The sequence below is a fragment of the Culex quinquefasciatus genome, chromosome 3, assembly GCF_015732765.1.
Source record: "Culex quinquefasciatus strain JHB chromosome 3, VPISU_Cqui_1.0_pri_paternal, whole genome shotgun sequence".
In the NCBI taxonomy this organism is placed as follows: Eukaryota; Metazoa; Arthropoda; class Insecta; order Diptera; family Culicidae; genus Culex; species Culex quinquefasciatus.
Window position 1 is genome coordinate 146,537,761 of NC_051863.1, and position 133,423 is coordinate 146,671,183.

At 35.3% G+C, this 133,423-nt stretch overlaps 1 long non-coding RNA gene across 1 annotated transcript; it reads right to left on the minus strand.

Annotated features, from left to right (window-relative positions):
* Positions 1 to 7,054: 7,054 nt before the first annotated feature.
* LOC119769705 lies at positions 7,055 to 101,733 on the minus strand. The gene is made up of 3 exons (XR_005278491.1): positions 99,849 to 101,733; positions 60,966 to 60,986; positions 7,055 to 7,762 (listed from the first exon to the last, which is right to left on the minus strand). It is a non-coding gene; the product is annotated as an uncharacterized LOC119769705 (long non-coding RNA).
* Between the last annotated feature and the right edge of the window lie 31,690 nt (positions 101,734 to 133,423).

The window sequence follows — 133,423 nt, forward strand, 5'->3', positions numbered from 1 at the left end:
TTAAAACCAATTCTACCAGAACATGACAGGTAGCACCATGAAAGCCATCCATTGCCGGCCGCTCCCATCTCCACCATTCACCGGGAGAGGAATAAGGATTAGGAGCACGGGAAGTGTTGATGCTGAACAGAAAAAGGTAGCAAAACCGCAGGCTCTTTTTCCCAACCTTATTGTGGAATACCTTTAGTTTCTGTAAAATTTCAGAAAAAAGTATTCTCCACTTGAAAAAAAAAAACTATTTTTCCTGAGAAACAAAACTTTCACCGATAGACAGTCTGTGGTTGACAGAGCAGCGAGTCAGACGTGCGTCCCTCACACACCATAAAAGTGCTAAAAAGTGGTCACTACGGCAAGAAAAAGAGGCGGTCCTCACCAGCAGGATCGGCAGATTTGAAGAAGCTAAAGAATGCCGAAGCGCTACCTGCACAGCCAGGCAGTTTGGGCAAGGACGCTCAAAATTCGTCTGGAAACCAGTTCGCTACCCTCCCTGTGGACGTGAGCGAGAAGGAAGAATTTGAACGACGGGAAAAGTTGCCACCCATTTTTGTGAAAACATCGTCATCGGACTCGGTGCGAAAGTGGCTGACCGGATTTATCAAATCTGGTGCTTTACGAGCTTCCATTCGCTTGTGTGCTGATGGACTCAAAATTCTGCTACCTACCAGAAAGGATTACAACTACGTTCGGGATTTCCTGAACAACACAAAGATTGAATACTACAGCCATGACGATCCAGGTAAACGCCCCATGAAACAGGTCCTCCGAGGTCTGTACGACATGGATGTGAGTGTGCTGAAAGAAGAGCTCAAAACTCTGAAGTTGAACGTGATCGAAGTCTTCAAGATGACGAGACACAACAAGGACATCAAGTATCGTGATCAACTGTACCTGGTTCATCTCGAGAAAGGATCGACAACGCCGTCTGAGCTGAAAGCAGTTCGGGCAATTTTCAACATCATCGTGACTTGGGAACGTTATCGTCCAGTGCACCGTGACGTGACACAATGTTCGAACTGTTTGCAGTTTGGACATGGTGGAAGGAACTGTTTCATCAAGAGTCGTTGTGCAACCTGCGGAGGTGAGCACAAAACTCAAGCTTGCAACACTATCAACGAGAACATCGAAGCGAAATGCTTCAATTGCGGCGGCGACCATTCGACCAAGAATCGAAGCTGCCCAAAACGTGCTGAGTTTGTAGAAATTCGGCAGCAAGCGACGACGAGGCACCAACCAAATCATCGCAAAACACCACCAACATTCACGGACGTGGATTTTCCTGCTTTGGCGTCACCTGGAGCGGGATCTGTTCGAGTGGTTCCAAATCTGCAGCCATTGCCGTTGAATCAGCGGCAAAAAGTTGCAGAGAATACAACACCTCCAGGCTTCAGTCAGCAACCGAGGGAAAACCAACCAACATCAACGGATGAAGGCAGTAGTGACCTGTTTTCACCACAAGAACTTCTGAATATTTTCATCGAGATGACAACAACACTGCGTGATTTCAAAACTCGTGCAGAACAAGTAAGAACGCTTGGAGGATTTATCTTGAAATACAGTTCATAGTTTACTCGTTATAATGATTTTTAATATTTCAATGAATTTACTTTTTTTTTAGTTTTAAGTTAGTTGTTAAAGATGTTTTTTTTTCTTTTTTACCCAAATGTATTCGATTCAATGCAAAAATGTAAAACAACTTGAAGTGAATAAATGAATGTGAACAGTTAATAATAAAACGAAAAATACAACAAAGATGAAGAGCATTAAGCCATACCACTTAGAATGTAAATGAAATGTAATTATTATAAGGGTAATTCTCTACCAACTCACACGAAATCGGGAAAAGTTGCCCCGACCCCTCTTCGATTTGCGTGAAACTTTGTCCTAAGGGGTAACTTTTGTCCCTGATCATGAATCCGAGGTCCGTTTTTTGATATCTCGTGACGGAGGCGGTACGACCCTTCCATTTTGAACATGCGAAAGAGGTGTTTTTCAATAATTTGCAGCCTGAAACGGTGATGAGATAGAAATTTGGCATCAGGGACTTTTGTAAAATTAGACGCCCGATTTGATGACGTACTCAGAATTCCGAAAAACGTATTTTCATCGAAAACACTATAAAATTTTTTCTCCCATTTTCCGTTACTGACTGTAAAATTTTGGAACATGTCATTTTATGGGAAATTTAATGTACTTTTCGAATCTACATTGTCCCAGAATTTTTTCATTTAGAACAAAATTTTTCATTTTAAAATTTCGTGTTTTTTCTAACTTTGCAGGGTTATTTTTTAGAGTGTAACAATGTTTTACAAAGTTGTAGAGCAGACAATTACAAAAAAATTGATATATAGACATTAGGGGTTTGCTTATAAACATCACAAGTTATCGCGATTTTACGAAAAAGTTTTGAAAAAGTTACTTTTGCGTTTCTCTTTGTTTCGTCGTCCGTGTCTGTCGCGGGTGACCATGAACGGCCATGATCGATGACGACCAACTTTTTTAAAACTTTTTTTCGTAAAATCGTGATAACTTGTGATGTTTATAAGCAAACCCCTTATGTATATATATCAAAATTTTTGTAATTGTCTGCTCAACAACTTTGTAGAACATTGTTACACTCTAAAAAATAACCCTGCAAAGTTAGAAAAAACACGAAATTTTAAAATGAAAAATTTTGTTCTAAATGAAAAATGACCTTCTGGGACAATGTAGATTCGAAAAGTACATTAAATTTCCCATAAAATGACATGTTCCAAAATTTTTTACAGTCGAGTAACGGAAAATGGGAGAATTTTTAAAACTTTTTTAGTGTTTTTTTCGATGAAAAATACGTTTTTTCGGAATTCTGATTACGCCATCAAATCGGGCGTCTAATTTTACATAAAAGTCCCTTTGACACCAAATTTCTATCTCATCACCGTTTCAGGCTGCAAATTATTGAAAAACACCTCTTTTTTCGCATGTGCAAAAATGGAAGGAGTCGTACCGCCCCTCCGTCACGAGATATCAAAAAACGGACCTCGGATTCGTGATCTGGGACAAAAGTTACCCCTTAGGACAAAGTTTCACGCAAATCGAAGAGGGGTCGGGGCAACTGCTGTGTGAGTTGGCGGAGAATTACCCATAAGAAAGTTCAATAAAGACATATTTAATTTAAAAAAAAAAAAACATTTTTCACCGATAGAATATTTTGAATAGTCCAGACTCGATTATCCGAAGGCCTCGGAAAAATTTCACTTCGGAAGATCGAATCTTCGGATAATCGAATCACTAAAAAAATATTTTTTCAGTTGTCTTATTTTTACTGTCCAGCTTCAGTATGACCCATAAACCACTCTACAATAATTTAGATCTTTCAAATCCAAGATGGCAGTGAATTTAGAACTTTCAAATCCAAGATGGCAGTGATGCCATTTAAAAAAAAAATGCATTTTGAGCAGTTCTCTACGGAATCGGTCTTTTTTCTTAAATTTTATTTTTTGTATTTTTTAATCCGGCTGAAACTTTTTTGGTGCCTTCGGTATGCCAAAGAAGCCATTTGTTCATATTGTATAATGTGAACAAAAATGATATGTGAAAATTGTATCTTTTGAAGGAATTTTTGGTATGCGGTATATTCTACACTGGAAAATGATACACGGTAAAAAAATTTGGTGATTTTTTATTTAACTTTTATCACTAAAACTTGATTTGCAAAAACACTATTTTTATTTTTTTTTTATATGTTTTAGAAGACAAAATGCCAACTTTTCAGAAATTTCAGAATGGGCAAAAATCCGAGTTATGATTTTGAATACAGATTTTTCAAAAATCGATATTGGTCGCATTTTTCAACTTCGATGTAAAATCAATTGCAATCGTATTTTAGTGAATTTTAAAGTACCGTTTTCAAATATTTTAGGTAACTTTTTTGAATAGTCGCAGTTTTTCATTTTTTAAAATTAGTGCCCATGTTTGCTCATTTTGAAAAATATTTTTGAAAAGCTGAAAAATTTATATTTTGCTTTTATTGAACTTTGTTGATACGACCATAGTTGCTGAGATATTGATGCAAAAAAACAGGAAAATTGATGTTTTCAAGTCTCACCCAAATAACCCACCATTTTCTAATGTCGATATCTCAGCAACTATAGGTCGATTTACAATGTTAAAACATGAAACATTCGTAAAATTTTCCGATCTTTTCGAAAAAATATTTTCAAGAATTTTAAATCAAGACTAACATTTCAAATGGGTGTAATATTGAATGTTTGGCCCGTTTGAAATGTTAGTCTTGATTTTAAATTTTTGAAAATATTTTTTCGAAAAGATCGGAAAATTTCGAATGTTTTATGTTTTACATTGTAAATCGGACCTATAGTTGCTGAGATATCGACATTAGAAAATGGTGGGTTGTTTGGGTGAGACTTAGAAAACATCAATTTTCCTGTTTTTTAACCTTTGCATGGCAATATCTCAGCAACTATGGGTCGTATCAACAAAGTTCAATAAAGCAAAATATAGAGAATTTTCTCAGCTTTTCAAAAATATTTTTTTCAAAGATGGGCAAACATGGGCACTAATTTTAAAAAATGAAAAACTGCGACTATTTTCAAAAAAGTTACCTAAAATTGGTTATAACTTGAAAACGGTGCACTTTATCAAAAATTCACTAGAGTACTTTTTGATTGCAAATTCGATTTTACATCGAAAAATGAAGTTGAAAAATTTTTGCGACCAATATTTCGATTTTTTGAAAAAATCTGTATTGATTCAAAAAATCATAACTCGGTCAAAGATTTTTTGCCCATTCTGGAAATTTCGGAAAAGTTGGCATTTTATGTCTTCTAAAACATATTAAAAAATAAAAAAAATTAAAAATAGTGTTTTTTTGCAAATCAAGTTTTAGTGACAAAAAGTTAAATTAAAAATCACCAAATTTTTTTTTACCGTGTATCATTTTTTTCCAGTGTAGTCCATATCCATACCTACAACTTTGCCGAAGACAAAATCGATCAAAAAATTCCTTCAAAAGATACAGAAATTTTCACATATCATTTTGTATGGACAGCTGCCAAATTTGTATGGAAAATTATATGGGCAAACTAGTGATGCAAAATGGCTTTTTGGGCATACCGAAGGCACAAAAAAGTTTCAGCCGGATTAAAAATACAGAAAAATCGAATGACCGAAATCTCAGAGAATTGCTCTTTATAGTTTAAAACGAAGTTGACTTTATAGCTGTCGGCCACCATTGCTAGTACCAACCACTAGTGTCTTCCTTTATCTACAAGGACTTCGCCGCCCTGGGCTCCTAAGTGTATGAAAGTATGGCACGGAGCGACGGCGCCGAATACCCATATTTACACAAAGAATTTTAGAGCGCCCGCCGCGGGATTCAAACCGGCGACCTCTGGATTGTGAGTCCAGTGCGCGGTCCGATTGATCCACACGGGCGGGACAAAAAATTGTTGCGATCAAAATTTCAATTTTTTGAAAAAAAGTATTGATTTAAAAATTCAAAACTCAGTCAAAAATGTTTGCACAACCTGGAATTTTCTCAAAAGTTGGCATTTGATGTCCTTTAAAACATATCAAAAAATAAAAAATAAATTAAAAATAGTGTTTTTTTGCAAATTAAGTTTTAGTAAAAAAAAAGTTCAATCAAAAATCACCATTTTTTACCGTGAATCATTTTTTTCAGTGTGGTCCTTATACATACCTACTTTGCCGAAGACACCAAATCGATCAAAAAATTCCTTAAAAAGATACAGATTTTTGAATTTTCATACATCGTTTTTATATGGCCAGCTGCCACATTTGTATGGAAAATTATATGGACAAACTGATGATGCAAAATGGCTTCTTTGGGCATACCGAAGGCACCAAAAAAGTTTCAGTGGGATAAAAAATACAAAAATTAAAACTCAAATAAAAAGACCGATTTTGTTCATGTGTTTTCATTTGATTTCACTGAATTTTATTCTCGTTGGGTTTCTAAAAATTACAAAAGTACAGTTAAAAAATGAATCTGTTGAGAACAAATGACAATCGTAAAATAAATAACTTCTTACATTTTCACCTCACCTATTTAACTCAAGCAAATTACCGAACAAACACACTTTTCCTTTTTTTTCAAAACGCCAAGTGCCACTGCTCAGCTCCGCAATGAATGTTTTATTACGCCCAGGGATTATCCTAATTAGCAAATCTCGGGCGCAACTTCAAAGTGCACAAAAGCTTAGCCAAAACCGTCACCGTGACTGTGAGCGCACAGCCAGCAAGTTAGTGCCTTTTCATGAACAAGTACTGGTGACGGCTGGCGCACTGTTGCTGGAGCAACGACAACAAAAAAAACTTGAAACGTCCAAGTCAGTCGACTAATCCACCTAATCACATTGACGGCTTACGAGAGCTTTTTTACCTTGTTTCGTTCTTTGAATGAAGCTCGCACATGTTGAAGGATATGCGATAAAACAGTGATTTTCACTCACTTTGGAGTGATTCTGAGCAGCTTATGGGATTTTCTGTGTGTGTGTTTTTTTTCTTTTCTGTGTTTTTGATGAGCAAAAACACTTTTTTACTGTTCCGAATTGCAGAGGAAAATCCCTCTTCAATGGAAATGCACGAGTTCTACAAAAAAAAAGTTCACTTCAATCAGCTACGATGCATGCATTTCACAGTGGAATCTTTTTCAACTGAAAGTTTTTTTTTTTTTTTGCTAAATTCAACGAGTTGGTTCGGCAGAGAAAAAGCTATCAAAAATTCAACAGAGCGCAATTTTGATCGATGGAACTTTTTTGAACTTTGAGCCTTTTTGTTTGCGCTTTTTTGACATGACAGCGGCTTGAGCGGATCAGAAATTTTAAAATTTCAGCGCATTTTAAACTCTTTTTTGGTTGAGTGCTGCAAAGTGGAAAGTGAGATTCAAATTCGCGAGTGGAAAAGTTTTCACAGTAAAAAATTGCCGGCTCATAGACTTTATGTGCAAATGAGCCCCAAAAAGTATCGCGTAATTACATTTCTCATGTTCCAATCCTTGTGGAGGTGGATGTTCGAAAAAAATAATCATTTCGAGAGAGCATGATTTATGCGTTTTGTTAGGCAAAGTTGCGAAAAGTGTTGTTTCATGCTTTGGTGAATGCAAAGGTGAGTAGCGATTAAAATTTCAGTTCCAGTTTAGCGAACGTTATTTATTTACTACACTTATAAGATTAAAATTTTCACGAACAAAAACTCAACAATCCACCGCAGAAAATTTCCACAAAAATCACAAAAAAACCAAGAAAGAGCCATTAAGGTGGCAATTACTTTACCCTCTGCAAGCAAAAAAAATAATCAGAGGCAGTGCTGCCAGCAGAGCGTTTGTTGCTTTTCCTCCGAAAAGGTGCACATTAAAATGAAAGGACCCTGACCAAGTAGAAGCACTCTATGGCTTTCTTTTCTTTTGCAAATTTATGCAAGATTAAATTGTTGCTGAGAAGTCGACAAAAAAAAAACCCGGGAAGAATTAATTTGAAAAGTTTCGTTTCACTGCGCTTTATGTTCGCTGTTAAGACGTTTGTTTTGCTGCTGGTGAATCACATCTTGCCGGGGAAAATTCCATCTGCAAAGTGTTGTGTTTGTGTGTTTACAGGAATTAACGCAGATGGTTTTAATGGGCTGGGTGGTTTTTTTTGTGGGTTAAACACGACTGTGAATTTAATTCAACGATTGTAGATGTCGTAATTTGTGTGACGATCGCTTTTTTGCCTTACCTTTATTGCTGTTGGCTCAGTTACAACATCTGGAAAAAATAAGAAAAAAGCAATTAAAATCCCATTTTTGTTGAAAGTTATCATGAAATTTCAATATTCCTAAGCTGTTTATTTGAACTGTAGTACAGACAGACTAAATTGGAGGTGGTCTACGTTCCTTTGGAGAATTGTTCTTATTTGGCGTCGACACTTTCTTCCGTGCACGTCCGTCATCGTCGTCGTCGTCGTCGGTAGTGTTTTTTGTTTTTTGTTGAAGTTTCAAAAGGTCGTACTACCTCTCCGCAATGATGTATTGAAAAATGAACTACAGAATTTTTTACTCAAATCGATGAGCAGTCTTTATTTTTTTAAACAATTTTTATTACTTTTAAATGAAACATTTCGGATCAAAGGGTCAACATATTTAGATTATTTAAAATTTTCAATTTTTCAATTCGGTTTTATTGGTGAATAATCAAGATACAATAAGTTCTTTTGAGGTACATAACAGAGTTTTGGAGTTCCTTACAGCTGTGTGTTACATCATAATCCATTTTGGAACAGTTATTGCTTGTAAATAAAGGTGTCACCAAGAGTAAGAAAAATATAAAAAAAAAACTTACTAAAATTGCAAGGGAAAGGGGATAGAAATAGAAAAAGCTTAAAACTAGATCACAGTATTTTATCCTTTATAGATGTGCTTGATCATCAGCTCCCCAAGGGCCAGGAATTGCTCCGCCTTGTTACGGCAGGTCCGAAACCGCGTCATCATCTCCTGCGAGAGCAAAAACTCTGGCAGGGTAAAGAGATCTTCTCCGGTAACTTCTTGCTGGGCCGTATTGCCACTGCCGGCAGCGACCACGCTGGCGAACGATCGCCCCATCCAGGAGGGAACGCTGAGTTGTCCGCTGGAACCGTACGATGACCAGCTGCCGGCACGGTTTCGCTCGTACTTCGCTGAAGAGGGTGGGACGCTGCTGCTTTCTTCTTCCTCTTTTCCTGCTCCTCGAGGTAGTTTTCCGTGCGCTGCATCCACGGTAGTTGCTGGTATGGTTACCTCCGCAGTTGGCGCACTTGATGCGCGCCTTCGTTTGCTCTGCCTTGTCCCCAAGTCCGCTTTGCACGGCAGTGCACACGCCTCAGAGAGGTGTGATTCACCGCACTTCACACAGCGGGGCGGGAGGTTGCAGTTCCGCGAGCCGTGGCCGAATTTCTGGCAACGGTGGCATTGTGCTGCGTCCGACGGGTTCTTTGAGTAGAACCGCCAGTTTACCCAAAACCCGTCCAACGCCTTAGTTCGCCGCAGGTCTTGAATTTTGACGGTGCCGCGGTCGAAGTACAACAGGTACAGTGTGTGTGTACCTGTGACTGTAGTCTTCCGCGAGAGCACTTTTATGTCACGCGGCGTTATTCCAGCACCCGAGAGGTCCTTCTTGAGGTCGGAGATCGGGCGGTCTTGGTACCCTGCAAAACGACCTTAACGGCAGTCTTCTGCACGGGGTCGAATGTGTAAAACTTGAAGTTTTGACGCTTCAATTTCTCCACAACCAGGTCGAAGTTCTTTTCGTCAAATGTGTAAACTTGCACTGACGACTTACCGATTTTCAGACAATATCCGAGGCCTTCCAGCAACTCGTCAATATCGTCCGCCAACGTGTCCAAAACAAAAATTGGAGGTGGTCTACGTTCCTTTGGAGAATTGTTCTTATTTGGCGTCGACACTTTCTTCCGTGCACGTCCGTCATCGTCGTCGTCGTCGTCGGTAGTGCTGCTACCATCGGTGTTGTTTTCTTCGTCGTCGCTCAGCATCTGGAACTCGTTCCTGATGGGGATGTTGGCGGATGTTGATGTGCCACTGGTCGTGGCACCGGAAGTACCGGAACGGGTTCGCACTGGTGATCTCGGAACGTATCCGGGATGTAGATACTTTTTGTCGATTCCATCTGCGCTCACGCTCCCCTGCGCGATGGCGGCCGACACGGCGTTGGTTTGTTTAACTTTTTGCACACGGCCGGTAGACGAACTTCGCGGGTTTTTCGAGGCCGCACTCGAACTGCCACGGCCACGGCTGGCCTTCGGCATGCTGGAGGAGCAAACTCGCGGGTAATCACAATCAACTTCGGCGAATAATTTCGAAAAACGGTAGAGCACAGAGCACTTGACTGCTACTTGCTCTCGTGCGTACACGGAGGTGATTATTTAAAATGCATTGTATTTTTTATGCTTAAAAGCAGATAGTCATTGCAATTTAAGAAAAAATACATTTGAAGCTAATATAACTTAACATCTACTGAAAATTAATAATTAACCTTAATTTACACATGGGTAATTCTCTACCAACTCACACGAAATCGGGAAAAGTTGCCCCGACCCCTCTTCGATTTGCGTGAAACTTTGTCCTAAGGGGTAACTTTTGTCCCTGATCACGAATCCGAGGTCCGTTTTTTTGATATTCGTGACGGAGGGGCGGTACGACCCCTTCCATTTTTGAACATGCGAAAAAGAGGTGTTTTTCAATAATTTGCAGCCTGAAACGGTGATGATAGAAATTTGCAAAGGGACTTTTATGTAAAATTAGACGGATGACGTACTCAGAATTCCGAAAAACGTATTTTCATCGAAAAACAAAAAAGTTTTAAAAATTCTCCCATTTTCCGTTACTCGACTGTAAAAATTTTGGAACATGTCATTTTATGGGAAATTTAATGTACTTTTCGAATCTACATTGTCCCAGAAGGGTCATTTTTCATTTAGAACAAAATTTTCATTTTAAATTTCGTGTTTTTCTAACTTTGCAGGGTTATTTTTAGTGTTCTACAAAGTTGTAGCAGACATTACAAAATTTTGATATATAGATAAGTTTGCTTATAAACATCACAGTTATCGCGATTTTACGAAAAAAGTTTTGAAAAAGTTACTTTTGCGTTTCTCTTTGTTTCGTCGTCCGTGTCTGTCGCGGGTGACCATGAACGGCCATGATCGATGACGACCAACTTTTTTAAAACTTTTTTTCGTAAAATCGTGATAACTTGTGATGTTTATAAGCAAACCCCTTATGTATATATATCAAAATTTTTGTAATTGTCTGCTCTACAACTTTGTAGAACATTGTTACACTCTAAAAATAACCCTGCAAAGTTAGAAAAACACGAAATTTTAAAATGAAAAATTTTGTTCTAAATGAAAAATGACCCTTCTGGGACAATGTAGATTCGAAAAGTACATTAAATTTCCCATAAAATGACATGTTCCAAAATTTTACAGTCGAGTAACGGAAAATGGGAGAATTTTTAAAACTTTTAGTGTTTTTTCGATGAAAATACGTTTTTTCGAATTTGATTACGCCATCAAATCGGGCGTCTAATTTTACATAAAAGTCCCTTTGACACCAAATTTCTATCTCATCACCGTTTCAGGCTGCAAAATATTGAAAAACACCTCTTTTTCGCATGTGCAAAAATGGAAGGGGTCGTACCGCCCCTCCGTCACGAGATATCAAAAAACGGACCTCGGATTCGTGATCAGGGACAAAAGTTACCCCTTAGGACAAAGTTTCACGCAAATCGAAGAGGGGTCGGGGCAACTGCTGTGTGAGTTGGCGGAGAATTACCCACATAGTATCGGCTTTTGTCACAAACTTGTAATCTTATTTCAACTTTTACTTTAAAGCTCGCCTCACTTACTACCACAAAGCTCCGATTACAACACGTACATAAAAATCTCTCCCGCCGTAATTACTATGTAAAACACGCCTTACCAACAACAAAACTCTATTATTTTCACCCCTCATTTCACCGCTAAATGAGATGAAGCAATGATGTTCAAAATTTCTACCCATTCCCCATTACTCCCTTTGCTCCATTGTTCCACGATTGACGTTAGGAGCATTCTCCCTTACTGCTCACCCCCCCAACTCCCTTCAACTGTGAAATCACATGAGCCACCGCGCGTTCGGTGCGGAATGACCTGAGAAAAAAGGGGTCCACTCCGCCCACAATTCCACTCCTATTCCCTTCTGTCAAACATCAGAAGCACGTCGCAGGGAGATGTCGAGTTGGGTGTGGCTGGCTGGTGACGACGATCCTTCAAAGCGTGTTTCAACTTTCACTTGAATGGGGGGTAGATTGAAGGGGGTGTACGACTTCTTGTGGTCGTTAGCGGGAGCAGTCCCAAAAGGGAGGTAGCTTTCTTTAAGGAATGTTGCGGGAAAATTTAAACGGGAGCAGTTTGTTTAGGACTACCCTAGGGAGAGCTGAGTTGGAAATTAAGCCGAGTAGGGGAACTAAACATTTATCGGCATTTCGAATAGAAATGTGTATTTTTTTTAAATAGCTTTGAGTTTTTAATTTATTGCTTATATTTGCAGTGTAGAAAGAGTTTGAATATCTATTTATTTTTCTCTTTTCGTCAATGGCTTGAAAAAAAAAAATATTTTTCTTGTACTTATACAGATGATACAGGATAGATAATTCCATACTGTACTCCAAGGCTACGCCCAAACAGTCTAAGGGAATTTGAGAAAGAATGTTTTTTGTTCTTTATCGGCAAATCGTCGCCATCGTGCTAACTTGTCGTACGTGCATTTTGGGCCAAATTGAGTTAAGAACGCCATTTTGTGCAGCTCACAATGCCTCATCTTTTGACCTTCACAGATCCCCAAAATTCGATTTCAATCCTGAGATATTCAACAAAAACCGAAAAAACTCCGTGCATTTTTGTCACTTTACATATGAAAGTAGTTTCAATCTTGTCGTGCTATCTTGTCACTCCATGAAAATTGATGTAAGTGCGACAAAAGGCCAAAGGGATTTCAGGCCAGGAAAGTCAGGATGCGTTTGTCGCACGTACAAGCTAGACTACCGTAAACATTTGTAATTATAACTCGGGACTCTAGCAACCAACTTCAACCAAACTTTGGGACAATGCACAGAATGGTGAGCCAAACAAAACGCGTTTGTTATTGTTTACATTGCGTGCTCCCGTTTTTGAATATTCAAGGTCAAACATTAAAACGCGTTTTTCTCGGAACGTCAAAATGGCGGGTGCGACAAGATAGCACGACGACGTCGAAATACAGCCCAGTGGCGCGGTGGTTAGCGACTTCGACTGCCGATCCCTAAGTTGCTATGGGGTGTGGGTTCGGTTCCCGCCTTATACTCCTGGCCTTCTATCGGATGGGGAAGTAAAACGTCGGTCCATTTGCGTAAAAGAGATTTTGGGTGACTCACCACACATAACCTTCGGACGCCTAGATATGAGCAGAAACTTGCAACAGAGACCACAAAAGACCCGGGGGTCGTTAAAGTGGATTGCTTTGCTTTGGGGTCGCAATACTCGAATTTGAAGTTAAAAATAAGAAAATTAAAAAACACGAAACAAAAGTTTTTTTGTTCGTGTTTTGATTATTCAAAGTTCCATACAAACACTTTTGACATAACAGGGTTGTAAAATCTTCAACATTTTGGACTCGTTGGAAAGAATAGAAATTTGGTTGTCAGGAATTCACTTTGGTAAACTCGTTGGGAAGGTCTTTTTAATATCTTTCTAAAAATATGTTGTCAGCACTTAAGGGGTTACATACATGTTAATCGACAAAAAAGTCAGAGGTTGGTGTGAGCACACACTATTTTTTTTATCTTAGCACTGCCTTGACCAAATCGGCTGTGCATGACAAAAGCCGATTTTCAAAAAAAATATTTAAAAAAAAGATAAAAATATTATTGTTTTTTTCATATAAAAAATCGTCAGTTTTTGATTTTTAATTTTTAAAAGCAAAATAAAAAAAATCGGGCTTTGTCATGCACATTGGATATATCTTGAGAGTTTTCGCCTGAAATTTCAGTCAATTTGGTCCATCCCATCTCGAGATACGTGGCACCCGTAAATCAACTCGGTGTTTCGAGAAAAACGCTCAGAAAGTTTGACAGTCCGCTTTGCACATGGCAAAATTTCAAAGTTAAAACGCCTCTAACTCAGTTGAATTATGAAACATTTAGGAGTGATTGAAAATCATTTGTTTAGTGGATTCAATAAATTTTCTGTAAAATTTTGTAAATTTTGTGATTTTCTACATGTATGTAACCCCTTAACAAAGAAGCTGATTTTGAATAGGAACTTATGGGACCCCAAGACGGATCGAATGACCCGAGGATGGGTAAAAACAAAGGAAATGCGTTATACAGTTCAGATTATCCGAAGGCCTAATCGAATGATGAAAAATAAATTTTCCTTGTCTATTTTTTGATTGTCGAGCTCAAGTATGGTACCTTAACTAGGCTAAAGTGTTTTTTTTTTTATCCAAGATGGTTATTTAAAAAGCTATCTACAATATAAATTTGACTAAAATGGGGTCGCTGAACTCGATTTTGATGTTTAATACAAGAAAAGGAAAAAAAGAATAAAAAGTTCGTGATTCGATTAGCAGAAGTCTCAAACAAACCTTCGGATAATAGAAACTTCGGATAATCGAGTCTAGACTATAATACCTTTCTTCAAATTTTGGTATCATCAAATCCCCGGGAAACGGGAAAAATATTTTTTAAGCCTCGGGATTTTTTTTTCTTAGTCGTGAAATCTATGTTTTATTATATTTCTTATGTTTTTCAAGCTTAAAATCAAAGAATTAGATAAATTCTGTTAATTGATGATAATCTACACTTCAATCTTAACAATGACATCAGTTTTCAGAAAGCTTAAAATTTATTAATAATTGATTTTTGCTGATTGATTTTGGAAAAGGGAAAAATTATTCTAAATTCTGGGAAATTTTTGAAATATCCGTAAAATCTATGTTTAATTATATAACATATGATTTTCAAGCTTGAAATCATAAAATAAGATAAATTCTGCTAATAGGTGATGATACAAATTTCAATCTAAACAACAACACCAGTTTTCTGAAAGCTTAAAATACATAAACAACAGATTTTTGCTGATCGATTTTGGAAACGGGAAAAATATTTTTTCAAATCCCGGGAGATTTTTGAAACAGCCGTTAAATCTTTGTTTAATTATATTAGTTATGTTTTTCAACCTTGAAATCATAAAATTAGATTAATTATGTTAATTGGTGAAAATCTACACTCCCATCCAGGGGTGCCAGGTTGCCAGAAAAATTAGGCATTGTCAGATTTTTTGAGTGTCAATTTGAAAAAAATAATTTTCTGTTTCTTCCGCACATTGTTTTATTTTATGTATTTTGTTTATTTTGTGAATCTATAATGTATAAAAAGTGAAAATACACTGTTTTTGAACACAAAATTGCTTATTACTTTGAGAAAAGTGGCTTGCCAGATTTTTTCCAGATTTTTTGCCAGATTTTTTCTGTTCAGGCCTGGTAACCCTGCTCCCATCTACAGTGATGGCAGCAGTTTTCATAAAGCTTAGAATACATTTAAACTTGATTTTTGCTGATCTTATTTGTGCTTTGGATCTAAAATGAATAATAATTTTTAAACCAATATGATTCAAATAAATAAGATTCTTTATATTTTGTTCTTATGTATCTGTTTATATGACATGGTTCCAAAAACAAAATTTCTTTGAATTGTCTAAAAAAAGAGAAGCGTAATCGAATAATATGATACCAGTCAAAATATCAAACATGTTATGAAAAAACATAAAACATATTTTGCAAATTAACTTTTAGTCACTTCTGTCAACTGGAGAAAATCGAGACTACAGTCTGAATAAAATCAGGAGATTTTAGAGCAAAACGTTTGAAATCGGTGTACTTATTGTTTTGTTATGTTCCTGTTTTAAACGAAACCAAAAAACAATCAAGACTATCTGCAAAAAAATAGCTTGTGAAGTTGTCTGAATTCATTACAATTGTCATCTGGAGCATATGCCGGGGTTTGATGAATATAAATTAATAAACGTAATTATTGCTGTATTTGAACAAAAAAATTAAAATTAAATAGAAAACATTTAAAGCACTATTTTCCCTAAAAAGTCAAATAAACACTTAAAAAATAATATCGATTACTGAGTGTGAGTATCCAACTCTGCATCTCTTTCCACAACCAAATCTGAATTTTCAGACCAAAATTTGATTTTTTTTTTCAATTTCGGAAATTCCCGGGACAAAATATAAAAAAATCCCAGGATCCTGCAATTCCCGTATTTCCAAAAATCCCCGGAAATTCGTCCTGGAAATTCCCGGCATAGACGCACTTATATCAATTTAAGGTATTGTTTTGATAATGCAAAATTGCAAAATTTGTCAATAATGGGATACCATAAAAATCTGATCGACAAAATGCTTTATATTTTTTTATAACTTTCCAAATAAAATAGGAAATCGAAAAAGTAGGTTAATTTAAATCTTTGAAGAAAGAATCATGCCCCTGAAGGCTTCCATCACGTTAACCAAGGCCATGAAATTACACCTAGCGATTATTTTTAACGATTTAAATTTATTCCTCGCAAGCAATTATTGCTCAACTTCAAATACCGGAATACACCAAACGACAAAAAGAAAGCATTAAAAATTTATATTTTGATTGAATACGTGCTCCCATACAGCACGCAACAGCAGCACCGGCAACAACAAGCAACACAAAAGAATAAAGGAAAGCCATAATGCATTTTCCTCTTTCATAAACATGAGCAAACACACACACACACACATGATTTCCGCATTATTTATCATACGGATCGTTTGCGTACCCGCGTGTGATTGTGTGTGTCAGTGTGCGATTGTCAGTAAATCAATACTCCGTGACTTTTTCCCTTTCACAAAATCCAGAGTTATTTCATTGGAGAATGACGACGACGACGACGATGATGATGGTGATGTGGATGATTCATTCGCACATCGTATTTATTCAATTCAAATCTAAACACATTCAGTGAGTGAGATAGCAGAGCAGGGGGGAAAGAGAGTGATCTAAATAAAGACGGAAAATCTGATATACGGCATCAGCCTGACAAGGCACGTTCCAGTGTTTGTGTACTTTCGCTGTGGCACCACACGTGAGTTAGTGTGTGTGTGCGCGATTTTCCTGAGAGCTTTCGCTGCCGGGAATTGATATTTAATGTCTTTATTACGACCTAATTACATTACGCACACATTTCGCTCGCACTTCCTCTCGGCAACCCCACTGACTAGGAGGAGCAGCAGCAGTAATGGGGCCGCAAAACGTGTTCCTTTCAAAAAGTGTTGAATTTTTAACGAGTTGGAAATTTCGAACCCCAAAGGATCGGCTGGAAAGAGCTTACGGGATATCGGTCGTAAGTCAACGTGAAATGTCCCCTCATTCAGTTCTATACTGTTGAAATAATATCCCAAGTAATTGCACACCAAACAGAATCAAAACCAGCATGCACTACCCAGTCTGACCAGAAGGGAATAGTTTCGCAAAACTTTTCATTGACTCCTAGCCTCTCTTCCAAGAAGAAAAACCTCAGAAGCCATAAAAGTGGTTCGAACTTTTCCAGTAAATTGCCAAAAAGAACGCACGCTGGCTTATTTGCCCGCCAGGCTATTAATTTTCTTCGTCAAACTAAACCAACCCAAAGTTTCTCCTATTACACTCTCCGGCTGTGGCACGACAGAAGGGCTTTGGATAAAGTTTCAAACTTTGTCTGAAAGGAAAGGGAAACTGGCAGTCCAGCCAATCTGAGTCTGAGTACTACGCGCAAAGCTGCACACACTAATTATAGTTCTACTGGTCGTCCGTTTTTTTAACCGAGTTGCTGTCAGTTCCAAAATTATTTCCCTACTTTGCACTTCTTTTGCGCAAGAAGTTCAACACGAACTTTGACTTTGGTTTTCAGATTTTCATTTCAGAAATTTGCACCATCTGCACTGGTTCTGAGTAATTTGTGATTCGTCTTTGGGAAACCAAAAATGATTTACTTTGAAGCTTTACTTGCATTGTGTGTTTGTGTTGTGTCCTTCTCTGAAAAATCACATGAAATCGGAAAAAGTTGCCCCATTTACTTTTCGATTTGTGGGAAACAAACTGAGGTCCATCTGTCGATTTGTTGTTACGGGGCGGCGGTACTACTCCTTTCATTTTTGAACATGAAATGATTGTGATTTGTAATGTTCATTTAAATCTGCATTTCATGTTCCAAAATTTGTCATCTAGAACAACATTTTTCATCTTGAAACTCTCAGGAAAGTTGTTATTAATCAAAAATTATTCTGATCCTGCTTCTGATTTAGAATGGCAACAATATTTTATAGAATAGCATCTTCAATGTTCAAAATGAGTGTGAGGATCATTTAATGGCACGACTACTTTTAAAAATCAAACAGCTTCATACAAATATACAAATTTGTTTAACTAACTAACTTCTCGTGATTTTTTACTTGAAACACTATTTCATAACCTCACAACTTGAAGTTTTCAAATATTTGAAGCATCGTTCATGTGATAAAAAGTTGATCTTTAATGTTTATTAGCTTTTTTTTTAAACAAAGTCTAAAAACATCAAAATTTTAATGTAAGCTAATCAGCTGAAATAAATATTGAATTACATTCAGGGATGGAATAATCGCAAAAAAAAATCAATTTCGCTTGTGAACTTTCTTCACCCGCGAAAGAGAGAGGAGGCAAATCACGCAAAAGAAAATCGCTCCCGAAATTCTCCAGGAAAATCAATCTGCTGATGATTTTTTGTGAATTTCCTTGTCAGCACCACTTAATAAAATTTATTTCACTTTGTTTACACACATTGCCCATCTACAAAATGTGACAGGTCATTTTTCGACGTAAGACGTTACACTTGCAAGTGTAGTAGTGAAAAAAATGTTCCGCCGAATAATCAAGATGATGATTTTTTTCGATTCTTTTTACCGATCTTTCGTGCGCGAGAGAATAGAGCCAAGCTCCCTACGGATTTTTTCTCTTGATGAACGTCTAGAGATTTTCTTTTGATGATGATTATGCCATCGCTGATTACATTCTTTTTAACCCTTAAAGTCCGAACGTCTGATGCGAAATACCGAAAAAACCTTAAACATGCTGTATATTTGTCCTCTTTTGACCAAATAAGATCGTTCACCTCTCAAAAGAATCGGAAAAATCTCTATTTTCAGAATCTACAAAGAAAATCGGTCACTTGGCCACGGAGATATTCCGGAACCTAGTGAGTCAGGTTATTGTCCGGGTATGCAACCCAACCTACAAATCATGGTTATGATCATAAATTCTTCAGAAAAACCATCCCAATTGGCTCCATAACCTGTTCTGGACGTATAAGTCATATTCCTTTGATCCCGAACCTACGGATATAAATTGGCCACCCTTCCGGAACCGACTACACAGACACGGATGTCAAATTCTACATCAAGCCTAATATGGCTTCCAACATGTCAAACGACACTGATTTTGGCTCAGGAGTTCAAATTTGAAATCCTCAGTACGATCTGGGACCATTTGGCCATCCTGCCTTCAACCCTGAATAACCGTAACATGGTTCCGATGGACCAATTTCGATAATTTCACAAGTACACTTTCCGACATCTCAAACAACAAAAATTTCTTGATTTTGGCCGGAGTTGTTTATAATTTATTTTCAAATTATATAACAACATTTTTTGCTAAAATAAAGTTACCAAGACTTTATTTTCATTCCAAAACTTAGTGATTTTTGTTGCCAAACAAATAATCAGGATTTAATTCATAAATAAATATTATCTGAAATAAACCACAGAAAAAAACTGATTTTGTCTTTGGAGACTTTGAATCTTGCTGTTACGGCGGTAGACTCCAAGATCTGTACTCCAGGACACTTTGGAGGACCCAGAATATCCCAAAAGTGATCCACATAGCTCATAGTGTTTCCAAAGGGTCCCAGGGACATCACTGAATATGAACCATAATCGGAAGCTTAGTAGAATCGTGCTGTTACGGCGGTAGACTCCAAGATCTGTACTCCAGGACACTTTGGAGGACCCAGAACATCCCAAAAGTGATCCACATAGCTCATAGTGTTTCCAATGGGTCCCAAGGACATCACTGAATATGAAACATAATCGTAAACTTGGTATAATCGTGTTGTTACGGCGGTAGACTCCAAGATCTGTATTCTAGGACACATTGGAGGACCCAGAACGTCCAATAACGAAATGTAACTTTTGTTGGCCTGTTTCTGTTTACTCAGGTTATAATTTAACGACTGATACCAAAATTGTTGATTAACCCTTTCAAGCCTGAATTTTCAAAAAAAAAATTTAGTTAATGATGGGAAAATGATTCTTACCACCATACGAAAATTATAGGCTAGTTTTGGAAATTTTCAATTTTGGATCATATATGACCCATCAGACCTGAAAGGGTAAACATAGCTCAGAAAAATTTAGGCTTGAAAGGGTTAACAAAATTCTTAAAATTATGCAAATGTCTCAAGCAATACCAAGAAATTATGCGGTTGATTACAAATCGTCGCCGTCGTGCTAACTTGTCGTACGTGCATTTTGGGGCCAAATTGAGTTAAGAACGCCATTTTGTGCAGGTCACAATGCCTCATCTTTTGACCTTTACAGATCCCCAAAATTCGATTTCAATCCTGAGCTATTCAATGAAAATCAAAAGAGCTCCGAAAATTTCTGTCACTTTTCATATGAAAGAAGTTTCAATCTTGTCGTGCTATCTTGACACAGCCTGAAAGTTGATGTAAGTGCGACAAAGGGCAAAGGGATTTCAGGTCAGAACGCGTTTGACGCACGTACAAGTTAGACTACCGTAAATATTTGTAATTATAACTCGGGACTCCAGCAACCAACTTTAACCAAACTTCGGGACAATGCACAGAATGGTAAGCAGCCAAACAAAACGTGTTTGTTATTGTTTACATTGTGTGCTTTCGTTTTTGTTTATTCAAGGTCAAACATTAAAACGCGTTTTTCTCGGAACGTCGAAATGGCGGGGGCGACAAGATAGATGTAATTTTGGAACAAGTTAAATAATCTATTAAAATCATTTGGAAAAAAAAACATGCTCAACGAAATAATAATAAAGAAGGAATATTTTAAATTCTTTTCCAATTGTTTACAGTTGTTAAGAGTTATTTCTTCTAATAATTTATGTTTATGTCACATAAATTTTCTGTATTATAAAATTTTGATATTTTTTAAAGTTATCATTCAAAGTTTTCATTTATCAAAATAAGTGAGATTTTTTTTTTAATAATTTATTATCTCATTTGTTTAAAGAGGCAGCGAGTACGGTACAAATTATGTAAATGAATATCAAAATATCGTTCAACAACTCAAAATTAAAGTTTGATTTAAATTGTTCTAAAACTAGATGAGTTATGTCAATTTTGGTTAATCCACTCAAACCGGTGGCTTGTGATAAGCTGCTTAAGAATTTTAATAATTGTAAAAGAAACTCCGCAATTGAATAAAATTATAATTCCGACATTGTCAGATACACAAAATACATCGTGCAAAATACCACTTGCTTACCATGACTACCTGAAAAGCTTTCAAATTAAACAGCATCGAATTCCACTTCACAGTTGCTTTCGAATGCTCGAAAAAATGCTTCTCCATTCAGAGGTCAAAGCAGTAAATTCTTCCACACAACGAGTCGGGCTCTAATTATAATCCGATTAACTAGGCGCACGGGGAACGAAGGAGAACAATAGCTCGCTCCAAATGTGCTCCAAGTAATGCCACTCGTCGGCTTTTCATCATTAAAAAGGATTCAATTGGCTGTTGAAAATAATGAACGAAGCAGCGTTTTCCACCTCGAGGGCACATTTCCAAATTACAACGGTGGTGGTGGAAGTGGTGCTGACTCAGTTGAGAAAAGTACCAAGTTCCAATAAATCCATTTGCGCGAACGATGATGATACTTTCTTCCACCCGTGCCAGCAGTCGCGTCTCCTGGGAAAAAAATCCCCACTCCTCTTCCCCCGCGCATTTTCCCACCAAAGCGAGTGGAAAACGGAAAATGCCAAATGGAACGAAGCTCTCCGTGCCTCTCGTGGCAATTCTTTGTGGAATGAGATGAAAAAGGAAGTGAGGAAAACCCCGTCTTACCCAATCGGAGCCAGCCAGGCCAGACTCAGACTCAATTTCCCCACTACGATCTTTGTGGCCGTGTGGGTCTCGTGGCGCAGGGGTAGCGGCTTCGGCTGCCGATCCCGATGATGCTATGAGACGCGGGTTCGATTCCCGCCTTATCCACTGAGCTTCTATCGGATGGTGAAGTAAAACGTCGGTCCCGGTTTCTCCTGTCTCGTCAGAGGCGCTGGAGCAGAAATCCCACGTTAGAGGAAGGCCATGCCCCGGGGGGCGTAGTGCCAATAGTTTCGTTTTTTCGATCTTTGTGGCCCCCGAGAAAGCGAGAGGAAGTCACGTCGCACACGCAACAATTTATTGATTTTCTTATTTCAATTAAAACGTGCCCACGTGGAGGACAGTGCACGGGCTCTGGACTTTGAGGGATGGTAGGAATGAAGATTTTTTGGCGGAAGGAAATCTTGTAATTGAAATTGATGAGAGAATTCTAAAATTAGGAATAGAAAAACTTGGAGCTGATGAAAAAAAGTTATTCTTTAAACAACATAAAGTCTAAAGTGGCACGACACGTCAAGCTCTTCAACCCTGTAAGGTTTCCCGCTGCTCTTGACATGTTCTACACAATCCTCAGCTCTGTCACTGTAAGCTCTGTGAAGTGTTGTTGCGCTGCTACATACCCCTTTGACAAGTTATTCGTGTTCTGCCACGTACAACTACAACCTCTTTTTTGTTGTTACTCTTTGTTGTTCTATTGAACTTGATTTTTTTGAGCTGAGCAATTCTCTACGAAATCGGTCTTTTTTTTAACCTGACTGAAACTGTTTTGGTGCCTTCGGTATGCCCAAAGAAGCCATTTTAAATCATTAGTTTGTCCATATAATTTTCCATACAAATTTGGCAGCTGTCCATACAAAAACGATGCATGAAAATTCAAAAATCTGTATCTTTTGAAGGATTTTTTTGATCGATTTGGTGTCTTCGGCAAAGTTGTAGGTATGGACACGGACTGCATTGAAAAAATGATACACGGTAAAACATTTTTGGTGACTTTTTATTGGACTTTTTGTCACTACAACCTGATTTGCAAAACAAAAACACTATTTTTTATATATATGATTTAGAAGACATCAATTGCCAACTTTTCAGAAATTTCCAGGTTGTGCAAAAAATCTTTGAGCGAGTTATAAATTTTTTAACCAATATTGATTTTTTTTTCCAAAAATCGAAATATTGGTCGCAAAAATTATCAACTCCATTTTTCGATGTAAAATCAAATTTGCAATCAAAAAGTACTCTAGTGAAATTTTGATAAAGTGCACCGTTTTCAAGTTAAAGCCATTTATAGGTAACTTTTTTGAAAATAGTTGAAGTTTTTCATTTTTCAAAATTGATGCACATGTAAAAATTTTTTTTTAAATGCTAAGAAAAAAGTTTTAGTCGGATATTAAAAAATACAAAAAATAAAATTCTAACAAAAAACCGATTTTGAAGAGAATTGCTCAATATTTTCACAAAGTTTCTTCTACAAGTTGTATAAAAAACTCCCTACACTAGGATGCCCAGAATTTGGGAACTTTTTTTTTTCAAAATTTAATCCACAAGCTTAAATTTGTTCCTTGAAAAATTTAAGGACTTTGGGCCAAATTAGAGAAAAATCGGTCAACATTAACTCATTGATACTACATTGATACATTTTTGCATGAAAAACATGTTTTCACCAATTTTAGGCTCGGGTATCTTTGGGTTGATCGCAACCAATTTCGCTCAAAATTTGTACAAATGCTTTAAATAACTCAAAAACTCCTCTTCACGCTTGTAGAGTAGGGGGTATTTTTTTCTGGGAAAATTCTTTCAGGGCCTTGAATGCTTGAAAGGTACACCCGTCATATGCTGATTCATTTTCGAGTAAAGGTGTGTAAAGTTGAACTTAATATAGAATATTTTGGATTAGAATTAACAATTATCTAGGAAAATTATTGACGGCTTCTCCTTAACCCTGTACAACCTAACTTCGCCTTTAGACAGGCTTCGATATAAAAAATCGTCAAAAAACATTTTTCAACCAATTTTATATCTTTAAAAACCATTGGAAAGAAGAACTCTTGAAATTTTAGAAAATTTTAGGTTGGGAGTTTTACTTGTTTTATGTGACTTTAATTTTTTTAAATGTCGTTTTTTAGGATTCAATTTTGGCTGTATTTTTTTTATATCATTTCCTATATTTTTAGTAAAAAGAAGAATGCAGCATTTTTTCTAGTATCCCAGACTATGCCTCTTTGCATTTTTTTTTTTTTTACAATTTTAATGATATTGGTGCCATTTTATAGCAGAAAATGTGAAAAACAAGCATAAAAATGAAAAAGTGACTTAAAAACATGAAAAAATAGATAGGCAAAATGTAAAGATAAGAGGTAGTTGAAAAGGCCAAATACTTCCAAAAACAAACATAAACTAAACAAGATCAATAAAAAATAAAATACTAAAAATGAAACAAGAAAAACATAAAACGATGAAGTTAAGTATTGTGTAGAGCAAAAGTAGCTCAAAATGACCTCCTAAACACAATTTTCGAAAAAAAAATTGGGCTGTGGAGGGTTAAGCGCCATAGGAAAATATGGCCGCAAGTTCTGATTACAGTCATGCCTCGGTTTTGCACGCTTCGGTTTTGCACGCCTCGGTTTTGCACTGCCCCGGTTTTGCACCGCTCAGCTGCCTCGGTTAAGCACGGCCCAGTGCTCAACTGAAGCACATAGTATATGGGTTTTTGGCTATATGGGAGACATTGGCTTTAATCGTATGAAAAATCATGCAAACATCAAAAAATTAAAGTGTTTTGGAATCGAGATGATGTCAGTTATCCATTAAAATTATTATTTCATGAAAATTTTCACAAAAAATACGTATTTTTCCTGTATTTTGAAAATGCATTTTTTTTCTAAAGAATCCAAAAATATATTGTTATTGGAATATTGATATCAAATGATCAGGTTTTTTCAAACATTTCGGATAAAATAACATTTTTTTTAGAAAATACTCCAAATTTTCACAAAACTACGTTTTTTCGAAAAAAAATACTCAAAATTTCTATTTTTGCAATATGGGTATTAAACGGTCGGGTTTTTTTTTCATACATTTCGAATGTAATAACAACATTTTTAAAAAATGCGGGATGTATGAAAAAATCCCGATCGTTTGATACCCACATTGTAAAAACGGAAATTTTTAGTTTTTTTTTTTTTGAAAATACGTAGTTTTTTTAAGTTTTGTGAAAATTTGGAGTATTTTCAAAAAATATTGTTATTATTCGAATTGTATGAAAAAATCCCGATCGTTCGATACCCACATTGTAAAAACGGAAATTTTGAGTATTTTATTAGAAAATACGTAGTTTTGTGAAAATTTTGAGTATTTTCTAAAAATGTTGTTATTACATTCGAAATGTATGAAAAAATCCCGATCGTTTGATACCCATATTGTAAAAACGGAAATTTTGAGTATTTTATTCGAAAATACGTAGTTTTGTGAAAATTTTGAGTATTTTCTAAAAATGTTGTTATTACATCCAAAATGTATGAAAAAACCTGATCATTTGATACCCATATTGCAATAACAATATATTTTTGGTTTCTTTAGAAAAAAAAATGCATTTTCGAAATACAGGAAAAATACGTGTTTTTGTTAAATTTTCATGAAATAATAATTTTAATGGATAGCTGACATCATCCCGATTTCAAAACACTATATTTTTTTGATTTTTGCATGATTTTTCGTACGATTAAAGCCAATGTCTCCCATATAGCCAAAATCCCATAAGCTCTGTGCCTCGGTTATGCACGCATCGGTTTTGCATCCCCCATATGCGGTGCTAAACCTAGGCATGACTGTATTTGAAACAATAAGTGTGAGTGTTGTTTTTTAAATAGAATTTCTTTTAAATGATGTTCATAACTATCCATTCCTGATTATATATTTTTTTTATTGGGCCGTTGCGAATATTTTTCAAAGTTTAGGGTCGAGGGACTTAAAAACTTCAAAACTTCAAAAAATATTTGCAACGACCTTAGGTAAAAAAACGAATGAATTATCCTCAAAGATTTTGAAGATTGGGCCTCTGGTCGCTGAAATACAGTGAATAAAATAAAAAGAAACACTTAAAAGGAAGTTTTTTAAGTCTCATCCAAAACTACCTTTTGTTTACTAGTACATTCTAAGATATTGCAGAAACTAAAGGTCCTATTTTCAATAATAAAAAATGAAACCTTTGTGTAATTTGCTGGTCTCTTCTAAAAAAATTTTTTAGAAAATTTTGGAGCTTACAATAATTGTCACTATTTAAAATAAAAACTAAAAACTGATTTTTTTTAAGCTATGATTAAACTTTAAGTGGCTTTATCTTGAAAACGGTGGACTTTATCAAAAAATCTGTAAAGTAATCATAAAGATTTTTTATTGAAAGTTTAGTAAAAAAAAGTTTTAGTAAAATTATCAAAAACTCGCAGTCTGTTCATTAAAAAAAATAAATATGTTTTTAACTTTTTTTTTAATTTAACTTCACTAAGATTTTTAGCCAATTTGTTCAAAGCAGTTTTCAGATATCGTAATACCCGTTTTTTTTTAAATTGCTTTCTTTGAATACTCGGATCTCAGCAATGATCAACCAAATGTCTTAAAATTTATATTATTGATGGTTGAAAATGTATGAAAACATATTTAAAAAAAAAATATGTGCTCAGTCACATGTATGCAACCCGTTAAAAATTTAATCCAAAAATTTTGAATGTTTTTAAAAACCCTGTCATGAATCCAATCGTATCAATCCCAACACTTGTGCACCAAAATATGCATCTAATTAACTACAGCCACAACTCTCAATAGAGGGAAGGGGGCAGGTGTGATCAGTCACAGCCTAGAACGTGTCTATTAATAGCACGAAGTGGTCTGATGTGGTGGCCGTAGCATGACTACCCCTCATGCGACACCACCTCTGGCGACTTTTTTTTTGAAGTACTGTCGAAGAAGGTTAATTTAGTAAACAAAAATTATCGATGTGTCATTCCGCACCATTTTCATACCTGTAAATTATTAATTTAACTCTCCAAATTTAATATCATGAAACTAGAATTAAAACATTGAACGAAATAGTAAAACTTTTATAATATTTTCTCTGGAGTTTGGCCAAAATTTTTATGAAAATATGCCTTATATGTGAAAATTAGGCAACAAGTTTTCAATAGCACCACATACACTGGAAACATTTTTTAATTGAAAAATGGACTACTCCAATCGATTATGCTTGGTTTTTGTTAAAATGAAATCGGTTTGACTTTATATGGTTTGTGGTTCCAAAGATATCGCAGTTTGTTATTGACGGTCTTCAAATCATTTTTTTTGCGAAAAAAAGAAACTTTGGGGTGGCGTCTGAAAACAGGTATGAGCTTCATCAGAAAATGTTGATTTAATAATTAATTTTGCTCTTCTCAATCTACATTTTTGACCAAATAAACCCAAAGGCACGGTTCATCCTCCAGCGACAACTTGGCAGCTCATTTTTATAACTTACATTATTATTCATGTTTGAGGAATATATATGACGCCCCGGCCAAGTTATTGACAGATCTTTATCGTGGGTAATTTGTTATACTGATGTCGCTTGGGGTCGAGTCGAGAACATTAGGCGCACACAACTTTCGGATGTCAACCTTCCGCCCACCAGTCCTCTCCCTCCCCAAGGGAATGTCCAGAGAGAAGGGAAAATCGCGCAAGTAGAAAATCAACCTCGGACGAGCATTTTTCCCACCCCTCTCTATTCCAAACGACGAAGGATTCAAAGCAAAATCAATCAATTTTATGCCTTCATCCATATTGAAATTTTTCAACTTTGATTGGGTTAATGGGAAAATAACTTCTTTCCTGGAATTTTTATATCTTTGATGTGGCGCACCCAGGGTAGACGAGGTGGGCCGGGGTTGATTGAAAGGAAAAGTGACTAGAGAAATTTTCCATCCTCCCCCCGGCTCGACCGTATGCTATGTTGTGTTGTAATGTGCGGGTCCTGCCGAGTGAGGGTTTGCGAAAGTTATTTCGTTCCGTTCCGTACCATTGCTCACATATTTCAGCCGCCTGGGCATTGGGCCACACAGTCTTTTGCGCCCCCAACCAGCTGAGCCCTCGAGAATCGGGTAGCGCTGGGAAATTTCGTGCGAGTACGTGAAAAATGCCAGCTTGATCAGTGGAGTTCAACTCACGTGTTTGGGGCTCCGTGATTGATCTGGGCGGTAAACTTTTTGATTGATGCTACAATATGAAATAAAAAGGGGTGGATATAAATACTCTTAAACTAGAATAAAATTCAAATTTCATGCATAACAGCCTATACTTTAAAAAAATCCTTCAAAAAGTTAATAAAAAAATGATAATGATCAGATAATTGCTATTACTTTTTAACTGAGTTCTTTTCAAGCAATAAAAAGTTAAAAATTATAGTAAATAAATACTTTCCTAATATTTCAACTATTAGCCAAATAGTAAATAAAAATAAGGCAAAAGCCAAACAACCTTTTTTAATAAAGCTCTTCAATTTAGAGTTATTCTCATCTTGATGGAAATAGGAACAAACAATTATTAAATTTAATATTACAAACTAGTGACTATTTTAATAAAATTGGAATATTCGGTCCATATACAACAAATTTCCAGTTCTTCTATGTTTCTTAAACAGCAGACGAGGAACCCCTGCCAGTCGTTTTTGGTTCCCCTGCACGGTCCAAAAATAGCCAAACTTTTCCAGGACTAGCAGCAACAATGCGTCGTAATTTTTTACCCATTTCGAAACAAATCATTCCAACAATCCAAATAAAACAACGGAGAAAGTCCAATTGTAATATGGTAATAAATTCGTATTTTTTCCCTTATCCTTCCACACTAGTACACGTGCCACAACCGGTGGCCACGTGGAAACTCCATAAGGGCTGTTGCTAGGTGCGCCCCCTGAGCTTTCCTAAAGCCCAAAACCTGTTAGCTTGACATTGTTTTCGTTTTACCATTTCCACTCCCCCCGAAAAATCCATCAACCTCTCCAGGTGGTAAGATTCAATTTCCGCAAAAGGACCCGAACTGAGGCTAGAATCGTTGACCGGCCATCACCAACCAATCAAGCTCAATTCCCATTACGGTAGCAGTGACTTTTTTGTGGACCAGAATTTTCTATGCAAAAAAGTTGAAATTTTCAAAACATATCTCAAAAGATACAATATATTTGACTTCCTATCATTACCCTAACTTTTACTGTTCCAAGAAAAAATCTTTTATTTCCTGATTTATTCATCTGAACATTCTCTTTCTCTCTCTCTCTCTCTCTTTCTCGATCCCAGTTCTATTTCTGACTTCTGAGACGCTCGTTAAAAAATCTGTTTCTGTTCCTTTTTGTGCCTAACGGCAAACATATTTCTTCGTAACTTTCACAATTTCTCCACCACAAAACAGCAACACTGCTTCTCTATTTCTATTGTTTTTTTTTTCTCCCTCTCCCTACTTCTTTGCTTCCTGTTTCGTGCTTTGATGCGACGCGCCACGCCGTCGGATGCGACGTTTGGTGGCGTCACAATACAGAGAGAGAGAGAGAGTGTGTGCGTGTTGGATCTGTGTGGTGTTCCACAACTCTCACTCTCACCCAGGCCTTCCGGTTTGACCTTGGTTGTTTGCCACTGTTGGCTAGTGTTGCTGTGATGGTTGTAAGGTGATTAAGGGTGTGATTTGGCTGTTTGATAACTGTTCTATAAATTAACTTTTAGAATTTTGTTTTTCATTTTCTGGCATGTTTCTTGGATGGGTTGTAAACATTGTAAATTGGTTATGATATTATTCAAATTTATTTAAAGTTCACATTTATGACACATTTAATTAAAACACTTATCCAATAAAAAAAAGTTTTGCAAAAACAGGATTGATCATAAACTAACAATATTAAAAGGCTAAGTGATTTTTCACGCTAAAACAACGCAATTTTCACGGGGTCCCTATCCGAAAACACCAAATTTAACGGAAGTTTCACGGAGCGTGAAAAAGCGAAAATAACTAATAAAATCTTAGGTTGAACAACCAATAAGGTATTTGAATACCTAATTATATATAAAGCATCCAATGTAAGTGATTTTTCAAGTTGAAAATTTCTAGTTTTGTCAGGGACCATCAAATATAATCTTCAAAACTCATGGGTATTTCACGGTACCACAAAAAAAATCCAGAAAAGGGATGATTTTTGAGACTTCCATTATGTTAAGCCCAAGTCATTCAATCTCCAATTTTCGTTTGGAATTGGGTCATAAAATGAAGCTTAAATTTGTGATATTATTGTTCACATCGATTACGCTTATTTTGCTGCACGGAGAAAAAAGAGTTCTTAAAATCGTGAACAAGCGTTCATGAAAATGGGAACCTCGAACAAAGTGTTCAAATTCCATGGTACGATTTTGAAAAACGTACCATGAAATTTGAACACTTTGTTCGTGGTTCTCATTTTCATGAACGCTTGTTCACGATTTTGGGAACTCTTTTTTCTCCGTGTGAGTACAATGACCCTTTGTTGGACTTAAAAGGTAATGAATTTTTAAATCAATTTAGAAAAAAAATAACTTCGTGGCACTTCTTGATAGAAAATGTCCTATTTGACATCTCTTTCCAAGAGACATTAGTTGATCCATCGAAAAATAGTTGTCTTGTCAATTTATTTTTTTGCATGAAAATGAAAAAAAGTGATCATAAATGGTTTTTAATCGTGTTTTTTACCGTACTTCATGAAAATTTCAAAGGGGCTGTAGAACCCTATTGTACTGTTGAAATGAAATGGTAGTCAAAAATGACGAGGAGAACTCTTTGCCGAACTGTACATTTAAATTTCACTTACATTCAAAATGATTTAAACAAACCCAATCGTTCTATGAGTGACAATAAGTTTGTTTTCAGGATCTTTTTTTTTCACCAGAGATTTCGAAGAATTTAGAAAAAAAAATCGTCCTTTCATTACATGCGTTTAAATGAGAGAAAAGACCAATGTCGAACCACCTCTTTCAAGTGTTGTTCTAGATATCAAAAATGAAGCATTATTTATTTTATTCTAAGCAAATAGTATCAATTGATGATATAAACATTTTAACAAATACATGCTTTGTGACAAAAATACAAAATATAAAAAAAACGAAGTTGACTTTATAGCTGTCGGCCACCATTGCTAGTACCAACCACTTGTGTCTTCTAAGTGTATGAAAGTATGGCACGGAGAGACGGCGCCAAATACCCATATTTACACAAAAAAATAAGAACGCCCGCCGCGGGATTCAAACCGGCGACCTCTGGATTGTGAGTCCAGTGCGCGGTCCGATTGATCCACACGGGCGGAACAAAATATCAATATAGCCTTAAAAAAATCCCGAAGTGCTCCTGCTGGTAATTCCAATCTGTGGTTCTGAAACTCAAAATTTGGAAAAAAGATTAAAAATACCAAATTCAATTGACATGATTACAGTTAGTTGTACTCATTTTTATTATATTTTTTTGTATACAATTAAAATTTGTTAGAATTATTTTTTCGTCAATTTGGTATTCAAAGAATTCATTTCAAAACAAGTGTTTCAACAACTTTTTTTTAAATAATTGAGTTCCCTTCAAATATTAGAGCTTAATTCAAGAAATAAAAATAATACTAAAGTTTCGAAACGTGATATTTGACATCACGTTTCAGTTAAAAACTTTCTGGCTAAAATATTTGATATTTATGTATTGATTTCCAAAAATCCTTGAATTTCACGGGATTTTGTGGATATTATAGAATTTCATGATTTTCATGCTGTCCGTGACATCGTGAAAATTCACTAACCCTAAATATTTGATCCGGGACCGTGGTGTAGGGGTAAGCGTGGTTGCCTCTCACCCAGTCGGCTGGGGTTCGATCCCAAACGGTCCCGGTGGCATTTTTCGAGACGAGATTTGTTTGATCACGCCTTCCGTCGGACGGGGAAGTAAATATTGGCCCAGGTCTAACCTAGAGAGTTAGGTCGTTAGCTCAATCCAGGTGTAGGAGTCGTCTCTCTGGGTCCTGCCTCGGATCATTAGATGCAGAGATATCGACATTAGAAAATAGTGGGTTGTTTGGGTGAGACTTAGAAAACATCAGTTTTCCTGTTTTTATACCTTTACATGTCAATATCTCAGCAACTAAGCGTCGTATCAACAAAGTACAAAAGAGCAAAATATATAGAATTTTCTCAGCTTTTCAAAAATATTTTTTCAAGAGTGGGCATACATGGGCAATGATTTTAAAAAATAAATAACTGCGACTATTTTCAAAAAAATACCAAAATATGGCTATAACATGAAAACGGTGCACTTTATTAAAATTCCACTAAAGAACTTTTTGATTGCAAATACGATTTTAACAAAACCGAAAATTAAGTTGAATAATTTTTGCGACCAATATTACGATTTTTTTTAAATTAGTAATGATTCAAAAATTTAAAACTCGGTCAAAGATTTTTTGTCCTTTCTAGAAATTTTCTGAATAGTTGGAGACATCAACCTAAAACATATCAGATAATTAAAATAATTTAAATAAAAATAGTGTTTTTTTTTTTTGCAAATTAAGTTTGAGTGTCAAAAATAGAAATTATAAATCACCAAAAAAAATTTAATCGGGTAACATTTTTTTCAGTGTGGTCCTTACCCATACCTACAACTTTGCCCAAGGCACCAAGTCGATCAAAAAATTCTCTCAAAAGATACAAATTTTTCAATTTTCATCTTTCATTTTTGTATGGACAGCTGCCAAATTTGTATGAAAAATTATATGGACAAACTAATGATGCAAAATGGCACCAAAAATGTTTCAGCTGGATTAAAAATACAAAATTCAAATAAAAAAAAAATACCGATTTCGTAGAGACATTCAAATAGCAATGTCTCCATTGAATTTCCAACGCATTATTTTAATTGGATCTCTTGCAATTCTTTTTCGAAAAGTAAATTTAAAAATCTGCCTTAACGTTCAAAACTCAACACTCTCCTATTGACCCTACCCACAATCCTTTGTAGTACGTCCCGTCGAAATGGCGTGCCACGCACAAACAAAGTTCCCTTCGGCAACAAAATAGCAAAAAAAAAAAAAAGAATTGCGCGTATTTTGTAACTTCATGGTGGCGCCTTATTTATTGGCTCGCACTTTTGTCACCAAACCACCAACCGCAAGCCGTATTTTGGAGGTCGGCTTGCCACCACTGTTTTTATTTTTTTGTTTTTGCCTAAAAGACTGCTGTTGGTGCGGAATGATGTTGACCAACTTTCCCTCAAAAAAGGGTTCCTAAATGAAACAATTAGCACCTAAAATTTATCGTTGATTGGCCACCCGACCTTGGTGACGGATTCAACAAAGTTTGTGTTTTTGCGGTTTTGGTGGTAGAAATTGATCATAATTTGGTGAACTGGTTTTTGTCGAGACCCCAGAAGTCTCGTCACCACCACACAAACACTAATACACGAGCCTTTGATTCTTTGTTCGTGAAAGAAAAATCCCCCCAAAAGCTTACAAAGCAAGAAAAAAAGCAACTCCCGAAACAGGAAGTTCCCACAACAATCAAAGTGCACCCAGGACCCGCACTGGACGGGTGGTGGTGAAAAGCGTGGGCGTCATTGTTTGTTGCTGCCACCACAAAATGGACACAATTGGGACACCAATATGACGTAATGGTGACGGCGGCCTGTTGTTGTTGTTGTGCGAGGGAGGTTGGTTGTAAGATTGTAAGAAAAACGGAATATGTCAATGCGGAACAAAGATTTATGGGTGGCCGTGTATGCTTAGGGCGTTGTACGGTCTGTTGTGTTGTGTTGTTTCATGACTTCCTGGGATACGGCTTCCGGGACTCGATGGGAGACAGGGAGTGTTTCCGTGCCTGGATTGTTAAGGTCGATTGTTGACACCTTGCGCGCGTGATGTGAATTTGAATTGAATCTAAGCTTTTTTGAAATTTGACGGTTCTTCTAGAATGATTAAAACTATGGGCGCCATATGACCATGAAAAAAAAACACAGATTTTGTCTAACTGAGCGGTGTTTTTTCCGTCCCTTTAAATTCTGAAAACTTTTCCCGGCTCTTGGATATTTTGATATCTACAAACGAGATCCCTAAACTTGAGATAAAGTTTATGTTTTATTAAACTTGTAAGTTCCAACAATAATAAAGTTTAATACGTGATGAATCAGGGGTGCCCAACTTGGCCCGCGACGACTCCTGAAAGTTGGTTAATGACTGGCACTTCAGATCAAACTTCAGACCCTTAGTAAAATTAAATATGTTTATTGTATGCAACTTAAGAGCAACAATGTTTTTGATTTCTGTGTTGTTTTTTTTTTCAATAAAAGTCATTCAAAATGTATTCGTGATCAAAAAAATAGAAATCAATACATTTCAAATTCCAAGCCAAATTTTCAAAATAAGTTTCACAAAATGCTTTGAACTTGTTAAGAAGTTAGATTCTAAAAGGAAATTATTTGATTTTTTTTTTGGTAAGGATAATCCTTTTTACTTCTTCGTTATTGATTGAAACAAATCCAAGTGTTTTTTTTGTCTCAAAAACATTTTTTTCGTTTCAAAATTATTGGTTTTATTTCGTTTATTTTAATTCAAAAATTTTATATAATAGATAAGGCTACCAACTGTACGGATTTTTTCCTTACCATACGGATTTTCGAACCTCTTCGCGGATTTTTAACAGGCTTGATTTTTTGTAGGGAATTTTACGCATAATACGGATTTGTACGGAATTTTAACAACTTTTTAATCATTGAATTGCTTTTTTGATTTGGTCGAAGCTTTTGTTAACTAGAAATTAGTGACAGTTCGTCACTTTTTAGTTTGACTTTGACCAACCAACGGGGTACAAACAAAAAAAGTGTCAAACGAAAAAGTGGCCAACCACCGGGGGTTGAGTGTACTTTTAAACGTGCAAGTCATAAGCACTCTGATAGCATTTTGTGAAATTTGTTAGCTGTAAAAACGACACAGTTTTATATTTGTGTAATTCTCCGCCAACTTACACAGCAGTTGCCCCGACCCCTCTTCGATTTGCGTGAAACTTTGTCCTAAGGGGTAACTTTTGTCCCTGATCACGAATCCGAAGTCCGTTTTTTGATATCTCGTGATGGAGGGGCGGTACGACCCCTTTCATTTTTTAACATGCGAAAAAAGAGGTGTTTTCAATAATTTGCAGCCTGAAACGGTGATGAGATAGAAATTTGGTGTCAAAGAGACTTTTATGTAAAATTAGACGCCCGGTTTGATGGCGTACTCAGAATTCCGAAAAACGTATTTTTCATCGAAAAAACAATAAAAAAGTTTTAAAAATTCTCCCATTTTCAGTTACTCGACTGTAAAAATTTAATGTACTTTTCGAATCTACATTGACCCAGAAGGGTCATTTTTTCATTTAGAACAATTTTTTTCATTTTAAAATTTCGTGTTTTTTTCTAACTTTGCAGGGTTATATTTTCGAGTGCAACAATGTTCTACAAAGTTGTAGAGCAGACAATTACAAAAATTTTGATATATAGACATAAGGGGTTTGCTCATAAACATCACGAGTTATCACGATTTTACGAAAAAAAACGTTTTGAAAAAGTTGGTCGTCATCGATCATGGCCGTTAATGGTCTCCCGCGACAGACACGGACGACGAAACAAAGAGAAACGCAAAAAGTAACTTTTTTGCAATTCCGTCGTGAAACTACTTACTTTTCCTGTCATTCTTGAACGACGAAAAAGCCTACTTTTCTGTACCAAAAATAATAGAATCGAATAGCAACACTTTTCAAAATAAATGCTGAAAAGTTCTACTTTTCAGCACTCAAATGGGTGCTGAAAAGTTGAACATAACTTGATTTTTTCAGCACTCTTCGTATTTATCCAACTCGGTGAACCTCGTTGGATAAATGTACGACTCGTGCTGAAAAAACCCTATTTTTGCAACTTGTTGCATAAACTACTATTTCAAAACTTTTTTTCGTAAAATCGCGATAACTCGTGATGTTTATAAGCAACCCCCTTATGTCTATATATCAAATTTTTTGTAATTGTCTGCTCTACAACTTTGTAGAACACTGTTGCACTTTAAAAAATAACCCTGCAAAGTTAGAAAAAAACACGAAATTTTAAAATGAAAAATTTTGTTCTAAATGAAAAAATGACCCTTCTGGGTCAAAGTAGATTCGAAAAGAACATTAAATTTCCCGTAAAATGACATGTTCCAAATTTTTTTTACAGTCGATTAAAGGAAAATGGGAGAATTTTTAAAACTTTTTTAGTGTTTTTTCGATGAAAAATACGTTTATTCGGAATTCTGAGTACACCATCAAATCGGGCGTCTAATTTTACATAATAGTCCCTTTAACACTAAATTTCTATCTCATCACCGTTTCAGGATGCAAATTATTGAAAAACACCTCTTTTTTCGCATGATCAAAAATGGAAGGGGTCGTACCGCCCCTCCGTCACGAGATATCGAAAAATGGACCTCAGATTCGTGATCAGGGACAAAAGTTACCCCTTAGAATAAAATTTCACGCAAATCGAAGAGGGGTCGGGCAACTTTTCCCGATTTCGTGTGAGTTGGTAGAGAATTACCCATTTTTAATTCTCAAATTTATTGAATTTAATTTATCTAAATAATTCATTGACAGTTTTTATTATACCATGGTGTCATATCGACAAAGTGTACGGATTTTTGCTCAGCAAGAGTTGGTAGCCTTTATAATAGCTTATGTTTGAAATATTTTTTTTTTATTTTGAGATTAGAAGCAAAGTTATTCAAATGAATTTAATATTACTACCCTAGTTGAACAAACTTCACAAAGTATGACTGTCTTTTCTTAACTTTAATTTTAACCTAAAAGGGTATTTTGAAATAAGTGATAAAAATCATTTTTTAAGACTAAAGTATGTAAAGCTGTAAAAATTATAGATCTTTTCATCATTTAAAATGTTTAAAGAGGTTTCGATTAACCTTCGACCTGCCACCGTTTCAGAAACAGCAAATTTTGCCCATAGGGCTAACAGGTTGGGATCCCCGGATTTATTCCTTTTTTTTTGTTTATGTCTAGTTCAAAACTTGATTTATTTTAGAAGAAGTTGACTAAGAACTGTCGTCTTGTTTCCCCTTAATAAAATATTTTTGTAAATTTTAAGAGAAACATATTTTCCTGCATTGTTCTTAAGAATTTTTTAGCGGTCACTTTTAAATTCTACTTTTTAACCTTAAAAATCAAAAATAACATAGGAGAAGCATGTATTTTTATGTTACTGTTTTTTTTTAATTGATTAAACTGAGTAAGAGACGATTTAAACTAATTTTTTTGCCATTGCCAAAGCGGACGGTCAAACTTTCTGAGCAATTTTCTCTAAACGCTGAGTTGATTCACTGGAGCCACGATATCTCGAGATGTGATGGATAAAATTGGCTACAATTTTTGATGAAGACTCTTAAGACATATACCGTGTGCATGACGAAGCCCGATTTTTAAATTTTGTTTTTTTTAAATCCAAAAAACTGACTTTTTATTTTTTTTTTCTAAAATAAAGTCACCAAAATTTTGAGCCAATTTGATCAAAGCAGTGTTGAGCTATCGTGGCACCCGTTTTTTTGAAACTGCTAACTTCAAATAGCTGCACCCAAAGTTAAAGACCCAGCAGAGAGTCCCTTCGAAAAGAAACGAGAGGAAAGTACTATTTAGCGAGTGTATAGACATCTCTCGCTTACAACAAAAACAAATCGTATTCATTTGTTCATTGAAACAGTTCATCCACGGACAAATGACCGCCACTTTGTCATCGAATAATTGTGGCCGATACGGCAAAAGCGCGGTTCAATAAAGGTATTGGGTTTGCGTCTCGGTATCGAAGGGTGAACTTTTTGGAAAATGAACCCATGAATAAAGTACCCTCGATGATTTTGGGATTTATCTTTTCCGTCCGTTCACAGTATCATTTTACTAACGAACCATGCTCTTTATCCTCTCTTAAATAACTTACGTCCTTCTCAAATGCCATTCACGAGCGCCATTGGCTCCATATACACAAAAATGTCTTAAATAATCATGTCAAAAATGTTTCATTAAAATCAGAGAAGGTCGAGTAAATAAGTACCTGAAAAATTCCTGATTTGGGATGGAACTGCTCTTAAAATTTCTAGCAACATTTTCGTTGAAAAAAAAATGACTTTTGAAGTCCAGCCAGTGTAAAACCTAGGATAACCCCTATTCAGTAAAAGTGGCATAGAGTCGGTTGTGCTTCTTCTAGAAAAGAAATGAATGTCAAAAATAAGTTACAAAAAAAAAACATAGCAAATTATTTTCCACGTGGGAGGGATGAAATATTCAGAAATTGAAATAATTACATTAGCTTCATAATTTTACGGGCTGCCGTTTGTTGTTGCGGTGGGTCTGGGAAAAAAGTGGTGTGGGAGGAGATGGTGGGGTCACGGACTTGTAATGAGTACCCCCAACACTGCTGGTGCTGCTGGAATTTCTGGCAACATCTTCTTCTACTGCACACAGTGCTGAGAAGAGATGTTGTCGAGGGATGCCACGCGGTCCCGCAGAATGAAACGAAGGTTCGACATTTTCCAAGAAGCCCTCCCTCCACCCTCAGAGCGGGGGGGGGGGGGGGCTGGAGGTTTCGCTTTGATGAAATGAGTCAGGATGGAAATAGCTGCGCTGGCCACACTGCCACTGCTGGCTGGGGAACGCACACGCTGGAGCATATTTTTCATATTTCATTAGCAACCCAGGAATTCGGCGCCACTTGGGAGGAACTTGTTTTCCCGACATTTGCCCATCCTCCTCCTCTCAACGGTTGCGTAAGGCCGATGGTCGCGAGAAATTTGTTCCATTTTGGCTGTACGCTTTTGATAAACACTGGCCACAAACTGCCGAGCAAATTATTCAAATGGGCCGAGCTATTTTAATGAAATTATTCACGACGACGACATTGTGGCCGGGCTGAAGGAGTGGGGCCAATTTTTCGTCAAGTTACAGGTTTTTGTTTTGTTTTTCATTTTGTTGTTGTTGGAAAAGGACCAAACTCTTGAAATATTCAATGTCACCACAATTAAAGTTGATTCGAACAAGAAAATTGCATTAAATTTTACACGATCTAATTTAATTGCTTGTAACTTTTCACACAGCTTTGGCTCAAGCAATAATGAAATATTTATCTTTAATCATTCGTGAACATCACGGCGTAAGGGTGCGTGACATGTTACAGTTTCTTGCTTGGGAGCTCCACACCGTACCGTAGAGAGCAACATTTTCCCAACAGGCAAATTATCTAAAATATACTCCTCGCGAAACAGCGCCAACTTCTCTGTATGGGTTCGCTAACATGGGCATACTGTGTGTCTGTGTGAGTGAGTGTGTTATTTTTAAACATGCTCACTCACAAACACACACACACACACATACACATACTAATTTAGTAAACTCAAAAGACCCCTTGCGAGAAGGGAAAACGCGGTGGAAAATGTAACGAGCCATTTCCCTGTAATTTTGCGCTCGCACAGAACACACACACACACATACATACTCAGAGTTGAACCTGTCTCTTCCGGAGCCTTCTGAAAGTGGTGGAAAATGTGTGTGTGCTTCTACTGCTGCTGCTGGTTGTTGCTTGGGTTGACTTGCGTGGCCACACGGTCGAGGAATACCTCCGGTGATGATGTTCCTCCGGATGGCAGCAGGGTTCTAGTTCTATGCGCGCTGACACTGAACGCTTGGTGATCCACAGTGGGTCTAAAGGCTCTTAATTTTACACCAAATTGGAAATTAATTCAAAAAAAAAACTCCTGGCAACCCAGCGTTTGTTATGTACTTTTGCGGACAAATATTTCAAAATCACGTGCATTTTCATATTTTCCACATTTTTTTACCCTCCTTTTTAAAAATGGTGCAATGATAGATTAAAGTATTTGAAACATTTGAGTACCAGCAACCAGCGATAGAACAATCTTCATCAAAAGGAAATCTTTTCAAGCTTATCAAGAGAATAAATTGGAAGGGAACACTCTTCACTCACGCACGAGAAATCGCCAAAAGGAAGCTGCAAAAATCATCACCGGCGGAACATCGATTTCACTACTACACTTGCAGGCGTAATGACACACGTTCAAAAATGACCTGTCACTGATTGTAAATGAACAATGATTGTAAACAAAACAAAATAAATCAATTTAAGTGGTGCTAACAATGAGAACCACAAAAAAATCTTCTGCTGATTGATTTTTTCGAAAAATTCGGGAGTGATTTTTTAGAAGTCATTGACGATCTTGAATGAACGTTATAACAACTATCAAAATTGGCTGATATTTCTAGCAAATTTGAATATGACCACAACAAAACCCTTTTGATAATTCTATTGATATGATTTGTTTCTGCGAATTTGTAAAAAATGCACCAACTTCAGTTTTATCATAACTGTTAAGCATTTTCTCTAGGAATGGTTTTTCACATACTTGTTCATCTATATGTTTTTGATAACTTATTGTGATTGTGATTATTATCATTTTTGTATTTTAATGTAAAATAAAAATTATTTTATATTTTTTTCTCAAATTAGAAAAAAGTAATACAAACGCGAACGATTAATTAAATTAAAAATCAAAACAGATATAAGCAATAATGTTGAAGTAGTCGAAAAAAATAAAGCTTTCAATTCCAAACAAATTTTAAACACAAAAGAATAACAAATAAGGCAGCGCTATGAAATCAATCAAACTTTTAATATATTTTAAATGCAGTTGTCTTTTTCTATTGTTTTCAAATAGAGGTCAGTTTAAATAAATCCATGTTTATTAGGGTGACCATAAAAAAATCGATTTCAGGGATACCCCCTGATTCGGTTCCTTAAGCAAAAATAAGTAACTGTGCAAATTTTTGAGCAATATCGGTTAAGGATCGTATTAAAGTAAGTATTTTTACCAAAAGAATCGAACCAGAAGGTATCTCTTAAGATTTTCCAAAGTTACAGGTTTTGCTATAAAATCACACGAAAAACGAACTTCTTAATTTGCCCTCCTAGACCCACCTTCATGTATACATATCGACTTAGAATCAAATTCTGAGCAAATGTCTGTGCGGGTTGTTGGATGTTGATCAAAATAATTGCACTTGATTATCTCGGGACTGGCTGAACCTCATTCCATCCATCTTGGGGTCCCCTAAGTCACTATCTATAAATGGTGATGTTTAGTTAAGTACTTCAAAAGTTATGCTTAATAATCGATTTTAACTAAGTCCGAAGGAGGAAGGCATCAATAACAAAGGTGGTTTAAAGTAACGTTTTTCTTGTACCTCTAATGTTTTTTTTTTTCAAATTATTTTTTTTTTCTAAGAGCATCAAACTAGGGAAAAATCATTCTAGCATGTTTTGTTCAAGTTTTTATAAACGCTTAAATAATCAGGTATTGTAACAATATTTTTGAATAAAAGGAAATGGCTAATTTTAATAAAAAAAACCTAAATAAATAAAGAAAAACAAACCACATTATTGCTAAAAAATTAAATGTGCATGAAAATCTTATTCAATTAATGAATCACATCGAATTACATTCATTTTTGTATTTTTAATGTTAAAAAAACATTTCATGCTTTCTACAAATTTTGAATTTTTGAACCATAAAAAATAGTTGCAATACTTTAAAAAAAATATATGTAAGCTTGAATTTATAAATATTTTAGAAATAAAAAAATTACAGTTGCATGACCATGACACATTATAAAGCATTTTGTGATACTTTTTGCTTCAAAAGTATGATAATCAGGCTTTTAATTTGAAATGTCCGCAAATATTTTCATTTATTTAACTTGTTAGATCTATATTCTAAATTCAATGTACGAGGCAAAGTGATCAAATGATTTTATAAAAGGAGCAGGTGGTTATTTTAAACATAACCACTAGGCAAAAAACCGGTAAGTTGAAATAGATCGGTAAACCATCTGTCAAAATGAACAAAATTTCACCGAGTTTCAGTTGTACGATGAACAATAATGAACTGCATTACCGAATTCCAATATGTTTTTAACGAATTCGGCTATTTTCAAATTTTGAGTTTCTATGAAAAATTATTATAAAAGCTCAAAATATGGCCAAAAATTAAGCAATTCTGAGAATCAGTGGGCAAAATGACATGGAATAGCATAGATTAGGACAATTTTCGAATTTTATTTAAGTGGTCCCATACACCTTTTCCTTGAAAATTAGACATTTTCAAATGAAGATTTTTCGAGTTTAAGGAAAAATACAACTGAAATTTCTTCAGCGTTTATAGTGCTGAATTGTTTCTATCGATTGCAACTTAGCACTTAAAATTTGGCCTCGGCTTTTTTGAGATATTTGAGTTGTAAATTTGCATCTTTTTTACCTTAAAATGGTTTAACTTTGACCCTTAAGTCCAAATTGGCTTGTAAAAAAAAAGTTTTTTTTTTCTCTAAAACTCAACCCTGAATTGCTACGTTCTTAAAACCTGTTTTCGAAAGTTTGCTAGGATGTCTTATCTAAATTTTGTCGTAGAAGGCGTAGATTGCGAGATTTTTTTGTGTATTCGACAAAGTTGCTTGGATTGGCAAGTTCAACTACTTTCTAGAAGACAAAAAAAAAATTTCAAAATAAGTCCTGAAAGGTTAGATTTTAGAAATTGCCTTAATCGTGAGTCACCCTAATTTTGGACCAAACCAATAGTTTACCTTTGCCATTTGCAACAACTCTTCTCAAGACACCAAAGCCCCAAAAGTCCACCATTTTTCGGAAAATCAATTTTCCACTTAATTTTGCGATCTGGATTACTTTGCACTTCTGTAGAAAAGTCACTGAAAATCCATGGATTTATGTACTTATCCAACATACTTCTTCTTAATATGCGGTGAGAGACTCTTAAATACATAGTCCACCATTGGATGTCGCGCTTTCTTTAAAATTATTACAAATCTCTTAACCGAAACTGATAATTCGTTCAGCTTTTTCTTGATGAAGGGAAATGAATAAACTCAATTCATCGCAACTTTTTAATGTAAATTTATCTGAAATATTTTTTAATAGTACCTTGTGTCAAAATATATAACCTTCCTTTGATTAAATTTAAACCTATTGCTGAAAAAAATAGCATGTAACATCCGATTTAAAAGTTCAGGAAAAAACATCACGTTACGACCACACCTGGCACAAGTCACTCGTGGCTCCCGTGTGGGCATGTCGCTCGGTTTGTCAGTTAAACCTCACCGTCAACAAACGGTCTAGTCCTCTGGGGCCCCACAACGAGAGGAACCATTTCCTGCGTAGTCGTCGTCGAAGGGCCTGGCCGTGACCTGTCACGCGGCGACGTCGTCGTCAACGATGGCGATGATCAGATAGAGTTGTTGTTCTGCCGGAATTCGCACTTTGCTGTGGTGCCCACAGCTCGTCGGCACGGTTTGTTCACCGTTTAGACGGTTGCTGCTATCTTGGCATCTTTGTGTACTACCACCGTTGGAGAATAGAGCAAGTAAACACACTCGGGTCCGTTTTGTTAGTTAAAATGGAAAACAGTTTTACAGGTGAGTACGGCGGCGATGATGACGGCGCGCGACCAGACCGGGCTTTTAGGTTATCCGGGGCCACCGTAATGAAGCTCCCATTTGTACGCACCCTTTTTCTGTCAGAGGAATTTAATCCACTTCACGCTATTTTTCTCCATTAGGAGCTTAAGCTTTCACTTTTGCCACACCACACCCACGAGCTTACCCTTGTTTTCCACATCATCCCTAGCAAAGGTGCCAGGTCTGCCCGCAGAAACCCTCGTCAATCGATTTTCCCCGAAATTCCACCTCTTCTTTTGATCCACCCTAAAAAACTCTTATGAAGGCAAAAATAGGTCATAAATCAATACACGATCCTTGTGGTGAAGGAGGGGTCCCTAGTCCAAACACACTCCACCTCAATTTTTGGGAGAGGGATTTCCTTCGAAAACCATCAAATAACACCCCTCATAATAAGCTGAGCTGGGGGAAGTGGGATGAATGAACCCTTCTTTTGTGGCCACACATAATAGAGTTTTCATAGTCAACGCGTCCACCCAAATATTAAACATAGATTTTTTTTATGGAGGTGTTTCCGTTAGGTTTATAGGGGAACAGTGTGTTTGCAGTGGATTAATTTTGCTGTGAGTAGCAGGTTTGGTAGCTGCGGTTGCGATGCGTGGGAAATCAAATACTAAATCGGCATTTGAGGCTTAAAATGGCAGGTCTGAGCTTTTTTGGAAATATGGAACTACGACGATATTTTAATTCGAATTCGAAAGTGAAGTTCTTGAAGCTTAACCGAACTACTATCTACTACTACCTCATTTATCTGTATGTGAACAATGTCCGGAACTATAATCCGCGCTATTGTTGGATAAATGATCGAGAGTCCCTCCAAACGAGCAAAAAAAATCGAAGATCTGACAACCATGTGTAAAGTTTTAGCCACTTAAGTAATATTTATGTATTTTTTGTAATCACTTATCTGTAAACATATAGAAGAGATAGAAGAAGCAAATGTCCTCTTATATCCTCCCTACGAACCAAAATATTGGTTACGTCCTTATTATCGTTGGATAGAAAAATTTTAATTTCGAAAATCTAGCAACCCAGTCTCAAGTTATGTCAATCAACGGAGTTTTTTCTCTAATCAATGATATCTCCAAAGGTTTGAGATTAATTTCTTATCAAATGTGTCCAATTTTCTTATAAATTTGTTTTCATCGAGTTTTTTTTTACTTTCTCTGACAGAAAATGAATTTATATCTCAAGTTTTATTGAAAATAACTTGCCGTTTGTATCCACTCACCATACCTCTAACAGCAGACCAATTCCAGCTCAAATCAGGAATTTTTCTGGAACATTTGTACCCGACCCTCTCCGATTTCAATGAAACTTTGTAGACATCTATATGCCATTTTTGTGAATATGGAACCAATTGTACTCGAAAATAACATTTGAGAAGGGCGAAAGTTATTTGAATATTTTCGTATTTTGCAATTCAAAAATTACTGTATCTCGAATCCGTTGCATCGTATTAAAAAGTGGTCAAAAACAAACTTGTAGAAAATCGGACGAGCTTTCTGAAAAAAATACTTGCCACTTCTATGAGATTTTTTGATTTTTAAGTTTAAAAGTGAAATTTAAAGGTCATTTCAAGATTTTTTTCGTGCAAAAATTTTGAGGAAATAGCCTAAGATGTTACAAAAAGACTGACAGAATGGTATGTCTCCCCTAAAAATATACAAAAATAATTTTTTTGCAAAGTGGTCTGAACGTCAAATTAAAAAAAAAACGATTGTGGGAATCAGACAATTTTAAATGAAAGTCTTATTATTAACCATTGTCTTATGTCCAATCGAAAAAATAAGTTTTTTGGTGGTTTTTGGCAATTTCTGTATGACAGACTTGATTTTTTAGTCTCGTAAATATTATTACCGGAAAGCTCGTCAAATTTCCCATCAGTTTGCCTTTGACAGCTTTTTGATTTGACACGTTTTAATATTTGCGTAAGCTTATTTATTATTCAGGTTTCTACCACGCTGAAAAAAATATTATATTTTCATTTATGAGCAATAGGGTGTTTCATCCAAACAAAAAAGTTCTCAGAATCTGGTGAACCTCGGCCCTAGTAGAGGATACCCATAGAGACTCTCATGCCAAATATCAGCCCATTTGGTTGAGAATTGGCCTGTCCCCAGCGGTTCAAAGTTTACATGTAAATTACTATGGGATTTTTGTGCTTTTCGTTCAATCGTTCCTACAGGTCTGGGGAGAACATAGATTCACTCGGATTAAGGACAGGTTATAGGGGATGGTTCAATGAACAAATTCCAGAAGGAATTAGTGTTGTCCATTCTGTCCCCAAGGTGCGCATTGGATCGACGTCCGGTGTCTCCAGAATCAACGATTCTCCCTTCAAATGTACGCATTGTCCTTAGTATGCGATGACGGCTAGCTAAAAATTACGACGCCCCATGTCAGACGGTGAACACGTGGAGAAGCATCGATTGCATTATTATTACAAAATCATCATGTTACGTTATTTGGGATAGTTCAAATTGTTACAGGAACATCCAAAATTATAATTTTATTACTATAAAGTATGTTTCTAAGCCAAAACTTGAGTGAATGCACTGCCACGTGTTTCACTCTCTGACATGGGGCATGGGGCAATTTTTAGCTAGCCGTCATAGCATACTATGGACAACGCGTACATTTGAAGGGTGAATCGTTGATTCTGGAGACACCGGACGTCGATTCAATGCGCACCTTGGGGACAGAATGGACAACCCTAATTCCTTCTGGAATTTGTTCATTGGACCACTATTTTTTGCTGAAGGTTATAATTATGATTATTATCAATTATTATCAATTAATTGACCTTATTTTGAGAAGAACTAATTTATTCCTGAAATACTTTAGAACATGGAATGTTTTTATTGATGTGTTTTTAAAGTAACTCATCTTTTATTTTTGCAAATTCAACAAAGAGTCATCAATAAGATAGTTTAATCAAAACTATTTATTTCAAATTAGTGGTTACACATTTCTCTTCTTAATAAAACTTATTCATTCAAAAAAGAATTTAAACTTTGTGTTTATTGTAAATTTATTTTTGGAATATTTTTTTGTTGGTAAGGTATGTCTCATATTTTAGAAAAAAAAAGAATGCAATTTTTAAGTTAATTAAGTTTTTAGCGAAATACACATAAAATACTGGCAAAATTGATAAAAAGTTAGAATTTTTCCTAAAATTCTTTATACCTGGTTTTGTTAGTGCTTACTAGTTTGAACTGATTGAAGCAAGTCAAAAGTTTTCAAATTTTTTTTATGAAAGTTGGTCTACCGAGCCTATACATTAGGGTGCCCAAAATATGGGATTTTTTTTCAAAATCTCGCTCCACAAGCCGATTATCGTTCCTTTGAGCACAATCGGTCAACATTTACCCATTGATGCTCGAAGGTGAAGTTTGTATGAGAAGTTATGAAAACCCCATATTTCTTACGGGTTTGTCTGCAGGGTACGCTAGTTTCATCCAAATAAGCTCTACGACTTTGTAGAACATACCAAAGTTGTAAAACTAGATCCTGAAAAGTTAATTGCGACAAAAACAAGTCATTTCTGCAAGAAAAAAAAATAATACTTTTACCAACTTCATGCTCGGGTATCAATGGGCTAATCTTAACAAATATCGCTCAATTGGCACAGATGCTTAAAATATCCCAAAAAACAGTTTTCCGCTTGTGGAGCAGGGGGTCATTTTTTCTGGGCACCTTACTATACATGGGTAATTCTCCGCCAACTCACACAGCAATTGCCCCGACCCCTCTTTGATTTGCGTGAAACTTTGTCCTAAAGGGGTAACTTTTGTCCCTGATCACGAATCCGAGGTCCGTTTTTTTGCCATTTTTGAACATGCAAAAAAGAGGTGTTTTTCAATAATTTGCAGCCTGAAACGGTGATGAGATAGAAATTTGGTGTCAAAGGGACTTTTATGTAAAATTAGACGCCCGATTTGATGGCGTACTCAGAATTCCGAAAAAAAACGTAACGACCATGAACGGCCATGATCGATGACGACCAATTTTTTCAAAACTTTTTTTTCGTAAAATCGCGATAACTCGTGATGTTTATAAGCGAACCCCTTATGTCTATATATCAAATTTTTTGTAATTGTCTGCTCTACAACTTTGTAGAACATTGTTACACTCTAAAAAATAACCCTGCAAAGTTAGAAAAAACACGAAATTTTAAAATGAAAAATTTTGTTCTAAATGAAAAAATGACCCTTCTGGGTCAATGTAGATTCGAAAAGTACATTCAATTTCCCATAAAATGACATGTTCCAAAATTTTTACAGTCGAAGAACGGAAAATGGGAGAATTTTTTAAATTTTTTTATTATTTTTTTTCGATGAAAATACGTTTTTTTCGGAATTCTGAGTACGCCATCAAATCGGGCGTCTAATTTTACATAAAAGTCCCTTTGACACCAAATTTCTATCTCATCACCGTTTCAGGCTGCAAATTATTGAAAAACACCTCTTTTTCGCATGTTCAAAAATGGAAGGGGTCGTACCGCCCCACCGTCACGAGATATCAAAAAACGAACCTCGGATTCGTGATCAGGGACAAAACTTACCCCTTAGAACAAAGTTTCACGCAAATCGAAGAGGGGTCGGGGCAACTTTTCCCGATTTCGTGAGAGTTGGTAGAGAATTACCCACATATGAAAATCGTTATAAATTCTAATAATTAGAAAATGATGTTATCTTCTTCAAGTGGAAAAGTATCAAAAAATCACTTTCAGAATTTTAAAATAATTCTTTTAATCAACATTTTTGTAATTAAAGTTATCAAACTTTTTGAGATTTTCAAAATTTTATGGAAAAATCTTCTTGAATTACATTCCAAATTTCCCTGCCACGGTCAGTATCATTCCATATCATTCCGTACGTTTTTAATTTGCAATTTTGATTTCTGGAAAAAATGTCAAACCTTCCAAAGTTACTCCGGTTTTCAGTATTTATTTGTGGTGAAATTCGTTCGGTAAGAATTAAAATTAAACTTCAGATCTCATTATGACTTTTCAGAAGCATGGACTCTACGTATAATTCGGATAGGTTGCGTTTATTCCGAAATTCATTCGTAGCACTTTTTCAGTTTGAACAAAAAAAAAGGTAGAATCTAATTTAAAACTTCCTCAACATCTTTAATTCCACCCAAATGTAAATCTTTAAAGAAAATTTCAATCAGCCCAACAAATGGTACGCCTCCACAATCGACCGATTTGAGTTCAAGTTGGCGTGAAATCATAAATCACAGTAATTATCTTTCCACAGCTGGTTTCTGTTCTCACCGGTTGGTCTCTGTTGGTCGGTCCGGTGGTGGTGGTGGTTCAGAACATTCATCTCTACAGTCTGGAACTGTCTGAAGGTTCTGCTCGTTAACCGGTGAAAACAAGCAGCACTTGGTTATAAATTAAATTAAACATTTTCTTGTGAATGAAATTATCTTCCAACAAAGACTCCCAATTTAGCAGGGGGTTTCCTTTCGGTCCGTTCATTTGTGTGATGCAATACAAATAGGAATTCGTTCTGCATTCAAATGACGTCATTTTCTGCCAGAGCTGCGCTATGCAGAATACAAATCAATCCTGGGAGGAGGTCCTTTGCAGGCCTTGAGGCTTTGAGCAAACAGGGACAGCTAAAGAGGGGTCGTTTAGTCGTTTTTACTCAAGAAGCAAAACATGGCTTTGCGACCGTAGGCAAAACACTAGAGGGCGTAACGAGAACGTTTGTCTCTTGTTCCTGTCTTTTTTTTTGCAGTCAAGTTGACAAACTTGCTAAATGTCCTTCTCTTTCTTTTTGAAATGTTTTAAATGAGCAAAGCAAATTCTTAGTTGCACCCAAAAAGCATCCAAGTTGAAAAAATTCTTGCACCACAGCAGCAGCAGCGGAGCTGAATCTCAATGCTTCTGACAAGGAATTATATCAAATTGCGCAGAGGAAGTGGGCCATCTGGCTCCGGACAGAAAAAAGGCTGCTTGATTGGAGGTGGCGTCAGAGGAAATTATAAAAAGCGACATTTATTTATCTATCACTGCCATTTTGAGCTGCGGGAGTGGGCTTTGCCTTCGCTACCCCATCTTTTCCGCTGTGGAGCTACGTGCCTTGATGGAAATATTGCTTCGCGTTGCTGCTGCTGCTGACAAAGCTCACCATTTTCATTTCCGCTGCTACGTTGACAAGGATGGCGTAGGGTAGGTTGAAAGAGCTACTGTGTGGTGTTATTTTTTTGATAAAATAAACAAGGTTTAAACTGTATTTATTAAATTTAGGCTACAGCAATTTAAAAGTTTTTATTAGGCCAATGTTGATTTTATAAGTTTTGGTACCCTATCCCTTGTTGAAAAAAAATGGTAAGAAGTAAAAGGTTATATTCTAAACCATGTTAGTTGCTGAGTTTATGAAAAACATTTTAAAAATCTAAATTTTCAGCTTTTATTAAATAAACCAAAAAGCATAGCCAAATGGTAACCGCATGATAAAAGTCATTTAATTGTTAAAGAATTTTTAAATGTCGTGGAGTCCATGACAGTCTTTGTATTTTTTTTTTTCAAACATTTTGCGCGAATTTTGTATTTTGCATTAACAAATAACTTTAATTCTAAGTAATACTAATTTTTCGGTATAACAGGATTTGTTCATGATACTAAAAAACATCACACTTTTTCAAAATAACTTAAAGAAAAACTCACGCAACAGAAAAAAAAAGTTTTTTTGAAAGTCGGTTAAGTTTCTGAAAGCGTTGTCAAAATTATCAAATTTTCACGAAATTCGGTTCAATTATGAAATTTTCTAACGAAATTAAGTACAATTTTACCAAAAATAGAAGTTTTCTGATAACTGATTGGTCAAAATCCAAAAAAAATCGGTAGAACTCAACCAAATTCTGTTTAATAGTCCAAATCTGAAAGGCAAAAATGGAAAATGGATTTCCCAAAAAATGGTGACGCTTTGGAGCTTTGCTATCTTCAGAAGAGTTGTTGCAAATGGAAAAGGGCAATTTTTGGTTTGGTTCAAAATTAAAAATCTAACTTTTAAGTAATATTTTTGTGTTTTTTTTTGTCCTCTAGAAAGTTGTCTGGCTTGCCAATCCAAGCAACTTTGTCGAAGCAATGCAAATTTTATCTCCTAATCTACGCCTTCTACGACCATATTTAGAGAAAGCATATGAACAAACCTTCAAGATCAGTTCAATTCAGGGTTGAGTTTAAGAGAAATGTTCGTTTAGAGCACTTTTAGAGCTCTGAAAAACGGTCATATTTTAGGTTTTCTAAGAAAAACTATCAAAAAACCCAAAATATGACCCCAAAAATTGTTTTTTTTTACACTTTGGCTAAATTTCTTTGGGCAAATTCAGATTTAGCGGGCAAAATTATATGAAAAATAGTATAGTTAGAAAATAGTTGGACAATTTTCAAATTTCGTTAGGGTGGTCCCATACACTTTTCCCTTGAAAATTAGACTTTTTCAAATGAAGATATCTCGGGATTTTTTCAGCTCTTCTTTCAAATGCATCCTGGCGCTTAAAATTTGACCTGCGTTTTTTCGAGATATTTGAGTTTTAAATTTGCATCTTTTTTACCTTAAAATAAATGTAACTTTTGACCCTTAAGTCCAAATTGACTTGTCAGAAAATAAAAATGTTTGTTTTTTAGAGCTCTAAAAGTGCTCGGAACAACACATTTCTCCAAAAACCAACCCTGAATTGCTATGTTTAAAAAACTGATTTTTGAAGTTGCTCAGATGTTTTCTCTAAATTTGGCCGTAAAAGGCGTAGATTACGAGATAAAATTTTGATGTCTCTAACAAAGTTGCTAGAATTGGCAAGCCAACTTTCTAGAAGACGAAAAAAAACCCAAGAATATTGCTGAAAAGTTAAAAAACTACCTTAATCGTGAACCACCCTTATTTTGAACCAACTCCTTGCCCTTTTCCATTTGCAACAACTCTTCTGAAGACACTAAAGCTCCAAAACGTCACGATTTTTCGGAAAATCAATTTTCCACTAAATGTTGCGTTCTGGACCACTGTGCAATGCATTTTTCTGTACTTCTAAAATTTCCGCAAAAAATGAAGGGGGGGGGGGGGGGAAATTACTTAAATTGAAATTTGTATCGAAATTACTTGTAAAATCGATCGAAAATTATTCAAAACTCAATGTTTAACAATATGGAAGCATCACGGTGTGAATCCTAGAACAAACTTAAGAAAAAAAAATCGGCAAGTCTGATATTTGGCACCATGAAAGAAAGGCTCATTCCCGACATTTTGCGGGGTCCGGCGAAATATTTCGTCGGTGGGTCTAAAGCAACTTTTTTTTGAAGATTTTTTTTCGATTTAATAGGATTTTTCTTCAAAAAAGTCGATGGAAATCGATAGGTTCATGCTCATATCCATCAAATTTCTTATGAATATACACAGAAAAAAATAATGTAAATTTGGAAGCTGTAATTTTGGAAGGTTGAATATTACCTCTTTTATGATGTAATTTTACCTCAATTAAGACTGAAAAAGTGACATTACACCAGAATAGTGGTAAAATTACACCTTTCCAGAGGTAAAATTACTCCTTTTTTCTGACATAAAAGATGTACCCCTTCCCAGATGTAATATTACCATGTTTTTTTTTGTGTACCACAAGAGACTCTGAATTACATATTTGACCTCAAATAAAATGTTTCCAACCCAAATCCAACTCAGTAGGCAGTGTTCATCGTTTGAATGGGAATTAAGTTCAGAAATTTTGAAGAAAGTCACTTTATTTTTTAAGAAATTAGGTAATTGATACTTTTTATGGAAATTGTTCAGAAAACTGTTCTTTACAATGTGATTGATTCGAAAATGTTTTGAAATATTTTAGTGTTGTACGTCAGACGTCAAAACAAAGATTTTTATTCGGTCGTTTTGAGATTTCCAGCTCCAGCTGGAGTTATTTCAAAGAAAGCTAGCAATCTGGTAAATTTGGGTTGGAAATTTTTTATTTGAGGTCAAAAATGTAATTTGGAGTCACTTGAGGCCTATTCATAAGAAATTTGATGAATATTAACATGAACCCATCGATTTCCATCGTCTTTTCTGAAGAAAAATCTTAAAAAATCGAAAAAAAAATCTAAATAAAAAGTTTCTCTGGATCCCTTGTCGAAATATTTCTTCAGACTCAGCAAAATGTCAGCACGGAAAAAAAAGAGTTCCCAAAATCGTGAACAAGCGTTCATGAAAATGGGAACCTCGAACAAAGTGTTCAAATCCCATGGTACGATTTTGAAAAAACGTACCATGAAATTTGAACACTTTGTTCGAGGTTCCCATTTTCATGAACGCTTGTTCACGATTTTGGGAACTCTTTTTTCTCCGTGAGGAAAGAGCCTTTCTTTCATGGTACCAAATATCAGACTTGCCGATTTTTTTATCTTAATGTTCTCGGAAAAATACACCGTGAAGCACTCATAAAAAAATCACATTTAAATCATTTTAGAGAAAAAATGGGATGGAATTATGGAAATATCGAATTTATAATGATCACGTTATTTTAGATTTAATTTAAAAAAAATCGATTCACCTGTTTAACTTTTCGTTTGATTCTTAGTCAATTGGTGCAACCTCGCTTTTGTATATTTAGAATTTCCATTCTTGCCCAAATTTTTTTTTTCGATCCTCATGTTACCGCAGACATTGCTAAATAATGAATTGTTTCATTTTATATAGCAACAATCAGTATGAAAACATAGCCAAGGGTAGTAATTGTAGTATGACCTTGAACATTGAAAAAATAGAATCATCAGCATAATTTTTAAAATGTATTCAACAGTTTTAACAAATTTTAAAATATGAGTTCTGCTTTTAGATGATTTTCATTAATTTTTTTTGTTGGTTTTTCAAAAAGTTGTAATATATCATTTATGTATTGTATCAGAATAGCAGTTTATGCAGCCAGTTAAAAATAATATTATTACAGCACAAGTCTCATTTATCCAATAAGATTTTCAATTAAGAACAGTATCAAACATCATAATTAGGCTGAGTGATTTTTCACGCTCAAAAATTGCAGATTTCACGGGGACCTTAATTTCAAAACACCAAATTTCACGGAAATTTCACGGAACGTGAAAAATTTTAAAATAACTTTCTCAGAAACTACTTTTCATGCTTGTTTTCAATAAACTTAAAAAATCATAACTTTACTTGAACGTGACACTTAAAAGCTTATAGTAAATTAAAAAAGTCCACGTATAGCCATTTATTGAGCTGCTTTTTTAATGTTCGACTAATACAGCTAAACAGTTTTCGCTGATTTGCTACTATTTTATCCGTTACATTTTATTGAATTTCATATCAAATCCTAATTCAACAAAACAATCTAACAATTAAAAAAACTGTTTTTGCGACATTTTGCCAAGTTGAAAATATTTTTTGAGTTTTCATCTTACTTTTCAAACACTAAATTTAAAATCATTAGGCAGAAATAATTTAATCTGTAACAAAATCTTCAAAATGTTATTAAAAATCCCAACAGAAAACAAACATTTTTTTTTTAATTTCAACGGGAGCCATTCACGCAAATAATCAAATATCGTAAAAATTAAACAGGTGAAATGTACTTAAAAGGTGAATTTGAAGATAAAAAAAACTAAATCGAAAAAAAACTGACAAATAAATATTAACTTAATGTTGAATAAACCAAGCATGACACTTTTAATTTTTTATAAAATTATATGTTTCAAATATCAAATTAAATAATGATTAAATTGTTAATACGGGTCATGAAAATATTGCTAAATTAAGTTATTTTTTTAAGTTAAACTGATAAACATTCTTTAGATTATCTAGTAAATAGCAATCTATTAACTCAATATTTTTCTTTACTCTGATGAAATTCAATTTTTCAATAAATGTTTTTGCTCCTCCGGTTAAATCATTTACCGGAGGAAAAGGGAAATACGACTTTTTCCACTTGTTCCTTTTACAAGAATGTTGGCTATTAGGTTTTTTTCGTTGCTATTAGGTAATTGATTGCTTAAAAAAAATTAAAGAAAATATCACAATAAAATAAAATTAAACAAGTTTCAGTTGAAAAATACAAAATTAAAAAAAAAATGCGAGATTATATTTTTTCTTTGACTGATATTTGTTAACATCATTTAAAATTTCGTTGCATTCACTTCTTAGTAACTGTTCTATCAATTGCATGTTAATGTAGGGTTTGCTAACAATTTTTCAAATGGTTCATATCACACTTTTCAATTGAAAACTAATAAAATTTACTTAAAAAGTCATTAATGAATGAAATATTGATTATGTTATTATTTTAAAGAATTGATTTGAGAAAATTGACAAATTTCACGGGATTTCACGGAAATCTTCAAATTTCACTAATTTCACGCTGTCCGCGAAATCGTGAAAATTCACTAACCCTTATCATAATAGAAACAAAAAGTATTACTTTGCGATACATTTGTTGAAATGTTGAACTTTTTGGTACTCAAATGGATGTTGCAAATAACTTTTCAACAATTTTATTTTTAGCGATGGATAGTGCACCGTCAAAAAAAATCATGGTAATAATACATCTGGGAAGGGATACATCTTTTATGTCTGAACAAATGTGTAATGTTACCTCTGAAAATGTGTAATTATGTCACATTTCTGTTGTAATGTCGCTTTTTCAGTCTTAATTGAGGTAGAATTACATCATAAAAGAGGTAAAATTTAACCTTCCAAAATTACACCTTCCAAATTTTCACATTTTTTTAATGTGTAAACCGTTCCGTAATTCGAGAATGACAAGAAAAGTATCTAGTGTTACAACGGGATTGTCGAAAATAATTTAATGTGAAAAAGACAAAAAAAATGCGATTGATTAAAAATGTATCACATCGACGTCGTCGTGCTATCTTGTCGCACCCGCCATTTCGACGTTCCGAAAAAAACGCGTTTTAATGTTTGACCTTGAATAAACAAAAACGAAAGCACGCAATGTAAACAATAACAAACACGTTTTGTTTGGCTGACCATTCTGTTCATTGTCCCGAAGTTTGGTTGAAGTTGGTTGCTGGAGTCCCGAGTTATAATTACAAATGTTTACGGTAGTCTTACTTGCACGTGCGTCAAACGCATCCTGACCTGCAATCCCTTTGGCCTTTGTCGCACTTACATCAATTTCCAGGGAGTGACAAGATAGCACGACAAGATTGAAACTTCTTTCATATGAAAAGTGACAAACATTTTCGGAGCTTTTTTAGTTTTCATTGAATATCTCAGGATTGAAATAGAATTTTGGGGATCTGTCAAGGTCACAAGATGAGGCATTGTGAGCTGCACAAAATGGCGTTCTTAACTCAATTTGGCCCAAAATGCACGTACGACAAGTTAGCACAACGGCGACGACATGATCAAATTTAAAAATAATAATTAAAAATAATTTATATTTATGACGTTTTGGTTAAATATAAGTTTATAACTAAAATTAGCAATTTTTTTCTGCGGAAATTATTTCAATTTTGATGATATTGATCCAAAACAACCACCCTATATTGCCGCTCGGAAACGAATAGATTCCCACCAATTTCCACTCCACTTTTCCGCTGCGCGTGGCTCACGAAAATCTGTTCAGAACGGTGGGAAGGGGTGAGGTGGTATTTTTCGCGACTTTTCCTAGAAGTTTTCACAACTTTTTTTTTTCTTTGCTCTGTTCGCACCGGCGCTGCTTAATGCCTCTTTCGTCTCGGCGTTGTTGTCACATAATACCCACCCAAAAGTGCCTGCCAGCCCGTGTTGGGGTTTGGGGTTTTTTGGGGTGGTGCTGGTGAAATTGCGCCTCATGAAGCGACACCCTGCCAGGAATTTTAATAACGTTTTTCCGCTGAGCTTTTTATCCTTGAAATTTGTCAAAAAAGGAGCGCGGGCAGAGATACTTTCTTATGAAATGGGAAACTTTTTATGGCGGCGTTCATTATGATTTTCATCTTGGTTGAGCGGTGGCGGCGCTGCTGTCATCTCGAGTTTCACTCGTTTTCGATACAATTTAGCACACTAACGGGGGTTGGTTTGAAATTTCAAACGGATACTTTTACGACTGACAGTATCCGCTTGGCTCGGCGGGATGGAGTTCCATGGAACTCATTCTCGAGGACTTGCTCGTTTTCTTTTTTTTTTGGTCCAACTTTTCCCAAATTTGATTGCTTCGCCGCCCAGAGAGGCACGCACACGCACATAGCTGTTGAACCCCGAGGGGGGAAATGTCGTTATTTTGGATTTTGATTGACTGCCGGATGATATATATTTTAAGAAAAGCCATCCCATGAATAATAAATTTACGCCCCTCCTTTTCTTTTTTGGGTTCCCACGGCCCTCAACCTCGGTAAGTCACTGACTGATGTCTGCGCGACGTGTTCCGGAAAATCTGTCACACTTTATGCCTGATGAACTCTACCAGCTCTCTAATGGCTCAGTCATATATTATGCTAAAATGTGGGTGGAGGTGGCTGGTGGGATCTCATTTGAATTTTTGCCTTCCTCACCTCACTGAGGCAAGGCTATAAAATCACTCGAAAAATGAACTTCTTAAATACGACTCCTAGATATACCTTCACGTATACCTATCGACTTCTGAACAAATGTCTGTGGGGATGTGTGTAGACATGATTTTTTTTTCCCACACGATTATCTCAGAACTGGCTGTACCGATTTTGGCCGGATCCGCCTTATTCTGTTCGTTTTGGGGTCCCCTAAGACCCTATTAAATTTTATTCTGTTTAGTGAAGTACTTTTAAAGTTATGCCAAGAAAAAGTTTTTTTGTAGCTACAAAAAAAGGTGATTTTTGCATAATCCGAAGGCCGGGTCTTTTTTCCTACGCGCGAGAGTCGCGCAGCATGCGTATCGCCCGGTTGCCACATTGCCACATTGTCTCTTCTAGAAAAAGTCTGTGTTAATTATGTTGCTGAATACATCATTTTGTCTCGACAAAGATTTACACGAACTTTTTACTGAGACATTGTTTACTAAGACTAGGGGGACAACATGCAATTTCATCGTGCACCTAATGTTGGCATATCAGCACTTTTAAATTCAATTACAGCCCCCCTTTTCTCCTTTATTTTGGAGAGTTGGTAAAAAAAAAAGAATTGAAAACTGCTGTTCTGGTGAAATCAATAATTATAAAAAAATTTAATTAAAAAATATTAAAAAAATTTGAAAAAACTCCTAAATTAATTTGTAAATACAACCTAAAATACAACATGAATGCGAGGAAGGCACCAACCACCTTAAGGTGGATTCAGTAACGTTTTTGAATGTTTGATCCATTTTTTTAAAAGAATAGTAAATCTGTTAGAAGTAAACAAATTGTAAAAAAAAGTTCCCGAAATTATTTTTTTTTTTTTGCTTACAAATCAAAATGTAATTTCAAACCCTATTTTCAAGTCTACGAAGAAAAATATATTGCAAAATTATGCAAAACTAAATTTACAAAAAAAAACTTAAAAAATAGCAGTTTAATTGATTGTTGTTAATTAATTTAAATGGAGATTAAGAAACATTAGATTTTATTGAGTCAAAATTCATTTGTATAACTTATTTAAATGACACCCTTGACGACACCTTATATTTTTTAACAGATTTTAAATTTCAGGAAAGGAAATAAAGCAATCCAGCAGCTACCCTGCAAAAACACAGAACCGTCGTTAGTCTCGTTGAACCACTTTGCTTCGTCACCGGAATTCGCCTTATTCATCGCTCTCCCGAAAAGCTGAAGCCGGTAACGTGCCACCTCAAGTGTGTTTCCGCTCAAGTGTGGAATGAAAATGTTCGGTTCACTCTGCGGCTGATGATAATTCTTCAAAGTTTTCAATTTTATTTGCACCAATCATGGCCTGGAGGTGAAATTGTCCACACTTCAAAGTTTAAAATCATCCTATTCCGCAATTGCGTATAGGTTCCCATTATTGAAGGCTCCAAATTTCTTCAAAGACTTCTGAACAAAGGAATCTGGCAACACTTCCGTTTAGCGCAAAACGTGCCTATTGACGATCCGTGCCTTACCAACTTCAGAGTTGCTGACTATGACTGATGAAGCCGCGTCGTTGCATAAGCTCCCCCTCCCATCCATAAAAGCACTTCCTTCGACTAATTAATGCTGTACGCGCGCAAAACGCCTCCGGGTTTTAGACAACTTTTCTGTCGCATCACAACCCCCTCCCCCCCTGGTTCCGCTGGAAAGTGCTTATCAAGTGAAATTTGAAGCTTCCCGAGGTCGCGTGATGATAAATTAAATTTCGCAACAGCTTCCTTCCCGTTGTTGCTGCCAGGGGTCTTCCGCTTCTCTGCCAAAGGCAGAGGATACAAAAGCTTCCGCCAAATGGCTTATTAGGTTTAATTTCACTAGCCATTTAGAGGGCTAGCAGAAGAAGGGGGTGGCCATAATTACTGCAGGAGCTTTCATTTGTGCCTCCTCTCAGCTTTGGAATCCTTTTGAGTGTGAATTGTGATACGAGTGCCACGTGGGGTTCATCATTCAACCGGATAGTGCTGAGAAGATCTCGAGAAGAAAGAATTTTTCTTTTCCGGAATAAAAGAAAAAAAAATGCAGCTTAGTAGTTTGTTTTTACTAAACTTGCTGTGTCAAGATGGCAATGAGAAGAAAATTAGGATTATGATTATGATTTTGATTCCAATTTAAAAAATCATTATTTTTTTCGTATAATCGCGATGACTTGTAATAACCACAAGCAAACCTCTAAGGTTTATCTTCACAATTGTATTGCTAAAAACCTTGTTAGCATCTAAAAAATTTAATTTAAAATTATTGTTCTGAATGAAAAACATTGCAGGTTATCGCAGATTCGAAATGGATATTTGATTTCTCTTTTAAAATAACATGTCCTAAAATCATTTTTCAAATTCAAAGTTCAGTAACGAAAAACGCCGAATTTTGAAAAAAATAAATTTCTCAATGAAATTACAAATTAAAATTAAATAACGTATGTTTCGGAATTTAATCAAATCGGGCGTCGAATTTTACATAAAAGTTCCTTCGACAACAAATTTTCAAATCATCACAATTTCAGCATTTCAAGCTGCAAATTATTTTAAAAACACGTCTTTGAGAAATGAGATATAAGAAATGAGAAATGAGAAATGAGAAATGAGAAATGAGAAATGAGAAATGAGAAATGAGAAATGAGAAATGAGAAATGAGAAATGAGAAATGATAAATGAGGAATGAGAAATGAGAAATGAGAAATGAGAAATGAGAAATGAGAAATGAGAAATGAGAAATGAGGAATGAGGAATGAGAAATGAGAAATGAGAAATGAGAAATGAGAAATGAGAAATGAGAAATGAGAAATGAGAAATGAGAAATGAGAAATGAGAAATGAGAAATGAGAAATGAGAAATGAGAAATGAGAAATGAGAAATGAGAAATGAGAAATGAGAAATGAGAAATAAGAAATGAGAAATGAGAAATGAGAAATGAGAAATGAGAAATGAGAAATGAGAAATGAGAAATGAGAAATGAGAAATGAGAAATGAGAAATGAGAAATGAGAAATGAGAAATAAGAAATGAGAAATGAGAAATGAGAAATAAGAAATGAGAAATGAGAAATGAGAAATGAGAAATGAGAAATGAGAAATGAGAAATGAGAAATGAGAAATGAGAAATGAGAAATGAGAAATGAGAAATGAGAAATGAGAAATGAGAAATGAGAAATGAGAAATGAGAAATGAGAAATGAGAAATGAGGAATGAGAAATGAGAAATGAGAAATGAGAAATGAGAAAAGAGAAATGAGAAATGAAAAATGCGAAATACAAAATCTGAAATTTTAAAAGAAAAATAAGAAATGGGAGTTGAGAAAGGAATGAAAAACAAATAAAAAATATTTTTCAAATTTCATTTCAGTTATAGAAAAGTTCTACACAGAATCAAAATTCTACAGAAAACTGCTCATCTAATTCTGGAGACGTGCTTCGCATCTGACCTGAGTCCGCCTAAACACAAAAAAGCAATCAAACTTGATACAACCTCTAAGGATTCAGTTTGCTCAGTTGATGAACCTCTCAGTTTGGAACATTTCCAATACTGCAAAAGTATAAGAAAAAACTTTCCTACTCCTCTAATGGCCACTTGACCCCTCGCGTCCCCCGAATGCTTCACAGTTGCAGCTCGGACTGCAACTGCTGCTGCTGCAGCAGTACCTCCTTCTGGCCAGACCGACCTGACCTAGCCCCGGTAAATCTAATTAGCTTTCCTCCGGAGGCTCCATTTTATAATGCAAGCGAAATTAGCTTCGAGAAAGTTTAGTCCTGTTGGTTTTCCCCCACCCTCTCCTTCTTTCGCTGCACAATTTCTCCCCTAACTAAATACTAAATTGTTTTCTGGTGTGGCTGCAAAAAGCTACTTTTTTGTGAGAGCTTTTTACCATTAACTGTGTGCTTGGGAAAGCTTCATCGAGAGCAGGAGATACCTTTTTACTAGCCCACACAAGAGCTAATTTATCAAAGTTTGCAACCCACTTGGAAAGGCTCGCTGCAGTCTGTCAAAGTTTGGAATGTGGTTTTCGACTTCGACGCTCGCGTCATGAAAAGTTCAGCTTGGTGAGTTTTGTGAAAGCTGCTTACCAGTGGGACTTCCAACGGGAGCTGTGGAGAAGAGAAAAAAATGACAATATTAGCAATTTATTTTGCTATATGAAAATAATTTAAATACTGTTTAAAAAACGCTGCAAAAAAAGTGTTTTCTTTTAAAAATGCAATAAAGATACTAACATCAAGATATGAGTGAAATGATAAATAATAAATGATAAATGATAAATGATAAATGATAAATGATAAATGATAAATAATAAATGATAAATGATAAATGATAAATGATAAATGATAAATGATAAATGATAAATGATAAATGATAAATGATAAATGATAAATGATAAATGATAAATGATAAATGATAAATGATAAATGATAAATGATAAATGATAAATGATAAATGATAAATGATAAATGATAAATGATAAATGATAAATGATAAATGATAAATGATAAATGATAAATGATAAATGATAAATGATAAATGATAAATGATAAATGATAAATGATAAATGATAAATGATAAATGATAAATGATAAATGATAAATGATAAATGATAAATGATAAATGATAAATGATAAATGATAAATGATAAATGATAAATGATAAATGATAAATGATAAATGATAAATGATAAATGATAAATGATAAATGATAAATGATAAATGATAAATGATAAATGATAAATGATAAATGATAAATGATAAATGATAAATGATAAATGATAAATGATAAATGATAAATGATAAATGATAAATGATAAATGATAAATGATAAATGATAAATGATAAATGATAAATGATAAATGATAAATGATAAATGATAAATGATAAATGATAAATGATAAATGATAAATGATAAATGATAAATGATAAATGATAAATGATAAATGATAAATGATAAATGATAAATGATAAATGATAAATGATAAATGATAAATGATAAATGATAAATGATAAATGATAAATGATAAATGATAAATGATAAATGATAAATGATAAATGATAAATGATAAATGATAAATGATAAATGATAAATGATAAATGATAAATGATAAATGATAAATGATAAATGATAAATGATAAATGATAAATGATAAATGATAAATGATAAATGATAAATGATAAATGATAAATGATAAATGATAAATGATAAATGATAAATGATAAATGATAAATGATAAATGATAAATGATAAATGATAAATGATAAATGATAAATGATAAATGATAAATGATAAATGATAAATGATAAATGATAAATGATAAATGATAAATGATAAATGATAAATGATAAATGATAAATGATAAATGATAAATGATAAATGATAAATGATAAATGATAAATGATAAATGATAAATGATAAATGATAAATGATAAATGATAAATGATAAATGATAAATGATAAATGATAAATGATACATGATAAATGATACATGATAAATGATAAATGATAAATGATAAATGATAAATGATAAATGATAAATGATAAATGATAAATGATAAATGATAAATGATAAATGATAAATGATAAATGATAAATGATAAATGATAAATGATAAATGATAAATGATAAATGATAAATGATAAATGATAAATGATAAATGATAAATGATAAATGATAAATGATAAATGATAAATGATAAATGATAAATGATAAATGATAAATGATAAATGATAAATGATAAATGATAAATGATAAATGATAAATGATAAATGATAAATGATAAATGATAAATGATAAATGATAAATGATAAATGATAAATGATAAATGATAAATGATAAATGATAAATGATAAATGATAAATGATAAAAGATAAATGATAAATGATAAATGATAAATGATAAATGATAAATGATAAATGATAAATGATAAATGATAAATGATAAATGATAAATGATAAATGATAAATGATAAATGATAAATGATAAATGATAAATGATAAATGATAAATGATAAATGATAAATGATAAATGATAAATGATAAATGATAAATGATAAATGATAAATGATAAATGATAAATGATAAATGATAAATTATTTATAAATCATGCATAAAATATTATCAGCCAATATAAACTTCTCACTAACCCTCGATAAACATCAAAATTAAAGCCGCTAAAAATCGATAATTCATTCTGAAGCACCATGAACGATTGCTGAAAGCCCGCTTTCAACTCTTCTTTGCCATTCCGGCGCAAATCCAAATGCATTCCGATGTGTTGATAAGGATTCTCCTTTGACGTCACCACAGTAGTGAGTATGCAGGGCGAAAAAAAATGCAAAATTCCACGTGAGTGCAGAAAGCATTTGAAATATGAATTGCGTTCGATGGAACGATATGGCCAAGCTGAACCTGTGCGGAGAGAGAACTTTTGCACAACCAGGTTGGCCGTCCATCGGTTTTTCTCATGCACTATGTATTCACATCCGTTCCGGTTGAAATCTCCATCAGCAACAGGCCATTCCACCCCAACCAGCCGGCCACAGTTTCATCTCAATTTTAGTATGCAATTGCGCACTTTTTGCTTGATATTCGTTTGGCCCCGATTTTTTATTTCGTCCAGCGTAGAATTGCAATTATAATTGTGTCTTCTTTTTGACAGGGATGGCAAATTTTTAGAAAATTTTGGAAATTTTAAATAAAATTAATTTCCAATTTAACTCATATCAAATTTCACTTTCAGTCAAGTTTCAGTCAGTTCCAAAGTAAACTAAAGTCAAGTTCAAGTCAAGTTCAAGTCAAGTTCAAGCTCAAGTTCAAGCTCAAGTCAAGTTGAAATCAAGTTCAACCTTAACTCTACCTCAAATCATGTTAACTCGAGATTTTCACATCTCTGTCCACAGCTGCAACAAGAATCAGTTTGATGGCGTGGAAATTCCATTTCCCAAAGGAGAGGAACCCATCCACTCGCAAAAAAAATCCGGAAATTGATTCCCTGGAGGACTCTATCGATCGGAATATTAATTGCAGCTCGTGCGCGCCCCAGAACCCCGAAAACTCCAAACAGATTTTGACGATGGAGCCATGATGAAAGTTCAGTTGAAATTGTTTTATGACCCCATGGGTGATAGCGGTAGCGCTCTCCCTGGGTGACGACTGTTCGGACCATTAAAAACCATTTTATTTGCACTCGACCGAATGCACTTATTTTAACTCACTCGTCCGGAATTGGTTTCGACCGCGTGTCTCCCCCCCCCCCCCCCCCCTCTCCTCATTTGGCACACGTTTAGCTTAAAATGGCTTCCCCATGGGCAGTTATGGCCTTTTTTGCCTCCGGATTCCAGACCGGCCTGGTGGGGGAGAAAGCACCACCGAGCCAATAACTAGATTATATTTATTTTTTCTAGCTTGCATGTAAATTTAATAAAGAAGCTAGGTGGGTAATAAATGTAATTGAATTTTGGATTGGCGTGCCGGGCGATGAAATTACTCAACTGCAGTTTTATGCATCGTAAATTGGAGTTGATGGAATTGTTATGGACCTTCCACGCAGTTCATGAGTGCTTTTGAAACAATTTCAAGCATTCTTAAAAAATGAAATTGAATAATTGAAAATGTACAGAACTGAATTGGACTTAAGTAAATAATTGAATGACATGTTAATAATGTTTATTTGTGTTTGAGTTAAGTTTGAATTCAATGCCTCGTAAACAGGAATGCTATGGAAAAGACTAGTGTTCATATCCATCGACGTGCCTTCCGATTAGCAACGTTTCGGCATCTTTTTGAGTGTGCTACAATTATATGTTGTTCAATGGATAGTACGGTATTATTATTTTGAAATTTAATCATTAACTCAGAAAACATCACTTCGCTCAAATAAATATCCCCATCAAGCCTATATTTACTCGAAACCGCACAAAAGTCAGTCACTTCAACTATCAACAAAAGCTTAACCAAATACGCAAACCTCTGCTGCTGCTACTCGATTTGCAAAGGCACGCCCGCCAACACGGGTCAGTTCGGTTCACCCGATCGATATCATAATCATTTTGAATTGATTATTAAAAATGCATAACCATTATCAGGGGGCGGCTTTGTTTGGCCAGCGTGTTTGTGTATGTGACGATGGAAATCGCAAATGTACATACAAACACGAGCACACGATAATGTGCGCCGAGGCTAACGATAATGGTGAATTTTGTATGGAGTTGTGCAAATAGAAGGGTATGTGTGCAATAGTTGTTGTTGTTGTTGTTTATTTGTTTATTTTCGGCAGCTTTAACCTTCGCGGTCATTCGCTGCCCCTCATAAATAAAATTACAACAATAATACCCTAATTCTAATGTGTGTTAATCCTATTGTTTGTTGGTGCTCGTCCAGTGGTCTGGCTGTCGGTCGAAACCGACTCTACTCGCTGTCGTCGAGGCTGCCGCCGCGCGTTACCGTGCAGCGTCTCCCTCGCTGGGCCTGATGGGCCATCTCTTTCATTCTCCTAGGGAACAGGGGGCTGTGCCGCCTTTGTGCGTCCTCTTCCATCGGTTGTTGGGAGCCCGGGGATGCCACACCTATGCCACGCCTCAACCGACTTGTGGTTAGGGGGGCCCCGAGTCTCCCACACATCCCGTGGGTCCTTCGTTGTAGCGTTCGTAGTTGGTGTTTGTCGCTACCGATGCCGCAGCACTTGTCGCGAAACTGGTCGTCCTTGTGGTTGTTCGCTTGGGGCTGGGATCCCGGGGATGCCCACACCCATTCCACTCCTCAAAAGACTCGTGGATGGGGGGGCCCCTAGTATCCCGGACACCCCAAGCGGGGTTCATGTCTTAGCGAGATTGGTCGAGGCATTCCTATTTCCGTTTTGGTTTTGGTTTGGGTTTAAGGGCCGAGTCACTCTGACCCGGATTGGTTTTCACTTTCTTGCTGTTGTTGTTGTTTTTGGGGTTGTTGTTGTTGTTACTGTTGTTGTTGTTGTTGGTCTGGTTTTTGGGTTTTGAAGAAACTTCGACTGTTGGTTTGGCCTTTGTTTGTTTATCTTTGGTCTTAGCTGGTTGGATCATCTGGCTGTTTTTGTTGTTTCCGCCGTCTTCTTCGTCTTCGTCGTCGTCTTCTTCTTCTTCGTGTTCATCATCGTCTTCCTCTTCTTCGTGTTCATCATCGTCTTCCTCTTCTTCGTTGTTACTGTCCTCGCTGTCGTCTGACCGAAGTCGCTTCGGGTTTTCTGGTTCTGTGACATCCATTTCATGCTCGCTTTCGGAGGTGGGCACGATGGCTGCCTTACCGTTCTTCTTGTCACTTTTTGCCCTTAGCTTATCGATCTTGCGTCGCGCCTTCAGCAGTTCCTGTTCCGCCTTACGCGCTCGTTCCTTCCCTTCAGACTCGGTCTTTTTGAGGCTGGCGATTTCGTCCAGGGCCTTCTTGAGCAGATCTTGGGTGGTCTCGATTTGCTTCTTCATGGCTTCGGTCGTTGGATGGTCGTTGTTACTGTTTCCTGCCACGCTTGCGTAGCTAGAGCCGCTAGCGGTGGACTTACGCTCCTCGAAAAGCCGGCGTGCTTCGCGTACCGACTTATCTTCCTTGGTGCGGATTTCGTTGATGGCTTCTTCTTCCATGTATTTCGGGCACATGCGACTTGTGGGTGAGTGGGCACCACCGCAGTGTTTGCACTTTGCGGCAGATTCGCACACGGTCTTTCCGTCCTGGTCTTTGACAATTTGGTGAGCCTTGGAGCAGTTTCGGCAGATCTCCTTTGCCGTGCACCGTGCCTTTGTATGCCCGTAGTCGAAACAGCGGAAACACTGCATCGGGGCTTGCTTGTACTCCCGGGTGGCGCACCGGTCGTAGCCGAAGAATATCTCCTTCGGGACAACCGTGCCGCGGAGGGTAACGATCATCGTGGCAGATTTTCCGTCCTTTCGTCCGAGCCGGTGAACTTGGATGACTCCTTGGTCCGCCAGCTCCTTTGCCAGCTCTTCCTCGGAGAGATCGCTGACCGAGTAGCAGGTGACGATGCATCTTGTCTGGTTCAGTCGTGCGTGTTCCTCAACCTTCACCTCTGTCCCATCGATGAGTTTGTTGAGTTCCAACAGCTTGCTAGCCTTCTTCTCACTGCGGACCTTGACGACAAGGTTGCCGTCTTTGTCCCGATACGCCGCTGACACCGCTCCGACTTGCTCTTTCATCGATCGAGCGATGACGAAGGGGTTGTTCGGCAGTTTGCCTTCTCTACGGGCTGGAGACATCAGGAGCACGATCAGAGGGCCGTGATCACCCGTTGCGTCCATCCATTCCGGAAGAGTCCGGTCATTTGGGGATGAATCCCCGTTTTTGCCCTTGCCCCTGGACATCGCCAGGCAGGGCGCGGCCTCCTCGCTGCGCGAGGCGACCTCTTGTGGCTGGAATTGGAGTCCTTCTCCAAGATTCGAACCGTTGACTGGCTTTGCCCAAAACGTGCTGCCAACTATCCTCTAAAAGAGTTAGCTGGCCACACTGACGAGAAAGAAATTCTCCACTAGATGTCACAAGTACTGCTGTGTGTCTTGACTACACTTGGTAACCCACTACACTCTATTTGTCTCTTTCTCACTCACCAGCTGTTGACTCTCTCCCTCACTCCCGGCAAAAGAAGAGCTCCGCTCCGGGGCCGAAACGTTACCGTCGCTCCGCAGAACCGTCGTTCCACCCGCTGAACCGGGGCCGAAACGTTACCGCCGCTCCGAAGAACCGTCGTTCCACCCGCTGGTTCGGGGCCGAACCGTCGCTCCGAGGAACCGTCGCTTCACCCGCTGGATCGGGCCCGAAAAAATGCCGAAAATCGCCGGCACCACTTCCCCAATCTTCCTTTCACTCACTATAGCGTCCTCTCGCTCACTCCCGGCTACAGGGGTTCCGCCTTGAGGGCTACTCTCTTCTCTTCTCTTCAGCTGTTGACTTTCTCCCTCACTCCCGGCGAAATAAGAGCTCCGCTCCGGGGCCGAAACGTTACCGTCGCTCCGCAGAACCGTCGTTCCACCCGTTGAACCGGGGCCGAAACGTTACCGCCGCTCCGAAGAACCGTCGTTCCACCCGCTGGTTCGGGGCCGAGCCGTCGCTCCGAAGAACCGTCGCTTCACCCGCTGGATCGGGCCCGAAAACGCCGAAAATCACCAGTAACACTTCCCCAATCTTCCTTTCACTTACTTTTTGCCTTCGGCCGAAAAAGTGCTCCAACTAAACTTGTTTCCAAGTTAGCTGGACACACTGACACAATTCTCCTTTCCTCGCTAGGTGTCGCTAGCCTTCCGGTGCGTGTCTCCGCTACCAAGTTTAGCACGCCACCCTTGGTATGGCAACACCGGCACCGCTCCTTTGTCGTCGAAACACCAGGTGTCGCTGGCACGCGGGTGTGCGTCCCCGCTACCAAGTGGCAGAAGCCAAGCTTGGGTTGGCCACACTGGTAAAACACTGGTTGTCTCCCTCGCACTACCGTTCACTCTAGTTCTTCCGCCCTGGGGCCACTTCTCCCTTTCTCCCTCACTCCCGGCACGAAAGGTTCTTCGCCCTGGGGCCGAACTGACAGATTTGGAGGAGGAAACCCTCCGAAAATCTGTTTTTCCGCTGGCCGCGCCTCCGGGCCCTCCCGGCGTGGTCTCGGCGAAGCACAACCCGGATTTAATCCGGTCCACACTTTTCCGGAACCGTACCGCTGGAAATCACCCGCGAAAACGCCGAAAACTCTCGCACCGAACTTCTTCTTTTTCTTCTTCACTCCCGTAAAACTCACGGACCAAAACACCCGCACGTCTGTTCTCGACCGTTACTGTCACGAGACTGGTGCAATAGTTGGAATGACAAAAAGTAATGAGCTGCAATTTAGACGGGCTTTTAGAATAAATTATTTTACATAGAACTAATTTAAAATATTGTTATTACTCTCTTGATGTTGCGTGTTTTGAAGTTTCTTTCAAGTGCTTTACAAATAACGCGCACGCGATTTCTCATAATTAAAAAGAACTATGATTCTTGAATTTGACAAGATTAACAGTTGCAGAAAAAATATCGTGACTTCTTTTGATAACATTATGGTTTCAACACGATTTTTATGATTTAGAATATTTTCAAGAATGTTTCGTTTATGGAAGGCTTTTGAATGGACTCGATATCTCGGATTAGTTTTCAAAAAGACGTAAGAGCCATTCGTAAACAATGCCCTTTTTGCATCGGTATTCGACCTACTTACGAAAAAGCTATTTCCAAAATGCTTCAGAATGTTCATCTACACGTCCTTCAATCGCCCTAAACTTAAAACAAATGAAATGTTGTTTCAATTTGGAGAAAAACGAAAATTAATGCCGGAGGCTCTTACGGCTTTTTGAAAACTCTCCCGAGATATTTATAATATCAATATTTCAAAAGGGCGTAACCTGAAAATTGCATTAGAAGCAAACCTGGATCCGACATGAGATTCAGCGAAAAAATGTTTTTGGTCTCATTTTTTACTCTTGCGGGAAAAATGTAGCCATTTTTGAGCCACTTGATCCTAGGAAATTTGATCGAGATTCCAGGGAATTTTTACACTTATAATTTAAATTGTAAATGTAATAAGCAAAATATTTTCAAGCCAATAAGTGCCATTAACATTAACGTTAGATTTAATACATATATAAATATTAATCATTCACCTTCTACTGCCCAATTTTTTTTCGAGGATTTTTAAATTTTTCCCGCGTTTTGTTGTTTTTGTTCAACGACAAACTTTACTTATCTTGTTCTATGTTTTTCTTGTTTAATTTCGGGGGGGGAGGGGGGTAATTTTTTGCTGATTTTAGCGTGACGTACTTTATGGATGAAGCCTATCATTACCTATTGTCTCTTTAGTTTTTTAAAATGAAATAATTTGTTATAAATGAAAAAATGACCCTTCTGGGTCAATGTAGGTTCAAAAGTACACTAAATTTCCCATTAAATAACATGTTCCAAAAATTTTCACAGTTGAGTAACGGAAAATGGGAGAATTTTTAAAACTTTTTTAGTGTTTTTTTCGATGAAAAATACGTTTTTTCGGAATTCTGAGTAGGCCATCAAATTAAGCGTCTAATTTTACATAAAAATCCCTTTGATACCAAATTTCTATCTCATAACCGTTTCAGGCTGCAAATTGTTGAAAAACACCTCTTTTTTCGCATGTTCAAAAATGTCGTACCGCCCCTCCGTCACGAGATATCAAAAAACGGACCTCAGATTCGTGATCAGGGACAAAAGTTACCCCTTAGGACAAAGTTTCACGCAAATCGAAGAGGGGTCGGGGCAACTTTTCCCGATTTCGTGTGAGTTGGTAGAGAATTACCCTATAAAGTAAAAAAAAACGTTACTTAACCTACCTTTAGGTAGTTGTTGCCTTCCTCACATTCATAAAGTCAATACATTCAGTAAAAATAGCATCATTCCCTCTTAACATGTTTAACAAATCAACTATATTACTCATTTATTTTGAAAAGGTGAAAACATTCAATCTTTCTGGCTGATCGGCAAGGTCTGATAAAAACCTTTCCAACAATAAATCGCATGGAAGATTCGGACAATATTTCTATCACACTTAAGTGCTCCTAACTTATGAAAGGGTTGCCAGATCTTAAATGTTTTGGCCTCGTTGGAAAGGTCTTTTCAATACCTTTCTAAAAATAACAAGACGTACAAAAACCACCCTTTTTACCATTTTCTGAAATTCAGTCAAGGTCGTTTTTTCAGCAAAACTTTCGAAGTACTTAACTAAACTTGCTGATTTTAAATTGAGACTTATGAGATTAATCGAATGAGACCAAAACGGTCAAAATCCGTGAAATCAATCCAAAGATAATCTAGTGACAATTTTTTGTTCACCCACCTACACACATCAACACAGACATTTGCTCAGAACATGATTTTGAGTCGATGTATATACGTGAAGGTCTAGGTGGTCAAATTGATCAAATTGATTCCTCAGTAAGGTGAGGAAGGCAAAGTAGACTTCTCTTTACTTTTACGCTTAAATCAATGATTTAGTGTTTTGCATCGGCACCAATATTAAACAATTGTTTAATTGAGATTCGGGCATTTTTGTAGAGTTAAACCCTCTACTTTTTCGATTTTTTTTTATTTTCTAGTGTTCAGGAGGTCATTTTGAGCAATTTTAGTTGTGGGTAAAACTTTACTTGCCTTGTTGTAAGTTTTTTTTTGCGTGTTCCTGTTCATTTTTATTATTTTTTTGAATTTATCATGTTTGGTTTATGTTAGTTTTATGTTTGGTAAATGTTTGTTTCTAAGAGTATTTGGCTTATTCTAGCACCTCCCATGATCACCTTTTGCCTTTTAAGTTATTTCAGGGTTTTAAGTCACTTTTACAATTTACTGCGTGATTTTTTTATATTTTCTGCTATAAGAAAGTACTTTTATAATTTAAGGTGAAGCCTTCAATAATTTTCAATAAAAAATGATCATCACACTGAAATGCTCTAAATTTTGCTCCATTTCAAGATTTTTTCTCAATACCCTCCTGGAAGGTTATTTTTGCTCTAAATCAAAAGTGTTTCAAAATTTATATTTTTCAAAAGCCTCCTAGTTGACAATCATTGGTTGTTGATGATTTTCATAACTTTATAAGAAATAGGAGAATCGTTACTTAAAAGTATCAGCACATGTAGGGTATTATTCCAAACAACTTGTAGAAGAATTTCGTCAAAATATTGTCAGGGAAGCAACATTGAAATTCTCGAATGAAAATCATGGCAAAATTAAAAAAAAAAACATTGTCAAATTCACTTAAAACCAAGTCAAACTTCTAACCCTGAAATTAAGTAGAAATTTTAGAGATCTCCTTTTCAATGCTTTAAAAGGATCACAATTTAGTTTAAAAAATGGATGTTTGACGAATTCCTAGATCCTGTTTTATAGAACAACTATTTCTATGACTATAGTTTTCTTGTGATCATGCTATTGTAATTGTGTATAACATTAGATACAAATTATTGGCAACACATCAATTATTTTGCAAAAAAACATGTAATGTTTTCGGGTTCCGGAAATTTCCGGGAAATACAAAACGTCAACTCTCGATTCCTGGGAATTCTAGACTCGTGATATCTTATCGTACCTATGTTACTTTTTGACGTCTTGAAAAAAAAACACGTTTTTTATGTTTGACATTGAACAAACAAAAACTAGAACACATAAGTAAACAATAACAAACATATTTTTTTTTTTGGCTGGTCGAATTTTGTTGCCAAAGTCACGAGTTATGATTGAAAATCTAAACAGCTTTTACTTTTAGTTGAAACTCAATATTTCGTCGTTGTCGTACTTACATTTTGAACATGAATTTTGGGCCAAATTGAGTCAAGAACGCAATTTTTCGCAGCCCTCAATTACTCAAATTTTGACCTTCACAGATCCCCAAAATTCAATTCCAATCCTGAGATATTCCATATAAACTGAAAAAGTCAGTACATTGTTGTCACTTTTCATATCAAAAAAGCTTCAAATTGGTCGTGCTATATTGACACATCCTGAAAATTACTGTAAGTGCGACAACTGGCCAAACGGATTGCATGTCAGAACGCGTTTGACACACGTTAATACCCGACTACCGAATACATTTCGGCTTCGGCTGCCGATCCCTAACATAGCTTCTTAGGGATCGGGTGCGGGTTCGATTCCCGCCATATCCTCCTGGCCTTCTATCGGATGGGGAAGTAAAACGTCGGTCCATTTGCGTAAAAGAGGTTTTGGGTGACTCATCACACATAACCCAAGTAACAAATGATATGCTTAGTATTCTTATAAGTTTTTATTAAAGTTTTAAAAAGTGCAATAAAGTATTACTAAAGCTTTGATTAAAACCTACTTGTTTTATGGTCATGAAGCTTAATAATAGTTTCAAGATTTCTTCAAGATCATGTTAAGAATTTTATATTAGGTTTTAATTTGGTTTTATTCCTTACACTTTAAACTATCTTGAAGAGGTTGTTTTGTTGCTAAATGACTTTAACGAAGTCTGCCTTAAATCAGTCCCGTCTTCAAAGAGCATTTTTACAATCCTGTAAGACTTAAACTTTCAGTATCTCTGCAACTTCGTTCTGTGCAGAACGTGAAGCTGTTCCTAAACAATTATTCGTGAATATTCAGTTAGATTATTCATTGTTACGTTCAAGGTGTAATAAAAATGGCTTTTTGTTGTTTCTTATTGTGTTTTAGTTTTGATGAAAAGAATAATATATAATATTTTCCTGAAATAGTTGTTACTGTTGTGTGCCTTGGAATTGGCTCAAAAAAAGTGCTTTTAAAGATTTAGTGAATTTTTATTTCACCTGTCCAAACACATCCGACTTTGCCTGCGGTTCTTACATTGTGGGAAATAATTCTATATTAAAATAATAATATTAATTTATTTCCGATAAAGTGTGCTTGGTTGATAGTTTTTGGGGAACACTTCTGGAGCGTCATTTGGAAAGGTCGCAAAAGCATTTTGATAGCTGGAACTGTTTTGCAAATTCTGAAACAACAGGTAACTATTTAACAAAACCCGTAGTGTTAAAAGGTAACCGGGAAGCCAGCTTTTGTTTTGTGAAAATGTTACCTTTTGTATCGAAACTTGTAGAATAGTTCCAGCAGTCAAAATGCTTATCCGCCATTTTCCCGTGTTGCTAATGTCTGCAGACTATTGAGATTTAACAAGGACTGGCATAAATACTTAAGGTATACAAAAGGCTATCCATAAAACATTATATTCGTAAATTAGTCTTCGATAAAACCCATCAGATCTAGTTTTGTGTATTGTTACGCCCAATAATTGACAGTTGCGCTCAAGGTGTCATTTGTGCTATTGTTGCAGTTTTTTTTTGTATTTTTTTGTGAATAACTATTTCAATCAATAATATGGACTTTTTGTACTGTCTACTTGTGTAAGTGATGGGAAAAGTGAAAAAACTGCGGTAAATGTTGTGACGATCACTTAACAATAGTGATAATAAGGACCGTGTTTATAAAGCTACACGAATAAAGTTGCGTTAGTTGATTCTTCATTAAGTGATTTTATGTGTGTTCATGCTGTGTGTTTTTTAAATGAATAAATATCGTTAAAAAGCAAAAAATCTTTCTGTTTTTTTATTCAGTTATTTTGAAATTCAATTTCTCCACCAACGAAGGCGATCTACTTGCAGCTGAAAAAGTTGCATGTGCTACGGTCCCGCCATGTGTAATCTTGTAGAAAACCATGATAAAACGTTTTGGTTCTGATTAAAGCCCTTATAAGTCTTTTATAAATCTGGTATGTTCTGGCTAGTTTTGAGGCAGAACTGCTCAAGAATGAATAGATTTAAAATATATTTAATCAAGAGCATTTATACTTATCGAATTTCGCCATATTGCTGAAAGAAGCAAAGGACAAAAAAACGCAGCCATATTGAATTTGGAAGCAACAACAAGCAAAAATTATCAGTTTTTGAAAAAATCTCAACTTTTTTTCAGGGAATTGAAAGTGCTCACACTAATTTTTCGAGCTATCTTTGAAAATTGGTCGATGATTTTTTTTGGCATAACTGTTGTGGCTTATTATAAGTATAAACTTCAACAAATATTTCTTAGTTACAATAAATAATATTGCCAAATTATTATCATCTGCCATCAGTCATTGTATTTGCGTGTAAGAAAAATTTATTTTAATCAAGTAAATTTGTATGTCATTCCCTCTGATGTACAACCTTTTGGTTTTACTGCAAAACAAATAAATAAATACTTCATGCTCTGATATAGCATTCAAGAATAATTACAGACTTCAAGAAAACCTTTTTCCAAGCCAAGCAGTTTTAATCTTGTTTTGAAGAGCTCTATAATGTATTTATAAAGCACACATTAAAATTGGTAAGTTTTAACATGCTCCTCAAAAATACTCTTGATAACCTCCTAAAATAGTCCATTTTGGATTTAATGTTGATTTAACTGGTATTTAACTCAGCATGTAGAACCATAAAGCATTTCATTTGAATTTTCTTAAGAATTCTACAGAAACTCTTTGAGACTGTTACAAAACTGAAATTGTTACTTGGGAACCTTCGGATGCTTAGAAATGAGCAAAAACTTGCAACAGAGCCCACAAAAGACCCGGGGATCGTTAAAGTGGATTGCTTTGTTTTTTTTTTTTTTGCGAAAACATTTTTAATTATAACATGGAACTCAGGCAACTAAATTGAAGCAAACTTCTAGGAAATAAATACAAGATAGCACGACGGCGACGATATGTGAAAACAATCAACTTGTTACAATAATGTTATGGTTTTCATGTAAACGTTCCTGAAAGTTGTTTCAAATTTAAGTTTGTTGCGGATGTTTCTATTGCTTTCAACTTTAAACAAAGAAAAAAAATTAAGATTGAAAAAAAGAACCCTTTAAGCTTAATCTCCTTCATTTATATTTCCAAACCCCTGCCAAAAATAAACACTTTACGTCGGGGGGGCTCACAATTATCGTTAAATACTGAATTAAAACAGGGATGACCTATAACCGTAACGCAAATACGACCACAACCCCATCATGCTAGGTGGGAGGACACGTGTTTGTATGCGTGGTAAATTGTTTACAGACGCGCACGGGTGTTCGCATTAGCGGGATCTGGCTGTTGCCTGCATTTTATTTGAGTCAGCAGCAAAAAAAGTAATAATTCTCGGATAATTAATTGTACCGCGCTGACTGACAGCTCACAGTACAAGCGTTAGACTGAAATAAGGATTTTTATTTCTAAATAATAGACAATACAAAAAGATTATTTTAGAAATCATTTGCTTATATTCTTCAACAAAACCAAAATACAAAAAAGTCTGCCGTTATGGTTTACATGGCCAGAAGTCAATTTAGCAGAAACCCACACAGCATCAAAAAGTTTTGTTTTCTTCAACCACAGTTCATAGTTTGGTTGATGTTTGGCATTTGCGGCCAGACACCATCAAAGTTCCAAACCAAGCACAACTGGTTAAATGGACTCCGGCATCATTTGAGACTGCCAATTAATGCAATGTTTAGTCTACCGGGAGCATGAATCATTCCAACGTTCGAGAATCTATTTTAGGTTATTTCTTATCGAATACTTTGAGAACATATTTTCAGTATTTTGTTAAATTTGATTTGAGTTAAATTTGATACCACCTTAAGAATTGAACCAGCAACCTCTAGCCTGCCAAGCAGCAGCCACTTTGGCCAGGTTATGGATCTGTGTACAAACCGTCACGTCTAGTGTCAAGTGCACATCCCGATTAGCTCATCACTCGTGTGTACATATTTACTACCCCCAACATCTTCAAGGTCGTCCATATGGCGGCTGCTGCCACCCAAAAAAAAAAAGCGAATCGTCATCAGACGTCAACCAGTCGCCGTCAGTTAGACTGACGTCACGGCACATTTTACTCAAGTGATGTTGTGATTTTTCTTTTCTCTTGTTTTTCTTTTAAGGAAGATGCCAGTCTGGCTGGATACGTCATGGGTGGATTTCTGGTGGGTGTGTAATTTTTGCTGGATTTGTTTTGGAAACAATAACCAGAAGAAAGGAACAGAATAAAAAAAGCTTGAATTTTTACTTAAGAATTTCGGTAACAAATCATACACATCACCATCAGGTATAGTTTTTTTAAATGAATTTTGAATTTTTACTTTACAAAGGTTGAAAACATAAATAACAAACTTGAGAATTTGCTTACTTAAATGTAAATTCAAGATATTTTAAAACATTTCTTGTTTCTTTTCCAAAGAGTTATGCAGTATCATCCAAGTATATAAAAATATTCTAAGATAAAATGAAATATCAATTCCACAGAGTAATGAACCTGATCATTCAATTCTAACAAAATTTAAAACGGAATTTAATGTCGCACTTTACAGCGCATTAAATCTGCTACTCTTTGCAAAATCAAAATCACTTTGATGCCCCCTCCCTCAACTTTCCCCACCCTTTCGACACACAATCACAACTCGATTGAGCGACAGGAAGCAGAGTGCATTTCCTGTTTCATCTCTCCATCTGTAAAGGCTTTTCATTGCAGAAAATCTAGAGTGCAGCCCCTTCCCCACTCACATCAAATTTTCACTCTGCCTGTCAATCCATCAATCACTCACCATAGCCAGTCCTCGACATTGCCGGGCGTCGATATCGACCGTAGCGGAGATGAAATGAACCGGTTATTGAAGAGAAAAGGATAATACTTCAGCATTTTGTTTGAGTTAGAAAAAATGTGAAATTATGATTTTTAAATCTCACCGAAATCACTTTTGACAAGTCACAAAAAAATCTATTTTTTGTTATATGCACAAAATTTACGCTCCTCCCCTACTGAGCATTCATAGAAGTGCCTTCCACGGGGCTACAACTCTCTCTATCTACCAAATGACTTTATCTATGTCGACTGTACGCTCAGAATCATTCGTATATTTATGTATGTTGCTACTCAGTACTGGGTTAAATGAAGTTCCATTCCGTTACGGAGCAGCATATTTCGACTCAATTTTTGTGCCGTCTTTAGGCTACCTTCAAGTTCTCAACGGTTCCACGAACGTCTATTTCTGGAACCAAAATCCAGGAAGTTCATACAAATCGTGTAGTAACACACACTTCAGACAGCGATGACTGACTGCTGGCGATATGTGTGCAGCAGGGTATCATGACCCGTATGATTGCAACTCTGGATGGGCCGAGCCGTCATGCAATCGGTTGCATACTTACAGGAGCCGTCCCCCCACATACAAAAACATATGGTTGGGAAAGCTGCCACATGTGTCAGCGATTTTTGCTTTGACTTGCAAACTTGGAATGTTTTCGCATGGCAGGTTGGACTGAATTGAACATCGTAGGCGGATGTTCCGACCTTCCTTTGAGCATGTGAACACTGCGTCAATTGTCAGTCCGTAACGATGGAAGGGCACGCAGTTTTTGACTTGTTTTCTCTTGAATTAAAATGAGCATTTAATTTGTATTCTTTGTCCGATTTTTGGATTCAAATAAATCAGTCTAAGTAATACTCAAGTTACCAATGTTCCACGGTAAAGTGGAAACCATTTTGCTTGCCAATCCTAAGGATAGGGGATCAAACCCAGCCATGAGCTTGATGTTTTTCATTAATTCAAAATTCAATAAGTCCAAAACTTTCTTGTTGAAAGCAGATGGGTATCAAACGCAGGACCATTTGCTTTTAAACTTCGTAACAATTCAGCAACGCCCGCTCCTCCCTTCCTCCTTTATCAGTTTTCCTAATTATAAACTTTAAAATAATCTGGTTCTATAACTGTCCGTACTCTATTTTTTTTAAATTTCTGCAAGATATTAAGGTAAATTGTAATAGCAAATGAAAAATTGTGGAAATAATAAATCAAAATGCTACATTTCACCACTCACCACATGAAACTACTAATCAGAGCGTTTGATACGGTATGTCCACGCATCCTTCCTCCCCTGTAGATTCCATGAAATGTGATCCGTTCCCAGAATCCTTTCTGCGGTAAACACATCATAGCAAAAAATTTAAATTTTGCAAATTTGAAATAAAAAAAAAATAAAAAAAAAATAAATCGCTTACATAAATTTGTGAATTGCTTAATTTCAGCATTTTTTGTTTCATTTTGAAACCTTCTTCTATTCGGGCAAATTAGAAAAAAAAAATCAAGCTTAGAAGACATGCATGCATTTATCAATTTATGTTATCCAATTATTGAGTTTTAATGTTAAAAGTAAGTCAAATTAATCAAATTTATAAAAAAAATGTCCGGATCAAAACTCAACTGCTCACCAAGAAAAAATAGCTCTACAGTGTTCAAAACCAACAACATTGAATACTTTTAATAAGTGCAAAAAAAAATTCTAAAGAATAATTTAAGTGCGAAATTTGGCAGCAAATATTTTTTTTGTAATTTTTTCGTAACGAAAAAAAAAACAATAATTTAAGTTTGCATCAAATAATTCTGATATTGTTTTGTTTTTATTTTTTATATTTCCACTAAGGCCGTTACAAATATTTCTTGAAGTTTATGTCCCTCGACTCTGGTTGGGGTCGAGGGGGGGGGGGGGACGCAAAAAAAAAACGTTGCTTAATCCACCCTTTGGTGGTTGTTGCCTTCCTCACATTTAGAGGGTAATGCTATCCAAAATAGATACATATGGGCGGACTTTTCAGTGTTCTATCAACTTGATTCATTAGTCATACCATCAGATTGGGTAGTCAGCTCTTCATAATTCAGGGCACTTATGTGCTTATAACTTTTGATAGGGTTGTCAGATCTTCAATCTTTTTAACTCGTTGGAAAGGTATTTTGATCACCTATCCATCGACAGGTTGCATGATAGTTCCGAACAACGTTTTCATCGAAATATATGAGATCCGGCCTCTAAAAAGTTCATAAATAACACTTAAGTGCGCATAACTTTTGATAGGGTTGTCGGATCTTCAAACTTTTGAATTCGTTGGAAAGGTCTTTCTAACAATGTATAACATGACGGGGTTTCTTACAAAAACCACCCTTTTTACAATCTTCTGGACTTTTATTAGAATCGTTTTTTTAAGCATAACTTTTGAAGTTCTGTAATAAACTTTATAATTTTTAATAGCGACTTATGGGACCCCAAGACTGATCGAATGAGACCAATACGGTCCAAGTCAGTTCAGCCAGTGCCGAGATAATCCAGTGCAAATTTTTTGATCAACATCCCACCACACACACAGACATTTGCTCAGAATGTGATTCTGAGTCGATAAGTAAACATGAAGGTGGGTCTAGGAGGTCAAATTAAGAATTTCGTTTTTCGAGTGATTTTATAGCCTTTCCTCAGTAAGGTGAGGAAGGCAAAAATATAAAAAAAAAATCAATGACATGCCATGGTCTCAACATTTGAATGAAAAAAGTATTTTAAAGTGCATTTGCACCTGCCCAGTTGTTGTGCAATCATTCCACACAAAATTTAAAATATTTTTCATTGATTCCTGACATGCTAAATATGATTTTAAACGCAGGAAAATGCTTTTCTTATTGTTTTCCCGAGCAGACGGTAATAACTTTGGAATAACATTTTTTGATATTTGAAAATACAAGGCCATCAATAAAATTTTATGTTATTTATAACAGTTTTTGTTATTCGCCGTTATGATTTTTTTTGTTATTGGACTGTTATTGTAATAACAGACTTATAACATTTTTAGTTATTCTTCGAACAAATCTTTGTTATTATTATTTGTTATTTTAACAACTAATCCGATCATCCCAATAACACTTGGAGTTATTCTTCCATAACAAAAAATGTTATTCCCAATTTGTGTTTGCTTTTAATCAATATCAGACCAATAACAATTTTTTTTATGATAACATAAACTATTATTCAACTCTTATGCAAAAATAACGGCTTCGGCTGCCGATCCCTAAGGTCATTCTATGGTTGGTAAGTATAAAAATCAGTTCAATTTTCGTCAAAAAACTGTTTGTCAAATGGTTATTAATGGTTCAAGTGACCTCGAAACAAACAGTTTACAAATAGTTTGTTACTGTTAAATTTTATTTTTGGGATATTGAAAACTTATTTAGCAAATAGCTACCATTTCTCGGAGTGTCAACTTATGATGAAATATGGTAATCCAATGGTTTTTTTTTATCCGGGCTATCAAATATTACTCGCTTACTTTTTCAAAAAGTCCCATAAAAAAGTAATCTAGATTAGTTGTACATACAAAAAAAAACATATGCTGATTTTTTTAAATAAACGGAGTTTTCATCATAATTTTGTAAAAAAATATTTCAAATATCAATTACTTAAAAAAAAAAACTATTGCAAAAGGCTGAGACAGCAATGCACTGTGGGAAAAATCGAGGCAAAAACGGACTTAATTGATGCCGGTCAATTAGAATTTTCAACAAAGACTTTTCTTATGTGAAAATTCCGAAGAATCGATTGATGTTGGTGAGAATCCGCGAAAATTGGCGTAAGGCCCGTTTTAGGTTGATTTACCCTATTTTTGCTGTTTTTATAAGTTTTAAATATGTTGCTTAAATGTTCAATGCGGTGAAATAACTTTTTTTTCTCCATCGAAATGATTTTCAGGTACATTTTGCAAGATTTCCATATCACCAATGGATTTCTCGGAATTTTTCACGTCAGAAAGAGCTTTGTCAAAATATTGAACATTTCAGCAACATATTTAAAACTAAAATTAACAGGAAAAAAAGGTAAATAGACTTTTTCCGCGGGTTCTAACTCTCATCAATCGATTCCTCGAAATTTTTCACTTAAGTAAAAGTTGTGTCAAAATATTGAACATTTCAGCAACATATTTAAAACTAATAAAAACAACAAAAAATAGGGTAAATCGACCTTAAACGGGCCTTACCCAAATTTTTGAGGATTCTCACCATCACCAATCGATTCCTAGGAATTTTTCACATACGAACAGTCATAGTTGAAAGTTTTAATTGACCAGCATCAATTAAGTCCGTTTTTTGCTTCGACTTTTCCCACTGTGTTAGTGACACAATTGAGTTTTCATAAGAAATTTTAAAAATTCGTCATTTTTATTTTATTAAAATGAATTTAATTTGGCACTGAAATGACAAAACCTAATCATTCAAAAAGCAAAATTGTTCCGAAATAGGTTTCCTACAAGTAGATGGTATTGGTTTTGGCGGCAAAAATGAGTGAGTTGGCCTCTAAAGTTGTTGTTGTTGATTGTTGCCAATGCAAGTAAAAAATATGGGACCCCTAACTATGATTTGAAGTAAAATACGGGACAATTGGAAATATTTTGTTTAAAATATTTTAGAGCAAAATATGATTTTTTCTATGAAAACATAAAACGCAAATCACGCCTTATAAATGAATTTTTGGGGGCTTTTTTGTTGCATAAGAAAAATGTGTTCCTGAGGCAAAAACCTATCGAAATCTCGATGAGCTACCACTACTGTGAAGGACAATAGCATTAAACCTTGATATGCCACGGGCAAAAAAAAGCAAAACAAATTCTGGTTTTTTTGTTAAAATTTTAAAAGTCATGCACACCATATTAACACTTAAGCTGTCAACCTCGAGAAAAAGGCAAATTTTCCATGTTTGGCATCGTTATTTCAATGTGATAAATATCAATATTCTTCAATCGGCCTCGGGCTTTCGAGTAATGGAGCCGCATTTACCGAGAATTTCCACACTAAACCGACTTGAACAGATGGATCGCCGCGGATGTTTTGGCAGCCGGCTGTCCCCCTCGAATATCTGGCCTGTCCAAAGCGTAGGCTGCAGGGCCTAGCTCGGCTATACCACACCGTGTACGTGGGAAACTTGGCCCGATACCGCGTCCCCCGACGGACACATGTTTTCACTCCCGGGTGTGAACGAATCCACCACCGGCCGAGAATCTCCCCGTTGGGCAGGCGGCCAATAATTTCGCGCAGCAAAAGTGGCCAACCAAGTTGCAATTCGCGCGTGCATCATCATCGTTGGCTTGGGCAAGTCCGACGGGGTGGTGGCTGCCACGTTAGCCTCACACACACACTCTGGTAGTCATGCTGGCAGGGCGATGGAATATTGAGATATGCAACTGACTCGGGGACGTCGCGACGTCGTGCGAACCGTAGACAACAGGTTTCAATATTTGGATTCGTCTGGCTTGACTGAAGATGTGATACTTTTGGGACAGATTGACAGACGGGTGCCAACGGAATTTGATACAGTGTTGAACGTTGGACAACATAAAAAAAATCATCGACTCAAATTTACGAAGAAATTTGCACTAATGATGTTGAAACATAAATCAGTCCCAGCATTCTCGTTATGCTCTACCTTCCCATAAACGGTAAAAAGGTATTTCAATCGCATTCTTAAGCTCTCTCTCCCCTCCACCCTCCCTTAACATAACCAAAAACACTCGACTTACATCGGGGGTCATGAAATTTGATACACGACACACCATCTTGGCCAACACACACCGACACAAAAAAAAACTCAACTCCTCCTTCTTCTCCAACTCTCCTGGGGGGCTCGTACTTTTATGCTTGTATGTGTGTGTACCGGAAAAGTCGTTGAAAAAAGTCAAACCCAATTTATTTGATTTCCTCCCTCTTTTTCGTCAAACTCTTCGAAATGCCATCGCAGCCTCGGTTCCAAGGTCAGATAAGGTGACACGGGGCCAGGGCGACATTAACTAAACGAAAATTGTTCTTGCTGTCGAAAATTTTACAACTTCAGTTTTATGGGGCTCAGCCAAATGCCCATCGAGTCACTGTTTTTCGAAGGGTGAGGGGATCAGCGATGGAAAAGTGTCTGATTTTTTGAATTATTATTGATAAATTTTTGAATTAAAAATTGTTTTTTAAAGGTTTCAAATGTTCTTAAGCTGAATGCTTTAAGCTTCTTTTTGAGAAATTTAAATACACATCCCTGAAAATCCGAATTCTCCAGAAGTGCTTTTGTGTATTATGAATCTCAAATGGACGGGCCCAGCACTTTTGGGTCGTAATTTCAGTTCCCACTGGGTGCACCCAACTTTGCAAAATTTGGTGCCACTCGCTCCACAAAATTTAGCAGAAGAAGAAGTTTTGCAAACTTTTATTGTCGAATGGCGTAAATTACCTGAAAGGTGGATTGCGACCCAGGTACGGTTATTGGCGGTAATTATGTTGTTCACCCGTGTTTGCTATAACCACTCGGTCACGAGGTACAGCAGTGAATGCAATTGACGATAAATATTTCCTCATAATCCATTTTTTTCCTTCCAGAAGGGACCAACTCATCGTTAGTAGGCATAATTGAATTTTCCACCCAGTTTTACGAGCCAGCAGCCGTTTAAAATTGCCCCTCAAAGATGGCTTGCTCCCACGTCCCAAGCCGAAAAACGACAGAGCTATTCCATCATGGATCCCTCAATAAAAGAGAAAATTAATTAATAATTAATAACCATAAATTTTAGTCACACGTTGGACGACCCCCAAGCACGTTCCACCCAAACCAGCACCCTGCAGCATCTGACCTGGCAGCAAGGGAAAAAATGAATGTCACCCATGGGAGTGGAGGAAGGTGTGAGAAGAGGGCGATATCGTCTTTTTGACAGCAGCCATCACTCATTGGCTCATTTCGGTACAAACTAAGGGGATGATGAAGATGGAGGAGCACAGTGGGAAATTCAGATGAAGGAATAATATTTTTCAAGAACAAAAGAAAAATCGTGCCATGTTAAATGATTTTAAACTTGCTGAGTATTAAATTGAGATCAAAATTCAAATGCCAATTAAAATAACTGTTTCTAATAATATAGAAGAAAATATTTTGTATTCACATTCGTTAATAAACATACTATGATATCTTTAATAATTGCTTAGAAACGTCAAGTTAACCAAAGAATTTGAAATGAAATACCAAATAATACCATCTTAACAAGTTGGTCAAAGATCATTTCAAAGTGTTGGCAATTTTCCGAAAATTAAATCATGGTTTTCGAAAACTGTGGTTTGATCGATGAAAATCGCAATTTTGGTGATGTACAAAAAACAACCTTTGGTCCAATCTTCAATGCCATTAAAAAATGTATAACATTTTCTTTTATCTTCTAAAACCAAATCTTCCGAGATGACCAAGATAAATGATTTTTCACGATTTCACGGACAACGTGACATTCGTGAATAGTGATATTTCTCATGAAATCCCGTGAAGTTTGACAATTTTATTAGAACGATGCTTGAATAAATAGAATTGAAGAAAAAACAATCTTCCAAAATGAGTTGATACGTAAATAATAATAGTTGAAAAACCCAATATTTACAATTGAAGAAGCAAAACATGCATTTAATTGAAATTTTAACATAATTAATCCTTAATAAATTGTTAAATATGAATCGTATATAAATAGTAGATATAAAATAAACATTCAAAGATAGCTAATTTGCCACATGAGTTTTATTTTTGTCAGCTTTTCTTCAAAAATTTACTTAATTCAAATATATAAAATCATATTTTCATTCCCTGTTTGTTTACAAGCTTCCATTTTATCTTGGTAGATGGTAGAATTACAAAAGGAAGGAGAAGGTTTAAACTTGGTTTGTTCACGATTTTTTAAATGTTAAAAAACTTGGGCATTTTAAGAATAATTAAGATTTTTCCTGAGTCCCAGGAACATTCAAGAAATTAGATGATTTTGTTAAATAGTCATGTGGAAGATTTTTTTTTTAGGATTTTTATGAAAAAATTTAAAGGGAGAGAACTTGTTTTTACCTATTTTAAAATTCCTGAACAACAATGTTGTCAATTTTGTAAACATTTACATTGAAAAAAATATATACATTTTAATAACATTTCAATATTTAAAAATTCGACAAAGAAGCTGATAAGTTTACAACATATCCGTTTATCATATCCAAACAAAAAGAGGCTTTCGAAAAAAAAATGTTAAAAAAAATGGGCAAACATCAAGGTGACAAGAAAGTAATAAAATTTTGGAAAATCTTCAGAAATACCCCTAGGTACGATTCCTTAGGCAAAAAATAACTATGTACATTTTGAGCCTAATCGGTAAATATAAAAGGGTTGCATTTTATCGTTTAATTTGTATGGGAAAAACCGCAAAAATCTATGGAAAGCATTGTCAAAGTAAGATTCTCCAATAAAATTTTACGATAAACAACTTTGTCGAAGACGGCAAAACGATCCGAGTTAACCCTGATGATTTATTAGCGATTTAAAGATGACGTTTTTGCATGATTTTTTTTTCATCAACTTTAAAGATCTATAGTGACCCTTAAATCTCAACCGTTTTCGCTCAATATTTGACAGTTACTTATTTTTGCCTAAAAGGACTTTTATCATCCCTGATGTCGATTGTTTTTAATGTCACCCTAGTGAACACGGTGTGTTTTGTAGAACAAACATAAGATACAAAATTCGACAAAATTCTGATATTTGGTACCATGAAAGTAGGACTTTCAGAAATTTGTGGAACGAAATATTTTCTGAAGATATCTTATGCAACTATTTGTTCACATTTTCTAAAAATTTGATTGGATTTTTCTTTACAAAAGTCGCTGAAGACCGATGATGCCTTGAAAGACTCTAAACTACATATTTGACCAATATTTGGCCAGCAGTTACCCGGATGGTCTTTTCAAATTTATTTTGAAGACAAGTTCAATTGTTGAGACCAGGCCTGCAAAATGTTTCCAACCCAGCGTACACATGAAGCAAACCAAAATGTCAGTTCACTGCTAGCATCTGACTGTAAGCCTACTGTGTCCGTTCAACCACTGCCGCCTGACTCGTGCCGGTCGGCTGCTGGAGGATGAGAGACGTGAAAAAATGAGCTACACTCACTCAATTCGTGTCGTATAACTGACTCGTAAAATCCTCTCTAAACACTATTTTGACTATTTTTAAACAATTGAATAGTTCTAGACTGTGCAAAAAACTTAAAACAACCATAACTTATATTCAAAATTACATTTCCACGCATAAATACCAACTTTTTGTCTAAAAACTTGTTTCTTTATGTGTGTGCGTGCAACGTCGAAAGAGCGTTGGTCGACTACTGTCTCGCATTGCAGCTGCTTAGTGAGCTAGGGCACTCACGACTGAGTCGGGTTTGTTTATGTCACGGTTTTGCGGCTCAGTGAATGGATCTGAAAAAATCGTGTATGCGTCGCCGATTTTCGCGTCAGGACCCCTGACATTTGCAGCTCTGGTTGAGACAATGAGAGTTTTCAAGAAACTATTTCAAAATTGAAACAAACATCAACCGCAGTTAATTTTGATAACTCATCTATTTGAACATTTTTACGATTCAACAGTGTTTAGCTGTTCCTTTTCCATAATACCTAAAGCAATTGCAAACGTTTTTGTCAAACGTAAAGCGCTAATCGAACGCATATGACAGTTTCTCAAACATTAGTAATAATTCATTCGGCTTTCAAAATTTCGTTTTCATAAACTTAACTTTATTGATTTAAGAATTAATTTAATCACGTTTGTAGGAAAAAGTTCCTTAATGTAAATAATATCCATTTATAATCATTTTTAGCCTTTATTTTTTTGGATTTATAGGAATCGAAAATTACGCATAAAAAAGTGATGACAGATTTTGTGTCAAAAAAAAAGTGTAATATTGCATGAAGAACCGGTGAAATTTATCACATTTTGATGAATTTTCATCAGGGTCATATTTTTACAATTTTTTTTATGTAATATTACTCAAAAAGAGGTAATATTCAACCTACCAAATATACAACCTTCCAAAATTCAACTTTTTTTATGTGTAAGTTACATCAAAAGTGACATCATATGACCAAAGAGTACATTCACTACACAGATAAAAAAATGTTTAATTTTGGAATGTTGAAATTTAGGTTGGTTAAAAATTACCTCTTTTTGAGTTATTTTACTTGATAACGTTACTTAATCCACCCTTAGGTGATTGGTGCCTTACTCACATTTTAAGGGTAATGCTATCCAAAATAAACAAAAAAGAACGGACCTTTCAGTGTTCTAGATTGGGTAGTCAAATCTTCATATTGCAGGACACTTATGTGCTTACAACTTATGATAGAGTAGTAAAATCTCCAATTCAATTCGTGCTCAATGGAAAGGTCTTTTAATTACCTATCCAAAGATAGGTCGCATGATATATCTGGACAACTTTTCATCAAAATATCTGAGATCTGGCCTCCAAAAAGTACATAAATAACACTTAAGTGTTTATAACTTTTGATAGGATTGTCAGATCTTCAATGTTTTGTTGGGTTTTCTTTCAAATCTTTCGATCTTCGAATCTTTTTTTACAATCTTTCGAATTTTAGTCATAATTGTCTTTTTAGCATAACTTTTGCAGTACTTAACTAAACTGCATCATTTTTAATCGCGACTTATAGGACTCTAAAATGGATCGAATGTGGCCAAAACGGTTCAGCCATTGTCGAGATAATCGAGTGACAATTTTTTGATGAACATCCCACCACACACACAGACATTTGCTCAAAATTTGATTCTGAGTCGATAGGTATACATAAAGATGGGTCTAGGAGGTCTTATTGAGAAGGTCATTATTCGAATGATTTTATAGCCTTTCCTCAGTAAAGTGAGGAAGGCAAAAATGTGTAAAAATTTGAACCTGGTGAAAAATTAACAAAAAACTGATGGAAATTCACCAGTTTCTTATAAAATATTACAACTTTTTTTTGACACGAAATCTATAACCATTTCCACCTGATGAATTTTACCATCATTTGTTTTCTGTGTATTGATCTGCCTTTAAATCTGGAGTTTTTTTTGCAATAACACATACAAATAGTAATTAAAAAACTAATTTAAGCCGCTCTTAGTGCAAAATTGTCCAAAGTATTCGATAATGCAGTCCATTTTCTGATTCAAATTAATTTTCATATAGAAAAACATGACAATTTCAGAGTTTATAAATAACACTTTTATGTTATGTTTTCATTATTATAGTAAACTGAGCTAAGAGAATTTTGTAATTTTTAATGCTGATGTTTTTCGAAAAAAAAATGTTAATTTTGAAAATATCAGAAAATCTTCAGCTCTTTCAAAAACAAAGCTTCGAAAATTGAATGAATACAGATATTTAACTTAAACGTGAATCATCCAATGTGCTCCACTCAAATCGGCTTTCCGTAACCACAAACACAAAGGGGCCGCGTGACGCGGGGGAAAAAGGTGAATCTTGTCGGCACGGAAGACTGATGGGTGAGAAAATGTCCCCATCACAATTCAAACGCCGCCAACCCAGTCCATTTTCCACTTTAGAAAAGAAAATCGCTCCCTCACTCTCTTTCGATGGCCACTTTATCATCTCCGTGCAGGCGCGGTCTCAGCTAACGGTGTGGTCTCTCCGAACTCAAGGCAACGCAACTTTGCCATAGCTAACGTCGTGGTGGAATGAAGTGGGATTTAGTTTGAATCTTTTTTTTTTTCCTTTATAGAGTTTTCTTTCTTTTTTTTTTTTTTTTTGAGTGGATTATTGTCTTTGGTCTCGACACTGCGCCCCATGGGTGAATGGCAAACAAACAGAATAACAAAAACAAACACGCAAACGAGCAAAGACAGTGTGTGTGTGTGCGTGCGTGTTTTTTTGGTGATATTTTCCGAGACACACTTGGTGGATTCACACAGAATGGGAAATCAAATCCTAAGGCAGCAAAAACCAATTTTTGAAAGTGATATTGAGCGCTGGATTTGTCGTTTTCAATTTAAATTTGGAATTGCATGGAATGCTTTTCAAATGGATTTCTGTAATCGAACTAGACCTAGAAGTTTCGACAGCAAAAAAAATTTATTCCAAGAAAAACACAATATCTTTTTTTCAATTTCATTAAATAAATTGCTTTCATTGCTCTATTTTAATTCAAAATTAATTTGGAATTGAATTGTAAGTAGCTCTTAATATTATTTTAATTTTCTAAAACATAAGTTATGAATGGAGACCTCAATGCAAGAGTTACAAGCTTCGTTTTAAGTGTCAAAACCTGCTAATTCCCTACATTTAAGTGTAACATAATCCTCCACCACCCTCGCAATGACTCCACGAATACCAATCTGCAAGTCATAAAATTGTTCGACACTACCGCCAAAAAAAGCCGACGATGCTTTTCCAGACAAATTTCCCCCAATTTGACGCGGATGGGGAAAACCCCCCGAGTGTCCCGAGAGGTTAGGCGGAGACGACCTCACAAGTCAAACATTAGAACCGTTTACGGGTGCGGGTGAGGCAAGATATTAATCTTCACCACCTCCGACGCCTAATCTTGCCCTGTCATAGCAGTTGTAGTAGTAGTACTCTAGTTCCCCTCCCGACGCAGCTTCGAACTGAAGCTGTCAAACGCTCACCGCGGTATCGCGGAATTCCGTCCGTAGAGAGTAGCAATTTTGAGGGGGGAAATTGCTGAATAAAAGCAAACGTCATCAAAATAAAATACCAGACAAGTGGTGGTGGCGGGAAACGCCAAAGAGCGTAAATTTATGGGTAACGAAAAGATAAACATATTTGTGACTGCCATACCCGCTGCGTGCGATCATGCTAATTTTCTTAAAATAAATTCCATTCGATGTATTTTTTTTTTGTTCGAATTTTGCGCTCTCCTTTCTTCTAGTCTAGATTAGTAAACATTTGCAGGATTGTAGCCAAATTGTAGGATCAATCCACACAGGAAATCACACTTGAATTGATCAGAATGAATCCGTTAATACAATTGAAAAATTCTCAAGCTCTTCTAGATTTCCAGCATAATTTATTTGGAATTCATTGTTTACATTTCTATTTCCTTGCAAATATTGGCAGTTTCCTTCAACAATCACTCGAATGCTAGTTTAGTGATTTTCATCCTTCTATTTTTGTTCTTTAAAATCTTCAAACATTAGGTAGAATTGACTAAAAAAGACGCTTCCAAACATTATCCTGCAAAAGCACATGACATGGCCAAGTCCTTCAAAACCTTTTCATGGTCAAGTCCTTCATAGTAGGTCCTATAATAGCCTATAGAGCATGTAAAAAAACTCTAGATATGATTGTTAGCTAAAGCATTTAATTAAATAATACATGCACGGTGCTCAAAATACCGTTATTATGAAAAAAATAAGCAATCCGAGATTTTGGGGTCTATCGATTCCTTACACCATAGGGCACCTCTGTGCAAAAAATAAAAACATATGCTGATGTAGTTTTCGAGATGCAGCCCTATTAAGATGTTACATCCGATTTTCAATAAGAAAACCAAAACAATCTATACAATTTTAGCATTTCAAAGAATATGCAATTCGATATAATGATGTTTTTTGCTTCATATGACTGTCAAGTATCTCTGGGCCCAGTTTCAGATGGTTTGCTGATGTAGTTCTCGAGATACAGCCATTTTAAAATGTTATTTCCGATTTTTTCAAACAAAATCTAAAAAATCAATACAATTTCAGCACTTTTAAGAATATGTATTTCGAGATAATGATGATTTTTTCTTCATATGACTGTCTAGTATCTCTGAATAAAGTTTCAGCAGGATTGCTGATGTCGTTCTCATGATACAGCCGTTTTAAAATGTTATTTCCGACTTTTTCAAAGAAAATCTATTTAATCGACGTTAAAAGTTTTAAATAGCCTCTTAATTCGGCTGTATCTCAAAAACAACATAAACAAACCTTCTGAAACTTGGCCTAGAAATACTTGACAGTCGTATAAAGCAAAATCAATCATTATCTTGAAATGCATATTCTTTGAAATGCTGAAATTGTATCGATTTTAAAGATTTTCTTAGAAAAAGTCGGAAATAACATTTTAATATGGCTGTATCTCGAAAACTACATCAGCAAACCTTCTGAAACTTTGCCCAGAGATACTTGACATTCATATCAAGCAAAAACATCATTATCTCGAAATGCTTATTCTTAGAAATGCTGAAATTTAAAAGGATTTTATAGATTTTCTTAGAAAAAGTCGCAAATAACATTTTAAAATGGCTGTATCTCGAAAACTACATCAGCAAACCTTCTGAAACTTTTCCCAGAGATACTTGACAGTCATATGGAGCAAAATTCATCATTATCTCGAAATTCTTTGAAATGCTGAAATTGTATAGATTGTTTTGGTTTTCTTATTGAAAATCGGATGTAACATCATAAAAGGGCTGTATCTCGAAAACGACATCAGCGAATGTTTTTATTTTTTTGCACAGAGGTGCTATATGAAATCGATAGACTCAAAATCTAGGATTGCATATTTTTCATAGTAACGGTTTTAAGCACCGTGACAAACATAATACCTGGAAATGTCTAAAAAACAATAAACAATGAAAATAAACTCTTGTTGACGAAAAGTCTAAAAAGTAAAGTTTTGATAGAGTAAAAGTTTTTTTTTCAAATAACGTGAGAAAAAAAAAAGATTTAAATAAAGATGACAGTTGAGAGTTTAGTTACTCCTATTCCATATAAGGATCATGTTATAAAAAAGGTTGCAAAATTATGTTCGAATTGTTGTTTGGGTGTTTAACGAAAAAAATCCAAATTCATATTCAAACTAAATAAATTAATTTCACAAGAAACAGATATTTCTTTTAAGAGCAGTACCTAGATTCCTTATTAAAGAAAAATCCCAACATTCCACAACAACAAATGTACCAAAACAGTTCTGAAATTCCCCGTATTTCTTACATATTAGCTAGTTCAGCATTTTATTTGTTTAAAGGAAAATGATTTTATACTATTATTATTTTTTTATAAATAAAAATATTATTTGTTTGGCTTTTCTAAGAATTAAACAATAAATTTTGTGAACCGATGTCCCTCGTCAAAATCCTTGCTTTAGTGATGTCAATGATAATTTTATTTTAAGTTTTTGTCTCAGAACCATGTGTCAATATTTGATTCTGTATTTTTGAGGGTCAAAAATCTGTATATGACACATTCTCCGGCAATGTACACCTTAGGATGAAATTTTGAAAAGCGTGTATGAGCTCAATCAAGCAAAAACATCATTATCTCGAAATGCTTATTCTTAGAAATGCTGAAATTTAAAAGGATTTTATAGATTTTCTTAGAAAAAGTCGCAAATAACATTTTAAAATGGCTGTATCTCGAGAACTACATCAGCAAACCTTCTGAAACTTTTCCCAGAGATACTTGACAGTCATATGGAGCAAAATTCATCATTATCTCGAAATTCTTTGAAATGCTGAAATTGTATAGATTGTTTTGGTTTTCTTATTGAAAATCGGATGTAACATCATAAAAGGGCTGTATCTCGAAAACGACATCAGCGAATGTTTTTATTTTTTTGCACAGAGGTACCCTATGGTGTAAGGAATCGATAGACTCCAAAATCTAGGATTGCATATTTTTTTCATAGTAGCGGTTTTTTGAGCACCGTGACAAACATAATACCTGGAAATGTCTAAAAAACAATAAACAATGAAAATAAACTCTTGTTGACGAAAAGTCTAAAAAGTAAAGTTTTGATAGAGTAAAAGTTTTTTTTTTTCAAATAACGTGAGAAAAAAAAAGATTTAAATAAAGATGACAGTTGAGAGTTTAGTTACTCCTATTCCATATAAGGATCATGTTATAAAAAAGGTTGCAAAATTATGTTCGAATTGTTGTTTGGGTGTTTAACGAAAAAAATCCAAATTCATATTCAAACTAAATAAATTAATTTCACAAGAAACAGATATTTCTTTTAAGAGCAGTACCTAGATTCCTTATTAAAGAAAAATCCCAACATTCCACAACAACAAATGTACCAAAACAATTCTGAAATTCCCCGTATTTCTTACATATTAGCTAGTTCAGCATTTTATTTGTTTAAAGGAAAATGATTTTATACTATTATTATTTTTTTATAAATAAAAATATTATTTGTTTGGCTTTTCTAAGAATTAAACAATAAATTTTGTGAACCGATGTCCCTCGTCAAAATCCTTGCTTTAGTGATGTCAATGATAATTTTATTTTAAGTTTTTGTCTCAGAACCATGTGTCAATATTTGATTTTGTATTTTTGAGGGTCAAAAATCTGTATATGACACATTCTCCGGCAATGTACACCTTAGGATGAAATTTTGAAAAGCGTGTATGAGCTATTTGGATATTTTTCCTCGATTCTAGACTACTTGAAGCTTCAAAAATCATGGTTTTCATTAATTGATCATTTGAATATCATTTTGTACAAGTTGGTTAGGTTATGCATCAATTCGTGATAAAATCATCGTTTTAAAACATTTTTCTAAAAACTCATGGTTTTCAGCGAAATAAAATCCAAAAAATATTCTTTTGATTGCATTTTGTAGGTTTTTAGTTGTACTAAACGGAAATGTCATGGGTTTGCAGTTTATCTTAAGTTAAGTATTTTTTCAAACTAGTGTAAGTTTACCATTTCATTGCGTTGCAACGTCACGAAAAAGCGACATTTGTTTATGTCAACAAAAAACTAAACATTCAATCATTTTGATATTTCGGATGCTCTTTGTACTTGAAAAGAGCTTTCAAATGCAATCTAGAGCGACTTAATTGGTTGTCTAGATCCAAAGTTACAACAGGTTTAAGTTTGCGTTGCAACGTCACGAAATTTTAAATCATATTGGCCACATGGTAAAAAAGGTGAATGCGTAGTTGGTTGTTGAAGATAAAAGGATACTAAATATTATATATTTTTTATATAATGTTTCCGAGCATATTTACAAAAGAATTGTACATGGGTCATTCACAAATTCCGTCACTTAAGTTTGTATGCAACTCGAAAAAAGTAGTATTTTATGAAACTTGTTGAACAAATCAAAATATACCGATGTTCAAAAGGGGGAAAAAATCTAAAACTTTCAAAAAAGTAATCACGTGGTTACTGAATGGCCATTTTATGATTAACTGATTTACGTGAGGGTTCAGTCTAATACAACGCAACGATTTTTTTTATCCCACACCCTTAAGTAGGCCAAATTACAGTGAAATTCACTTAACAATGAAAATCACGTGATTCGATTGTTTTTTTTTTTTACAAACTTTTGTCACTCTGTTGTTGGACGAACCCTTGCCTAAATAAGTTGTATGCAACGTTTAGTTGTTCGCAATTATAAATGTTATGTTGCGCAGGTAAACAGTTTTATTATTTCCTCAAATTTAAATCAAAAAGCACAAAAGTCAACAAAATAAGTTACGTTGTTTGCAGATCACCCCATTTCCTCAAATTTAAATCAAAAAGCACAAAAGTCAACAAAATAAGTTACGTTGTTTGCAGATCACCCCTTAGGGGCCATCAACAAACGTTATATGCCCTTTATTTATAAATTCAAAATAAGCCCTCCTGAAAACTTGAAGCTCCTTACCTCCCTTCTAAAACTTCCACGTGTTTTGTAAGTTTCCCAAAACCATTAAAATATTAAGGGAGCGTTCTTGCATTACGTAACAAAACATTTATATTTTTAGACCCCTTCCACCCCCTGGAAATACATTTCCGATACACTTTTTTTGTATAAATCCTCGAACCCTCCTCCCTCCCCCTTGATATTACGCCGTTACGTAATGCATGGACGTCCCGTTACATGGATAGAGGACGGGAGAGGGGGTTTCCTTCGTGATAATGGAATAATACAAAAAAAAATATTGAAAACCCTTTGGAAAACTTCGTAAATCGTACTGCAACTGTGAAAGCAGAATAGAGGGAGGGGGGGGGGGTCTAACATGGGCAGGCCAATTAATTCACATGTCCTTGTACTGTCTATTAATGTCTTATAATCAAATCTTAACCTACAGTTGTTCAGCCTAACAAAAACTATGATTTATTTTGAAACTATAATTTCGTGACGTTGCAACGCAACGAACAACCCTGTTTTCAAAAACAGAGCGTTGCAACGTCACGAAATGTAAGCGGTCTTCAAAAATCGAGGTTTAATTTTTTCGAAAAACTAATGATTGCATTCGATTTGTTGGCCAATTTTACACTAAAAATGGAAGAAGAACTCCAAATTTGCCGTTTAACAGAGCAGAGTTAATGGCGAAACATGAATTGGGCCAGGATTGAGAAAAAGTCACGCGTTGCAACGTCACGCTACATATCCCCTTCTCAAAAATAGAATATTCGCTTAAAATAAAGTTTCAACATTGTTTCTTATAGGAAATTTAATATACTTTCCGAATCTGTAATAACATATGTACCTTTTCAATGTAATTTTTGAGTTACAGCCGAAATACTGAAAAAAGAAAAGTCAAAGCGTTGCAACGTCACGGCGGAATGTGTCATATTTGTATCAGGGAGACGACAATCTGTGTTTGGAATCTGTAATGATATTTTTAAGCATTTTTTAAACAGAAAATATTCTAAATCGATTTTAAATGACGTACAATCTCAAATTAAATGTCTAAGCAAATTAAGCTATTTACAAAGAAATATGTTAAAAATGTAGATAAATAATCAACGTATATTAAAAATCGGCAAAATCTGTGAATCTTAATGATTTCCTTAAAATCCGTGATTCTATATACAGAGATTCTGTTTGACCTGATCACCTAAATCTGAAAAATACTGATAAATCTGTATTTGTAGCAACCCTGCAGCAGAACCCTTCCCCTATTTAGTAAAAAAATCCCAAAGAATGAAAACAAAAAATGGTTGGGTACTACTGAAATTATTTCTTAAAATCGAGTAAAATCTATTGCAAACTTGTTTGAAAACATTTCACAACCCTGATTTATGCATTTTTTCCATCAATTTAATTTTTTGAAAATTTTGAATTTTGAGACGACAGATTAGAAAAAAAATATTATGTATAAATGTGACAGTAGCTCAAATTTTATAATGTATAAAACTATAATTCTATTTCTATAAAATTAAATTCAAATTGGCTTGACAGATAGCTTTATTAAATTTTATTTTGTAATCAACAAGAATCAAATTTTAATGAAATATCCTATAAAATGATTTCATGAAATTCATTGGTGAACCGAGCAAAACAACTACTACCCAAATATATTTGAATGTTTTTTTTTTTTTACATTCAGGTTCGCATTTATGGAGCAAATTATGGAGAAATATCCTAAATTTAAATGAAAAAAACTAACTTTATCCACCTATGTGGTTAATGCATTTCTCACTCTTTACCAACAATGGGTGATATGATGGATTTGGACACAAATTTCAAAAGTATACATGATGGAGGGTCTACAAAAATCTGATAAGAAGTTCATTTTTCGAGCAAGTGCGGAAGGCAAAAAGAAATAAATGCAAATACAAATGTAGACAACGTACTCTCTATCGGTCTCTAAAAGTTGGTTCTAAATTCAAATAATACTCAATTGATAAATATTTTATCATTAATATCAGCTAAAAAAACATTGCTTAAAACATCCATTGACAACATCTTTTTCAGTAAGTATTATTTCTGGAATTAATTCGTCAAAATAAAATTTGATAAGTGTAATAAAATATCCAATTGAAAAGAAAAAGATGTTTAACTTATATAAAACAACTTCAAACAACTATGGATGTAGCTTTTAATTATTATTATCCCAGCGTTTACAACTACCATAACCATTTTTTTCTTTAAAACCATTTTCTGTGCAGTGTTTGATGCTCTCTATTTCTCTGTCACACTAAAATCCACAATACTCTGCTTAAACCTTTTTCAAAGGTTTCGAACTCCAAACCGTATCAATTTAAATATGTATTTTTAATCAACTCATTGATTTCCCTAAAAAACGAGAAGCATGGCAATTTGAAAAAAATACTTTTCTTGGCACATTAAAAATTAAAAACTATTTCAATTATATTTAAATTCATAATGTTTTGCGATTTAAAGCCTCGAAGGAAGATGTCAAATCTTTATCTAATCTAATCTAATCTAATCAGACCCTAGCGCAGCCAATCTTTAAAAGAAATCCTGGAGAGTGCCTTAGGTTAGATTACAACTAGCAATCTTCTTGTCATTTATTAACATTTGTAGTGCGCCATTGCATCGGAATGCATTGAAACATCACAAGCGTTAAAGCGGGCAGGTATACTACCCCGAGCAGAGGTAAATAACACGGGAATACCAAATTTTGGTATTACTTGGGCAAATAACAGAGAACAAAATGTGCCCTTGGTTGCCCAGTAATAGATGGTAAAATACCATAAAATCATACCAAAATCTTATATGTGGAAGGGCACAACAATACCAAACCTTGTTATTCCAAGGGTTAAATAATACCTCAAATAAAACCATTTCAATACCAAGTTAAGGTCTTCTGGATTTTTGAACATTGCTTGAATACCAAAACTTGGTATTACCATGGTTTTTAGGTATTCCCGCGCCCTTGGAAAATCAGATGTTGATATTCCAGTGGTCTTTGGTCTGATTTTGGTATGATTTCATGGTATTTTACCATCTATTACTGGGCAACCAAGAGCACATTATGGTCGCTGGTATTTGAACAAGTAATACCAAAATTTGGTATTTTCATACCATTTTTAGTGCAGCAGTTGCAGTTAGTAAAAAAATGGAAATGATCCATATGCAATAACCAAATCTACTCACCTGATGATTTCATGTTGTTCTTAGTGATATTCTTCACCACATCGAATTAATTTGTCATTAATGAACGGTCTGTGCTTGAAGTTCTTGAAGATTCTGTGATATAACAAGATTGAAAAATAAAGATTGAAATTCAAAGTATTTGGTTATCCCGACTCAGAGAAATTTCAACGTTTTTAAAAAAAATCTTAGTGGGTAAATAAAAAAATATGAAAATCAGCTTTAGCATTTTTGGGTTTCAAGTGAATTAAAAATTAATCATCTCGTCAAAATTTATAAAAAAAAATCCATATTTTCAGAGGAATTTCATGAAAACTTTCAATACCAAAATAATACCAAAATGTGCCATCCAGACTTTGAAAATTTTCCACAATTTCAAGTCATTTCTTTAGGGGGTACCGTCAGTGGGGGTGACATTGGGTCTGGGGGGTGAGATTGGGTCAAAGTGATTTTTTACGGATTTTACCATTTCTCAGATTCTTTTCAATGAAACTGAATTCTGTTAAAAGGGTTGTGTAGGGGACATCTTAAGATGACTTCGCTGAAAAAAATTCGTTCCTAGAACATATCCTGTTATTTTGGCAGATGTCTAAAGTTGGGGTACGTTTTGGCCAAAAATGACCTCTCGAAAAATCATTTTTCTAATATTTTTGTTAGAATTGCTCGAAAACTACCCAAGTGTTTGAAAATCTCCACTTCAAACATTGTAGCGTGTCAATACGATTCCCTCGAACAAGAAACGCTGTTGGATGACTTGTTTTTACCATATCTTTGTATTTCAGCATCATTTTAGTTTCATTTGACCCAATGTCACCCCCTCTAAGGGGTGAGATTGGAGTCAATTTTCAAACAATTGGCATTTAAGGTAGTGTTCATCAAAATCGACCATATTTTGGGAAAATGTTAGTAAACTATCTAAGAACAAATCTACGTTAAAAGATTTTCGATGTTATTTAAATTGTTTTTGTTATTAAGAAATTTCGAGAGGTGTTTCGTTTTTTGACCCATAGTCACCCCCACTGACGGTATATCAAAAATGTTTAAAATCAAGTTTGAAATTGCCGGTTTTCAATGAAAGCATTCGCTTTGAGACATCATTTTAGCGTAAAATTAATTATTTTGTTAAAATTGGTCAAAATTTTCTCACAGTTTCAGAGGAATTTGATAAAATACTGTAATACCATAAGAATACCAAAATGTGGTGTTCGACAATAGACAAATTCTGCAATTTTGCAATATCAAAATACCTTGAATTGGTAAGATACCACATTTTGCTCTTGCATAATCCTTAAGACAAATTTTAAAGGGTCCAGGAATACCAAAATTTGGTATTGATACCAGAGAAAGGTATTATTACGCATTTCCCTTGTTATTTACCCATGCTCAGGACGTAAAGCCGTATCGCAGAGATGATTCGTAATTGGGTTGAGTTTAAGCACTATCAAAATGAAATATTTTTTTTATTTTGTATACAACATGACTTGATAAGACTATGGTATTTTTTGCGACTTTATAACCTCGGAAAGTTTTTTTTTTTTGGAATCTGAGATATCAAATTGAGATATTCTTTTCAGTTACGTTTTTTCAATGACTAAAAAGGATTTGAACAATGTTGTTATTAACCATGTTAACAAACCAAAACATGTTCAACTTTCACTGCATAAAAAAGCTGTAAAGAAATTTAAATTCATTTAAATGTTTACCCTTCCAAGCTTCATCCCTGCCCTGCTGGCTAACCCGCTGCCAATAAGTAACTGAACTTCTTTTTCTCTCTCTGCTCCGACGGGTTGTATGAATATAATTATTATAATTCTTATGCTAAACTAAACCAAACCAAAAGCGAGAGAAAAAAACAAATCCACCTCCTCAACGATCAAGCCGTCGGCACGGGGAGGTGAAACGATATGTGTGTGAGGTATATTTACTTATTTTTAACATTACGCAGCAGCCGCCTCGCTTGACTGCTTAATACACTCACCAAACTGGTGCTGCGTTTTTTTTTTGTTGTTGCTTCGGAAACTGATGGAAACCTGTAGTCCGAAGACGACGAGTTCGACGACGCTCGATGCAGGAAGAAGCAAAACCTTAAAGCAAAGAAAAACTCTTCTCGGGGGAGCCACTAACACCAGCCAGTTTTGCCTCCCCACGCACTCGCACTCACACTCGTGCACACACAAACACTGTAGAGTAGTGAAGTTTTTCCTTTTTGACGTTGCTGGTTTTTCTTTTTTGTTGCTTAGTTTGGATGCTTCCGAGCTGGCACGGAGGGAAATTTGCTTGTGCGGGAAATTCTTTGGGGTTTCCTCGGATTGGATATTTGCTGCTGCTGGTGTTGATGATTAATCTTGCACACGTACACTGGCGGCAGCACACAAACAATTGTTGCCACGTTCGAATGGGTTTTCCTCACCTCACACTATTATTATTAATTGCAGGTTCGACGCGAGCCCGTTCACGCAAATGTATAGTTGGCACGACCCCAAAATCACTTCCAGACTGGACTCTTCTTCTTCGCAACTTCCTTCCTTCCTTTTCCTCTTTCCTTCGGCTGGTTTCCTTTTCACTTTGATCGTGTGCACACACACAAACACGGACACGACTCTACTTCTTTGCCTTAATATATTCTGCTTTTCTTCTTTTGACTTTTTTTTTCTCTCTTCTCGATCAATAACAATTACAATTTTTTTCTCATTCCACCACTTTTTCTATACTCTTTTCCTTCTTCGTCACTGATTTATGCTGTTTTTCTTCTTTACTTTTCCTTTTTCTTCCTTTGGAACACTTTCTCCTTCTCGAAATGGATCGCACCAACACTTTCACTGGCCGGTTGCTTGAGGTCTCTTTCAATCCCAGAAAAAGAGTGTATCCTTCAACGCGTTTTTTTGGCTTTCGATTTCTTTTATGTATATTTTACCTTCGATTTCCGAACTTTTCAACTCTCTAACCTCAACACTTTCTGCTGATGGTGAGGTGAAATGTATTTTTGAATCCTACACACAAACTCTCTGCGTACGTATATATTTGGGCCTCTTCTTCTCGAGCGCGCGCGATATCAGAGCAGGTTCGGTCGAATTTCCATGTATCCCACACCAAATTCACACAAATACACGGGCACACATTCACACACGATTTGGTGTGATTTATACCGCGATCTTATCGGCAAACGGCACTCGAATCCTTCAGATTCGTCGTAGCCCCGTGACAGATGGCTAAAATATTGTACTCAAGCGTTATCATTCCCGGCCGTCAGTCTTACTCGGGTAGGATTTTCCACGGGAAAAGCCAACTCACAACCCCACGCAAACACTCACACAGCAAAACAGCCCGTCGGATGCTGGACCGGGACCTTCGACGACAAGTTCGAGACTCTTGTGTTGCCACTACAGCTGGGATAGGTCCTGGGAGGAGACAAAGTACAATCATTTATTCAGCAGCCCAGTGGCCTCCGGCACCATTCGGATCTTCGCAGTCTCCCCCATCAATAATGGATGCAAAGAGATTCTTGCTGGGCACTCCACCACCACCAACACTACAGAGTTCACACAGATGTGCCCCCGGAAAATCTGTCAACCAATCCTTCTCCTTGCTTCAAGAAAAAAAAAAACACATCACACCACTCGAAACAGGTGACTGTTCCGCGGGGGTCTCCAGACTCCCCCACACACAGCTTCCCACAGAATCGCCTCCAAAAACAAATCCAGAATAATCCGGACCAAAAAAGTCCCACTCACACACAGCTGGTGGTGGTCTTCGACACAGGCGTCCCCAACAGGCCCGAACTGTCTGTACTTCTGCTTCCCAGTATCTAGTGCTGCTGCTCGTACGGGGCCGTCCGACGATGCGAGATTCCGAACGGGTGCATAAATTTCAACCAACTGATGCGAAAAGAGGAAAATTCGCTCGGAAAAGCCAGAGCTCGCGGAAAACGGCCTCGGAACTGGTTGGGAGAGAAGTTGGGCTCGCTCGCGCTCTCTGAAACGAGAGTGTGATGGGAAGAGAGGGACGTTTTGTAGAGAGAGGGAGTGAGTTCGAGATGGTAGCGTAGCAACGCGCGCTCAGCGGAGCAGACTCCGCGACGTACAGTAATGTGTGTCTTATGTTGTTACTGTTCGAAGGAAAGTGGCACCCAGAACAAAAGTTTTCAACAAAATTTAACATTAAGCTATGTTTTTGTATTACGTTTACAAACTTAGACCGAGTTAGACCGAGCCACGTAACCTAGTAGTGACGCTTCCGCCTCGTAAGCGGTAGATCGGGGTTCAAATCCCGATTCGGACCAACACACTCTTATGGAATCGATTGCCTAGTAAAGGGAAGATAGTACATCGTCACAAGCAGGACCTTATCAATGACACCTTAGGAAGGTGACCTATAGAATGTTAACATTAACCTTAAAATGTTAACATTAGTTGAGTAACCACTGAATCAGCTTTTTAAATTCCGGCCTTGGGAACTACTTTATAATTTTATTACATACATGATTTTGAAAAATATATATATTTTTAAATCATTAAATTAAACTCAATAAAGTACTTTTTATTTCCGAAAAATCACAAATTCGAAAGTATTGCCCAAGAACTTATATTCAAACAAGCTTTACTCGACAAACTTCGTCTTGACTTTATTTATTGCCTTTTTTAGTTTGTTTGCTTATTCAGCCTCCTGTGATCAAAATTTTGATTTTTTTTTTTGCAGATGCTCCGGAATCGGTCCCAGAGTGGCCAAAGTAAGAATTTTTTAGCATATAAACCTTCCTTGGGCTTATACGCACCCAACGCAACATAGATCACCTCGATTCGACGCTCCGTATTGAACTGATTCGCGTTCGAACAAAACCGTCGAAATTTTTATATATATTATTATTAGGGTGGCTTGAAGTTGTATGGGAAAATTTCAAAATGGACTAATTCAATCAGAATAGGCATTTTCCGGACTCATTTGGGCCCCCAAACAACCCCCCAAAATTTGGGAGCGATTGGGTTTGACCCGGCTTTCCGCAAAGCGATTCAAATTTGTATGGAAGATTGTATGGGAATACCCTCTTTTTTACATTTTAATTTTTATCATTTTCATTTTTCACTCAATTTAAAAACTAACACCGTAGAAGTATAGCCCTGAATGTCCTCTAAAACTTTCCCCAAGAAAGTATGGTCCTATCTTGCTTATGGAAAATGATACAGAGTGTTTAAAATAGGCATTTCAAAATAAGTGCTGAAAATTATATTTCTTGCCAACACTGCCAATACTTCGGTAGATATTTTGAAATCCTATTTTTGAACGTAATAAGGAAGTAACCTAGCCAAATGGTGTCTTAGGAAAAGTTGTTGTATATGATTGTGGCTTTTATATAAAATTATTGACATGCAGGGTGACACACCTACATGGTGTCAACCAAGCCCTAACTTCTACTGGTGACCTTTTAAAGCGTTGGTGTCTTAGGAAAAGTTGTTAAGCTACTTATTCCAAGAAATTTTGACATGGTTGGAAGATAGGGTGGCACGTCTACAGGGTGTCAACCCATTTCTCGTTTCTATTTTTTATTTATTTGATCACTGTAAAGTGGTTGCCTTGTGCCTTGTAAGTTGCCACGCAAAAGGAGGCTGAACAAAATTTCGTCAAAAGTCATTTTTTCACATAAAATTTTCTGGGGAATCGATTGCACATGATTAAAAACACGTAGATCAAAAAGGTCCTAAATAGAAACGAGACATGGGTTGACACCCTGTAGACGTGCCACCCTATCTTCCAACCATGTCAAAATTTCTTGGAATAAGTAGCTTAACAACTTTTCCTAAGACACCAACGCTTTAAAAGGTCACCAGTAGAAGTTAGGGCTTGGTTGACACCCTGTAGGTGTGTCACCGCCACATTCATATACAACAACTTTCCTAAGACAGCATTTTGCTAGGTTACTTCGTTCAAAATAGGATTTCTAAAGTACTGGCAGTGTTGGCAAAAATATAATTTTCAGCACTTATTTTGAAATGCCTTTTTAAAAACTCTGTATCTTTTTCCAGAAGCAAGATAGGACCATACTTTCTTGGGGAAAGTTTTAGAGGACATTCAGGGCTATACTTCTACGGTGTTAGTTTTTAAATTGAGTGAAAAATGAAAATGATAAAAATTAAAAATGTAAAAAAGAGGGTTTTCCCATACAAATTTCCATACAAATTTGAATCGCTTTGCGAAAGCCAGGGGGGTTGTTTGGGGGCAAATGGGTCGGAAAATGCCTGTTCTGAAATATCGATCATGTCGAGCCACCCTAATATATATACAGCAATTCCCCACGAAAACAGCATGGAAAAAAACAAAAGTGCTCGGATCGGGTTCAAAATTTTTCTGGGAGTTCCCTGGCCGAAATAATTAGACCTGTATTTTTTTTTTGTTTGGCCATTAGGGTGACCTATGCCGTGTTAGGGTGGTCTGAAAAATGGCCATTTTCGTCGATTTTCGCAAAAACCACTTTTTTTGAAAAATCATAACTCCTCGCCATTTCAACCGATTTCAACTGTCTTTCACGCAAATGAAAGGTGATAAGTTGGCCTTTCAATGAAAAATAGTAAAAAGTTTGGAAAATCTAGCCTAACATATCAAAAGTGCGTATGAAACTTTAAATTGCCGTTTTGACGGTGTCTGGACCAAAGAGCCTATGTCTGGAAATATTTTTATCAGATTCCCCTGACATTTTTACATAACACACAAAAAAATGGGAGGAGTTCATTCACAGGATTCCGAGATATGATTTTTTGAAAATAAAATCCGTGTTTTTCGACGCGCCACGCGCAAAAACCGGAAAATGACGAAATCGGCAAAAAATCAACTTTTTTCACTAAAACTGCGATAACTTTAAAATTTCAGCGATGACCTATACATGTCTGGGTATCAAAAGTTGCGTCTTTTAATTACGAATTATGTTTAATGGCCTATCTACAATCACTTAGCTTAGAACATCTAAGTAAAGTAGTTACTTAGGAAAGTCTGCAACTTACGTTTGTCATCCACAATCAACTTAGAAAACTTGCTGGGCTGATATACGTTGCTATGCAGTTGTTTGTTTACCTTTGATATGGAAACGTCAACTTACCGTAGATTTTGAAATTTTCCAAACCAAACGTCAGTTTCTAATTTGATTACTTCCCGAGCAGACGGAAATAACTTGGGAAGGTCAGTTTTTGATATTGTGAGAAGATCGAAATATGTTATTGGGATGATCGGATTAGTTGTTAAAATAACAAAAATCAATAACAAAGATTTGTTCGAAGAATAACTTAAACTGTTATTATGTTGTTATTGCAATAACAAACCAATAACACAGAAGGAATCATGAAAGAATAACAAGATTTGTTATTTTGTGCAGAGAGGTGGAGCAGCATAATAACAAAAAATGTTATTGAACTGGTATGTCTCCATAACAAAACAAGTTATTGTTTTGGTTTATTTGTAATTTGCAAATAAACCTGCAGTTGCCATAACTCCTCTGTACTAGTCAGGGCTGCAGAGTCGGGTACCTCCAAGCGACTTTGAATCCATACTTTGAAGACAACTCCGACTCTGGATGCAGGATATGACGTCAACGACGACTTCAGCTCTCCAATATAAACCCGACTTCACAGATTCCGACTCCAAGTAAAAGTTGCTGAAAATTTGCTGAACCCGATGCAGTCTCCGAGGTCTCACTCCAGCTCGAACTTCAACGCCAACTCCGACTTCCTGGCTCTGTGAAAATAATAACAGTTTTTGTTATTCACACTTCAAAAATTCTCAATAAATAAATCAATTCCGTTAGGGAATATAACAAAATTAAAAAAAAAATGAACTCTCAAAAGTTAATTTTATCGGATTAATTTTAGCTTGAAACTCCATTTCAAGGTGAAATAAATGACCCCGATGTAATTGGACAAAATTATTCTATAGTTCTAACCATTTTAAACAAAGTCCTTTAGGGGGTATATCAAATAATTAAAAAAAATCAACTTTCAAAATTTCAACTTTTTAGAATAATTTTAGCTTAAGGACCCCATTTCATGGCCAAAATAATGATCCCGAGGAAATTGGTCAAAATTATCCCATAGTTCTAGCCAATTTAAGCAAAGTCCTTTAGGGGGTATATCAAATAATTAAAAAAATCAACTTTCAAAATTTCAACTTTTCAGAATCATTTTAGCTTAAGGACCCCATTTCATGGCCAAAATAATGATCCCGATGAAATTGGTCAAAATTATCCCATAGTTCTAGCCAATTTAAGCAAATTCCTTTAGGGGGTATATCAAATAATTAAAAAATCAACTTTCAAAATTTCAGCCTTTCAGAATAATTTTAGTTTAAGGACTCCATTTCATGGCCAAAATAATGATCCCGACGAAATTGGTCAAAATTATCCCATAGTTCTAGCCAATTTTAGCAAAGTCCCTTAGGGGGTATATCAAATAATTAAAAAAAATCAACTTTCAAAATTTCAACTTTTTAGAACAATTTTAGCTTAAGGACCCCATTTCATGGCCAAAATAATGACCCTGACGAAATTAAACAAAATTATCCCAAAGATCTAAACATATTTAACATAAGAAAAAATAATAACAGATTGTGTTATGGACACTTAGAAACTTTTCCATCTGTGCGATTTATGGTAAATTTATTTCTAAGTCAGTATACTGAACGAATAACAAATTTTGTTATTTGGAGAGTTTTTGAAATGTATAACATTTCCTCTTATTAGCGTGTTATTAAACATTTTCAATATAATATTACTTCAATACCAAATTTTGTTATTTTATCAGAAACTGTTATTATTTTTTCTTCATGAAGTTGAATTTGAGGATAAAATAATAACACTTTTTGTTATTTTAACAGGATTTGTTATTGAAATATTATTAATTTTGTTATTACCGTCTGCCCGGGTTTTCCATTGTAGAAACTCAGATTCATTTCCATTGATTCAAATTCCTAAGCTAAGTGAAATTTTCTAAGCTAAGTGATTGTAGATAGGCCATAAAGCTAAGAACAAGATTGTCCGTTCGACGCAGTGGTGAACGCAGAACGCTGTGCCAGTTCAATTTTTCCAACAACTGTCAGTCGAACAATCTACAGGGGTTGCTTTGTTCAATGGTCGATGACTGGCAGGCCATGATGACAGGCGCAAAATTTTGCGTTTGCGTCCAGGTCTGACGGACAATCTTGTTCTTACCTTAAGTGCTAATTATCATCGCTTGCGACTACTACTCTACTACTGCTGCTGGTTCTCGGTGCTGCATTTTCAGTTTTCCTTTTTGAAGAAGAATGCTCAGGGCAAGTATCGAACACAAGATCAAGTCCGGGCGCGCGTCTGCTTCTTTCCACGAGGGGCTATGTTGGATGAGCAGGCCTAAAGATCAATAAGAAGTCTGCGGTCATCTAGGTTTTACCAAGTTCACTAACAGTTTGGCAAAACTTCTTTTGAACATAAGCTGTTTCTTTTTTTAGAACTATCTGTGCTTGTTTCGTCAACATGTTCTTGCTCGGTTTTTAAAACATGAACGCGAACTACACATAAACAACTTGTTTACGTGAAATCCCATCCGAAACCAGAGGTCAATTCTACTATGTTGTCATGTTTAGCAAACTGAAATAAAGCATCATGTCAGCAAATGTAATGTTTCTTTTCGAGTTCTACAAGCATGTTCCATTTGAGTCAGAATAAACTTCGAAATAAACTATTCGTAATCTGTTGCTAGATTTGGTATTTGTGTTACACAACCATGTTGAGCAAAGGTTTTTTGATCAAAATGAGAACAATTGACCAAATTTTATGACACTTGTTCAATAATTAACGTATAAAAACGCTTGTGCAGCAATTGTTCAACAAAAAAATAAAAAAGCGATGTTTTACTTGCTACTTGGGATGCTATGCTTAGTTAACCTTCCCAGGTGAGTCGTGCTGTCACCATTCCCAGATATTCCCAGCCTCTTTCCTGTACCAAACGCAACAGAAAAAATGGAAGCTCATCAATGTTGTAAGATTTATGCCACCATCCTCTCAATCTTCCTCTCTGAACATAGCCAAACAAGTTCCCCGTACAGGCATTTCTCGGCCACTTGTCGACATCACCAACATTAGAGTCGTCGTCGTCTGCTGTCTAGAATCGTACGCACGCACGCAGACCTCACCGTCACCGAGCAGCGTCACCAAGTCGCGACGAGGTTTTTTTTAATCACCCCTCTGCCTCTGTGTTTGTGTGATGCTGTGAAAAGTCTGGGGAAAACGGACACCACGCGGTGGCGAAGAGACAGTGACAGACAGTGAGCGAGCATAAAAAGTCGCCCGCTCTTTTTATGCTTGCTCACTCTCTCTCTCTCTCTCTCTCTCTCTCTGTATTTATGTGTGAGACGCACACATGGCTCATGTTTTTCGCTTGGAGAATTTTCGCACGTGGACTCTCCTCGCGGAAAAGCGCTGAGGAAAATTGCGAGAGCGGGAGAGTGACTTCAAACAGATGGTTTTCACTGAGCTGTGCGTTGGTGTACGTGTAAGGAGCAGCAGCAGCAGCAGCAGTTGGTTTTTCCGCGAGAGAAGTTGACCTGTGTGAGAGAAGATTTTCGCTACAGTCAATATTTTCATGTGGAGTTTTGCGTGTTTACTTTGCTACGCTATGGGAGCTCACAGTTAGTGGGGTGCTCAGTGAGAGAAAAGTTGGTTGACCACTCAAACGGCATGACGGGTGGAAGTGCAAGGTGGGTTTAATATCTTATGATTGTGGGGACAAATGGCACCGTAAACGAAGAAAAATTCCACTTTAAGTTTAAGCAACACAATTGTGTTGAAATATTCAACAACAAAAATTTTCGCTACTATTGATAGTCATCTACAAACGATTTTATCCAATTTTAATAATTTCACAACATCAAATTGATATTTAACTAAAGTTGAGTAAGAATTTACAACATTTTCTCAACAATAAAGCTAGTGCTAATGTATTAAAAGTTATTGTCTTTAGGCACTGGTCAAGGACAAAGTAAATGAAGCCCACTCTTCAAAATTTAAAAATTAAAGGTATCACTTACAGGGTTCTATTTGAATAATTTAATGTATTAATCATTCATAAAGAATTTGACAAAAAAAGTTAAACTCAACCCTTTAACCCCTATGGTACTCAGAAAAAAAACATGGTAATATTACATCTGGGAAGGGGTACATCTTTTGTGTCAGAAAAAATGTGTAATTTTACCTCTGAAAATGTGTAATTTTACCACTATTCACCTTCTAAATTTACACAATTTTTTGCTGTGTAGCACCACGACATTTTTACTTCTAATTGAAATTTCAAATGATTCTTGCACAGTTTTACTTAGGCTGTTTCTTTACTCATACTATTTCATATTCCATCCAATTTGGTCAAGATAAATGACAAGGAAACCATAAAAAACTCGATTTTGCTCTGGGCAGATAGGGGTTGAAGGCTAGTGCGGAGCTTGGAAGGAATGCAAAACTCTAAATAATTTCAATTTGATCATTTTAATGCAATTAAATATTACAAACGTTTTATGAAAATCCAGAGAATCTTGAAACGCCAAAAATTTACAGGAATGATTTTGTTTTTCACTAGAATTAGGTAACCAGATAGGAAAGCCATATTAAAAATCATTTGATTATAGCAAAAAAAAAATAAAAATAAACAATCAGAATTTAAAAAAATACTTCCTATTTTCAGCAATTGAAATAAAAAAAACAACGAATTCAATTTTTTTTTAATTCCTAATTAATCAAATTTAAAATAACGGTAATTCAATAAGAAAGTCGCAAATATTATTTTCAAAAAACCTCAAAATTTCAAATATTTTTTGTTATAATTATTTTTAATATGTTTTAACTAGTTCAAACATATTTTGAGTTCTTGTGAATTTTCGTTGTACGTTCACACTCGATAATCTGAAATCCTCCGAAAAATATAAAGAATGATTTTATTTTGCTCGACATTTATCTTCAAAATCCTCCAAAGCTACCAAAATTTCTGTATTATAAGATGGAGGCATTTAAAAAATAATAATTCATTAATTTAAGTATTCCGGAATTTAGGAATGTGAGGAATTGAGGATTGATTAATTGAAGAATTTAAAAAAGGAAAAATGTAGGAATTATATTTTTTTAGATATTATTGTTTAGACTTTTCTGATTTTCAGGATTTAAATTTCATGAATTGTCACCCACACTGACGGAATACCAAAACAAGCACAAACTCTTAAAAACATGTATCAGCCAGCTCCTGTTACGTCCACCAACACTATTTTGGATAAAGGCTCAGTACGCCTACGAGGACAAGCTCCAAAAATGATTTTCGTTACATCCTAATGTTTATATCTTTGGGAAAAATTTAATATATGATTCAAAAATAAAAAAATCTAATTGATCCAGTGTAATCTCAAAGGTTATATAAGAATACTCAAACTCAAAAGAAAGTGAATATTAGGAACAGAAGTTGAACAAATTAAAGGAGTTGCATTTAGTATTAAATGTATCTATATTGGAATTCCTCAGCATTTATTATCTCTTCTTGAACATTATTATGAGGTTTTAAAGTACTGTCTGAGTTACACAGTAAAAAAAAACAAGGTAATATTACATCTGGAAAGGGGTACATCTTTAAAAAAAACAATTGAACGCTCAAATGATGATATGTCAACATAAGAGGCACCATTAAAACAATAGATTCTAGAAAACAATTCCTCAATCCTTCCAAAATATATTGCAAATTTTCCACTTTACTAGAGTCTTAAGCATTTTTTCCGCTCGTGACATGTGTTTAGAATTCCAAATTCTATTTTCAAGCAAAAATATACAAATTTGATGCTTGCAATAAGTTTCCGATCCGAAAGCATGACAAAACTTATATCAAAAATTAATCCTCATAACATATTTCACCGAAACATTTTTCCACTCCGATGCAGCCAGCCATAATCCGCGAGTAGGTTAAACATGGCGACCAACCGAAGCGCGCGCGAGTGATGTTCCCGGAAGCTGGCCGCCATCAGTTTTCCTATCAGTGCTTCCTGCCTGCAAACGGGGTGGCGGCGGGTGTGCATTTTCCCGCGTCGTGCAATTTCCATTCAACGCATCCTTCCTCCGCTGAGCCCGAGGTTTAACCGAGCGTGAGCATCGCACTTCTACGAAACCGTTAATCATAAGCGCGATTGTTGAGCTGACCGTTGAAGCGGGTGATTTTGGAACAATTTAAAAGCAGTACAAAAATATGAAACAGTTCAATTTGACTCAACATGACGCTACTTTAAAACAAAGCACCATAATAGATCCGAATCTGTCTGCCATGTTGGTGTGTGAGAGCGTTTGTGTGTCCCCAATTATGAGCTTTATGCTGCTGCACTTGGAAAATCCGGTTTTCAATTTGTGTTCTTGGTTTCCCCTCTGTGAAAAACCCGTTGGACCATCGCATCAGCGGGATCAGGATCGTGCTCTTTGTCACGGGAACGTGGTTAAGCAAAAAAAAAAGTGCGTGTTAAAAAATGTACGGAAAGTGTGGTGTCTGAAATGTCGACAAAATTTATCGTGGGCAAGGGTGAAAGGATAATTGATTTAAAAATTAATATTTTTATGACTGTTTTTTCTGTTACTTGATGCTCGCGAGAGAATTATGGGATCGTGCTAAGTGAGAAAGATACTATAAAGTGGACACGACTGTGCACATTGAATAAATCCCATTACTAGATGAAAGCTGTGTTGCACACTTGACACACTGGCACTTAATTGCATTATTTTTGATCATGGAACGATATGGTGATAGGGTGGATTATTAAAACAGCAGAAAATGTAAAGAGGTGCAACGTGTTTTCATCGTATTTATGTTTTTATCTGCATATAATTTAATTAAATGTATTATTATTTCCGTCTAGAAATCCGATCCAATAATATTAACTATTTCAGTATTTCAAAAATCTTACAAGTTTATGAGTAACTGTCTAGAATTTTACATTTTTTTTCAAAATTTCAATTTTGTATTTGAGCAACTCTCTACGAAATCGGCCGATTTCAACCTGTCCATACAAAAATGGTTTGTAATTATTCAAACAGTTGTAACTTTTGAATGAATTTTCTGATCAATTTGATGTCTTTGGCAAAGTTGTAGGTATTGTTGAGGTCTATTGAGAAAAAAATAGGTACACGGAAAAAATGCAGATTTATTAATCAACTTTTTTTTTACTAATACTCAATTTCCCAAAATATGTATTTTTTATTTTCGAAATTTTTTGATATGTTTTAGGGGACAACAACTCGAAACTTTTGAGCCATAGAGAAACATGGTCAAAAAATCTTCCGCCGAGTTATGATTTTTTGAAAAAATAGGGATTTTTGTAAAAATCGAAATTTCATGCAAAAAAAAATTGGCATTTTAAATGGGCGTAATGTTCAATGTTTAAACCTTTTAAAATGTAAGTCTTGATTTAAAAAAAATCAAAATATTTTTTTCGAAAAGATCGAAAAATTTCACGAATGTGGGTTGTTTGGGTGAGACTTAGAAAACTTCAATTTTCCTGTTTCTTTTTCTTAAAGCGGTTCTATCTCAGCAACCCGAGGTCCAATCTTCGATGTCTCTTAGACAATTTTATAGCAAATTTTCTGAACTTTTCAGAAAAAACTATGTTTAGAAATGGTCACTCATGGTCACTGTTTTTAAAAACCGAAAAAACGAAACTATTGGCACTACGCCCCCCGGGGCATGGCCTTCCTCTAACGTGGGATTTCTGCTCCAGCGCCTCTGACGAGACAGGAGAAAACTCCTAAAAACCGAAAAACTGCAAATATTTCGCTAAAATCCAACTTTCGGTGGCTATATCTTGAAAACGGAGCCCTGTATCAAAAAATCTATAGAGTAGTTTTCGATTGCAAATTCAATTTTGCATTAAAAAAAACTTGTTTCCGTTTTTTTCAAAAAATCACTATTTATTTCAAAAATTCATAACTCTGCGGAATTTTTTTTACCATGTTTCTCTATGGCTCAAAAGTTGCGGATTGTTGTACCCTAAAACATATCTAAAAATCTAGAAAATAAAAAAAAATATTTATTTTGGGAAATTGAGTTTTAGTGAAAAAAAAAGTTTATAACAAAATCTTAAATTTTTTCCGTGTACCTATTTTTTCTCAATAGTTCTCAGCAATACCTACAACTTTGCCGAAGACATCAAATTTATCAGAAAATTCATTCAAAAGTTGCAACTGTTTGAATATTTACATACCATTTTTGTATGGACAGCAGCCAAAATTGTATGGAGACTTGTATGGGTGAACCAATGACACAAAATAGCTTCTTTAGTCATAGGGAAAGCTACCACAAAGTTTGAGCCAAATAAAAAAATACAAATAAAATCCATTTCCGGTTTTGGTAGAGAATTGCTCATTTATTTAATTAAAAAGAATTTTTGGCCAATCAGTGGGCCCCTTTTGCATCTTTGTTATTTCCTTAAATTTTTCGGGCTGATCATTAAAAATTGGAATATGAATATTCGAATATCTATATCTTTTAGAGGGATTTTATAATCGATTTGATGTCTTCGCCAAAAAAGCAAGCTATGATAAGAACTTTAAAAAAGTACATGGACTAAAATTATCAAACTTTTTCATACTAAAATTGTTTTTCCTAAATTTCTTATAATGTATTTTGGATTTTTAATTATATTTTAGAGGTCTAACAAATGTTTATTTTGCATTGGCTAGAAATTGTAATGGGGAAAAATCTTGTATTGGAAACTATTTGTTTAATGTTATTTTTGAAAAAAATAATATATTTTCAATCAAAATTTCAAAAATCATGTTGAGGTGCAAATATTAATGAAAAAACTTTTATTTATTTTTGTTTCGATGAACTTAATTGTTTGAAAGCAAAAGAATTTTATTTTGTTTTCGAAAAAATATCATTTTTGTATACTTTGTATAAAAAAAACCCCTGCAATACATTTTTTTAAAGTTGCGGAAATTTTCTAATTTTCGCTGGTGGCAAACAGTTACTTGAAGCGTGATTTTGTTTTGAATTGTTGAGTATATCACCTAACAAGCCCTCATTTATATACTCGCAGTATCTCGGAAACCGTTTGTTGGTTTTCAATTCGATAAAATGAATGATTGTAAACTTTTATGCTTCAAAAGAAAAATTAAAAAAATTATGATCAACATCTTTAAATATCTGAAATACGTGTTTTATTTCATAAAAAAGTAACCCTTGATTCTAAAATTTCGAATTTATTTCAATTAAAAAATGTAGAAATGTAGGAATTGCATGTTAAAATAAAGCAGTCGATCGGAAAATATGTGATGCCAATTTCAATTACGAATCAGATTTTTCATCTTAAAATGATGTTTGAAATTTTGTTTGACAAAAATTATGGATTTACTCAAAGTTTAGTTTATTTTGTGCCGTCCTGAATTCTAGCGCAAAAGATTATATTTTTAGTCCACTTAAGGCTAACAAAATCATCAAAAAAAAAAAAAAAACAAAAATAATATTGTGTTTACCTTTTACACCTATACACCTTTTCATAATACAGTTAGTTGGGAGATTTGGTCACACAAAAAAGCTGAAATTTGTAAAGCTCAATTTCACTCCCTGTCACCCGTGATGATGGTACATCATTCTAAAGATGAGGATTTGTGATTTTTTCCATACCCAATTATATTACCCATTTTGAATGACCAGCCTTGAGGGCTGTCTGGAAAAACAAAGAATGCAATCAAATTTATAAAGATCATTAAAACTAAAAAAGTATTTTTTTAAATACTATTCATAGCTTATTTCTGCGATTTCAAAGACTCAAAAAACATTACAATCATGTAAGCAGGGATGCCAGATACACAGATTTGTCTGTGTTTCACAGACATTTGAGCTTGTGTCAGACATTTTTTGAGGTGCACAGACTTTTTGAAAACTTCATTAAATCAAAATTTTGTAAAAAATATCAATCGAAACTTATTTCGTTAGTCTTCAAATGCTTAAAAACACAATTTTTAATGGATTTCTATGACTGTAAATTGATATATTTAAATTTTAGACAATTGCACAGGCATACACAGACTTTTTTACAGACATTTTAAAAAATCATGTGGCATCCCTGCATGTAAGGCCAGAGCTTATATTTTTTTAGAAGTTTATAATTCACAGTCTGGTCTAGATCGAGGGATGGTTCGACCATTTTGTGGGCGAATGCTGAAGACAAGTGTGATTTCACAAATATAAGGAAATGCTTTTTTAGTCAACTGATTTCTTTTTTTTTTTTTTTGTTTTAATCGTAACACAATCATTGAAAAATTACATAATATATTTATTTAGTAAGCTTCAACTATAATAATGAAAAATTGCAACATTAATTTCCACCAATATTTTTGCAATTTCAACAAATGTCATGACTTGAATCCCGAGGCTGAAGATTTTTATGTGCAAAATAAGGCTTTTCCCTCAAAAATGATGGTTTATGATTTTGAATTAATATTGAAAAATATATTTGGGTTATCTTTACTGTTTTCAACTTTAGAAAAATTTTAACGATTTTTAAAACAGTTTAGCAAAAATTTTGACGGGATCGTCAATACTTTCAATATCATTGATTTTTCAACAAAATGTATGGTTTGTTTAATCGAGATCAAAGTGATTATTAATTATTCTTTTTATTTTAACAAGAAATTGAAAGGTTCACAAAAAAGCACAAACTAGACCATTATATGTAAGAATTTAAATTATACCCAACAGATGTGCCAAAGGTCCAAGTTGTGTTTATTTGGAACGTGTAATTTTGAATGGATGAATGTCAACTTATTTCTGATGTTATTTTACCTCATTTTAGGCTGTACATTGTAACAAAGTAACAAAGCACTAGGAAACTGGTAAAATTACACATTTTTTATAGTAAATTTGGAATTGCAAATTCGATAAAATTAAATTATGTTCTTTCCATGCAATTGTTAAAACAAATAAATATAAGTTTATTTGTGAATTATTTTTTGATAAACTTACACATTTTTCAGACAGAAACATTGTCCATGTTATCAGATTTTATATTACCATGTTCTAGCAGTGTTAAATGGGGTTACTCGTTATGCAAATTATTTCAAGAGCCATTTTACAACTTTAACGCCAGTCTAACAATGTAAGATGCGTATTTAAAAGACCGACTTAGTTTGAAGATCAGGCTCGTCGATTTATATCATTTAGTGATTTTATCCAATTTAGTCTTAGATCACATTTTTATACAGACATACCTTGCTAAATTTAGAAAAAACGATCGTTGTGAATTACTTCATTTAGTATTTAAATTTTTCAATTTTTAAGCATTCTTTAAAATAATTTCCAATGTTTTACATGCATCAATCTCACAATATTACTTAAGTAATCCATAAGCCACGGTTTCCACTTGCAATAAACTTGGCAATATCTACAACGTAAGAAAGACACAAACTCGAAAGTCAACTTAATCTTCAATCAAATTTTTATTACTTATTCATTTCTTTGTTGGTTTTTACATGATCGATTGCTTTGCTTTCAGTCTCTCCAGCTCCCTCTGTGTTACGTAGCAAATGTAAATGTTTCCCGGTCTCCGATGTGGACTTTTTCCCCGCTAGGCTCAGGCTATAGCAGCACACGATCGGTCGAAATTGAACTGAACGCAAATAAAAACGAAATAAACAGAACCAGAGTCCTTCTCGGCTCGGTGGCGGAAAATATTGAGTTTTTTTCTTCCTTCCCATTCCCGTCGTTCAAACGGAACGAAACATTCGGCTTCGGACTTTCGTATCTGAAAGAAGAAAAAAGTACAGAAAGGAAAATCGAAAAAAAATCTTTCTCAAGAGGGACAGAATCTGAAATTAAGAACCAAATACCCCCGAGAACGGGGACTGAGGAGCACAAAAGTGGGTGTTTGAGCCCAATAATAACAACGCGATGCGGGAAAAACGTACGCGCCCGAGCTCCGGAAAAGTCAAGTGATTGCCTAGGTGAAAATTCTAAGGCAAGGACCCAAATGAAAAAAATCTAGCGTTTGCTGAATTGCTGCAATGGCGGAAAGGCGCACGTGTCCTGGTGAAGAGTAGAGTGGGAAAACTTGAGGTGGAACTTTTTCCATCATCGTTACATTTGAATATTTCGACCGTTTTTTTCGGGCGGACGGACTGAAGATGGCCCTGGGTGAGAGTGGCTTCATGACGGTGGTGTTCCAGTGTCCTAATTACTGGTGGGATAATTTGAATAAGCTTTCACTTGTCGTATTGTGCTGGCTAGGCACTTGGCAAGTACCTGTGCCGTGCCGGGAATGGTGGAATGGTGGACAAAACGGGATCCTTACGGAACCTTTGTGCGGACAGTGGCAGAAGTGGGACAACGATATAATTATGTTACTTCAAGGTTGTACTTGCGTTGCTTTGAATTTAAAGGAGGTTCTTTTTTTGTAGACAAAAAACAAATTCCTATAAAGTTGTTTGTCCCTCATCTCTGGCTGAGGTTGAAGGATAGGGAGAGTGGCAAAAATTAAATAAAAAAAAACTCAATATTTTTCAAAATTATGTCAATGTAGGCTCAAAAGTCAGAAGGTAAAATGTCAATTTAAATAAACGTGAAATCAGCTTAAAAGTTTTTGATATAAGCAGGATTAAACCAGTAAAAAAGTGTTTTTCATCTAAAAAACAGTTTTTTCGTCGAAACTAAGATAAGATTTGTTTTAAACTAAAAATAACAAAACAACTGTAAAGCAATTTCTTTACAAAGCATTTCAGAACGCTTTATTTGTTAAATGCTGAATTAATTAATTGTATTTTATATTTTTAGGGTAGCGTAGTCATCAATGAGACACTTTTGGTTTTCAACTTTCAATGATTTTTTTTCATCTGCATTTTTTAATGAGCATTTTGTTACATTTTCTTTCTATCAAAGTGTTCTAGCATTGACCAAAATATTAGATCGATCTGATGTCTACAGCCAGAGCTATTCAACTGTCTCATTGTAGACGCACTTGGCAGGAACAATGTGACAGGTGGGGAACAATGAGACACCCTATAAAAATCAATCATTTCAAAGAAAATTTGCCAACTTGAAACATTAATTAACAAAAGTTATACTAAAAAGTATCTAACTTTTGTAAAATACATATATTTATACCAAATAACTTTAAATTTATGTGAAATGAAGTTTAAACTCAATAAATATGCCACTTTAAATTCATGTTTTGAAAGATTTCCAAAGATTTTGAAAAGTTTATTGAAGAAAAATCAAAGTGTCTCATTGTTACCCATGGGCTGAAAAGAATGGGGAACAACGAGACAGACCTGGATTCTGGGTATATTCTTAATTTTGGTCAAACCTTATGAAAGGACATTGTAGCCCAACTCGTTCCTTATGGAACGTTGAAAGAAATATGAAGAAATAATAATTTTCGTGTGAACGGCAGCCTACACCCCAAAATCAAACATTAATGAATAACTTTGCAAGGGAGCGTCCATAACCGAAGCCACTTTTATGGCAGACGTGTATCCTGTAGACACACCTTGCCCCCAAAAATGAACCTGATTGGTTGAAACTACGACTTGTGAGAGCCATTTTATCATTGTTCCCCGTGTCTCATTGATGACTACTCTACTTATTTTTACCATCCTTTTTCCTCCAACTGCAACCAGAGTCAAGGATTATAATCTTTGGAAAAAAATTGCAAAATTGGAATTTCAAGCCATGCTTTCAATATTCTAACGAACAAAGAGATTTAAAGTGCAATATTTACCATTCCAGTTGTTTTGCAATCATTTGTTTCCAAAATATCTAAACATCAAAAAATTGAATATTTCTTTGCAAAATATTTTTAAATCATGCTAAAATGTTTGTGACATCTCGTGAAAGGTTTTTTTTTATATCGATGCTTATGTACTAGATTTTCAACAAATAATTAATCCACATAGCCTTTTTATGTGAATTTTATAAATTATCTATTGAAACGCGTGATTTAAACCTCTTGTAGATCTGTAGAATTTTAACATTAACAAAAAAAGAAAACTATGAAGATCTAAATGAAGTAAATAATAATCAGTCGAATAAACAAAACGGAATCATCAAATTATCACAAAATCCTAAGGTTGGGATGATTGAAGTTTTTTATACTGAACAAAATTACAATATTTATGAATTTTGGCTACTTGTTTGCTTTGTCTTATTCAAATGTTTTACCTCTTTGTTTATCAACATAATATAATAAAATAATTAAAGTGTGTGAGCAACTTCAAGGAACTAAAAAAGATCGATCGGATCATAATCGGCAGACGTAATTAGCTTAGCTTTGAAAACTGACTCAAATCATACTTTCATTCATTGCAAAAACTTATTTATTTTGAAGGTGAATTCTACCAAATGATTCAAACGTTAATGATTAAATGAATTTTGTTGTTTTACGAAAAACTTTTCTTCTCTTGTTTTATGTTTTTCTTGTTTTATTTTAAGTATTTTAATTTTGCATTTATCTTGTTTAGTTTATGTTTGTTTTTGGTAGTATTTGGCCTACTCTACGACCTCCTGTTATTACTTTTCCAATTATTTGCTTATTTTTCACATTATCTGCTATAGAATCACACCATCATCATTCAAATTGAAAATAAATTTGTAGAGGCATGATCTGTGACACTACAAAAATTACTACATACTCCTTTTCACCAAAAATATTGGAAATGTTAGTAAAAAAACACAGCCAAAGTTGACCCCTGAAAAAATACATTTTTAAAACATTGGCAAAGCCACATAAAACTTAAAGCTTTTAACTCTAAAATTTTCTAAAATTTCAAAAGTTCTTGTTTTCAATGCTTTTTTAGACCAAAAATTGCTTGAAAAATTATTTTTTTGCGATTTTTTAGATCAAAGCCCGTCGAAAGGTGGGCTTGGGTTGCAGAGGGTTTAATCAGACCATTAAACAATATTAACGATTTTTTCGACGCCCCGTGAGACAGTTTCACGGACGTTCAAAATTTGATTTGATGGTTTGTGTGAAAATTGAAAATTTATTAGCAAAAAATAAAATAAATAAAATTGACAGATTTTGTTGCAGATATTGTTTATACTTTTTATTTTTTATTTTTTATTTTGAAGAAAAAGGAAAAACACTATCAAGAAAAGTTATATTTACCTTTAAAAGTCTTTCTAGATGTTGAAGCAAATTTAAGCTTTATTTATAATTTTGGCCAGGCACACCCACACTTAAATCTTGTTTTTATTTTTAATTTAATTTAAAATTTAAAAAGATTATAACAAACGAATCAGAGAAAGCGCGACAAATTGAATATACAGTGGACTCTCTCGTTGTCGATATTGAAGGCACCGTCGAAAGAGGGAGTTATCAAATTACAGAGCGCAAAATCAAAGCAGTCTTCTTGAAGGGACTGAAAATTTTATTGACGGCTGGAGCAATATTGATATCGAGAAGTTCGACAGCCAGAGAGTCCACTGTATGTTAAAAAAAAGTACAACAAAAATTATTAAATATTTATGGTTGCAATTCCGCTGTGAAACTGTCACCTTTTCCTGTCCTTTTGGAGAAACGAAACGGCCTACCTGGAAAATTTATACCTTTCAATACCAGTGCTGAAGAGTTCTACCTTTCAGCACTGAAATGGGTGCCGAAAAGTTGAACTTTTCAACACTAGTATCGAAAAGTAACATTTTTCCAAAAAAAAAATGTTTTGAACGGTAAATTGACTAAACACATGAATGTTTGACATAAAATTCAATTCAAGAAGCGTTTTTCGGAATTGCAAAAAAAAAAATGTTAGCAACTTGTTGCAAAACTTGATTTATTCAACATTCGCCGTATTTATCCAACTTGGTATACCTCGTTGGATAAATGTACAACTCGTGCAGAAAAATCTTGGATTGTTTTTCGTATTATAAATATTGTGAATAGCTCGTCGAAAATATTTTTGGAATTAAATGAACAAAACTATTTTTTTAAAATTGATGTTTCTAGTAACATTAATTTGATTAGCAAGATGCATGTGCTTGCAATAATACCCAAATTGATTAAGACTGTTTTTAAACAGGTTAACAATATATTTTCATCAACAACTATGAAACTGTAAATTGGGCCTTTGCAGATGTTTGACATTTAATTTAATGGTTAGTTTGTAATCAATTTTCGTTTTGAGACTGGCTCAAACAACTTTAATATTAAATCCTGAATCGAATGGCAAAAAGCATCCCACTATTTATTTTATCACTGCACGCACTCAGCTGGAATTCATTCAATTATTTCACATGATTATCCGGCTGTATGATTTTTTTGTGTGCGTTTGTGCCGATATCCGCTCATTTAAATGCGATTTTGTCCCGATGAATTGCCAATTCGCTTCACAAGTCATGGTCGGTGAAAAAAAAATTGCAACTCGCCAGGCTCGGCCAAATCCTTTGATCCAGCACGTTCGCGGGAAGGCACATTTGTGGGATTAACCACGCGCTTGGATTTCAGTCTAAAATCAACATTTGAACGTCATTAATTAGTCGTGTTTGTGGCTTGCATCTGCGTCAACACAATTAATATTCAGGATTTTACGTGCGATTGCATCGGTTTCAGGGTGTATGGTTTAATCGATGACATGCTTAAAGTTGGCCATTCGACATTTTATGATCAGTTTTTGTGTTTTTAAAATATCACTCATTTACATTTTTTTCGTTTTTTCATTTACATTGTGCAACATTTGATACGCCAATGATGAACAACAAAAAACTACAAACAACTTCAATCCGAAACTAAAACTAGGCCTAGTCCACACTTCATGATACCGCAGGAACGTTTCGATGCCGCTTTGGCTCAATTTCCCAAAGGTGGTCCACGTTGACGCAAAAAAAAACAATGCTTTTCTGATTCCCGGTACTGACCGTCCACCGAAGCGAAGTGATATGTGTTTGCTTGCGAGGAAAGTGGTTTTCCTGAAGTTGGGAACGATTACTGTCACGCTCCGGAAGCTGGAGTTTACTGTTTCTGGCAGGGTTGCCAAACTGATTGTTTTTATATTATATTCCTTTGAGTAAATTTTTTTCGGATGGAATCATTCGTCAGAACATTCAAATTTTCGTAATTTTAAGAAATTTTTTGTACTAGGATGTTCTGGCAACCCTGTCTACCAAATGCCACTTTGCTGGCAACTACTCCCGGCTAGCCGACTGGCCGTTACGCACGTTGGCTTTTATTTCACGACTGTACGATCTATGGCAGACCGGTCAGTGCGTTTTATGTCCACAAAGTAGCTGCTCTTTCCTCCCTCTACCCCCAGGAGACAAAGCAAAGAACGACATGATCGTAAAAGAAAATTTCGAACGACGCCGGTGGTGATGCCAAAACTGGAATTGACCATGACAAAATTAGTCGGTTCGACCCGGATGAAGGTGCAGTGTGCGGATGTGTCGTTCGGTAGACCCCCGATTCAAATGAGGGCATTAGACGAATGTGGTCCCGGATGTGGATGTGAAGCGAATCGTGAAGGAACCATTTTTGGCAGCCAGCAGTAGCAGACAATCACGTGATAAAACTATTCCCTTGGCTGTGGTCACATTTTTGCGATAACGACCGATTCTCCGGGTGGTTGTCCGTTGAGACCGGAATGGAATTGGGGTTTTCAGGAGGGAGTGAAAAGTCACAAAAGTCATTACGTGCTAGGCAGTAAAACTATCACGAAGAATGCTGGATTCATTAGATGACACTGGGGAACGATAAAGTTAGAAGTATTGCTTAAATAACAAGTAATTAAAAAGGAGTTACAGTATTGCACCATCTTCAACTCGTCAATTGTACCTAGATAAATAGTACTTTTATTTCAGGAACACAACTTAAACAGCTTAAGGCGATCACATTTCGACCAGAAATGAGTTCAGCTTTCATTCAAACCATATTCAAACATTTGCAACACTCGTAATTTCCCAGTAACACCACTTGCGCACCGCAATGTTTCACTTCAAATTCAAGCTACTGCATTCCGCCCCACGTTGAAACAAAACTCATGAATCAACTCTGTTGCTGAACCCGGACAAAAACTAGTCCACCTACGCTCCCGTCTCAGTGTGAGTTTAATCGCTTCAAAGGGAATATTAAAGTGCCCCCCTCTTCTGAATGAGTGAATGCACGGAGAATCACCGGAGACTCCCTTTCTGTCCCCATGCCAAGTGTCGCCTCCGGCACAGTGTGACCCTGAATGTGGAAACTCTGAATGGGTGCTGTCCTGTTTTTCAGAGAGAGGAAGCGAGGAACAACATTCGTTGCTGGTGCATTTCGCAGAAGGAAAAAAAAAACATCCAAACAGATGAAAATCCTTTCATTTTCCGCCCCATATAATGTTCATTCAAGGATTAAGTTTTTTTTTTTTTTTTTTCGTTGGAAGCTTTCTAAGGGAGTTTCATTTTTAACAGTTTCACTTTCGGCTTGCACAATCGTCGTCGGTGGTCGCGACTGTCATCTCCCTATCGTGAGAGATGTCCACCCTGAGGTGTCTTCATGGAACATGAATCATGTTCTTTTTGGTAACTGATAAACTTAGAGTGCAGAGAGTTCTATTCTAAGTCCGATGAGAATTGAGAAGTACCCAAAAAAACTTTCGAGGAACTCGTAGTCAAAATGAACAGTCAAAACAACTCACCCATATCAATATGAATTTGACCGATTTCGACCATTTTAGTTTTTTGGTTTTATTTTTTTTTGTTTTGGTAAAACTTTGTCTACATACAATTTTGGCAGCTGACCATAAGAATGCCCAGAATTTTCCCATTGAAACTCGAAGGTAAAGTTTGTATGGGAAAAATCGACAAAATGTATAAAAACTCAATTTTCTTACTTTTTGGTCTGTAAGGTGCGTTATTTTCATCCGAAATTTAAGGCTCAACAACTTTGTAGAACATACCAAATCGGTAAAACCCGATACCAAAAAGGTATAAGCAATTATAAAATGTTATTTTGACATGAAAAAAAAAATGTTTGACCAGCTTCGGCTTCTGATAATAATACTGACACATTTGAGCAGTTCTCTACGAAATCGATTTTTTTGAATTTTAATTTTTGTATTTTTTAATCCGGCTGAAACTTTTTTGGTGCACTCGGTATGTCCAAAGAAACCATTTTGCATCATTAGTTTGTCCATATAATTTTCCATACAAATTTGGCAGCTGGCCATACAAAAATGATGCATGAAAATTCAAAAATCTGTATCTTTTGAAGGAATTTTTTGATCGATTTGGTGTTTTCAGCAAAGTTGTAGGTTGTTGTAGATATGGACTACTCTAAAAAAAATATACATGGTAAAAAAAATTGGTGATTTTTTATTTAACTTTTTGTCACTAAAACTTGATTTGCAAAAAAAAAAAAACACTATATATTTTTTTTATATGTTTTAGAGGACATCAAATGCCAACTTTTCAGAAATTTCCAGGTTGTGCAAAAAATCTTTGAGCGAGTTATGAGTTTTTGAATCAATACTGATTTTTTCAAAAAATCGAAAAATTGGTCGCAAAAATTTTACAACTTCATTTTTCGATGTGAAATCAAATTTGCAATCAAAAAGTACTTTAGTGAAATTTTGATAAAGTGCACCGTATTCATGTTAAATCCATTTTTAGGTGACTTTTTTGAAAATTATCGCAGTTTTTCATTTTTTTAAATTAGTGCACATGTTTGCCCTGTCTCGTCAGAGGCGCTGGAGCAGAAATACCACGTTAGAGGAAGGCCATGCCCCGGGGGGCGTACCCGAACAGACGGTAATAACGTGGGAATAACGTTTCTTGATATTTGAAAATACCAGGCCAATAACATTTTACGTTATTTATAACAAGATTTGTTATTCGTCGTTATGATTTTTTTGTTATTGGATTGTTATTGTTATAACGGGCTAATAACACTTTTAGTTATTCTTCGAACAAATCTTTGTTATTAATTTTTGTTATTTTAACAACTAATCCGATCTTCCCAATAACAGTTGGAGTTATTCTTTCATAACAAAAAATGTTATTCCAAAGTTTTGTTGGCTTTCAACCAATATCAGACCAATAACAAATTTTGTTATGATTACATAAACTGTTATTGAACCCTTATGCAAAAATGGACTTTTCAGGAAGATTCCATAACACTTTCTGTTATTTTAACAGAATTTGTTATTGAAATGGCATGAATTTTGTTATTACCGTCTGCCCGGGTAGTGCCAATATTTTCGTTTTTTACATGTTTGCTTGTTAGTCTAACTAACCAAGACTAACATTTCACAAGGGCCAAACATTCAATATTACGCCCTTTTAAAATGTTAGTCTTTGTATTAAAAAATTGAAAATATTGTTTTCGAAAAGATCGGAAAATTTCACGAATGATTCATATTTTAACATTGAAAATCGGACCATAAGCTGCTGAGATATTGACATTAGAAAATGGTGTGTTGTTTGGGTGAGACTTAGAAAACATCAATTTTCCTGTTTTGAAACCTCTGCATGGCAATATCTCAGCAACTAAGGGTCGTATCAACAAATTTCAAAAATGCAAAATATAAAGAATTTTCTCAGCTTTTCAAAAATATTTTTTTTCAATGGTGGGCAAACATGTGCACTAATTTAAAAAAAATGAAAAAACTGCGATTATTTAAAAAAAAAAGTAACCTGAAAATGGATTTAACATGAAAACGGTGCACTTTAACAAAATTTCACTGAAGTACTTATTGATTGCAAATTTGATTTTACATCGGAAAATGAAGTTGAAAATTTTTTGCGACCAATTATTCGATTTTGTGAAAAAATCTGTATTGATTCAAAAATTCATAACTCGCTCAAATATTGTTTGAACAACCTGGAAATTTCTGAAAAGTTGGCATTTGATGTCCTCTAAAACATATCAAAAAATAAAAAAAAATAAAATAGTGTTTTTTGCAAATCAAGTTTTAGTGACAAAAAGTTTAATAAAAAATCACCAATTTTTTTACCGTGTATAATTTTTTTTCAGTGTAGTCCATATCCATTCCTACAACTTTGCTGAAGACACCAAATCGATCAAAAAATTCCTTCAAAAGATACAGATTTTTGAATTTTCATGCATCATTTTTGTATGGCCAACTGCCAAATTTGTATGGAAAATTATATGGACAATGGACATTGGACAAAGTAATGATGCAAAATGGCTTCTTTGGGCATACTGAAAGCACCAAAAAGGTTTCAGTCGGATTAAAAAATACAAAAAAAAATCGAATGACCGAAATCTGAGAGAACTGCTCATTTCACTCAACCAAATTCAATTTTTCATAAAAAAGTTAAGTCAAATTTGTTTTGTATAGAATTTCAATTTTTTCAAAAATCACTTTTTTCTCGAAAATTCATAACTCAGCGGCGGATTTTGTGACCATACTTCTCTATAGCTCAAAAATTGCCGGTTTTGTCCCCTTAAACATATGAAAAAAATCTCGAAAATAAAAATAATACGTATTTTGTGAAATTGAGTTTAAGTGAAAAAAAGTTAATTGAAAAAATGGCAAGCTATTTTTTTGTCGTGTACCTATTTTTTTCTCAATAATCCTCAACAATACCTCCCACTTTGCCAAAGACACAAAATTGATCAGAATATTCACTCAAAAGTTTCAGATTTTTTAATATTCACGTACCATTTTTGTATGGGCAGCTGCCAAAATTGGATGGAGACTTGAATGGGTGAACCAATGACACAAAAGGCCCCCACAAAGTTTGAGCCATATCAAATAATACAAAAAATTACAAGTTTCGAAATCTGCCGACTTCGTAGATAACTGCTCATGTTTTGAATTTTCAATTGAAAAGAACTTCAATGTTTTTATGATAAAGTGCCCCGATTTCAAGGTATAGCTACCGAATGTTTGAGTTAAACGAATTGATTGCATTTTTTTTTTAATTTTCAGAAAATCTAGAATTGTCTTAGAGACATTGAAGATTAAACCTCAGCTTGCTGAGATACAACGGCTTAAAGAAAAAAAAAAACAAATTGACAACAAAAGACAGATTTCATAGAGAATTGCGCATAGATGATATGCGCAATTCTCTATGAAATCTGTCTTTTTTTTTAATTTTTGTTTTTGTATTTTTGAATCCAGCTAAAACTCTTTTGTTGATGCCTTCGGTATGCCCAAAAAAGCAATTTTGCATCATTAATTTGTCCATATAATTTTCCATACAAATTTGGCATCTATCCATACAAAAAATGATATAAAAATCAAAAATCTACATCTCTTGAGAAAAAATTTGATTGATTTGGTGTCTTCGGCAAAGTTGTAGGTATAAATAAGAACTATACTGAAAAAAATGATACATTTTTTAAATTTTTTTTTGTGATTTTAATTTCTCTTTTTGTCACTAAACTGAATTTGAAAAAAACACTATTATTTTATTTTCATATATGTTTCAGTGCTGCATTTTTTTTTTGACCTTGTTATGAATTTTTGAATCAATAATTATGTTTTTCATTTTTCATTTTTCAATGTATAATTGAATTTGCAATCAAAAAGTACTTCAGTGAAATTTTGATAAAGTGCACCGTTATGAAGTTTACTTTTTATTTTTATTTTTTTCAAAATAGTCGTACCACTTCTATAGCAAAAGTTATGACGACTTTAATTTTCGAAAAGGCCCGATGGCAATAGTAACAAATTCTGGTTTTCCTGATTGTTTTAAATGTGAAAACATCCTATAGCTTAATTTGACACCAAGAAATGAATTTCTGGCAATTTTTACTTCCCCTCTATAAAAAATCACTAATTAATTGTTACAACTTACAAATATTCCAAATTTGCTTTCAAAATACACAACAGCCAAGACAGCCCTAGCCAAGAGCTAAGAATATCCTCACACTCTCACTGGAGCCAGACGAGGATAAAGCTGAAATTTAAGCGAAATCGACGCAACACAGTGAAACACTGAGAAAATCCAGCAAACCGAGAGTCCATACATCAAACCAAGGCCAGGGAAACCAAACTTGAAGCATCTAAAGCACCAAAAACAACAACAACAACCGGATGGGTGGGAAAAGCTCCCTGAAAGTGAAAAGAGCGAAAAGAACGAAGGAAAATCCGGCCGCCAATTGTTGTGCGTTGTGCCGCTGAACGTGATATGGCTTAAGACGCAACACAGGGGAATTAGCATAAAAATATGTGACTGCCGCCATCCTTCTCGGGCTTAGGGCCTAGGCTAGGGATCGAGGCCTCGAAAATTTATCAAATTTGTTTCGGCATTTCCCCCACCGCTACGTGGTGCGCTGCTCCACTTTATGTCATCTTGTGTCGTGAGTTAGAAGCTTGCGAACCGAAAATCATCGCAGAAAGCAGTGCACATAGGAGGAAAATTACGTATATTTTTTTGCTCTGGGAACTAGGGAAATTTATTATGTATAATGAAGCAAAAATGAAGTCTTTTTTAAATAAGTTTATCACTTCATGATTGCATTTTATTTTTAAACAATTTGATTTAAAGTTGTATAGAAGAGTGAATGATATGAAATCTATTCGAGATATTAGAAAAAAAAATAACAAGTTGAAATAATTAAAAAAAATCAACTCTTGTGAATTTTTCGAACATTGCACCTCCAAAAGCAGGCAACACAAATTTGCACGTAGAATCTCACCTTGCAATTCACGAAAACCAGATTGAGGAAAAAGTTGCTCCCACACCCAAAAGTTTTTTCCACCTCGCCTCCCCTCTCGTCATCCCATTGTTTGCCACACGTGGGCCGTCAATTCTAGTGATTCGTGCTTTTCCGGGTGCCAATTTGCCACGTGCATCCCTCCCGCAGGAAGTTGTATGTCGTGAGAATTGCAAAGGTGAGAATCAGCCCGTAACAAAAATATATATATGAATATTTGCTGCTCCCTCGGCTAGCAACTTGACGAAGGCACGTGGAAAGCATCCGATCAGGAATCGTGAATTTGCTGATTCTTCCGTGTTAGGTCTATCGGCGTGAGTTTTATGCTGCTTGATTTTCTTTTTCGACGGTTGTACGTGCGCTGCATCCAATCGTTCCTTTGACAAAACAAGTTAGTTCTCAAAAGTAATACTGCCTTCCTAAGACAACATATTTAAAAAAAACTTGATTTGATCATTCAGAACGTGTTATAAGTAATTTATCATAGATTCATTAAGTAAATTGTTTAAAAATATTTTACTTATTCGTTACCCATCATATCTTAAACAATCATTTGTTTGGTTTGCTTGTTGCACCAAAATATGTGATTTTCGTTCGGGACCATCCATAAACCACGTGGACACTTTTTTGGGAATCTGTTACCCCCTCGTGGACAATTGTCCATACAAAAAAACTTTTTGTATGGATCGTGGACAATCGCCATACCCCCTAAAGTGTCCACGTGGTTTATGGATGGTCCCTTCATGAACTTTTCCATTGAAAATTGAGGTAATGAATTTAAACGTACGGGATCGTGGTGTAGGAGTAAGCGTGTTTGCCTCTCACCCAGTCGGCTTGTGTTCGATCCCAGACGGTCCCGGTGGCATTTTTCGAGACGAGATTTGTCTGACCACGCCTTCCGTCGGATGGGGAAGTAAATGTTGGCCCCGGTAAAGGGTTAGGTCGATAGCTCAGTCCAGGAGTAGGAGTCGTCTCCCTGGGTCCTGTCTCGGTGGAGTCGCTGGTAGGCAGTTGAACTATCAATCCAAAGGTCGTCAGTGCGAATCCCGGGGTGGATGGAAGCTAAGGTGTAAAAAGAGGTTTGCAATTGCCTCAACAATCAAGCGTTTCGGACACCTAGTTTCGAGTAGGAATCTCGCAATCGAGAACGCCAAGGCAATGCTGTAGAGCGAAAAATTTGATTTTGATTTGATTTTGAAGCTCTTTTGGTAATGCTCAGGAAACCTCATTTTCACCTTTTTACCGAGGCTTTTATGAGAAGGAAATTAATAGACAATTTTCAGATAATTTCGAAAAAAAATATGTTCAGTCATAGGTAAGGCTACCAACTGTACGGATTTTTTCCATACCATACGGATTTTCGACCCTCTTCGCGGGTTTTTAATAGGCCGGAATTTTTGTAGAGAATTTAACAATTTTGGAACATTGATTTACTTTTTCGATTTGGTCAAAGCTTTTGTTATTTATACATTACATATATTTATCCATTAAAAGATCCAAAGGCTTTCTAAAACTTGTGAAAACTTTTGAACATTTGAACTAACAAATCTAGAGTTTTTTTAAAGGTCCTATAAACTACTTTGTTTCACATGTTATACAACCTTTTCAATAAAAAAAACCCTGGAAAAGTGTTCGTGAAAACACTGAGAACGATATCATTCGTAAAAGCAAACTTGACATTTCGTAAACTTTTAAACGTTCAAAAAAAAAAATGAAGACCATAATGATTTCATTTAAATAACGATTTATTTTATGAATACTTTTAAACGTGCAAGTCATAAGCACTGTGATAGCATTTTGTGAAATTTGTGAGCTGTAAAAACGACACAGTTTTATATTTGTAGTTCTCCATTTTATTTAATTTTATTTATCAAAATAATTCCTTGACAGTTTTTGTTATACAGTAGTTGTTCGGTAACTGGGCGCTCGATAACTGGACCGTTAAAAAGCCAGTTAAAAAGCAGACATACGCCAAATAATCAAAACAAACCAAAATGACCGAGGGGTTAATGGATGCATAAATCATATTCAATAAATAAAAAAAAAAACAAACTTTTGTTTAATTTAAGTTACAAATAAAGAAATATGAAAAATAAGTATTGAAAATAAATGAGAGTAACTATTATTTTTATATTTCATCTGGAAAATATTATGCATCGGTGGTCATCTCGTTATTTTTTGTTCAGCCCAGTTAACGAGCAGCATTCGGTGACTGGGCTACGTTCTCATGCCAGTTACCGAACAACTACTGTACCCTGGTGTCAAATCGGCAAAGTGTACGGTTTTTTGCTCAGCAAGAGTTGGTAGCCTTAGTCATAGGCAAGCTTGTGTATGACATCTACTTGTGCAGTGCCAAATGGTCAAACTTTTGTAAGGCCAATCCAAATATTGGGCGAGTGTATATCTCCAAGATAATAAATAAGAATTTGAATTTTATTCTTTTAAGGAGCAATTCCAGCCCAAAACAGTAATTTTTTAGGTACTTTTTTCTCGACCCCTTTCCTATTTCAATGAAACTTTGTAGACATGATATCCTAGGCATATATAAGCCATGTTTGTGAATATGGAGCTAGTTTCACTGGATAATGACATTTGAGAAGGGCGTGAGTGTTTTAAATATTTCTGTATTTCGTAATTTAAATAATGCTGTATCTCGAAGTTGTTGAATCGTTTCAAAAGTGGATAAAGACAGACTTGTAGGAAATTTGATAAGCTTTCGAAAAAAAATGCACTGAAAGAAAAAAAAACACTCCACTTATATGAGATTATTTTTATTTTTAAGTTTAAAAGTCCAATTTTAAAAAGTGAGACTCACGAGCAGAGTGAAGCAACTCACCTGAAAAAATACAAAAATCATTTACTGAAGTTGTTTTTTTTCAAAAGTGCTCTAAACACCAATATTTTTAAAAACCAAACACGAAAGTCGATTCTCCAGACAATTTTACATAAAAGTCTCTATATTGACCATTGTCCTAAGTTCAATACAGTTAGGTTTTTCGATGGTTTTTTCAATTTCTATATGACAGACTTGATTTTTCAGTCTCGAAAATATTTTTACCAGAATGCTCGTCCAATTTCCCATAAGTTTGTCTTTGACCACATTTCAATTTGATGCATGGGCTTACAGATATAAGCTAATTACATTGCTTATAACTGCAAACATAATATTTATTTCAATGTAGTATAATAACCTGAAGAGTAAATTTGCTTAAATCATCAAAAACCGAGTTATTTTGGAAAGTGGTCCAAAACAATCTTATGGGAAATTGGACAAGCTTTCCGGTAAAAATATTTTCAAGACTGAAAAATCAAGTCTGTCATATAAAAATTGCCAAAATCCATCATGAACCCAATTTTTTCAACATTTTAATTTTCAAAACCACTGTAACTTTACAAGGTTTGGACTTTTATATAAAATTGTCTGGAGAATCGATTTTCATGTTAAGTTTTTGAAAATATTGATGTTTAGAGCACTTAAAAAAACAGTTTCATTAAATGATTTTAGTATTTTTATTTGAGTTGCATTTTTCATTAGTCTTTTTGTAACATTTTCAAAAAAAAATTGAACGAAAAAAATCGTGACATCACCTTAAAAGTTGACTTCTCAACTTAAAAATCAAAAAATCTCATAAAAGTGGAGTGCTTTTGGTTTTCAGATTATTTTTTTTTTTTTTTCGAAAAGCCCACCCAAAGTATACCCAAGTAACATTTTTTTCCAGGAGTTCTACAATAGCTCTTCAAGATAGCTACAGCATGGCAGTTTGAACCACGGTAGGATAAAATTCTCTTCAAAACTTCTTCAGGAGTTTGGAAGAGTACTTGAAGAGAGTTTTATAATACCGCGGTCCAAACTGCTATGCTGTAGCTATCTTGAAAAGCTCTTGTAGAACTCCTGGAAAAAATGTTACTTGGGTAGTTTCATTCGTATTTAAAATTTTGCACACAAAATATCTGTAATTGTTTTACAGTTGGATAAGGGCTAAATTGGTTTATCAATTTTTATCAACGATGAAACGTCACTAAAAATTAAAATTAGTTCTAAAGTTCTATAAAATTGTAATTAAAATTATAAACGGGTACCACAAATTCCTAGGAAATACCAAGTTCAACTCTCGATTCCCAGAAAATTGAAAATCTCGAGAATCGGGGCACCCTTTAGCTGAGCGTAGTGACTCTGTCCGTTTGCAGACCCCTTTTCGACACATATAAATTGACATGACAACGGCTAACATCTCAGCTCAAGCAACTCTTTATGATATTGATTCCATTGAGATTGATTAGAATTTACAGCGCGGCTAATCTAAGCCCATCAGGCCCCGCTGAGCCGTGGCTCCGATGGCCAATATCACCACGGGAACGCGTCACGCACTGCGACGTGTTTTACTATGCTGTCCAATATTTGTTCGACACCCGAAAAAGGCTGTATGGCGAGTGGCTTTTGTTGTGTGACAACACTTTTATGATTTGATGCCTCCATTTTTATGGAGCACTGTCAGTGGTGCGGCCAAGGACAATCTTCCACGGCCACCAACCCAAATCCGTCATCAGTGTCACCACAACAGCCCACCATCATCATCATCGACAACATCGTCATCATTGTTGGCGCGACAGATTGATGAAATATATATTTATTTTCCTCGCTATTTTAATTTCGCTCAGCGCGGGCGCGTCGGCCTATGAAATTGATGGATGAACTTTTCCGGGCCAAAATTTGCTCATGTACAAAGTTAACATACTCCTAAGGGTGCGTGCCCTCGTCACAAGTTGGGCTTCAATTTTCTCACTTTGAGTAGTAGAAATGGTTATAATTTCTCGTTTGCATTGATTAAATCTTTCGACTTCCAAAAATGAAACCCATTTATTACACATTAGATTGTAACATCCCCGTTGCCATTCTATTCTTTCAAAGCTTTCAAAAAAGGGATGCTAAGGAGCCTAAACGTGCAC